The following is a 106,422-nucleotide window of genomic DNA, read 5'->3' on the forward strand; positions in this document are numbered from 1 at the left end:
GCCTAAAAGCAAACGAAGCAGCGGCAGCCGAGCGGCTGAGACTCAGAGGCGCGAGCATCGCAGCGGGCGGAGCGCCGTCAGGCAGCGCCCGCACGCCGGCTGCGCTTCTGGTGCGAGGAACGGCAGCCGCTGCCTCAGACCCAGTCAGGAACGCGGCCAAGGGAGACCAGAGGCAGGGGACCCTTGCCATCTCTCTTGGGCACGGCTGCAAAACGGCCGCCGTGTCTCCCTGCGCCTGGGCTCTGCTGAGCCCCGAGCCGGCCAGCTTGCGCTCTGTCGTCCCAAGAGCGTTGCGGGCGGGCAGGGGAAGGGCTGCGCGCACAGCGGAGCGTCCTGGAAGGTGCTCAGAGAGCCTCCTGCGGGAACAGGGCTCTGCTCTCTGGCTGCCAACAGCCTGGTTTTGCTGCCGAGGCCGCAGGCAGGGGCTCAGGCAGGAGACCAGAGGCAAGGGACCCTTGCCATCTCTCTTGGGCACGGCTGCAAAACAGCTGTCGTGTCTCCCTTTGGCTCTCAGCCCTCCTCCCCCCTTTTTGGCAGGGGAGACTGCTGCACCTCCCTCACACTGGGTGCTCTTGGAGAGGTGCTTTCATAGAGAAGCAAGGCCCTCTCCTCCAGGGCAATTCCCCAAGTTTGTACATTTCCTGGGGAACGCCAACACACACATTTGAGAACCCCTGGCAGGGCTGAATTACATTAGCCTCCCGTATTCCTTGACTCCCGTTAAAACAATTTTCCAACTTTTTCTGCCAAACCTCTCATACCTGCAGAGAGTTACCCACAAAGTAGTGTAAAATTCTCTCTTCACTTCCAGGGTTCCAGTAAAATCTTTCAAAAACTTCCTACCAGGCTGAAATCCTAACCACTCCCCATGTGCTCTCCCATTGACTGGTGTGTTCCTGGGAATGCATAAAAAAGAGGCAGTCCTTGGACAGGCATGGTGCTGGTGTTTGTTGACTAGAACTAACAGGTCGAGGGTAGTGCTGGTGGTGAAGTGATCTGCAATACCAGATAATGGTCCTTAGCATGCTACTACTTTATTATATAAACATTACATACAAAATATACATGGATTTCAAGAATTACATAAACAACATTTACAAAGTGTTAGAATAGATTGTGATTTCCCCAAGGCACCTGTGTGGGGTTTCTAAACTGAATTTTACCTTGCCTTCTGTACCTTTGATATTGTTTTCAGCTGATTTGCGATAAGTAATAAGTTGACTGGGAATGCTGGGAAGTTTCTGGTTAACACCTTGGTCCGTATAAACTTGGGAATCCTTAATTTGCCTTTAGATCGAGGAACAGGCCTTGATACTGGAATCTTTCTGTCTCTCTGTTTCTATGTCACCTTTACAAAGATAACTAAATCCCATCTTGAAAGCCCTTACTATGGAAAACACACCAATGGAAATAGAGCTTTCTTCAGGAACTCCCTCTGTCACCAAGCAGACCAAGTGCTGGGGTGCCAGAAGCTGTGTACATCCAGGGTTAAGTACTCTGTTTTTTCTTGGATTAGATAGGAAGGCCAAATGCAGCATCACATCAGCATCAGCAAGCCTGATCATTTCCATTTCCAGAACTACTTCTGCTATCTCCACACAGCAATGTCAAGCGTAGCATGATCCATCTCTGGGCTTTAAAGAGCAGTTAGTTTTAATCTACAAGTAGAAATAGCATTAATAAAGAAAGAAAAAAAAAGTTTGCTTTTCTTCCAGCTACTTAAACTTTATTTCAGTCTTCTATGGTCAGATTCCTTAGCCAGGAAAATTAGTTTTCTTACATCACATCCAGGAATGTAAATATGTCTTTATGCAGGTTCTTCTGTGTGAAATGTGCTATTGGATCACTGTCTAGTGCATTTAACTGTTTTTCCAACAGAGCTTTGGGGGGGAGTTTTAGTTTCATGTGCATATAAGTCAGAAATCTTTCACAGACCTCGCTGAATTTTGTCACTGGGGAAAAAAGAGGCCAAGATTTCACCTTGATCTTTTGATTAGTAGTTTATAAAGTTTAATATATTACCTAAAGTTGATTTGATGATTAATTTAATACTTCCAGTTTATGTTGACGTTGAATGTAAATTTAATTTTCAAGCTTTTGAGGCACTTCTGACAAAAAAAAAAAATCACTGTTTTTAATAGTCATCTCTCATGGCCATGGCTCCAAATCTAATCTGTATTTGGCCAGAAACCTTTACTTTGTCAATACAATTCTAAGTGAGCATAAAGAACAGAAATTCAAAATCTGTAACAGGAATACCCATATCAAGATGGGTCACGCGTTTATTCTAGTCTGCCATAATGTGAAATGAGAACTGAACAAATTTTTTACAAGGGAATTTCAAAATATTCAATGTACAATTAAAGAAAACAGCAGGTGGTAATTGCAGGTGTTTAGGACATACCATATTGGTCCTTGTTTTTCAACTATTTTAAACATGAAAATGTACTTTCTGTAACTTTTTTATTTATGTTGCCTCTTCCTACTACACAATTGACAAGTTCAACTGAAAATGCTGCAGCTTTTCTTATCTGGGCTGTTTAATATGTCACTTATTTGAGTAGAATCCAAATTTAAGCCTAAGCATTTTTAGTAGCATTTGATCGTCAACAAATTTATTAAAAGAATAAAGAAGCTTTTTTAGCCTACCATAAAATTTAACAGAAATAATTAAGTATATTACAATAAATTTTTCAGTTTGCTCTCTTGGGAGATGCTCAGGCAGCTTTCTGTCTTTGCTGCTCTCACACCCCTGAGCTCATACTGGTGTAAATGCCAGTGCTCCATGTTTGCATTGAGAAACATTCTCTCTGTGTATGAATATTGGATGGGAAGGAAATAAAAACAAATATTAGGCTGAGTTCTTGTCTAGAAAAGAAATAAAAGTTAACTAAGCTATCCCCAAAGCCCACAATTTCATCTTCAAACAATGAAAGTCAAGCTATACAATTATTAAAAAGGAAGCTTCTTCCAAAAAAAATTCTATGCATATTTATAAGTGTTTTACAAATAGGTGGTGTAAGAGACATAAATATTGCAAAGAAACTGATTCTGCCTCTTGAAGTAACAGTTATTTCTCTTCCATTTAAACAATATTTTATTGCTTTGCTATCAAACCAATCTGTGTTATTTTTACTTCAAAATTCCTCTTCCATCCCTTCATTATACTTAATCTCTTAATAAACTTTTCAAAAATCACTGATGGGTATTAATTTCCTGCGAAAACCCTCTCCTCTAATTTTAACAGACAGAAAGGTGAAGTAGTCTAGGCTCTTTCCCAAAGTGTGAGCCAGCCACTCTAATGATAGAAGAGGAAGAGGAGAGCAGAATTTTTCGTCTTCCAGTATGGCATGTTCAAATCAGGCATATCCAGTCCAAATTATTTTATTTTAATGATATTATTTTTGTGTCACTGCATGTCCTGATTGCTCTATGGTTGTTTAAATAACAGAAATGGAAATCTGTTAAACAATGCATTATATTTGGGGGAGGGACCCCAAACAGATACAGTTAAATGTCTACTTCTGCATGAAATGGCACAGTTCAAGTAGAAACGGGATTTTTGTTTTGCACCTCCTTATTTTTGTTAGGGACCTTAATAGATGATGGAAATAGTTTAATATATGATACCTGTGTTGTACTGACTGAAGACATTATTGTGGCTTACTTATATATTGATTTAAAAAATATTAAATAGGGAACCTAAAAATAGTGAATATATTTATCTCCAAGAAAGAGCAGAACCTGCTGGGGATACAGCAGTACCATGAAACAAATGTGTGGTCAGCTTCTTCCATGCTAAAATTAACAGGAACTAAATCAACAGCTTTAGAGTGTTTTAGATGCACCCTGCCTGCCAAAGCTTAGCTGCTGAATTAAATCTATTGCTGAGACTGCCTTGTCCACTGTGTCTATATACTATGCTAATTATAAAATAACAACCTGGATTTTCAAGGGAACCTCAGTGTGACCCTTTAACTGTGGTCACAGCTTTAAGTAGCTAAATATCATTGACATTCATAGAGGGGATCTCTACAGTGTTTATTAGAGACAGCTCTGGCCGCAGACCAGGGGCTGGGAGACCTGTGCTCCTCTGGGGCCTCTTCAGCTGACCTGAAGGTTGATCTCAGCCACTTCTCTACTTTCTAAACACTGTTTTCATCCATGGTTTTTGGGACTGTCACTACTATAAAGCTTGTGCAGAGCTGAAGGTTGTTGATGATAGCCATAAATTTTGAGAAAAAAGGATTTTGTCATTTCTGTTAAAGCTGATTAGAAATGTTTTGACAGAATAGGTTTTATTGGAAAATAAAATTAGTCTGGTCAGATTAATTAAATTCAAAATCAGCTGAATACAGTAAAAATAAGCAGTTGGTCTCATTTTGACCAAAGCTAAACAAAAAATACAAATTCCCAGGAGACTGGAAGCTGTGTTTCCAAAATCCACTGATGGGTCATGTCTAGAAAGTCTCACAAATCCATTTAAACTATCTGCAGGCTGCGTCTGCTTTAAAAATTAGAATAAATCAGCCTCACTAACAAATCAAGTGCATACAGTTGGCCAGCCAAAAACAATAGAAGTGGAAAGAAAATGACCCATCCACAATCAGCTCACAGTTTAGGAGAAAAAACATTTGTGGGCTTATTTCAGTAGTAAGGTTTAGGAGGTGAATGTTCTGCCACTGCACATATGATACTGAAATAATGGCATTAAAAGCAACAGTGCCCAGACCCTTGGCACACTTCTGTCAATACATCTCCACCAATTCAGAGCTTCTGATGGCTGGGCTTGGCATTTTAATCTAGCCATTGTCAATTCCACTTCTGTTTTTATTAATCATACCAGTGATGTCTGAATAAGTAACTCCAGAGAAATTGGATTTAAGCATTGGTATTAAAGCATAGAATGTGCAAGTACAAAACTGACGAGCAGAAAGATATATATTGGTTCTTTTTAGGTAATATGTATTGCTGCATACACCTTCAAGGTATCTGTGAGCAATTTAAGTGTGTTTTCTGGCAGCTGTCACTGGTATCATCCATCAGAACAAGAGCCCTGGCCAGTGACACTTTGCTGAGGTGCTGAAGGAATATGGGCTTTAATTCTGAGCAGCTTTGCATGACAGATAGTGGGATGGATGAATGTCAGGAAAAAAGGACTGTGATGGAATTTGCACAATTATAAATAATTAGACCATTTTTCTTGTAAAAGCAACAGCTGGACTGTTAATGTAGTTACTGCAGAGAATTCTTCCCAAGTTCAGTGTACTATTTGGCCACCTCTGCTCAAGCAAATCACTGCGGTTGTCATTGAGAGGGAATTCAGGTATTACAAACACTGGACTTCTGCTGTCATCTGAGGTGTGTTGGAACACCTCTCCTCTCTGCTTCCTCTTGGCCTCCTTTTTTATTACATCCAGTGAAGCACCTCGATAATACACTCAAGAAACCGTTCCTTTATCATCAGAAATGTGCTCTGAGGATGCAAGGGTGGGGACAACCACAATTATTTCCCTGCAAACATCCATAATTTCCTGAAGAAGGGAAAGAATAATTTTGGCAGACCTGGCAGCATCCACCTCTGACACAGGTATACCCCTGTGCTAAATGCAGACCTTAAGGTCCTTCATCTTCAGCTGCCTGAAAATTTTTCCCTCCTCTGGATGTTGTACTTTGTCTCTCATTCACCTCTTTGGCTGCCAGGTTCAAAATCAAACAGATTTACTTAGGAATTTTAATAATTAGATCTTTGTTAACTAAATTTAATTTGACTTGATTCCCATAAAGATCCGTGTGACCAACTTGATAGGCTGGAGGAAGTAGTGGTGATAAGGACATATGACTGCATGTGAGGGTGTTTGAATTTACATCAGCATGAGGAAAAACCATCACTAAAGAAAGAATGAATGAATGATGCTGTGCTTCAGCAGCTCCTCCCAGGCTCCATTTTCAAACCAGGGATGTCGGTGCAATTGCTGACCGTGCCCTGTGTGACTCCAAGAGGAATGTGGTTGTTTCCATAGCCATGGAATGTTTTAGCTGAGTGGTGCAGACACAGATTGCGCTTTCACCTGGAAAGGGGAGGTTTTAACACACCTGGAGAGTCTCTGCAAGCACATCTCCAAAAAGAAATAATTGAAGCCATCACTGGTCTGGTATCAGCTGGAGTGCAGCGTGGATAGTAGCCTCAGGCTCGGTTTTCTATACTTAGAACTTTAAACTAGAAAATTGCTGAGCTTCAGACTGTACCATCACCTAATGGTTTCCACTGCTCCAGCATGAGACAGTTTGGGGATTACTGGTGGCCTTTGCCAGGCAATACAGCACAGGGGACCCTCCTCTAGAACTCAGAAATCTAAGAAGTTTACAAGATTCTGTCACAAGTGGTTTTATTTGAAGCCTGTACAAAAAGTTACATTTCCCTGCTGAAAATTTGTAAGACCATTTTTCCTACCCCATTAGTCTTTGATAAGATACCAAGATAGGAATGTTACACTCTATGGCACTATATTAAACATGCAGCATTTTAGTTTAATCCTCGAAGTCCTCAGTAGAGAAAGATGCCTTGAATAAAAGGAAGTATTTCACCTTGAAAATAAAACAAATTGCTAAAAATAGTAGGAGGAAGAGTGAAAAGAGGAGGAACAGGCCTAATGATTTCAGCTGTCCTGTTAAAGGAGGACTAATTTTTAGGAATTCTGAGAAAACAGCTACATACTGATTCTGAAAATCATAACCTACCATGTAAATTTAGCTATTTTTTCATAAGTACTGGATGCAGAGTTTATTATAATGTTTTTTGCTGTTAACATAATAAATAATTGGAATTGTTGCTTGTTGAAAGCATTCTGTTTCTCCCCTGAACTGAACTTAAATTATTGGCACTCTTATAAGGAAAACTGTAAGAGAAATTGATTAAAACAAAAAGAAAGGCATTTTTTAAATAGAATGCATAAGTCTTCCTTTGAAATCATGTCTATTTTAATAAAAAAATCAATGTGTGTTTAAAATACTCAATGTGCTGATTTATTCCACACAGAAAATATGCTGTGGCATATTCTGAATTATTTTAAGTAGGTAAGAACTGGAATTTCTGTCAGGTTAGAAGCTGCATTTTCTGATTTTCACTCTGAGATTAAATGGTAAAAATAGCAGGAAAGAAATTCTTTCCGTAGAACAGAAAATTCCATTTCAGATATCTCCAGTCTGTAGTTCTGCACAAATGAAGCTGCCTCCCTTTAATGCAGAGTGGCAATACGGGTGTGGTTTTATAGTTTGGTTTGTTCCACTCTGTGCCCAAGGACCCCGTGTGACCTTTAGGTTGGCTTTTGGGATGGGGTGGCAGCAGAAGGGAAAGGCCTGGTCTGTGTGGTTGCTGCGGAGGGGAGGGAGCAGTTTCTATCTGATGAGTGTGCCCAGCACAAAATGGTGTTGGGGCATGTGAGGATATGAGAGCAGCAGAGGAAAGAGGAGGACCAGGAGGAAAAGTCTCAAGGTGGCAGGAGGAGGGAGCCTTTGCTTTGGGTTTCTGTGGCTATAAAACTCAGGAAGCTGCAGGGAGCTGCTGAACTAGAAAATAATACTGGAGGGATTAACTTACCTTTCAAGGACAGAAGCAAGAGGAGTGTTTTTCAAACCTTTTTAATATATCTTTCCACTACACTTCCTATTTAATCTGACACCTTGTTATAGTTTATTATTTTACTGTTCTGATAAATATGTTTTGATATCATTTGGCACATTTGCTTTTAAAAAAAAGTGTGAACAGTTGGTGGTTGAGCAGGTGGCCAGAAAAAACTGTTTTTCCTGAGATGTACTGAGTTCTTATCCTCATCACCCTCTGAGACATCGTGTCAAATAACACCAGCAACAAGTAATATTCAAGTCACCCAAGCTAAAAAGTATTAATGGCTATCAAACTCTGAATTTGAACTTTCTACTCCTCGAACTCCATAAGTGAAGGGTTTTCCCTATGAAACTGTTAAGTCCATTCAGTCCAATCCTTTGTCTCTCCCAGCTGTCTTCCTTTTGTTCCCTCCTTTGTCTCTTGCTCAAGCACTGTCCAATACTGTGGTGCATGGTGTGTTCCCATTCTTGCCTGCAGAATGTCCTGTTCAGACTGCAGTGATAGTCCCTTGGGAACAACTCCAAGTCCTTTGTCATACCAGGAGCCCATTCTGAGCAACCCCAGAAAGAACCCTCAGAAAGGTAGCTTGAGAAGAGCCCACCTCACATTTGAGAACACCATCAATGTGTGATTGTTCTTGGTAATAATGGTTTCAACATTCTTCCTGTACCTTTGGAAATAGAGAAAGGGTATTTTTTTTTTTTTGAAAGATAGGACTCCCATAAGGAGACCAACTAATCTACTTGATTTATAGTAGCCTGAAAAGTCTGTACAAAGAAAGCAGGAAACTGGTAAACAAAAGAGACATCTCAAGGTTGTGCATTTATGGTTCACTTGTGCTGAGGTACATAGTTACAAGCGAGTATAGAGGGGAATTTGCTCATGTAATTTAGCCTGGCAGAGAAAACCACCTTCCTAGACTATGCTTGAGGCTGGATCTTAACATCTGTGACCTCTACTATGTCCTTAACACTTGCTTTAAAAATTCAGGATCCCCAGACTTCTATGAGAATTTGTATCTAATTCTTGTGATGAGGCAGTGCCCTACATAAGAGCAGCTCTGCACTGCCAGCATTCAGAGGAACATCACAGAAGTGCACAAACCCTCTTAATTTGTGCCACTGATATGACAGCAGTGGGAGGATCCCATTTGGCAGCAGAGAGGTCAGCAACGTGTTAGGTTTGTTATATTCTCTCCCGAGTTACTTAGAATCTCTCAGTCTGAAAAACAGAGAGTGCAGTTGTCAGAAACACCGTCTGTGAAATAAATGGCCACTGAGAGGATGACAGCTCTTCCCAACAAAGTGACAGTCTTGGGAGTAGCAGCAGCCATGGAGCCTGGACATCCCAACAATGCTATTTGATTAATGTGTTTTATAAGATAATTTATATCTCCTAGCCATTTTTTTTTCTGTGGGGTTTATTTTGCAACATTGTCACTCAGTTATAGGAACTGGAAGAAATTATTTGAGAAGTGTCATGAAGTGTTAATATTTTTGTGTTATTTTTATGGTTGAATGGCTCAGAAGACAAACTGAGTCACTGAGTACCTTTTGTTACTGATGTACCTTGAAGGGCCGTTCGCATCCATGACTTTTTCAGATCGTGTATCATTTTACTGATCACCAAAAGTAAAACCAGACAAAACACAGTCATCAAAAAATTCAATTGGCTGTTATGAAGAGATGAAAGTCAATTAATGAACTGTAACATTAAATAAACGGACCTTTTCTGGTCATAAGAAGGATGTAAATAATTAGCCCATATACTTCAGACTTTTAGTGGGAGAGATTTCTTTTCGAAGATAAATTGTTTTTTGTCTAAATACATTCTAAAATAGAGGCATAAAATGATGTTTAGTTTACCGGCAGGCTCAGGAGAACTCCCACTCGGGAAGAAGAGGAGTAATTTGGGCCATCCGGGTTGTATAACTTTCCCCAGCCGTACCAAGGTCGTACTCACAACATGGTGTACAGTATCTCTGGGGTTTTCCTTCTTTTCTCCTGAAAGGAGATTTTAAGTTTCTTAGAGGAAGAAAAACCCCTTATCTCTTCTTTTCATGGCACCAAGTAGCTCCTTGCTTTCTTTTTGTTCTCAGATGCTGACCATCTTCACTTTATTGCAAGAAACAATGACGAAATGCCACCCTTTTGTTTTCAGAAGTGAAAGGCGGGAGAGGGGAATTCAGCAGCAGTGCCAGGAAAGCTCTGGTCCCCAGTGGCTCAGGATGCTCTTGGCTCAGCACCCCTCTTGACTAAGATAAGTTTTATGCTTTGCTAAGATGAATTTAAAGGCCATTTTTTAGGACCTTGTAATTTATCTATTACAGGTGCTTCCAAGCAGGTCCATAGGTATATTTCTGGGGAATGAGAAGATTATTTCTGCAGGTTACCACAGGAAAGTGATTTCCCGGAGAAAACACTATTCTCTTTAAAAAGATTTATTCATGGTCAGGCAGAGAAAAGAAGGTACTGCATGTCCCAGTGACTGACTTTGGAAACCTCCTCCTTCCTCTGCTCTTGCCCTGCACAGTATCTATATCAGCACTTGATGTGTCTTCTCCACAGGTCCACAGGAGACAGACAGATGTAGTTAAACTTTTATAAACCAATTGGCAAAGGTTAAGAAGGCTAAGCCAGGCTTGCTGTTGCATCTTGGTCAAGAGTCTATTTCTTTTCCTATAGATCAGCTGCTATGAAAATAAATACCTGGGTTTTACAATGACTGAGATTACTTTTTTATTTACGCCTTTTAATTTTTTCCCTTCCTGTGGTCTTCACCAGCAGTATTTGAACCCCCTGATATGCAGCATTTACCTCATAGGAGAACCATCAGTGTCCACTGGGATGCTCTTATTACAGCCTTCTCAATCCCCCCTGGCATTTTACAGCTTGAATTCTGCCCATCCAGTCTGACCACAGATTTAAATAGGAACAGAAGTAATGAAATTGAAAGGCATCCTTACACTTGTGGCAGCCAGTCCATCCCTTAAAATGACAAGCTTTACCAAATCAATTTTTCAGAAGGGTGTGGGATTCAGAGCTTTTAACCTCTGGCGCACAGATTCTGAAGACTAAGTTGACTATGGACCACAAAGTTCACTAAAGCTGAATGACAGCAGGCTTATACTTACTGCATGTACCTTCCCAGGAAAATAATTAAGAAAACTCAAATGAAAACAAAAATTGAAAGCTGCTGGTGAAAGATAGTATTTCCATGTTTTCTTAAGATCTGCTGGTGTGACTGGAAACTTGCTGCACTTGGAGCCTTTTGTAGTAGAATAAAAGTGCAAAAATGTTGGCATTTGATCAATATTTCTGTGCTTTCTCTTTTTCTCCCAGCATTTTCTGAGTAAGAGTCTGCTGCCCCATGGAGTTTTTCCAGTATTTTGTTTATAGGTGTCTCACACCATTGTAGACCCGTGTTCAGTCATTAAAAATGTTTTCAGAGCAGTGTTTATTGATGACATTAATCTGAAATATGCAGGAGCTTCCCAGAGAGTTGTCTGGGATCATCCCTGGATAGCGTGTGGCTCCTGAAGGAAGATCAGCTCCGTGCTTTCCCGCCCAGGGGACAGCACCATGTGCAGGTGGATGGGCTGGGGAAGAAAGCACAGCTGTGGTGCTCTTTCCTGAGCTTCCTCTGTCAAGAGGAGCCCTGAAAGAGCCTTGTGCTCTCTTTCCCTGTGGATCCACCAGATTTTGGGAAGCCTTCACCTCACACAGCCTGCTTCTCTACTTGGGAAGGCAAGGACAGGGACTGGAAAGGTAACAAAATACAGCTACTCGCCTCCTAAAGGTAATTAGAAAATAAAAATCGATATTGTAATTTTCAGAGAATAAGTGAAAGAGATGTTCCCCTTTTTGCAGAGATGGCCACAGAGCTGTTATCTAGTGTGAGGCACAGAAGACTCATGTCTTTAATTTCAACTTCATTTGCTTTCCAGGAAATGAGTGGGATTACAATTCTGTAATTGTTGGTCAGCATGCAACTAAAGCTTCTGTGCTTCGCCAGCCACTGAGCATTGGTTGTTATTACAGCTTGTTATGCTTCCATTCCTCTGGTAAATTTTCACAGATCAATAAGTTGGTGTCATAAAAGCAGGATTCCCTGGACATCTGTAAGGATCTCTTCACAATCTGTGGAACCAGCTATAACACAGAGTTGACTTCTGGAGAATTTCACTTCAGCTGTGCAGAGTGTTTTCGGTCTTTGTACTAGAGCACTGCTAATTGTTTGCACAGTTAATTAAACTAGGGGTGAGGTATTCGGTTAAATATCCATGTGTAATGCACATATTGACTGTTTCAAGGTGAATACTTTTCTAAATCATGAGCTATTGAATGTTGACTCACTGTGGTCCATTTTCTCTAATTGGCTTGAAGCTCCTCTCTATTGCCTGTTATGATGGAAGGTGTTTTTACCCCCCACTAAAACATTACTGTCTCTAAATATGAACCTTAGTGGGTGTTTTGCTAAATATGGTTAGTGGTTGTGTCTCTAAATATGAACATTAGTGGGTCTGTCCCTCTCATGAGCTCAAGCTTCTTTCTTCCAGGACCCTGACCATGAAAGCAAAGGGTTTAGAAAGGGTCTTTTTTCTCCATGAAATGACAACCAAATTAAACGGGTTTTTTTGGTAAACCTCTGCAAGATTCCTCACTGTGTAGCAGTAGTCATGAGGTTCAATGAGTCATCCTGGCTTCATGGAATGTAATGAATGGGCAGTGATTCCTCAACAGTTGCAGAACCTGTCTTTCCATTCAAAGCCACTGTTCGAAATTCCCTGCATTCAGAGATGGATTGATGGGGAAAACTAGCTCTTAGGTGGTGCATCCTAAGTCAACATAAGTTCAGAAAGAATTATGTATTTGTAGAAACTAATTCAGTTCTGCAGCTTAGCAAATCTCTTGATGCTCCAGGCTATGGTTTGAGCTACATATTTAAAACCAAGTGTTATCAGGGAATTTTTTGGTCCATACTGGATATCTGTGTATTTCTGTGTGACTCTCTACATTGGTCAGCATCAGGCACAGGATGATGCACATTTTTAGCTGAAACAACTAAAAAAGAGACCTTTAGCTTTAAGGGATTTTATTTCAAGTTGTAGTAAGAGAAGTACCAACCACAACAGCAGTTCAAAAGACATCATTCTAGAAAAAGTGGTTCCACTTTATTTCAATGGCTTTTTTCTTCCACCAGTGTGAAAAAAAGTTTTCCTCTGTGGATTTAAGTAGCATTTAGAGCATTTAAACGTATCTATTGAGTGATAATTGCTGCATTCAAAATTCATGCTCCCTTCATCACACATTAGCAATCAGATGGGAAAGAAAAGTGTTTGGAAAAGAATGGGCACTGCTGGGTACCACTCAGCTGAGACAGAGTGTAGAGTGCAGGGGAAAGTAAAGCATTCCCCATGGTTTCCCAGTGTCTATTTTAATAAGAAACTGAACTCCTGCTCTCAGAAAAGCAATGCTGCAGTTACACAGGGAGAAAAGCAGCAGTCTTGGTGTCTTCCTTCCTTGTTTGTCCTAGAACTCAAAAAGATTGTTTTGTATAACGTGTTGGTCAGAGCAGCTTTGGAGCAGTCATCAGATTCCAGAGTTAATTCTTAAAGGCAGAAATGGTAGAACTGCCCAGGCACGAAAAAATCAATCTGCAAAGTGCACTGCTTGTTAGGCAAAAAATTTAATTCCCTTCAGGCTATTCTGGAGCAGGGAAAAACTCTGCAGAAAATGAAAAGCAAACTCTCTTTCTTTGACTGCAGCAGGAGGGAAAGGTTACACCTTCACAGGCCTCATCTCTGTTTTTTGCTTCTAAAGAAAACCATCATTAGTGATATGAACTCCTGTTGTTTTTTAGCTGCTCTCAGAAGTTTGTTTGGACTTGGTAATCAAGTAGGGAGGTATGAAAATCACTATGGAGAGATAACAGCTAATAAGCAAAGACAAGGATCAAAACAAACCCAGAAATGTACCATTTCTGACCGCAGTGATGAAAAGTTAAATTGTGTTTTTGTCATAGTCTTTACTTATTAGCTGGTTGCTAATCCTGCTCGTTATCTTCCAGAGTGAATAACTGTAAAGTTTCATTTTATCTGTCAATGAACTAAACTTTTAATTAACTTCCATATTTGTCTTAAGTTAAGACTAATGACTCTCAAAGGAATTGCTTAAAATCCTTACACTTTTGAACAAAGGGACCAGCAAAAAAGTCTAAGCTTCCTTTGAAAACCAACCTTTCTATTAGAGAAGAAAATCAAAAAATAAGCAACTTGAAACTGGGAGACTCAGAGTATTAATATTCATCATGAAAACAAACTATAAGAAAATTTAAATCTGTGTTAAACCCAGAGGACTTTGGTTACTGGTTTCACACGCATTGGCAAATTACACTAATGATTTCAGTGCTCTGTCTCTAACTGGAAGATAATTATTGGTGCTTAAATTAAGACTTTATCTGAACTCTGACACACTTTGTTTAACGTTACTTACTTGTTTTAGTACAGACAAATGATTGTTGACAATGACTTTAACAGAACATCATGAATTTGTGGGAATTTTTATTTTCTTCCTCCCCATCATAATCTATATCGTATATGATGGGTGTCAGGATGGTTTACTAGGATCAGGACACTCTGGGTAGAAGAATAACAGGTGTGACAGATAGGTGGAAGGACCAGAAACAATAATAGGATGTATAGTGGTATCACCCAAGTAGGTTTCTCATAAATATAACTTATTCTAGCTTTAATACCTAAACTAGTATTGCAGGAATAATTATGGCAGATGTCAATACAGAAACATTAAGTGAAAAAAGAGGGCTGCAGTAGAATTGAGAAGCAAAAATTTTGCAAAAGTAGAAGATGTAGTTATAAATCCTCCAAGGTTTTGGGCAGTCTGCACTAGGGTGAAATCAGAAATTTCTATTTGAAGGGTGAACTAACACCCTCTACTTTTCATCTGCTCACAGAAGATCCTTTCTTTAGTCTGAATCCTTATCATGGTGGTGTGTTAACTGGCAGGGCATTAAAAACAGGATGAGGAAGCAAACAAGCACTGTGGCCTTGTAGCATGTGTTTGACAAAAGCTGGCTGCAGCTCAGCTGGGGTTTTTTTAAGCCTTGTACCAGGCTTTTTCCTTCTTTCTTTCTGGCTCTTCTGATAGCGTGTGTGCTTTCCTGCTCTGTTATTGACTTTGTTGCAAGCCCTCCTCCGAGCAGAATTGATTTGTGATACACTTTGCAGCCATCCCGACAGCTTCCAGTGAAGTGACAAAGAAGTTCTGCTTCTGCACCCACCTAATCAATGAAACCCAAAGGAAGACCAGACAAAACAGACCCCCCACATGGAGATACAGGGTGATGCCAAACATCAGACATGGAAGTTCACAAAATCCACAAAAGTGTCTTGCAGTGGTTTTACTTATCATATGATTCCCCCCCCCCCCTTTTTTTTTTTAATTTGCTAGGTAAGACTCTTCCTGTTTAACAGAGTAAAATAAAGGCACATAAATATGATTGGAAGGGGACTATAAGTTTAGTAAATAGGACAAAAATGCTATAAAATGCTCATGTACCAGAATAAGAAATGCTTAGCTGTTTTCTCCATCTCCAGAACAAAATACATTTTACAGCTGAAATACTGAAGGTATTTAAATAGTTAACCAGAAATGGTTTGATGTTGCAAAGGGCTGAACAATGTCATTCTGATCCAGCCATTTTCTGAAGTGTGTATTTAATTGGATTTTGAATCAACTCCAGTCCTTGGGTGAACCACATAATTGGCATCAATAAATGTTAGACTGAGGCTGAATGTCCTCTTCTGGCAGAATCTGGGCACATGAGAGGCTGAAAGGACTTTACCAGGTCCTTCTCACCCAGATATCTGCATGAGGATGATAGAACCACACAATCATTTAGGTTGGAAAATACCTTTTAGTCTAACCATTAAGCTGACACTTCCAAGCCCCTAACTTATCCATGTCCCTAAGTGCCACATCTACACCTCTTTTGAATACCTCCAGGGATGGTGACTGGGCAGCCTGTTCCAGTGCTTGACATTGCTTTCAATGAAGAAGTTTTTCCTAATGTTTGATCTAAACCTCCCATGGCACAACTCAAGGCCACTTCCTCTCATACCTTCACTTGTAAACTTGAGAGAAGTCACTGATCCTTGCCTCCTTCCAGGTAATTGTAGAGAGCAATACGGTCTTCCCTGAGCCTCCTTTTCTCCAGAATTAACACTATCTGTTCCCTCAGCCTCTCCTCATCAGACTTGTGCTCCAGACCCTTCACCAGCTCCATTGCCCTTCTGTCAGTTCATGGGCGATTTTTTGGAACAAGTTGTGCCAGTGTACATTTTAAAGGTCAAAACTCCCTAAAGTTTAACCTGAAGTTGACACACTGGGGAGGGCCAGACACCCTGCTTTCTTTATGCCTGCAAAAAATTGTTCCATGTCCCTGGATGTTTTGGGGTTTTTACCATAATTCAGCTGTGCTAACCTTGACTTCCCTTTGCCTGAGCAACGAGGGAGCATCTTGATGTAAGGCCATTGCATGTGTAGTTTACAGAGCAAATCACTGTGTGAGGGGAAGGCATGAGAAAATTAGGTTCTAAGACAGCATGCCATAAATCTTGCTTTATAGGACAGGATGCTCTGGGTCTCTAGAATTATCTTGTTGTAAAGGCAATGAGATAGAAAAGCAAATAGTGGCTTGGTTTTGAAGCACTCCAGTCCCTTGGATGGGTGAAAGAAATTTCTCTCCACTCTGTCAGCCAAAATGTATTGCTCTGTGCCCAAAATGCATCCCCACGTGCATGTACTGCACACACACATCTCCCGTGTGCAGGAGCATTTGATGCTCTGCCATGTCACTGGGGTGAACGTGCTCTGTTCCTCCTTCCTCTCTAATGAGATTCTGCTTTGCCACAGACCTTGTCAGAGGCTAATTATAACAAATGTTTGGAGATATTTGCTCCAGAATAACCTTTGGCTCTAAGATGGATCGCTTGTGTGAGGCAGGTCCCCTGGCAGAGCCCTGGAGATCAAGTTCTGCTTCAGAACAATGTCTGAGATTCAATAATGGCTCTGTGTGCTCGGCTGACCAGGTTTGGCAGTTTCTGATTGATTTCTTTTCCTCTTCAAGCCTTGTCTGTCACAATCAGCTAATTAAAAGTGCAGTAATCTGATATAATCTCTTTCCCAGTTGGTGCGGCAGTTGGCTCTTGAACAGAAATAATTGATTTGTAAACTGCCAAACCTCCGACATTTAGACTTGCATTGTCTCCTCTAAACCATGTCTAACAGGCAAAATTTGTCTCCTGATACGTCAAATGACCCACACAACAAAATTAATTTAGCCTTCACTGCTATGGAGAATCAATAGAATAGAAATAGATAAATTTTAAAATGTAATAAAAGTCTGGAGGAAAAGCAAATCAACATGGCTACAGTCTGTTTGTGCAAAGTCAGCAGTGTGTCACCATTTGGCTCCTCTCACTTTTTCTACTGCTGTTACTGAAGAAGAGATAGTTACCTTTCTACTGTGATTGTCTTTACACTTCAAATCACATTTTTTTTTTCTTTTTTTTTTTTTTCCCTTTTTCAAATACAGTTCAAACCTCCTGTGACATGTGTGGCTCTTAGTGGCTGGTGACCCAAACAACAAAATCCTTCTGCCAAGCAACAATAACAACCTCGGTTATATTTTTCTTACATTAAGGATTCTTCTTTAATATTAAGGATAGGGTATCATTACTTAAGTATCTTTAATGTTGGCCAACACCTCCTTTTTTTGTAGGACACAGATATCTGAGTTAGAAGGGGTGAAAGTGTCATAAAAAGAACAGCACTGGAATAAGGTACTGAAATTGCTATAACACAGAATTTTCTAGCAGATATCTGCTGCCTCCTGAAGTTCAGTTCTTAATTTTCCAACCTGACAATGAACACAAATGTCTGTTTTCCTCTAAGTTTGTAAATGAAGAAAAAGTAAACCAATCATGGAAGTGTTTAACCAATCAGATTATCAGAGTTCTTAGAAAGCCATCTGCTTTTACAGTCATCTTAAACCATACCTAGAGGCAGTCAGCTTTTCGGGCATGAGTTGTGATTTTCCAAATGCTCTAGAAAGCGTGTCACTGTACAGCAGGAGTATGTCTGTAGTAAATCTGCTTCTTTGGGGGCTTTGCCCTTTTTTGTTCGCTGCAAAATGTTTTCTTTTACATATTTTGTCCCCGTGGTAAATCAGCATATAAACCCTGGTTTAGCCTGGGTTGAAGAGGCCTGTGTCCCTCTGCCAGGAGGCCACGAGCCCTGTCACCCCAGGGCAGCCCCAGATGGTCATTCCATTTCTGTAGCAGTGTGTGCAGGACCTCAGGGCAGGGTGTATAAAATATGTATAGATAGAACTATCAAACTGTGTCAGATTATGTCTATACTTATGTATTTGCTTGCACATGAGTGCATCCAGTATATATAGATGTCTATTTCTGTATATCACATACATGCGTGTGTTATATGTGCACATACACACTGAATTTCAACCATATTGCTATTAAAGACTGGATCCTGGGCACAGGAGTTGATTTTTTTGCCTCTTTATCTCCCATGCTTTTTATTTTCCATGAGTAGTTTCTAGTTTTGTGTGTGATTTCAGTTAAAGTACTACAAGTAGTACTTTAAATACAAATACATTTTACAAGTGAAATGGTTCACCTCCTAAGGGATTTGAATCTGAGATTTGCACCATTAAAGGGTTTAACTCTGATCTAGTAGCTTTTAATGTCCCGCTAGCTCTTAAATGCACTAAAATGAGGATATCTGAAGCATATGGATGGGTTTGAGATGTTCAGATGGACAAAGCATATTTAATTAGATATATATTCTCTTCTGCATGTAGATTCAATTCAAGACAATACTTCTTGTGGTAAATGTCTAAGAAATCTTGTCTGGATTTCCTCCAAAGATGTGCTCTCTCCCCAGATATATAAAATCTTGAGTTCATCTTTAATCAATGACAAAACTGTAGAGATTTCCAAGTTGCATTTGATGCTTTCCCTCTTTTAGAATGAGGCATTTACATTAACTACAGATTTCATTTCGCCAACTTTTTTTTCCCTCGAAATTCTTAGCCTGTAAAATTAAAAAAAAAAAAAAAATCCAGAAATGAGAGCAGGACATCAAAGCTCAGCCAAATTACTTGACATTATTCATCAATACAGTAATCTGCTCATTTTTATATGTAGGCCAAAATGACTTTGTATGATGTACAAAAGTGATTTTTTTTTTTTTTGCTTAAGTGGAAATATTAACTTATAACCACCACCACCCCCCCCACCCCCCCCACTCAGATTTGTCTCTATTCTATATCTGTGACTAGAGGTATATTATCTTCTGGACCAAATAAATTAGTACTTTGCCACACCCTGACAAATGTATAATGAACAATATCTCTATTTTATCCCACAGTCAAAAGTTTTAAAAATCAATATTTCTCTGTATGTACCTGTGCAATAAAGTATCAAAATCTGAATAATGTTTTAAGAAAAATGAAAATATATAATTACCTCTAAAATAAAAGGGCATAAATTTTCCCTAATTGTCATATATCCTCCTCATCTACAATGAGGAGGACAACATTATTTCCAGCATAGCCTAAATCATGTTCCTGAGTCAAGCCAAGTGACATTGAGGAATTAATTACTGGGGCATTCAAAGTGACTACACAAAGATTTCCTGAAGGACTGGTATGGATTAATTGTGACATCTCAAGGTGTAACCCTTAATAGGATTTCCAAAGATTTATCTATGAGTAAATTTTGAGCTCATGAATATCACGTGAATCTGGGTGTATTTTCCCATTACAACTGCAGCAACAGAGATTTGCCTGGTTTTCAGGTTGTTAGTGACTATGAATGTCTGCTGGTAATTTTAAAGACCTACCATTTATTCAACAAATAGTGAAGTTTTTCACCCTGAAAGCTGAAATTACACTACCTGGAGATTTCTATATAGATATGAGCCGTATATAATAGGATGTTCTTTTCTGAGTGAAAGAACCGAATTGTATGAAGATTTAGTGCTCTGGAAAATTAATGTCTCTAACACTGGTTATCAGGTTATTTGTTATGCAGCTACACATCTATTTGATCAAGATAGTTCAAATAAATAATCAGTGGGATATGTAATCTATGGGGACTCACTGAGGCCTGTGATAGAAATGTAAAAGAGAGATTTTAGAAATTTTGGTTTGGCTTCTTTTAGAGAAAGAGTATTCTGCTACAAAATAAAAATGTTTTTCACATATAGGTATTACTGCAAAATTGACTTTAAGGAAGAACCTAAGGGTATTGAGAAAAAAAATTCACTGAACAAAAGATACTGTGATAACTTGAAATCCAGTTGTACATCAAAAAAATGATAAACTGGTAATAAATCTATATGAGCACATTAGGAAAATAAATAAAGAGCAGCGGAATTTGCCTGGTGTTTTGTCCAGTCTTTGGATTGCTTTTTAAAGTGATTAAATTTTCATAAATTATATTTTTATATCTTTTGACCATTGGCACATATACACGATAGGACTTGAGCATGATGTATGGATTTAACTGTGATAATTGTATTTTTACTGAGACAAAGGCCTCAGTCTTGCAAACACGATTTACTTTCAGAGCAAATAAAATGCGCATCTTCATAAATCAAAGCCTATAAAAATAAACATTTATTTTAATTTGAGACATAGTTTGAGTTTTGTGTGAGGTTCCTTTATGCCAGGTTACCATAACTTTACAGCTCGTGATGAAGGGATGAGTATCAGCTCTTTCCTAACTGCTGATGTCCCACGCTGCTTCAGGCATGGTTCAGTACCTGATAGCAGACTGACCTTTCCTGAATTACTGATTCCTTGGTCTGGCAGCCATGTGGCCATAATATCCATCAACTTTGGGCAAGAGTGAGTTTCCATTTTTAAGGCTCTGTTTTTTCTGTGAGCCCAGAGTGTTCTAAAACTGCTTTTATGCCCCTTGCAAGTGTGATCATCAAGGTGGGTGTATGCCAGCATCAAATGCCAACGGGGCTGAGGTTTGGCCTCTGCATCTCTGTTAATGCGGCTCTCAGGTGAACAGCTAATCCTCCATTAATCCATAGATTTACTTATGTCTATCACCTCTACTGACTGTGACCAGAACTTTAAATTGAAGGTGCTCATCCCTGGTTTTACTCGCAAAGATGAACATTAGACATCAGCAAAAAAAAATTATTGCAAACCTCAACTCTCAGCTTCTGGAGTCTGCAATGAGGTGGGTTTTGTGAGGGAATTGGCAATTTTGGAGGCACAGTCATGAAATCTGTCAGACAGTTGATCTGAATTAATAGAATTCCACTGAAAATAATACAGTAAAGATGCTTTGTAATATTTGAGGGCCTAGAAACCTAGATGTAAATGTTTGCCTTTTGGATAAGAAGAAATAAAGGGAAAAATAGTTAAATATAGTTATAATAGTTAAATATTTGCCTATTTATAGATGTGTGTACATGAAGATAGAGACAGATCAAAACAGACTGTAGAAGCAAGTGTATATTCACACTATTAGAAAACAGCTAGAAGACAGTGTTTTAAATCCTCTCTTTTTGTTGTTCATATTTCCAACAGTAAGCCTTACCCTCTGTAAAAGTAAAAAAGGGAAAAAGAAAATATTCTCTCATGCAGCCATTATTTTAAAATCTATCAATAAGTTCAAAAAGAGCAGCTTTGAACCATGCTGCTTTGGTTTTTCTTTCATCAGACATTGGGAAACTGTCAAAACAAATAAGCATTACAGTTTTATAAAATACATAATTACGTAGTGAGTGCTTGCACACCCCCGAACCCAATGCAGTATTCACATGGCCCTTCTTCAGACAGGATATAAAAAGGAGCTGATAAGTACAGGGGAAAAAAAACCCACCAGTGTCATTCTACAACTAAAACAAAAACCCCTCTTGTCTCCCCAGACATTTCAAAATGGTGAGAATAAAAAGTTCTCTCTGCACAGGGTGGTGCCTTCCTGCAGTGAACAGACAAGAATTCCCCCCAGGATTTCTTAGAGCAGCCTCGAAGACCTCTCAGTTTCTCTGAAACAGCCAGCAAAGAGACTGCGTTTCTCTATGGGCACTCAGGTGCTTTTCCACATCCTCACCAGGGATGGTCCAGCATCCCTAAGCAGTTGGGATTCGCATCCCTTTGGCTCGCGCTGTCAGTGCCCTCCCTGAGAATCGCCATTACTGAGGGTTCAGGCTGTGACAATGTGAGAACCAAACCCATCCTGAGGCGGGCGAGGCCTGTTCCTGCTGTGTGTGCCACCCACCCTGGCCTGGAGCTGCTCACGGACAGCGGCAGAGTGACCCAGCCCTTTGCCGGCACAGGGGTCACTGAGGCCCCGGGGTGGCTGCAGGCACCATCGGCGTTCAAAAATGAATATTCCAAAGGGCCAGCTGCCTTCCCCGATGGTGTGGTCAGGAGTCTGATAACATATACCTAATATTAAATAGTGAGGAAAAAAACTTTTTCCCCCAGTTCGCCCTCATTTTTTTTAATTACGCAGTTTTGAAAAGGTGTTGAAGAGGTGCTAATCTGAGTAATTATTGTTTTTTGCAGACTATTGTTAAATCAAGCACTGCAGGGAAGCAAAATACTACCGAGTTATTCCCTGTTCTTTTAACTCTTTCTTATTGAAAATCTTATTTAAATTTTGAATACTATGAGCGCAGACTATTATAAAAATATCTTTTGGTATTTTTTGCTACATTTCAGGACGTTATTTCTACACCACTGGCTGTTCCCGTAATCTCAGGTTTCAGTGGGTGGGAGAGATCAGGCTCAGATGTGGCCTGTGGGTGAGGTCCTGGGGTGGGACTGCGCCCTCAAAACAATTACGAATTTTTTTCTTGAGCAGAAGAGGGTTCTGTTGGGTTTATGGCATATCAAAGGCACGAGATATAATAGTAATAATACAGTGAGAAATAAATGAGATATAAACCTTAAGGTGGGGAGGAGATTTGCCAGTAGTGAGCCACTGTAGGCCACACATTATTGAGGATCTGGTAGGATTTGCTTCCTTCAGAAGCTCCGGTGTAACCCCGTGCTGCTGCGCCCAATTACTCGGTTAATTGGCAGGATTCAACCTGCAGGGATGGCAGTGGGAAACACCTGGGGGTGATGGCAGTGGGGAAACAAACACCCGGGGGTGATGGAAATGGGAAACACCTGGGGATGGGTGGGTCAGGCCTGCCTATATCTGCGGGAGCTGCTGCAGCTGTTAGCGCTCGTGTTTCATTCTGGATGGTGCTGCTGGAGATGGAGGTAGGTCTGCGTTTTTGGAAGCGAGGAAGAAAAGTGAGTTGTTGGAAGGGGCTTTAGCAGCTCTAATGTGAGGCACTTCTCCTTAGGTGTGGGAGTGTGTTGTTTACAGATAAGCAATAGTTTAACGTAGCTGATGTTACATCTTAATGGTGTTTCGAGAGTTGTGGGAGAAGCTCTGGAAATGTGAGGAGGTAGGTGCCCTTGTAGGATCTGTGGAGCTTGGGTTGTTTGTCGTCCCGCCGGAGTGATATGCACTTGAATAAGGTATGAAAAGCGCCGCTTTAGGCTTTCTTTTCTGCTGAAAGCCAAAGATAGTCTTCCTGTTGTTATCTAAGCTAGCGTTTTGGCTAATTGCACAAATGAACTCTTGTAACAAAGCTAGCTTGTGAAAACTTGGCCACTTGTGCTTTTTGTAAGTTGAGGTGGGCAAACCCAGCAAAATTATATGGAATAAAATTTCGGCGAACTGGAATAACAGAAGTTTTGATGATGTTTGTGGAATTTGTGCGGTTTAATCCTTTATTGGCTCCTTTGCTTTTGAGAATGGCCATCGATGTAAGGTTGGCATATCTCAGGAACGATCTCTAGGCAATTAATTTCACCTGGGAAAAAGGAAACAATGAACAGTTGTAATTTGTTACTGTAATTAATTTAATTTGTTACAGTTACTGTGTTTGAGAGCAGATTTATTGCTGGCTTGTCTCAGCGATGTCTTTCATCACCTGAATCTTGTTGCTAAGCCATGATTAGGGGATTCTGCAGGATTTGTCGGCTGAGTGTGATAATGGCAGCTGACATAGCTGATGTGCTTTCCACCAAGTGCTCCTGTAATGAAGCCCCGGAGTATTCTAGTACTTGAATAAGTGACTGCTGCAAGGCTCAGTATTGTATGTGGCCAGCTTTTTCAAGTTTCGTTATGTATATTTACCACTTAAGCGTCTAAAGTAGCAAATCACTGCTATTCACTCTTGTCCATTGTAGCTGGCTGAGGTTAACAGCTTGAATTTCTTCTGTCCTCTGCTGCTTGACGATCCGAACTTCTGTAGCGGGATGTGTTAGTGTTGCTTCATCTTTATTGGTAGGAAAAACTGGCCTAATTCGCACCTGCATTTGTAGGCAGGATGCCGCCAGAGTGGTTCTTCCCTAGACAGAGTTTATTGAGAGAGCCCTGATTTTCAGACATCAGTTAAATTTTTGAAGAGCCTCTTTTCCCTTTTCCAAGATTGTAACGGAGGTGGCAATCTATGGTTTTGGGGAATAGTGCAAGTACGTTTAAACCAGAAACTTGTTTGATTCCAGCTGTGCTGAGTGAGTCCAGTGAAACTGTTCCCCACAGTGCCCTTGAGGTGATGGACAAGTTGTCACAAATAACTTGGGGATTTTTCCCTTTGGCGTGGTACAATGCCCTGCTTGTTCTGTGAGCCACGAGTCGTGACTCGAGTGCTTCTCCCTGTCCTTTGGGATGTAGAACGTATTCCAAGAAAAGGGTTTTGATTTGATGTGTTTGCTGCTTTTGTCAGATACTCACAAGGACTGTGTCCTGTTGAAAGTATTGGCTTGGTGTTTGCCTTCAGTGAGATCTGATCCCGTTATTCCCAAAGTGCTCAGATGTCACTTGCTCAGCTTCTCAACGACTTGTTACATTTTTCACCTGGTAAAAAAAAAAAAAAAAAGCCTGGAATTCTTATTTCAGTTTCTTCGAAAGACATTGCATGGAAATAGAATATATTCTGTGAAAAGCATAACTGGAAAAATAAAGTTGACTTGTTAGGATCTCTGCTACAATGAAATGGCACTAACAAAGCGGAGCTCTGTGACAGCTCTAGGATAATGTAACCTTGTGGAGGGTTGAACAGGAGAGGAAAAGCTGTAAAATTCCTGCTTTAATATATTACGGTGATTCAAGGTCAGACCGTTTTGATTCGGGTCATTTGTTATAGCAACACCAGCAATGATGATACTTTTACTTTTTGCACTTCAGAAATCTATAGTACTAAAATGCATTTTTTATATAAATCTTTGCAAATAAAAGATGAAACCAGTATAGTTAGCAAATATCAAAGCCTTGAGGTTCTCAGCGTAGTGTGTGAAGGGGGATGAATTCAGCCAAAGAGTGAGTTTCTTCAAACAAAGGGTGTTGCTTTAATTGTTGTGTTTTAAATCTATGGAAAGTAATTCTGCCTGTGATATGAGTTTTTGAAATTCCCAAATGGTGAGGAATATCCTTTCCTCTTTTCTGCCTTTTTTTTTTTTCTTGAAGGAGATAAATTTTTGTTCTAAGTTCAAAGTTATCTTTCTGAATTATGAATGTCTGCTGTTTACATAGCTCTCACTTGCTAAAAGACACTGATGTGCTGCTGGAATGTTCTAAATGACCTTCTCCCAACTTCTGTGTTAATCAGCTTTTCTTCACAATAGAACATTTAGCAATATCAAATAATAGTTCCAGACAAGCTTTCACCCTAAAAATCCCCTGTTCTGAACTACTAATGAGTAAATTTCATGTTTCATTTGATTTTTGACTTATATATTCTGTTTGTGGTAGCATGACACAATATTTAACACAATTATGCACTTCTGAATGTTTTAAGAACAGGGAAAAAATTATATAGCTACTGTTAAGAAATAATTACTTTATTTACATATTTGGATCCCTTGGGGAAAATGGGGTGACAAGTATTTCCCAGAAAGCTTGCCCATGGGCCAGCAGTAAGGTTAGCATCATTCTCATCCCTGAGATCCAGCTGTATGCACACTTTCAATTAGTACGTGAGTGTTCTCAACAGGACTTTTATGTGCTCAACTGTGATCAGGAAAAGAAGGGAAAAATAAATAAACGTAAGGGAGCAACATTGCTACAATGAAGTTAAAACACTTGATTAAAGGAGGGTAAACACACAACTCAAAGCTGATTTCCGTTATTCAAGCTGCTTCTTGTCTCATCTTCTTGTTTAATTTCATTGTAATCATGGTTTTGTAATGCAAAGCCCAAACAGACTGAATTGTAGACACAAGTGATACTAGGGACTGGACTGCTCTGGATTCCTTCATTATGTCATTGTTGACCACATAGATTTTAGCAAATCTGAGTTTCTTTAGTGTTAAGTAGTTCAGATCCATATCTACCTCTACATTCTTTCTTCCTGATTGATTCAGTCAACTTCAAGTTATTTAAACCTCCAGGTTTAAGGGATGTTAAGTAAAGTGTTGGCTCCTGTTTATCTCAGTGTTTTTATTTGACAGTGTGTGTGTAAATGCTGAGCTGAGGCTTCTATCTGGATTTTTGCTGAGTTTATCAGAAGGAATAGAAGGAGGCTTCTAGCTTAAGACCTATTTGGAATAAGGGAGGGAAGGCAGGGGAGGAGGCTGAAAGTAGCTGCACCTAATAATTTTTTTTCAGAAAAGCTTAATTTTGGTCTGGGAACATGACTTAATCTCAGTCTTGATAGCATTGCTCCTGGGAATTCAAAACTTGATGAGAAAGTCATTATCCATAGCACTGTGGGCCAGAAAGAGGAAAATCTCAGACGCCATCAAATGGCAATTCTAACATTGTAAAGGAAAGTGCTACGACAAAAACCAGCTTTGAGGATTAAATTTATATAATTATGGAGTGTAACAATGCAGAACACAGTAATTTCTTTAGCAGCTGACTGTATTGTCTGAGTCTTTGTCATACCAAAGTCCTTTTTTTTTTTTTTTTTCCACCTAGCAAAGAATCATTCATGGCAGACAGGGAATGAATTGCTACTTTCACAAGCTTAAAACTTGTGAAGTCATGATGCGAAGGAAGTTCTTACTAGAAGAACATGTAAAATTGCTATATGTGTGAGTGAGATATACTTTTTGTTATATAAATTAGGATTATATTGAATGTTAATTTTGGTTGATGTATAATGATTCAAATTGCTGAAAGCAGCTCTTCAGTCTTGGGGCATTTATCTCTGAGTGTCATTATTTCAAAGCTGAGAGAAGGCCCATCATAGGGATTTCACAAGTGGCCATTGTCATTTGATAACAAAGCATGCCATTAATAGTTTAAATATGATGGCTGACAATATCTTAAGTAGGTACTGGAAAAAAATGTGTAGCTGTAATCTACCTGGAAAAAAAGATTTCACAGTAAATTTTCTTCTGTTTTTTCTTTTTGTTGGATGACAGAAGGGTTTAATGTGCTACAGAGTTTTAACCCTTTCAAAACATTCACAAGCAGAACTACTCCAGAATAAATTTGGTAATTTCATAAGGAAATTTCAGTTGTGGTTCAAGTTTATCACTTTGAGGTAGAGCTCTTCAGTGGCTCCTAAGTTTTTAGGATGTGGGTAATTGTGCTTTTCATCTTTATTTGCAATGGAAAGGGCACCAGAATCAGCAGTTTTATTGAATCAAAGTTGGATTTTTTTTTTTAGCCAGTGCCCATCAAGGTACACGCAAGCTCTTTTTAAACTAAGCTGCTGATTTACAATGTATTTTAGTCTAACAAAACTTGTGATAACTAGGAATTCTCAGACCTTGTTTTCTTTCTTCAGAGAAATAAAAAATAAAGTTAGCAACAGTTAGTGTTGGTAGTTTTCTCCAGGGTTTGAGTTTGTACCATTTTATATCACAGGAACCGAAATTTAAACTAGCTTTTCTCGGGAGGTGGGTGCTCAAGGTATTTTCAGTATGTAGCCTTACTTTGTATCCTAATGAGGGGTGGAGTACTTCCAGTGCAGAAGTGACTTTTGTAGATGAATTAGCTGCATTTTATCTTCCTGGTCATAAAGGAACTTGGTGTCACAATGATGGTGTGCACGAACCTACCATGTGAATAATAGTCATCGTTTTAAAAAGTCAAAAAGCACACTTGTCTCTCAACATGAAGCAAGCAAACAAGCTCCTAATCACAGAAGGGACTAAAGAGCAATGAAAATCTGACATTGTATTGCTGGCTGCATTATTTTTGACTCAGACATGCTGGAATGATCTTTCACATTGTTTTGTTTTCAAGCTATAACAGTTTAATTTTTATAATCCTTGCCCCTGTTCTCTTATCCTCTAGCCAATACTGTGATTTCAGTTAATAGTTCAGTCATTTATTTTTTTGCTCACATGCTGTCTCACAATGTCTGAAGATAATTTGTGCATATTCACAGTGAATTCCCTGAAAATATCTTTATTGACTACAAAGAAGAGCTTTCTTTTGTCTAAATAGGAAGCTTCAATCCAGGCTTTGAACTGAAGTTACTGTGAAGTTACCATTGACTGCTCAAACTTGTGATTTTTCCCTTAGAAGTTGTTTTGTGAAAGAGCTGATACAGGACTAAAAGCACCCCAGTCCTATTTATTACTGTGTGCTGACTTCCAGCTGGTTTTTCTGTGCTACTGGTTTATTCATTTTTACAACTGCCTTGAGAGCCCACGTAGCCACTTTGATGCTTGAATTTGGCTGAGCCTGATGTGACCTTTGCACATTATTCTGTGTCTTGCATGGAATTCTTTGTTTCTTCACTCTTAAAGTCTGGAAATGCCTCATATGCCTTCAGACCGCTTCTGTTATTTACCTCATAATTCTGCATCTCAGGCCTGAGTAGCAATTTTAATCAGTCATAGAATGGCTTGGGTTGGAAGGGGCTTTAAGGATCATCTAGTTCCAACCCCCTGCCATGGGGTAGCAATTAATCTGGTAGGGTTTTCTGTGCCTGGCTTTTTGCATGGAGAATGACCTCAAGGAGACTTTCTCCTTTCTACTTGTTCCTTCTGAATTTCATCCTCCGTATTTTTCTAAATATATTAGTGACCTGATAACTGAGAGAGCGCCAGAATTACTAACTTTTTGTAACTGTTTTTAACATTTTTTTCTGCTGTAGTCAATTTGTCTGTGATCAGTTTGTTACTGTGTGGTCCCATAGTCTTTGTCCTTTACCATTGCTCTGATTATTTTGTTAGGTGGGTTTGGATTTTTTGTTTTGTTTGTTATTTTTTGTTTACATTTTCCCCCAATGTCCTGTATGTGCCCCTAGGGGGAAGAGCATTTCCTTACTATGTTTAATAACATGTAACACTAGGGGGCATGATACAGAACTGACTCTACTTTAGGTAATGGATAAAAATGAAAGACTGAGGTGGTTTTGTACCGGGCTATGAGTAAGTGAATCTGTTTGTGGGGCTGTGCAAGAAAATGTGAGTGAAGTGTCAATGCCAGCACCACTGTGCATGAAGATGGCTTGAGTCATGCGGCCCTATTGAAAAGCAGGAATTCAGGTTCTTAAGGAAGAACTGGGATTTGTAAGCTTAGTGGGTTTACCAGATTTGGAGATGAGAATAAGATGTCAGCTTTCCTGTCCCATTCGTAGCAACAGTATTACTTGCTCATGAATTTAGGTTTTTCCCCTTCAAAGGACCACTGAGATTTACTAGCACATATTCAAAGTTCATTCTTGATTTTGATCCTGATCAAAGGGATATACTTCAAGTATTTTGACATCTAATACTTTTTCCTGACTTTGATCATTTTAGACTGAGGTACAAGTAACCACTTCCAGTACCTGTGTTAGCCAAGAATGAAAAGCATCTTATCTGCAGATAATGGATGCTGCTGCTTGGAACTTCATTCTCCTGATATTTTAGTGTAAAAGATGTCTGTCTCTCTCCTTTTGCCAACATTTGTCAGCACTGCTGCACTGTCATGAGGGGGGGAAAAGCACTCAAAAAAAATCTATTTAATAATAATATAGGGAAAACAGCTATGAAACCATCAGGGGATGCATGTGAATTCTATGCAGTACAATGTGAATTAGTCCCTAGAGAGTGATAGAGAGTTAAAACAAACAGGCACTTTATTGTTGTAATATAAAATTTCTGATGAGGTGGTATCATTAGACAGATCATTACAAACTTTTTCTTCTTGTGTCATAAAACAGAGCTGGCGTTTACTGGGGCTGATGTCTTCCACAATAAACTGTGAAAGAGGAATTTGTGGAGGCAGCAGAAACCACTTAAATGTTATTTTGTGATGTTGGGTGCTGTAGACAGACTCCAGAACTGAGTGAGCAGAGGTCTCACAAACGTTCTCTGAGGAGCCAAGAGGGTTCTAAGCCATCACTGTTCTGGTGGTGATGATGTGCTCTTGTCACCAGGTTACTTGAGAAGAAAGTGCTTGCAACTGTGCCAATATGTTGGCCCCCAAACCTGTGAGGGTGAAACTGTTACCCAAAATTCTTATGTGATGTATCAATTTATAAATTCAAGAGCAATAAATTCTGGGGAAGGACGTTTCCGGGCTTTGTTTCTTCCTTTTTAGTGTGTCTTTAAAACTTTAGAAGAATAGATTTATACATGTTTCTGTCAAGAAATGTGGTGTGTAGGGTTAAATAGTTTAAAATAGAACCATTTTATAGCCATCAAATAGCACTTGTTTCATCAGAATTTTTGTTTTAATTTTATCTTGCCCAGTATTTCCTTCACCTTCCTCGGACGGTGTTAGTAAGTTTCAACTCCTTCAGTAAGGAGGTGGCTTTTTTTTTTTTTCAAAGAAATGTTGGGAAGTGTGGAGAGAGATTAGTATCAAAACTAAGGAATTCCCCCACTACTCAAATTCCAATCACAGCTGTGAGCAATTGCCTTCAGGTGCCCACCTCTCTGTTATTCTGGTTGTTGGCCTTCCACCCTGTGCATTTTTCCTTTGTCTGCCATCAGCTTTTCCTCCCCACTACTCTGGCTTGGTCTCCCTTTTCCCTGATGAAGTCCTGTTCTTCCTCCCGAGCTGCTTCTCTTGGGAGGGAGATGCTAAGGAGAGATTTTCCTTCCTTTTAGTCTTGCTAATGAGTGGCATTTCAGCTGCTAGGAGGGACAACAGGGGGAATGAATCACTGTCAGTGTAGATGAAAAGTATCTGGCAAAGCTGGAATAGCGTTCTGGTGCCTGTACTCCTCTCCTAGTTTACTTCTCAGTTTTGCTTCTGCTCCAGTCCACGGTGGGAGCTGAAAGAGCTCACAATGGCTTTGTGGAGCAAATAAGTCCATGCATAATGCACATAATGCTGTCGAGAGTTTTGTGGGACTGGGGCCGTTCTTTTTTTGTGTGTTTTATGGATGGCAGGAGTGAAAAAGAAACAAGTGCCAGAAGGTAATTTTGTTTCCCAAATAGTCCAAGTGTGAAATGTGTGGGCTCCATTTATCATTCCAGCTGAGTCTCTGTGGAGATTGACCTCCTCATATTTGCCCGTTTAGATTTTTTTTTCTTTGTTTTCCTTGACTAAATGTTGCCTGCTGGAACAACATTGGTGGATCTGAATTTCTAAACATGCAAAAATGATAGATTGCTTTATTTGTTCAAGAAACTCTTTTGTGGGAATGTTTTAATTGTAATTAATAAGGGGAGGGGGGAGGAGGGCTGTAATTTGTTGCAGACATCCTTTGTAAACAAAAATTGCATTGATGCCAACCATGAAGGCAATACATGTGCAAAACAACTCTGTAACTTTGGAGGACAGCAGTTATGCGATTTACTTTTACATACAGCTATATTAGAGGTCCATCCTTGTTTCAGAGGATGTTAGTTTTAGAAGGCTGCAAGCTCTAAATCCTGAGATGAATTTACCTGAGATGGAAATTTACTCTGTCCCTAGCTAGGTATATGAATGGCACCATGTTTGGTACAGTTTGAGGACTCCTCAGTGCTTTGGCAGATCAGAGGAAATACGGGCTTTCTGGTCACCCTTTACTGAGCAGTTACTTGGGGAGCTCTTAACCGCTTTGGGCCGTTGGGGTTCTTTCCTCCAACCTCCTTGGTGTCACTTCAGCCACAACCACACACCTGCACTTGCTTTCTAACTAGAGGTGGAGGACAGCACTTATTGCCTTCTTTTCATGTGGTTTCTCCTGTCTTTTGAGAGCCACTTGGAGAGAAAACAGAACGGTCAATGCTTTCCTTCAACTCCCATCCTTTCGGTATTTGTTCAGCAGCTTTCAGTAGCAATACAAACCTGAATGAGCCTGCCTTTAGAAAGGTGCCCTGGTGAATACCAAGATTTTTTTTCTAGGTGTTTTCAAGAGGTAACAAATTCTTTAATTTGTCTCAAATAAAAATTTAAGTGCTTTGTTTCTCTGCCTAAACCTACACGACCTTCTGTAGGATTTCATATGCTAAACAGTCTGGCACTTAATGGCTGAAGCTGTTACCTGACACTACAGTAGAATTTCAGTATCCTTAAAATAGCCCAAGGAAGGAGATGCTTTAATTCCTTTGACCTGCAACATTTTAGTGGCATTTTCTGTTTTGCAGAAGCACTGATCCATTCCTTCAAAGCTGTCTGTGGCAACTTGTGCGTGCAGAGGTGGAAAGGATGGGCTGTGATGAGTGCTATAAAACCAAAGGGAGCGGAGAGAGATGCCTGAAAAATTCAAAGTGCTTTATTAAGCCCCCTTTCCATAATTTCTGGGAGGGAGGGGAGGGAAAAGCAGCTCTTTCAAGCTTGGCTAGGTTTAGAATTAGCTGCTGGCTTCCTTTCATTGTCTGCACACCTTCATGGTCTTGCTGCTGGCTTGTTAGGAGCTGCAGCTCCTGAACAGCCAGGCTGCTCCTGTGTGCAGAGGGCCATCATTCCATCTCACCTTTACAGATATATTGCTTTGACTTTGGCTGTTGAGAGGAAAGTCTCAATGTTACCACTAATTAGTAATTTTTGTTCTTGTTTTCTCTAGTAAAACTTGTTCGATGTCAACTTTGCTTTGAATACCTCCAGCTCATTGCTTAAGAAATGAAAGTTGGAGGGGGGATGTTTGGTTTTTATAAATTTTAATTTAATTTTATGAAGCAAGAAATATATGAAAAAAGATCTTTAAAGATTATTCTCAATATGAGAAAACCTTAAGCTTTTGGCCTGATTCATAGCTGTCGAAAAGTATCAAGGATGTATCTTGGGAGGCTGAAGGTTTCTCTAAGTATTTCTCAGTTTTGCATGATAACAGTAAAATAAGCTTATTTATGTTGGTGTAGGAAGAATTTGATCACCTCTATTCATAGTAACACCAGGAGAGATTTCAATTTCAGTGTCTCTGAAGGTGGTGGGCACAATCCAAAATATTCCTGAGGAATGTGTGGTAAAAAAAAAATCCTTTCCCAACTCTTTAATAGCTATCAAAAATTTCAGTTTAAGGATGATGACTTGAACATTTGGATCCCTTTTGAGAAGGGGAAGGGAACCTATTAAGGCCCACAAGCTGTTGCTAACCTCCACCTGTTCTGTTCTAGTCCCTTTCCCGCAAAGGAGCAAAATTGTTCCATGAAATGTGGGGTTTTGCTGCCAGAGCTGTTCAAGTATCAGCTCGCTCAGGCTCTCATACACAGGTGATGGTTATTCCCCAAGCTCTGTGATGGTTCCTTTCTGCCAGAATGCGCTGCAAGCACAGACTCTGCCGTGTTCCTGCACCTTCAGCTCATGGGCACTCTTCAGCTCAGTGTTCTGCCAGCAGTAGCTTTGTAAAGAGGAAAAAACCTGGTTTTGCTGGCTGAAGTCAAAGGGTTATATGTTCAACATGTAGTGCAAGAGATGAATTTTGTCTTTTAAGATCAGTTGGTTTGATGTTCACTGTGACAAAAAGATTTGTTCATCATTTGCTCCCCGTTAACAGCTCACATCCCTTGTATTACCAAATGAGTCAATGCTTCTCTGCATCGTTTGGAACAATATAAAAACAGGTTGTAAAGGAAAACTTTTATTAATGAAAACAGACTTAAAAATCCCTGAAGATGTTTATTTCTGTGATGCTTAACCTGTCCTGAACTGTAGAAAGCAAAAACCTTTTTAAAAATTTGTTACCCTGAATCTTTCTGTTAATCAAGTAAGGATTCAAAACCATAAGCAATATTATAGTTATGACAAACTTTTTAAAGGCATCTCTTGCTAAATATAGTGAAGGAAATGGTTCAGATTCCCTTCTCTCCATTTTACTGAAGTGCTGGTTCCTGTTTCAGGAGGTAACATGGAGTTACAGGTTTGAAGGTAGATGAAAGCAAGGGGCAGAATAAAGCCCCAGCTCTTGTATGTCAGGATCCCTCAGGGCCTGTGTAGCACATACCTGTGTTGAAATGAAGTCACACTTCAGGAGGAGTAAGGGACCATGCTGCTCTGCTCAGGTTTATGCATGTGGCTGCTCAGGCTGCTGTGTTTCCCATGGGAGCACACAAGTGTTAGTGTCCTGGGGAGAAAAGGCAATTGGCAATGTTTGCCATGATCAGGGTTCTCCTCTTAGGTGCTTACAAGAGAAGCAGTATTTGCCAGAGTGGCATGTTGTACTCAGATCTGCACCACGTATTAAGTTTGTTAATTATAGATACTGTGACACGTTACAGCCGTTGCAGCCAGTTTTTGTAGCTGGCGACTTTGCATTTTTAAGAAAATTTTTTTGCCCTTCCACACAGAGTTGGCTGTTGCTTTTGCATACAAAACGCTTACCTACTTCAACAGGAAAACTGCTTTTCTTAAATTACCAGCTACTCTTCCTGTCATTACGACACATCTTGAGCTGTATCAGGCTCAATCCCAAATATAACTTCGTGTTTGCTTTAAAGTCAAGAAAGATCTAAAGGAATAATGTTGGATGTTATATTTAAATGGATTAAGGATCTTCCTCTCTACTGAAAACATCGTACTGATCCCTTTTGCTTGCTTTTACATTTTTAATGGCTGATATTTTAATATTGCTGTGCTGTAACTTTGGAAAGATAGAGGACTTCAAATGTCAAGCAATTGAGGCAATATTCCTAAAAATAATTTTTTAGAAGGATACTTTTCCACCTGTCACTCTAAGGAGAGATGCTGGAAAAACTATTCAATGACTGAATAAAGCAAAAGACAATTTTTTTTGTGTGTAGATATGTCACTGTTATTCTGTCTGACTGCATGCAATATGTGGTGTTCTTTCACATGAGGTTTTTTAGTAGGGGTTTGGTTTTCTGGGGTTTTTTGGTTTGTTTTTTTGGTGTTTTTTTTTTTTTTTTTTTTTTTTTTTTTTTTTTTTTTTTTTTTTTTTTTTTTTTTTTTTTTGCCAAGTGATCCCTGAACTATCACTGAGTAACTTACAGAAACAGGGCTATTTTGGAAAAAAAAAATCACTTTGTTTTAGCTGGATTTTTTTTTTTCTTTTTTCCTTCTGTTAGTGGTTGACATGGTATTTCATGGGGTATATGAGGACCTGAGATCGATATTCACTAGAAAAGTGGATAAAAAATTGCTTCATCAGTTGGGTACACTTCAGGGAGGTACTTCAGAAAAGCTGTCACTGGTGCTGGTAGCAGCTACAGTTACATCTATTGGCAATGCCAGTGAACAGATATAATTAAAAAGAAGGATGATAAGGAAAGAATGTGATTTTGTGCTTTAGAATTAAAACACACTCACCAGAACATGAATATTTTCTAATGTTTTTTCACACTTGCCACCAGTGGGAGATGTGCTGCTGGCTCCACGAAGGTCAGATTTTGGTCTGGTTTGGGTTTTGTTTCGGTGGGACTTTTTCACTTGTGCTTTGAGACAGAGGTGTCACTGAAGAGAGGAACATTTATGATGCTTCTTCCAGAGGAGCCGAGGTCCAGCAGGGTTGCTACACTGAGGTTTCACAGGTGCAGAACACAGTCCAGAGCCAAAGCACCTCACAAGCTATACTGCTGGGTCTGGCTCTGTCCTCTCTTGTCCAAGAATAATTGCTCTACAGCCAGGTAAATAGGTATTTTTTTCAAGCTTGGCCAGATCAAAACAGTTCACTTCCATTTTGAATGCAAAGATTTGACTCTGCTTCCCAAAGCTGGCAAATATTTCTGTACTTTACTACAAAGCTGTCAAGATGGGAGGGAGGCATTTTGTTGTTACGGTTTGGTAGTCTGCATTCTGTCCCTGATGTAGGAAAAAAGGGTTGCTGGAGGTCAGAGGCAACCAAATTAGAAGACATGCTAAAATGGCATTGAAAACAGAATAAAAATACGCTGTCTTTTGGCATGATGTCAGTCAGTGTTGATTTTAAGGGTTCAAAGAAATGTTATTAGAGATCAGGGACTTTTTTTTTCTTAAAGCAGCTATTTCCAGAAATATTGAGAGACCTTGTAGTACTGACATGATTACAGAAAAATATCTGAACAGTGAGGAAAACACACTGGCATCTCCTAGTGCACCCCTACCAGCTTTTGCACAATTATAATAAGGTAAAATCCTCAGGTCAAGAATAGCTTTGCAAAGCATTAAGCTAAACACATATGTACTTGCCTGTTTTTGACTGGAGGATTAGTGATTTGTTTCTTTGTGAAACTCAACGCTGAGCTCTTAATTAAGCTTACCAGGCACAAGTGCGCTTCAGGTGATCCAGACGACCTTTAAAGGGCCTGCAGCAGATGGTGCAAAGTCTGTATTCTGTGCTGTATTCTGCTGTTTTGTCTGTTAAATAACTATCTAATTACTCCCAGTCTTATCTTATTTCAACACAGTGTCACTAAATTACTTACATGGCTCTAAGTAAGGTAATCCGTTGCCAATCCGATAAGCTTTCAGCTTGACTTTTTGGAAGTAAACTTGCACCTGATGAGAATTTGTTTTCAAGCAGACAAGAGCATCTTCCAATACTTTTCCAGAGGCTCTTAAGATCATTCACTGTCTTTCCCATGTAGCTGTTCTTTAGCTCTTGTAAATAAATTACTGTGACAAATTGGGAGTGTTTTTCTCCCTAAGGTTTCTTCCTTGAGGGTAAAATGGCTTTTTTTTTTTTGGTGATGTTTTGCATTGTGGTGGGTAAGAAGAGGCAAGAACTTCTATAATCAAAGAAACATCAACTCTGCATTTGTAGGCACCACACCATTAGTCTGTTATGTTTTGAACTGCACCTGGGCAGGTGATTGAGGCAGTTTCTTCTTCAATATTGTCTTGGTGAGATCTAAGGTGTGAAAATAGGCAGGTTATTTCTGGAGACAGTATATGGATCTTTCCTCATTATGCTTTTCAGTCTCACTGATTCTGAGGTGGTAATGTGAAAAGCTTGGCAGAACTGGGGAGGCTTTCCCTCATCTCAGCCTTGCTGTAATCATCCTCTCTGCCTGGCAGCACACCTGCAGAGGAGGGATATGTGCCATTGAAGAAAAAAAAAAATAAATGCATTGCTCATACACAGTCATGAATTGGAAAAAAAGGGGAGATGTCCTGTGATTAAAAACACCACAATTTCTGGTCTCCAAATAGTGTTTGCTCTCTCTGTCTTCAAAATATATTCTGGCTGTGACTGTCCTGAATCCCTGTGCAAGCTGCTTGTCCTGCAGAAATTAATGGAGGTCTGCAGGCACAGGTTAGAATGAGCTTGGGGCAAGATGAGGCTCTGTAAAAGAGCCCACACACCTTTACTTCAGTGGCTTTTCTGCAGTAACAGTATTGAGTGGAAAAGAGATTTGGGAGAAGCGTATCAATCTCAGTACTCAATGGGTTTTGGATTTTTTTTAATATATAATTAATATGCTTCATAATTGCAAGATAAAGCTGGTTCCATATAGATTAGTCAGCAGGTCTTCAGGCTGATAAATATTGTTTTTTATTTTTGGCTTTGCTGTCTTCCTTTTTTTTTTTTTTTTTGAATGAGCTTGTTTCATCAGAAACAGTCATTCAATTAAAATGGTGTGAAAGGCCCTTGATTCAGACAAAACTCAGGATGAGCTTTGACAGTCATGCTGGGCTCAACATCACCGTACCTCTTGCTCTTCTGGGTGGTCCCCCTCTGCTTTTGCACAGCAGAGTCGTTTCTCCCATGATTTCCACCCTGAGCGGCAGGAGATTATCTGTTTTGCTTGAATGTAAGGCTTAGGTTCAGACCAGTTCTTCAGGTTGTGTTTAAGAGGATGTCAAATGGGATAATATAATGCTGCATTTTCTCCTTGAAACTGTATAAATGTAGCCAGTGAAGGGAAATGTCTCTTGTTCCTGTAGTTTTAGTCATTGTCCTTAATCAAATTCTCAGAACAAAACACAGGAAAAGCCAAGCTCACAGGCAGCCTCACAACCCCTTTGACTTTAGTCTCTGAATTCCTATAAATAGTTTACAAACTAATTGTCTTTAAAAGAGAAAACCCTGTTACTAAGGGCAAGATGTTTAATGTATTTCTGGTAATATGCAATTTAATCTAATAGCACTGTTCCTAGCTCTTAATATCCATGGATGACCTGGTTGGCATGAGCTGCTGAGAGCAGAGCTGTCCTATTAACCTGCCAGGATATCTGTTAGACTCATTTGGAGAGCCATTTGGAGGAGCTTGAAGGAGATCATTGTAAACATCATAGTGGGATGCCAGGGAAGCATTACCAGGAGCATGCTTGCTGTTTTTCTTTCATGATCAATTGTTACAAAGGTCGTTTATGTTTTTGCATTAGAAATCATACCAAGCTAAATAACAACGTTTTGCCTCGCAGTTGGTAATTTCTGTAAAGATGGATAAAAGCCTCAGCTGCAGACTTTGAGCTTTATCTCATTCTTTGGGTTGAAAATTCTGAAGTATTTTCTTTCCCCCCCCTAAAATATTATCCTTTCCTGACTTTCAGTGTGTCTGCTGTGGCTCTCCATCTCCTTGGTCACTCTTTCATACAATTTTGCCCTTGTACTTTATCTATCACCTTCAATACCTACCAGATACAGATACTTCTCTCATTGCCTCTCCTACCTTGCTGAAGTTGACAAGTTGACTTGTTTTTAATGCCTGTGAAATAAATAGATCCTATTGTTCAAAGAGGTGTAACGTTGTTGTACACAGAGATAATTTTCAGAGCTTGAACTGAAGCAAATGTATAATTTAATTTTCTATTTAAGACTGCCACTACAGGGTGTTAAATTTCTGCTGCTGTAAGTGGAGCTGCACCAAATGTAGTAATGAATCTAACAGCCATATATGCACTATAGTAAGCCATAACAAGTCAATTTGGGATTTTGTCTCAGGAAACACTGAGTGGTTTTATTAAAAAGCATTCACAATTCACAGCTGCAAACTATCCTGTCTTTATGTATGAATCCAAGAATTAGCTAAGTGTTTATGCATGAGTTTAAGGACTTATTGGCAACTGCAAGAACTTGCTCTTTTATTTCTTCAGTAAAACTTCAGAGCAAAGTAGTATAAGTAAGCCTTTTTTTGCTCTGAAATATTTTCCAACTGTGGAAGCAGCATGACTTCAAAATATCACTTTCTTGGGTGTTTTTTCAGGCAATGCATCCTGGAATGATCACTGGATACAGTTGTCAATGGGCCTTTCTTTTATTTAGTTTAATTTTTTTCTAATTCTCTCAGACTTTGAACAAAAGTTAGAACATAGGAGTACCTAACTCATTTGTTTGTGGCTTCTCTGAAAGTCACTAAATAACTGAAAGGAGAAGTACACATGAATTGAAATTGAGAGATTCTCTATAATCCCAAAAAGAAGTCCACCACAAATTGAAAGCTGTGGGAAAAGCCTAGCTCTTCTCAGCATAAGAAATATTTTAGACTTCCAGATGATTTTTTAATTTATTTTTTTAGGTGAAGTTTTGTATTCAAAATTCCTGTGCTAGACAATCTTTATACATTCATATATCTGAGCTTTTTTTCAGTGATCACATAGTTATTATTTCATAAATGAACTGAAACGTACTTGTAGGCACATCCAAACTGTTGCCTTAGGCAAAAATATTGATTTGACAGGGTAAGGAAGGAGACCTACTTTAAATAGTATACTTGCAGAATGACAGAGGGAATTTATAATTTGGGAATAAATATCAGAATTAGTGTTCTCCAATACAAACCAAGCCTTTAATTTTTAGCTCTCTGATAAACTCAAGAAAAGGTAAGGGACCGGTATCAGAATTTTTACAGAAGAACACTTGTGACTCAGAGTAAGCTTGGCATTGTGATTTATGCACAACTGATTATTATGCATTATGATTATTTAATACAGCTGTGTTTTTTGCACTGTGCTTTTCACCCTTGTTGTGCAGAAAGGAGTAGCTCTAATGTGCTCAGGAGAGAGTTTCCAGATGCAAACCCCATTTGTCTGTCACTCCTGATTCTACCGTTCACAACAATCACAGTTACTCTGTTATCAATCCTTTTAACAGGAGAAGGTGTCATATATTCTTTTTCTAGTAATGACTTCACAACCAATGTGAAAATCTCATTCTGTAGAGTAAAGAAATTGACCCAAAAAAAGTGTTTTTACAGCTTTCCCAAATCATACTGCTCTTGTAGGGACAGCCAATGCTAAGAGACTCTTGCTGACAATGACAGGCCACTTAAGACAAAAATGTGGAGATTACCTGCATGCCATCCAAATAATTATTAATAGTTATTAATAATTGTAAGATATTCCTATGTTAGACACCTAATCAACATTTTGGCCGCAAAAAATCACACAGGTTTTAGTGAGAAATGTGTTCTGTAACAACACTAAGGGTAAGGTCTAGATTTCCTTCTGAGATCTAAGGTTAGTTAACTCCTCTGGTTTATGCTGGTACAGCTTAGAGCAGCAGTGAAATGCAATAAGGTCTAAGCAAAATTTACCAAAGGCTGGAGTAGCTCTCTTTTTGCCTGGGGCGCTTTTTAAGCCTGCACACCTTCCGTAAGGAGACTGAAGCCCTCGGAAGGCTCACAGGGAGAAAAGGCTGAGAAATCAGGCAGGGTTTCATGTTGTTCTCTTACTCTTTTCCATACCAGTGGTCACCTTTCTCTCCTCTGCCACCTTGGACAGGTCTTGGGGCTGCCTGTGTGCTTTTGCAGCATTGCCAGGAATGTTCAAGAGTAACAGTCTGTCCTCTTCAGGTTTCCTCTAAAAGAAGGATGGGAGGTGGATGGTCAGTGAGAGGATCAGTGTGAGTTAATTTGAAAGATTCTTCTTCACTGGTGTTAAGCTGCACATTTGCTCTTAAATTGATTTCTTCCTTATCTTAGTTCCATGGATGAAGCCATCTCAGTTAAAACTTTAAAGAGTTTCCCATCAAGGTGTCACTTAACAGGCTGCTTTTCAGAGAAGAGAAAAACAATTCCTGTCTGTCCTTTACTCTGAATGTTTGCAGAGGACAAGATTAATGTGCTTTTCATGTTCAGTCATGACAGGGGAAATGGTTGTTTGCTATTTCTTGATAACTCGGCTCATGATTCTTCCCCACTCAATCCTGAGGTATTTGTTTACAGAAGGCAGGAGAAAGATATAAGAATTTTGCAAATATTTAATGGTAGTTGTACAGCAGTACTGAATTTGTGGTAGGGTTGCAACTTTTTTTTAAGTATTAAAAGTTTATTTCCACTCACTTTCCAAATGTGCAAAAAGAGGTGCTCTGGTATTGCCTGTACTTTGCAGACCTCAATTAAAAAGGAAAAGATAATAAAATCTGTATGTTACACAGTAACATTCTTCTTATGGAAATGATGGAAAACCTGCAAGGGAGGCAAGAAGCATCCTGCTAGACACAAAATCAAATTTCTATATGAAAGAGCTGATGTTCACTTGGTTTATCTATGGATTTGTTAAACTTTCTGATATGTTAATTAAAAAAAAAGGCAAACACTTGAGAAATTCCATGTTTGTAATTTGCTTGCTGTAGGAGTGATATTTGTCACTTGATGTTTATCAGAAGTGGGAGAAGCTCACCATTCCCTCTGCCAGGTGCATGGAAGGAGGTGATACCTGCAGAGCTGCCAGATGAGAACAATTGAGGGTTCCTGAGCAGAGCACTGAGGTGCCCAGACCACCCTGAGGTTTCTCTCACAGGCTCACCAGGTCCTCGTGCTGGGGTTTGTTGCAGGGAGACAGGAAAGCTCTGGAAGTGGCTTCAGTTCAGTGGATACTGAACTACTCCTGCAAAAGGCAATCTAATTATAAAGCTTTTTTTCATGTGAGTGTCCTGTAGAGATCACCCTCACCCAAAAGCTGTTCCCATCAATGTGGTCATGAGCAAAGGTGATCTTTTGTTAGCTTATACTTTTACACAGCAGTTGTACAAATCTTAATCACAAGGGCAGTGTTTGGTCAAGCTGCTGTAACCTGCTCTCAGTCACCACTCACCTCCTCTGAGTTGCTGTCTATTTTTATAGCAAACACAAAATAAAACAGTTGAGATGAAAATGTAGTATGATAAAGTGCAACCCACACAGCAGGTGAGGCAAGCAGCAGAATGTGCTTGAAAGGAGGAAAGATGGTACATCAGAAAATACTTTGTTCATACACTTTCATGATTATTTTATTTGAACTTTTTCTGAGAGTGGCTGTAAGTGCTCAGTGTTTTTCACTCTTCCCTTTAATAGCACCTGAAATATGAGACTCCAACCTGCTTTTTCCTCCAAATTAAAAGGAATGGACATAGAAAATAATGTAGCACATGATACTCCATTTTCTCTGGTGTACCTCTAAGCCACATATATTCGTTCACAAATATGCCTACATACCATTCTGACATTAAAATATTCTACTCTGTAAATGATTAATGTATTTCCGTTCGTGTGCCAGATTTGTCTGAGCAGTATGTGACAAGGAAACTGTGATTGTGGATAAGTTTGGGGGGAATCAGTTCATAGCCACTCTGAGAAGAGCAGCAATGCAGACTTCAATAAGTAATAGAAAATTCCAGTGTTCTCCCAAGTGCTTACAGACTGTGGGGCACAATTAACAAATTTAAGCACATTTCTGCTTAATGTGCTACTTAGGTTCTGGAGGCCATATTTATTTTCAAAAGAATTTTGAGCCCTTTAGGGAATGTCTTTGGGACCTGCAGCTCCTTTCTCTGAAAAAAATTGCTTTCCCTGAAAAAGCAGCTCAGTCAAAGTGTTAGAGGGGAATCTATCACAATCAGTTTAATCTTTATTCCAAAGAAATTTGGAGGAGCTGTGACCTCCTTGCAATGCAGCAGCTGTGAAACACAGCTGACTGTAAGACATTAAGCTGTAAAAAGGGAGTGGAGGGTACCAAAGTCGCCTCATCTTGTGCTCTTGGGCAGTAACAGCAAGCACAGCCTCTGGGGCTGCTTGTGGTGACTCTGTTGGCAGCTCTTGCGTTGTATCTTTGATGCTTTGCAAATTCTTCTTTGCAGCCGTGGAAACCTTCCAAATTCTTCCATTAGACTCTGCATTTTCCTGTCTCACTGATCCTGGTGGCTCCTTGTAACCTGTGTCTCTTCTGCTGCAAGTACTGCTACCTTCTAGTAAAGACTGGAATTTCACTTTACTAGAATGCCAGTTTTGTGATATTAGACCCCTCTGGGGAATGTTTTCCTTCATAGTTTACATCTTTTTATTTCCTGGACTCTTGTTCTCTTTTTTTTTTGTGTGTGTGTGCTGGTCAAAAGATTCTTAAGCTGGCCAGTGTCCATTGTAGACACAGGAGCTGTTTTCTGTATCACACCCTCTGAAAAGCTACAGAATGTGGGAAAAAAATGTGGCTTTGGAGGCAGACAGAAACAAATGGGTCATTAAATGCAAAAATAGGACTTTCTCACTCCATCTCACCAGAAGACCCGAGCCCTGTGGCAGTGGTGTAGGGGCAGCAGATGGCCGAGCTTGAACAGCATGGGAAGCCATCAGGAATCCCTGGGAAGGGGATTTTAGGGAGCTGCATGGCAAAGGAGGGGACATTACTGACAGCACAGAGCACAAGGCAATCGCCTGTGCAGCCATAAAATAACCTTCACCTTTCCTGGCACAGACTGACACTGCAGTAAACAAGCTCAGGCTGGGAAAGGCACATGGTAAATGTTGCAGATGAAGTCGTAAAAGTCTGGCAGCCAACGCAGTTCATGTCTTTCATAAAATCTGTGAAGAAGCAAATGGGAAGACAGGGACTGGCCAAAGCATCAGTGCAAATCAATCTACTTTTCACCAGCTCAGGGGGGAAAAAAAGGCAGAGCTGAAAGAGCTGCTGAGCAGATCTCAAAGATAATGTGCTGCCACATGTTAGTGGAACTTGCAAAGCAAGATGGGGTCCAAAAAGCTTGAGTGACTTGGGGACTGGTAGAGGGATAGAATTTTTATTCTTTTTTTTTTTCACTTGGGGTTTCAGCAAGCCCAGGATAATTCAGTCATCTGCTTTCTGTGAATCTTCAGTGCTCTGTTTGGGACTGTTATGCACACACTGAAACAGCTGCTTGTGGTTTCTGCTGCTGCCCGGGTCTGTTTTATTTTATCAAAACTTGTGGAGGAAACACTAGTAGCCATTTTGCACTGATTAAGAGGAAATATTTCCTTGGCTTTGGAGCTTTTAAGGGAAATCTCAAACTGAGTTAGAAATGGTTTCTCCTGTCATGAGACAAGTACCAGTTTCACTGGTTAGTTCTTCATTGGAGGCTCTCTGAGCCAGTTTTCCAATGAATTTTTGAGAAAACTTCATAGTGACTGCCTAGAAATATACATCAGATGGTTTGGAGCTGAATTTGCATGTCCTTCATGCCTGAGATTGGACTCTCTTTGTTTCTTTCTCTTCTGCCTTTCCACTTGCACACACCTTCCCTATCCCAGGCTTTGCAATAGTGCAGTGAGTTTGAATGAACTGGAAGGTGTCTGTGATTGCCAGGGAGAGGACAGTATGACAAGGGCTGGGAGGAAGATAGGAGAGCCACCTCTTACACAGTGTCAAGTTATTTGCTGAAACCACATATTAGTCAACTATGCTCTGGTTCTGGATTTAACTGTTATTTTCCCGAAAATCTAGGTAAAAACTTACTAAGCTTGCATCTGGATAGGAAAAAAATGGGAAGATTGCTGTTTTCTGTGGTTTTCTAGCATGTCATCTGCTCGGTAGGATTAGCAATCCACCACAAACTTCTGTAATCCCTGGGTTGCTGATGGTACAAAGCTTTAGCGCTTCTCTTAGGCAGGAATGGGTGATTCTCACCTTCCAAAGTCTCAGTTCCTGCACAGGGAAATGAAACTTCATCTCTCTGGGTGAACTGAGCCTGCCTCTTAAGTGACCCTGTGGGGGAAGAACTGCTGAGCAATTTGTTGGGAGGAAAGACAAAACCTCACAATTAACTTTCAGAGGATCATGTTTTTTGGCTCTTGGCCACAAATGTTTTAATAGCAAGTCAAGCTTGGCAGAGCAGCTTTTCTGCCCAGAGCTGAACTGGTAAGTCAAATTCACTGCTCTTTGACAACTTAATTTTGACTTCAGGCTTGGGGACAAATCACAAAGGAGCACGAGTATTTGTGCAACAGCTGTCACAGGAGGAGGGGGAAAAGAAAAAAAATAAAGACCAGTGTGTAAGTCATGGCATACTACTTTAGGAAGCATAAAACTTACAAAAGTGTCCCTGGAGCAGGATTGCTCATAGTCCTGAGTTTTCTTTCATAAAAGAAAATCCAGCTAGTTGTTGAACTAGACAGTTACTCCACAGATGTTAGCTTGGCTACAGCCCTAACACAGTTCTGGAAGTAAGGGAACACATCACATGTGCTGTGTACACAATTCGAATGACATGTTTAACTTGTCAGGAAAAAGGATTTTGAGCATAAGGCAAAAGCAGTAAAAAGGTTCTTCTGGGACGTTTTTGGTGGTAAAGATTCCATTAAAAAAGAAAAAAATAGGAGTTTGCATCTCTGGGTTTGGAGATGAGAGAGAAATATGACACTGAGCTTGCAGAGTTGCTTGTTCTCAGGCTGAAGTGTGCAGACATGATTGTGCTTTCAAAACAAGTAAGAAAAGCGAGGCTCTGTTGCCAATGGAGAGACATAAGCAACTTCTGTGAATTAAAAGAGCATTTGCTGTGGTATCTGGCAGGGAACTGCAAAAAGAAGAGAACAAGGAGAAGCTGAACCAGAAATGCAAACTGTTAGAAATAGAAGGCTGAAAGATCAGGTTGCATCAGAGCTTGCCAGAAATCTCAAATGGAAAGTCAGAAAGGAAAAATGAAAGCGAAGATACAAACCCTCCCTTCCTTCTCCTCTCAATCAACTCTTCACTTTCTGAGGACATCTTCATTGAGAACTTTTTGCTCTCCTGAATAATGGTTGAGAAGAGAGCTCTGTCTCTAGTTGTTCAGCTGTTAAATAAGCTGAAAGTTGGGTAATTTAGTTTATTTGGAAGCACGGTTCAGAAAACACTAATCACAGGTTCTAGCAGACCATCACCACTGAAGGAAGAGAAGCCAAGGGAGAAACCAAGTTTGTGAATGAATAATTGTGAGGGTGCTGTAATGGTAGACTTAGTCAAACAGGGAGGTGAAATCATTTTCCTCTCATCTTTGTGCAGGGAAATTCATTTTTGCCTACGTATAGCAGAACAGCTTTGAAGCAGCTTTTCACACACTACATAAATATGTATGAAAAATGTTTATGGCAAGATTAATCCCTTTTTGCATCTCGGTCTTGCAGGTGGCCCCTCAAAATGGGTTTCAAATGCCAATCAGAATATGTCTGCCTCTACCTGAACTTTTTGTGAAATCCCTTCACCAAAGGGAGAGGCAGAATATTGTTCAGATCAAACTGCTGCCTCCAATTGCCTTGCTAAACCTGTGCCCTTCCTGCTTGTTACAGCGGTGTGTGTGCTATGGACAGGAGCTAGGAAAGTTTTCCTTGAGTTTTTAATTTCTTTCACTTTCTCTAGTCTTTGCAGTAGGTAATAATGACCCAGATCTCTTAATCAATCCTTTTTTCCCAAATTAGTAGAATGTTATAACTCTTCTCTCTGGCTGTGCTTACATTCTGGTTTTCCAAGTTTGTTTGAACTAATTCCCAGAGAGCTTTCGAATGTGCTAACTGTATAGAATACATTACTTTGCCATCTGTTTTGGGAAAGACACTTTTCCCATTGCATTCCTATCCTGTAATTATTGAAACTCTGCAAACTGCAGGTATTTATAGCCTTATAAGCATACTTTCTTTTGTTTCAGCAAGTGTACACAAGGAAAAAATTGTTCAACTTTTTTGCAAATTTTTTTTGTTAGTACCCTTAGACAGATATTTACATAATAGTTTAATAATAAATTTAACTCTCTTGTATGAGCATCATTACTCACATGTTGAGGATCCAAGTAAGACATTTGATTAGAGACTGAGATCTTTTCAGGGGAAAAAATTGATTTGGGGTTCAGGTTGTGTGTAAAATTTGTACTAGTCCATATCAGCCCATTTCCACTGCAACCCCAGGTAAAGATGCTGAAAAGATGTTAAGTGCATTTTTCTTCCCCAGCTGAGCTGTAGTCTGCACTTCTGAATGGGCTGCACCAAATATCTAATTGTGAGAAACAACCCCAAACAACTGCTTTAGTTAACTACTTAAAATGCTCCTTTTCTGTTCTGTTTTTCAGCCTTGACTTCTTTTTTTTAACTTTCATGGATTGCTACAGAGCAAGAGAAAATGGCAGTATGGAATCACTGGGCATGTAGAAAACTCATGGTTTTTGGATTAGCTGCTTTCAGCAGACTGATATGCAAGTAGTTTTTTAGGGGGTTTTGTGTCTGTTCCTGGAGAAGAAGGCTTGGAAGTTGATTCTAGATTAAAAAAGAAAAAGTAAAAGCAGGGAGAAAACTTACTGGTGCTTGTTGAGCTGAAGATGCCCCCAGGAGCCAGTGCTGTTGTGGGAAGCTGATCTCTTGGGTGCTTGTGGTCAGGGAAGTTCCTGTGTCCTCGGGTGCTTTGCTTCAAATTCTGTCAATCACTGCTGCAGCCCGTGGATTTCTGGGTTGAATCAGACTCCAGGATGTGCAGTGACCTACCTACCTGTGTGATGGGAGGACATTTCCTAGCAAAATTCATGGTGCTCCGGTCTCAGAGATCAATGCAGCCCTTCAGATGTAAGCACGTACTCAGTTTGTGTCATAGACAGAGTTTGTGTACTCTGTCACTGAAACATATTTGCAATCATGTCTTTAGTGATCAATGGCAACAACGATACTTCTATAAAATCATTATTTTCTGGGATGTCAGGCATTGCTTTTCTATTGTTTAGAGGAGGAATACGGGTTGGGGTTAAAGCGGAGGAGCAAGATCAAAGGTGTATTTTCTCAGAGTTGTCCCTCTCCCTTTCCCAGTAACCACAGTCATGTAAGGCCACGGGTTTTCTGGAGGTATTGGTGCAAGTTGGAGATGTGATCCTAAAACTAAAATATGAAACATGTAAAACCTGACTTTGAGTGACAAGGCTTGCCTGAATCAGATCAGCTCCTTCAGGAATTTCTGAAAACACAAACAATAGGGCAAAAACAACTGAATCAAAATCCTTTGTTAGGTAGCAGCTGTCCCAGTGTACAATAAACACTTTCCTAGTGGAAAAATTATTTGTTTTCAACTGTTGTGGAGCTGTTTTGGCAATATTTTCTGTGAGGTGTAAGGTGTTTATAGCACACCTGCTGACACGAATCCAATAATGGATTCATAGGCACAATCTAGCCTTGTTATTTTTAAGTTAGAGTGGTTAATAAGCATTAAGTAATACGGGAAATTTGCCTAGTAAAACAAACCATGAATACTTTAATCCATTTACCCTAATGCTTAATTTTAGAAAAGAGTAACCTAGAGCGTTGGTTAGAGCTTTTCACAAAGAAAAAAGTAGTTCTAAAGATGATTTTTTTTTAAATTATTGTGTATTTACATGGATGCAAAGTGTTGGGGTTTCCTCGAAGAACCCTGTCTCATTTTGGAGGGGTTTCTTTTCTCCTTTGATTCAAAATAATTTGATTTTGGTTCGATGTGGGTACAAAATGAGTCATTATTTATTGACCAGAGGTATTGGGTCTGAAACCTGTGTGCAACCAGAGGAAATTGTAGGTGGGAAGAGACTTCTGGAGACATGTGCAGACTTCTCTTTAGAAAAAGAGCCCTGGGTGAAATTGTTTAGGGTGCTGGCAAGTCATGCCTAGAATACTTCCATCAAGGAATAAGAAAAATCAAAAGCTAGGTATAAGGAAGAGGTTAGGATTTTCTGTCAAATTACGTTCCTGGAAAATCTTTTTGATTTCTGCATCCTTCAGAAGTGCTTTCAAGTATATCCCTCACATGGTCTGTAGAGAGCAAGTTAAAACATTTTATTTTTTTGGTTTTGCGTGTTATATTCTGAAAATAACAGAAACTGGTTGGCTTGAACATTTATTGAAAACAGTGTATCTTGGCTGGAAGACAGTTTGTTCAATGCCCATATGATTTACTCTTTCAAAAAGTGCTGAAAGTTGCCTTGAGAGCAGCATTTACAATTGCTGCTGTGAAAGGATGTGATGGCAAAGTCTGGAGTTTGAGTAACTCTGAAAGAAGCAAAGATCTTAATAAGAAAAGTTCATTTTAGGCTTTTTTTCCAAACAAATTTTTTCACTTTTCTTTTGAAATTTATGGGTAGAAAAAGTACATTTATTGAGAAGGGTTAATTTTTTTGGTTTTAAATCCATTGACTGAGCTCACTAAAAGGACCCCTCTGTGTAATGCTGCCTCTTCCTGGGCGGCAGCTTTCAGCATGACATCAGGCTGATGTGCAATGCAAATTTAATCTGGTACTGACTTTAAAAGTCAAAGAAAAGAAATTAAATACATTCTAAAATGAAGGACAGCAGAAGATTTTTGCAAGCCGATTTTATTTTGACCAACAGCGAAATGGAGGTGTGTTTTTCTTTCCTCTCACTGAGTTTCCCATCCTTTGGAAATGAATTTCACTGATACTGTGTCAGTTGTAGGGGAAAAAAAATCCTCTACATGTATTTCCAGTTTATTGATCAAGTCATTTTATCTGATTTCTTCTTGAGAATTTAGAAGACAATGGATTGAGGAGGTGTATAAACAGGGTGAATAAGAGTCATCTACTCTTGTCCCAACTACATTAAAGAATCTGAACTAGAATCAGCATCTCTTGCTGTGTGCATTACCAGGGCACCCCCTAGCTTCCAGAGTTCCTCAGCAGGAAGGAGACAAATCTGTCTTCATCCATTTCAAAGCCGAACAATGCTCTTTAAGCTGTAGCAATAGAATGATTTGCAGTTGGCTTTAAAAATAAAACCAGCTTGTAGAACTTTTATTGCATAATTTGTGTTTTAATAGGTGCTTTAATAGGATTTTTAATATGAAAGGAAATTACCCAAATATTGCAGTAAATGTAACTGAGTAGTGCCATTCTTTTATTTTTGTTTTTGTTTTCCCAAGCTGATTAAGATGGATCACTGTGTTGTATGTAGAGGCCCCTCAGGGAAACGTCTTCGTAACGAGGGTGGATTTTGCAATTTCTCGCAGCAGAGTCCTTGGGATCACCCACACTAGATTCTTTGAGTGGCAAAAAGCTGAGGGAATGGACTGTGGAAGCTCACCCAGTGCTTGGGCTAGGGTGTAATTCTTCCTGCCCTCCTGAAATGTGTGCGATGTGAATGTTGGGTTCTAAGCAGCCCCTGTCCCATGTGCTGGTTCCCTTCCTGGTTTGTCACCCCACTTCCTGAAGTAGAACCCCATGGATCACAAAAATGGTTTCAGTAGGAAGGGGTCAGTTTGGGTTTAACTTGAGACCAGGGGTTTGGAACTGAGCAGGACCTCAACGATCCAGAGCCCTTTGCTGGGGAGTTTATAAAGCAGCAGTGTCTTATTGGCTCTTATCACATTCCACAAAGGCTGTAGGAACGAAACTCTGCTGTAGGAGTAAAACTTGTCAGTGCCTGTCCATGTCATCAGACAGGTTACTGCAAACCTCTGTTTCTTCACATTATTGTCTCTTGGCATTATGAGTTTAGTGCAGGTTTTCCTCCTCCTGTCTGTTCTTATGCTGCAGATCACACAACTTGTTTTATATCAATCACAGAGGTGCAAACCCATTATCTTGTTTGCAGCTTCTCCCCTCAAAGTTTGATTTAATCCATGCCTTTCTTAAGGTGGCCATGTGGGGATTGCCTCAGTTGGTTTTAATTCCCCAGTTTGAAGGAAGGATAAGCAGCATTAGAGAGGAGGTTTCCAGATGGAGCCATAACATCCTGAAAAAAAAAATCATCTGCTTTCTTACACTTCAGTATTGGCAGCAGGCTTAAAAACCCCTCCTGAAACCGTGGCATCATTTGCTAATTGTTTATGTCATATATAATGCGGATTAATTTAGACTATAAATGTCATTTTGCAGATCACTTGAGCAAGCTAAACAGGCCTTGCAGGTATGAAACATGAGTTAATGTATTTTTGTTAGTGTAGTATCTTTGTACCCTCCAGCTAATATTGTCATGGCACCAGAGTTCTCCTGGTTTTCCTAGAAATTGCTACAAGGGGAGGGCCAGGAGGATCACCTGATTCATCTTTGGGTGATGGGAATTCCATGTTCCCTGGCGCTTCTGGTAGAAATGGACTTTGGAGAAAACTGAAGTGAGCTCCATAAGTCCCTGCAAATAACCAAAGTTTGTTGTTTTAATTTCCTCCCATGTTGGCACATTTCTGATGATTGAAGTGGATCTCTTTTGTCCAAATTGAGCTAATTAATGCATTTTCCAAGTGGAAATGGAAAACTATTGACTGCTGTCTTCCTAGCACCCTTTTTTATTTTGTCTTGCAAGGCCACATGACATTCTACTTCTCTCACAGAAAACTGCTTTCCCTCAGCTGTTCTTGAAATGGTGTTTTCCAGCGCTTTATCTCTTTCATCTTCTCTGAACTCACCAAGAAAGCTGTTTAAAAGATTATGCCAAAAATGGGCTCAACTATCTGTGCCTTGTAGCAGGCACTCTTTCCCCACAGTTGGTCACTGAATTTATGATCAAAGGCAACAGTCCTCTTGGTCAGTATTGTTATTTTGCATTTAAAATCTGTGTGTAGACCTTTTATTTTCTAAGCATGCCTTTGTCTATCTTCTCTTTTGGTTTTAAATCCTTTTCTGCAATTTCTCAAAATCAATTTGAAGTTTCAGCTTGTCCTTGAAAGTTCTTGCAGCCACTCCAGTATTTTGACCCTTCTAATTGTTATAGTTGCTTGATTTTATTATGTTAGCCAATAAAGAAATTGTTGAAGGTATTTGGGCCTGAGGCTGAACCCTTTTCAAGACCAAGTTTAAGTCTTACAAGTTGACAGCAAACTACTGATGGCACTTCTAAAATACAAATTTCCAGGATCTGTGTCCTGTTTCACGAGCTTGCTTAGGAAATTGTCACCTGAGGCAGTGCCAGAAAACCCTCTTGAATTCAGGACACATCACAACTGCTGCTGTCCCATGTCTGCCAGGTCACTTACCCTGCCAAGGAAACTAAAATAGCTCAACATGGCCTGTTTTCAGCAATTTTATTGCTGCTTTATTACCTTGCTGTTTGCCAGGTGCTTATGGAACTGTTTAGCAAATAGTCTCTTTTAGGGATTTCTGGGTGGTTGTGGCTTTACAGCTGTGCTGAGGAACAAATCAGTGCCTGGGGCTGAAAGCAGCTCAGGGGAGGCTGGTGACTGCCTGGGGTGTGGGTAGGAGGTCTGACCCTGGCTCTCAGATTATTTGAATTATATGTGAATTTATATGTGTACTGCCCCTCAGAGCTTTGTAATCACCTCCTGTGCAGTGGAAACTGCCTTTTCCTTTTATTGAATTTAGCTCTGATGCCACGACAGCTCTGCATTTCAGTATTTTGAGTCACACCTTTGAAAGGATGCTGGTTCTAGCTTTGCTGCTCACTGAAAAAATTCTGGAATCTGCCTTTTGTCATGTTGGCAGCATGGATGGTTTTCCTTGGTCTTAAGTTTCTGAATGCTCAGCTTCTGCTAAGAGGGAACTCCCTAACAGAATTTTTTTGTTATTCAGCTTGAGAATAAGACTGGGTTTCTCCCCAGTGTGAAGGGCTGACAACATCTTAAACATCTCTGGAAATAACTTTTGTAAGTAATTCAGCAATAAAAAAAAAAAAATTCTTATATTTCTCAGTGTGAAACAAGATCATGTTATTTGGAATATATTGTCAGAAACTTTCAAACCTTTTTTTGCTATGCCTAGAGTAGTATATTAGAAATAGGCATTGTTGAAATGTGAATTAAATTCCAGATAAGAAAATTTCCTGTAATGTAAAGGAAATTCCATTTCAGCTCTTAACCTACCTGTTACATCCCACTTAAACTGTACTGTTTATGTTCCATTTCTCTTGTTAAGGATTTTTTTTTTAATAAATGCAACATCCATCTTGAATTAGTTTACTGTGTTTTTTTCTTGAGCTGACATGAAATTGTAATTGAGGGTTTTTAATGTGTGAAACTATACTTGTGAGCCAGAAAGTGGCCCTACTATTCTTGATAGTAGCTAAAACCAATTAGTTTTTCTAATTTAGCAAAATATTTTTGATTTTTTTTATGGACGTGTATATAGAAACAAAGTGAAAATCTTGATATGATGAAGAGACATGCCAGTGTCTTTTCTGGAGTGATGCCTTAGTAGACTAAAAGACAGGACAACCATGGACTTTGTAAAATATTCTCCATCTCAGTGCTGCCACCGGTTTTATCTTGCCGATGCCAGAGTCCAAGCTATAACATTCCAACTTCAATGTGCATCTCTCTTTATATGGTGGAATCTGATTGAGAAGCTGCTTTTCCTTAGTCCCCTTTGTCCACGTGTCACTGCATGCCAGCAATATCATATTGTCATCCTGAGGAGAGCAGATGGGCTGGTTCCTTCTGAACAACAATAATTTGCTGTGGTTTTCACTTTCCCCTATGAAATTTGTACTAAAAATGTTGTCCTGGAGTAATAAACCTGGAGCCAGATGGACCTGCCACTTGAACTGTACAGCCTCACACCAAAATAAATTCTGGCAAATATTACAGGAGTGTGGTTTTTTTAGAGGTAAAAAATTTGGGATTTCAAAGTGGCAAAAATGATGGAATCAAACTGTATTTCACTTTATGTGGGTTTATTGCAGTTTCCATTACAAATGCATTTTTAATGAAAAATAATTTAAAAATTAATACCATCTAGAGCAGAAACAGATGTAAGCTCTTCCTTTAAAGCCCTGCTGTGGTGGCAGGTTCTTGAACACCTGAGAAAATTAGGGGAAGGAGAGGAGCAGGGTCACTGCTTAGTGCAGGATTGAGTTTCTCTCCTTGGAAAGAAAGGTGAGTCCCCATCTGAGGGGGACAAAGGCACGGCTGTGAACTGTGGGGTTGTCTCCCACTTTAGGTGCTCTAAGCCACACCAGTGCTGAAGGCACCTCTTGATTTCTGTTACCTTCTTAAATTACCTGATTGACTTAGCCTCTGAGACAGACAATGATTTATCCTTCCAACATGGCACACAATTAGTTAACGTTTTATTTTCCCTGAATTAATCTTTTCTTTAAGGTTTCCTCGTATGGGAGAGATGATTTTGAGTAATCCTGAGCTCTGACTGTTTTTCTGGCATCAATGAACCCCAGGAAAACAACTTGGTGGATCAGACTTGTGGGTTCCTTTGATATCAATGACAGCTTTGAAAATCCTGGTGGCTTGTTCCCATTGCAACTCCAACCACCTGGAGTTGTCAGCAGTTTGCCAGTTGCTTGGGAGAAGGGTCAGTGCAGCTTTTACCTGTGGCAGAAAGTGCTGCTCAGCATCTTGGTCCTATGGAAGATGTTCCCTTTGCCTGTGTGTGTGCATAAATAACTGTACATCAGTTTTACTTCTAATGTAGCTTTCTTGGAAATCTTCCAATGGAAATCTTTTATTTGGGAAATCAGTTTTCCAAGGCTAGGTTTAAAAATAAATCATTTTTAGCTAAAACATGAATGAGAGAGAGAAGCTTTAGATTGAACTGGTCATCTGGGATCAGGAGACTCAAAGTCAAGTTTCTGCTATGCAGATTTTCCCCCTGCCCTCCTGTGAGAGTCCTGGAAGGTATTATTTGCTTGTTTGGAAGTATGTCTCCCATACTTACAGTTATCATTTTATTTTCAAGTTTCTTCCCAGTTCTAAAAGAGGGAATAGGATCTGGATTGCTTTTCTGGTTTTTGGTTGAATGTTTGTGGTTTACAGTTCTAGATAAAAGTAAATCTCTCCAAAATGTCAGGGAATACTTCTTATTCTCTTAATTTTTGTATCCCTATTGTATTTTGCAAAAAAAGGATTGTTGAAGGAAAAATTTATGTTCTCATGTTTTTGTTTCCTCTGAAATCAGAGAATTGTCCAAGGCCTTACTATGTTTGTGCAGGTGCACATGTATACTAATTTTCTTTTCCTGCTTGTAAATGAGCTTTCTCTGGCAGTGTTTTGGGGAGCATGGAGCCTGTGCTCATGGCTTCTTTTCTAATGCAGCCTGAGCTGGATCTCAGTAGGAACACAAACAATTGCTTCTACCAAATGGGGCCAAGAACTTGTCCAGCCAGAAAAGCTCCCATGCTGTAGCACAAAAGACCTAGTTTTTTCTCTATTCTTTGATAGTTTGGGCTGAATGATGCCTTTCTAATTCTTTTTTTTCTCAAGTATTTGAATAGTTGGTTTATTCCATAGAACATTTTATCATTGTCAGAAACAGTTGATGTGGAGTTGAAGCCCATCATTTTGATGTGAAGCTTTGTATTTCTCTTGTGAATGATTAACTTGATTAAACACATTCAATTTCACTTTATTTCCCATTTATCATAATTATGCAGAACATAGTTTTAATTAGAAAGAGGAATCCTTTCTTGCTTAGATTGAGACAACCCTATGAAATCATGTACAGAGGTGGGAGCTCTGGTTTTTTTATTCTCTTAGAATGCTGTTGCAGTAAGTTTCAAATACTTCTCCCCAGCTGCCAGTTCCCTTTTACTGATAAGGTTGTAAATGTCTCAGTCCTGTTTGTTTTCAGAATGAAAAACCACTATGTGTTAGCCCTTTACAAGCATTTGAAACGTGCATTTGAAAGACATCCAAAATGTAAGAGTTTGATTTGGGATTAAATAATTCTTAAAAGAAGTTGAGACATTCACAGGTACAGTCAATTGTGTTGCATTCCAAATGTGCATTCTCTTTTTGCTTCCAGATCATTTTTGGCCAAAATATTTTCTTTTGAGCAGATCCAAGAGCTTAGAGCTTTGCTAGGAATTAAATCTCATTTGCATTTATCTCACTTTTCCAAACAGTAGCCTTTGTTTTTATGCAGGACAATTCACCTATTGGTTGACAATATCTTACACTTCCTTACCCTGACAAACCAGACAGTTCTGTGAGGAAGGAAATTTGGGTTAATCCGAAAATTAAAATTTGTGTTAAGACATTGTGTTTCTTTGCATTTTGGAGTTTGCTGACAGAAAAAAAATGCTTTCCTAATTTTCAATGCTTAGGCTTCAGAGAGAATGTTGAATTTGCAGTGCACTGCTGGTGGTGTTTTACTCTTCTCTCTGTTCCTGACCTTGCCAGGTAAAACATCTTTCACCTTAACCCTGCTCACATCCTGTTATGCTGAGATCATTGGGAATTATCTGACTGCTCACATGGGTAGTGAAGACCCCTGTGAGCTGTGCTGGTTTGGGATGTTGCACTGAAGGTCTCCAATTTTTCACTGGCCTCCAGTTAAACACCTGACTAGCAGCAGTACAAGAGTAAACTTTTGTGAAGAGGGGCAGCTGAGCAGGCTGAGGGGAGTTTTCTTTGCCTTGTGATCAATGAAAATTTCCAAACAGCACGTTCTAGTGAGAACTAGCAGAAAAGACAAGTGCATCCTCTTTACACATTAAGCCAAGAAATGTAGGAAACAAAACGTGCAGTAGGTAGGGTAGGAAAATACCATATAGAGACAAAAAAGGGAGGTCAATTTCAATCTGAACACAGGACTAAATTGCTTCCAGTCTGCTGGGACCATCCACAGGAATCTGATATTTTGATTTAACCATGTTAAAAATGCTGAGTAACTTCTGGAATGCATAAAGTAACCGCATGAGCTCTATACCCTGTTCACACTCTCCTGACTAACCCACCCAAAGGAATGTGCAGTGCACAAAGCTGCAGCTTCTGAGTCCTTGTTAGTGTAATGTATGTTGACTTTTAAGGAGGGGAAGATGGGTCAGCAAGCAGAAAGCCTCTGAAAAGGTGTTTTTTTGGGTTTTTTTCTTCTCTCAAAAATGAGTCTAGTATATCAAGGAACAACCACTGGTACAGAAATATCTCCACGTACCAAATCCTGCTTAATGGTTTGTTATAACTGATCTCTGAAGACAGAAAGCAAAGACAGAAATACAGTTGTATTTATTCTAGTAGCTGTCCTGTGTTTTCAGAAGGGTGTGTTGAGAGAAGGGTGGTTCACAGCTGCAGATTCTGCAGTCAAGGGAAGGACCAAAAAGAAAAGAGTTGCTAACCCCTATGGCATTCCCCTGATGAAGGCTGCTTTGGTCAGGTAAATCTAATTAATATGGCCTGTTTGTGTCATTGTGTGGATCAGAGTGCTCGTATCCATTACAAGTTTGAATAAAACTTTTGGTGTGACCAGCAACCTTTCTTCCGACTGAGAGGAAAGAGAAGCATGTTCACCAACACAGATGCCCTGTTCCTACAGGCTTTGTGGGGCCGTCTGAAGGATAAATAAATTGTAATAAATGAGTTAGCACAGACAGGGGAAGCAGTACAGTCACATTACAATGGCATTCTGCCCAGTTTAACATCTTTCTCAGCAGAGCTGAGAAATAGCATTGTGGGGTGGTAGATGAAAATAACTGTACAGCACAGTTCAAAACTCTCCATGCTGAACCTTTGTAGACCTTTATTGCAACCTGTTCAAATATTTCCTGTGTATTGGAGGAGTTCTGCCATCAGCAAACCCTGTCTGGGGTTGAGCTGTAATGAGCTAGTCCCTAAACGAGGTTCGTCATTGGAAGATGAAAATAGGACAAAAAAATTCCCCAAACTATTTCAAAATGGACAAACCTGTTTTGGGCTTTTACTTAATCTGATTATGCCATTATGCCTTTGTCAAATACCTCATGATGATTAAGATGTGGATAACTTTTTAAGTTGAGAGATGTTCCTTTGTTGTAGGGTAATTTGAAAGCTGTACATATATCACAGGTTCGAACTAAGTTCTCAGCTGTCATTGCTGAGCAGTCCAAATGCTTTATTACAACCATGTTATATAATTAGGTGAACAATTACATTACTCTGAGTGCCATCATGGTCTGAGAAATGAAACAAACAACTGTAAAATCACCTGTAATTATATAGTTCCTGCATGATTGAATCTAATGCATTCTGTAAATGTAGAGTGCTAGCCTTTGTGAAATGGCTGAGTTATTAATTCAAAACTGCCTGTATTATCTAAAAAGGAATATGTATGGAGCTCTCCTAGCAACTCTACAATAGAAAGTTTAGATGTTATATTAACTGTGTTTGCTTTAAAACTGATCCAGTGACAATTTTTAACTAAGGGATATTCAATAGCTGAAATTCACCTTAACTGCAAAGATAATTGCTATATGCTCACTATAGCATTAAAACACTGAGTGTATTTCATAAATGAATAGTTCTGTTGCAGTTTCTTATTGATATGTTTCAGCTTAATGGTGGTGTGGTGTGAGTACTGTAATTATCATTAGCTAGTCATTTCCCATTATTTCCTTGGGATTTTTTTTCATTTACTAATGTTTTATAATATAATGCTTGTTGAATTAATGTTTTCCACTTTTATGTTTCCCCTACTGAATACAAACATATGACATGCTACCAAAAGACTTATGATTAATGGAAAATATAATAAAATTTAGTTGCTCCTTTTGAGGGATCTAAAATTGTTTCCCTGAAACAAGTACCTGTTACTCTAAGATGAATTAATGCAAAGAAATGTGCTCAACTTAAAGATAAAATACAGGTCATTTTAAATGTGACTGAAGGAAATCAAGCATCATCTCTGTAAAATGAAGTCCCCGCTCTTACATTAATATCATGTAATATCAGGCCAGGCAGTGGCCTCTGCAGCTCTTAAATTCAGCTTGACAAGATGGTGCTTCACTGCAGGGGAGGCAGTTTTATTGGTTTTGACTGGTTACAAAAGCTATGTGTAGTTTCAAAGAATGTAAAGGAGGTCTTACTGAAAAAAAAAAAAAACTTAGAATGTGTAATGACATTGTCATTACACAATAAAAAATAGGAGAGAGGCTTTTTTTAGTATTTTCAGCTGAGTGAGGTAGTACCTATTTGTAAGAATTCTTTCACATTCAAAAATGGTATACACCTTATATAGCTGCTGGGAGGAGAGTTTAGATTTCTTCCCTAATTTCTTTAAATGCAATGATATAAAACTGCAATCACAAAAGCAGAGATCCCAAATAAGCACCCAAAATAGTATTTTAGATGGGATAATGCTGATTTTACAGTCTAAAATAGCAGCAGAAGCTCTTGAAGTTAGGCATAAGTCCCTAGTCCTACTCTTGTGAGGAGCTGGCATTAGAGGGACTGACAGGGACATCAGATGAAAAGAAAATAAAAATCTAACTAGTGTTCTCAAAGCTTTCAGAAAGTCATGACTTTTCTAGGAGTGATGAAGATTTAAATGGTTCTATCTCTGATTCTAAGTATTTAGAAATATTTTTCCAATTTTTGAGTATTAAGGGAAGGAGTCCCACTATGTCTTTAGATAGCACCAAATGCAGAACACCTCTTTGGATTCATATTTGAGAGGGATACGTGTTAATTTCTGCACATCAGTGCAACCTCTTGGGTCGTATTTATTTTTGTTATCCTTTGTGTTACTCCTACAGTTTTATCACAGAGGCTTGACCATGGATATGATTGCAGTGGGTGTCAGATGTGCAGGCAGACATTCCTCACAAAATCACATGGCCTCTGTGGCAGAACTAATGCAAAGGAAAGCATCTTCATGTCACAGAAGGGCTCTTTGTCTGCTGCCTTTGAGGGATGTTAACAGTGCATTTAGGTCTCCAGGAAGGGATGAACTGTTGCTGTGTTACAGAAAGGGTGGCACAACTTCTGAGGTTGTCTAACCCGGTGAATCCCTCTGAGCATTCTCAGATGCTGTAGTCAAAGGAGGGAGTTATTGCACAAGAAGTTTTAAAAAAAGCTGCTTTATCCTGGGCAGTCTTGTCAGAGCTGTCAGGACAGTTTGACATAATTCTCTTTCCAGTGTCTTTGCAGCTCTATCTGCTCAGAATGTCAGCTAAAGTGGCATTTTTAATTGATTTTTCAGATTTTTTTTTTTGGCCTGATGTTTTGTATTTAGGCTGAATCCTGGGGTGTTTTAGGCAGTATCTGATATTATCTTTGAGTGAAGCATGTTTATCAGCATCACAGATGATGAATGGGGTGCAGGGAAGGGGTAATGCTCTAAAGCGCTACCGCTGTGTGGATGAATGATTTTGCAGGTTTGCTGGCAGCTTCAAAATAAAAATAACTATGTTCAATGTAAGCATTATTCTAGGATTGAACAAAAGGTTTCTTCAGTGGTATAAGGGGCTGGTACGAGCACATATGAAAAACATATCCAGCTTCTACATTTCACAGTCCTTTCACAGTGAAAGCAGTGCTCAAACACCTGGGAAGTTATTTCAGAAAGTGAGTGTCAAAAATATAAAATCCAGGAGTATTTAAAATCTGAAAAGACAAGACTGGAGGGTTGTCCCTAAGGATAAAATGAGGAAACTTTCTTGTACGCTTTGTCAGAGAACAGTGAGCCAACCACTTCTAAAACTGGTGAAACAGATGACTTTAATGATGTTTGTCTTAGCATGTCATCTTGACAGCAGCACCTTCGTACCATTGTTGTGACCTCAGTGCAGTTCCAGTCAAAAATCTTCTCCCTAAATCACTTTATGAAGTCATTCTAATAGTGCTTTCCCTATGTATATATAACATTATAAAAGGTACTTATTCCCTTATAGTATCAGACACGCTTGTTTCTAGACTGGTATTTTAAGAAGGAAAAGCCTAAACAATGAACAAATATGATGCAACCAATATTTTTATTTAGGTTTTATCTCAAAAGTATACTTAAGTGCTATTATTGCCATTTATTTTTATGGCAGCATAATTATTCCAAGAAAGTCCTGTAGAACAGTATCATATTCACCAAACCTTACAGGTTCTCTTGCTACAATAACTTGTGCAGCACTGTCAAATTTAATGAATGTTTACATTCTGCCCTCATTAGTAGATTTACAATTACTCAATTTCTGTTAAAATACACTACTTTCATTCCCAAGTTTTCTGTCTTCCTAAAGTTTAGAAATAAAACCAAAGCCAGTAGATCCCTTTGCACAATTCCAAGGGGTTTTGTCCTCAGGACTGTGCCATGTGGCAGAATTCTTCCATGGAAGATTCTCTGAATTAAAATTGATGCTTCTAAGTCTGTTTGAATGAAAGAACCATTAAGATTTTATCTATGTGATGATTCAGGGAAGTTTAAAACAAATCAAACCAAATTAGCATCCTATGTAGGCTTGTCGTTTAGAAATGAAGTGACCTTAGCTCGCTCTGCTGCTTTTCCTGTGCCGTATCCTGCAGTGCCGTGTTCTCTGTTCCTCTGAGGAAGAACACTCCAAGATGAAGTTATTTATTTCTCATGACATTTCTCACACTTTGGATAGTTAGCTAACGCACTATAATTTTAGCTTATGCTCTTTCAATTAGAAAGACAAATTTCTTGAATTGCTCATTTACTGGCTGTTTTCATGCTGCATTCATTATCTGTCCCGTTCCACAGGAACGGGCTTTCAAATTGTGAATGGGTCAAGAGAGCACACTCAAAATGACTTCTGACAAGCAGCTGACATTTTTCTGCACCTAAGATGTTCTAATCTTCATGCTAATAAGGAGATTTATTCTCACAGAGTTTAATAATTGTTGATGGCTTTGGAAATAAAGAAGAGGCACTTAAGTCACGAACAGCATGTGCTGCTGCAGGATGTGGGCTCAGTGGAGTGGCACACAGCTCTTGTAAAACTGGAGACCAGGCATGTCTTTAATGGAAAATGTTAATAAAGTGGAAGATTCTAATGATACTTTTTATATAACTGTCTTTGATTTTTTTTTCATTCTTTAGGGAAGCATATGAAACAATGAGAACAGTTACTAATCTTTGGTTCTGGAAATTAGATCTAACAGGCATTTTTTGAAATTAAAACTTTGCATGTGAAATGGCATTTTAGGGATGTTTGAGGGGAAGAATGCAAGCAGTAATAATATTAGATTACATCGCTAGTTTGCCACATCTAGATTTTCAGTGTTAAGGTCTGATCTAATAATTGTAATGGATATTGGTGTGGTTCCTCAGTAGTGAGATGATTTAGTGAAGCCTATTCGTGTGCAAAGGTTTAGAGTTTCGCTCTTTTTTGAGTTTGCTAAAGGTGACAGATGAAAAGAAAAATAAACCTCTTGTTTAGAATGCACTATCTTGAAATGGTCTTTTACGTGAATGTGGAAAAAGAGTTGTTGTTAAATGAAATTTATAGCTTAAACCCAATTTTATACCTAATTTATGTCTTGCACGGATAATATTTTTGGATCTTCAAAGCAAATTTCACCAGCCATCAGCTGGCATCTTCACATGTGTTCATGCAGCTGAAACCAGTGGTGCCTTCTGCCTTTCTCCTGGTGATGCACTGCTCCCACAAGTTCCTTTATGCATCAACAGTGAAATCTAGAGTACTTACAAAATTTGTCCTACTGCACTAAATTTACATCAAACACTAGTGTGCTTCCAAGTAAATATTTCAATCTAGGCTTGTGTGTAAACTTTTGTGTGTGGACATAGGAACACATACTTCTTAATTTTCAGCAAAGAGAATATTATCGTCGAGAACTATGCAGTTCTTCACCTATGGCTTTTTGAACGAATGATTTATGTGCCATCTCCACACGATTTGTATGTAATTTATATGGAGAAGCCATGACAGATGCCCTCTGTATATTACTCCAAATTGGTATCTATCAAGATTGAATGCTTGGCACACAACCTTGCAGATTGCCTGTAATCTGCAAGTAAGGAAGCAAGAAAGCAGAAAAAGCACTCAGATCTGCATAAACATGCAAATATGGCTGGAGAAGGGACTCAAAATCACAGCAATGCTTTGGGGAAGACCTGGGTGCATTTATAAGCTCTATAGATATCAAAATTGCAGAAGAAATGTACAGGAGAGAATTGATCGGGGATAATAGGAGTACCTATGAAAATTTTCCCTGTATGCTATACATTAGAAAGGGGTTTTTTGGGTCCAGAAAAGATGTAGCTGGTAGATAAGCAAATAGCATAGCAACTGGATGTCAGGCTCAGCCAGCATTCCTTTGAAAGTTTGCTCCTAAATAAAGAACAAACATTTGCAGAGAAATGATATTTCTTTCTTGGTAGAAATAGGCCAGGTTAAATGGCAATAAATCAGCAAGGTGCTTTTTACAGTCTTGTTTTTGTATAGCTCTAAACTATAAAAAAACTCATCTTATTTTCAGCTTTTGACTTAGGAGATGCTGTTTCAATGCCAATACTCTGTGCAGGCCACTGGGGTTTTCCCCGATCCAAGGGAAGAAAGTTTGTGAAATGTGGGGCATGTGAGGTGTTCCGGTGCTGTTTGTGGGGCAGGTTCTTGTGAGACTGTGCAAGTCCACTGATGGTAGCTGAGACATATTGCTCTTCCAATTATTTTAAAAGGGAAAAGTGTCTGTCCTGTTGCTTGGAAAATCAGTACAAGCTTATCTGCAATGCCAGTGACCACTAAGGCTGTGTACCAAATGGTGAATTCTGTATTGAAATTTCACCAAATTCTATATTTCAGTGAAATCATAATCACTGGAATGAAAAGGTGCTGTGTGAAGGTGTCAGAGCTATGAGAACTGAACTTTCAAAATTGGTTTTCATTACACTTTTGGCACCCTGAGTTAGACTCATGTGGATCGCCATATAGCACATTTGCATTTTAAGATGCTCCATTTAGGAATAGATTAAAAAGAAAAAGCTTTGATGGTCGCAATGGGAAAGAAGACTGGGTAAAATGGAAACATTTTTATTTAAAAAAAAATCTAGAAGGAATATGAGTTCTGAGACTTCAGTGAGGAAGAGGCAGTCACCCTTGTTATGCAGCTCACTTACAAGGCAAACAACTGGCAAAAAGAGTTGTTGTTCTTTATTAAGGAATTACATGTAAAAGTACCTAGAACCAGAATGGAACTAGAGCTTGAGATATACATTTTTGTTATCACGGTCCTTCCCAGGGACCTGTGCCTGAATTAATGCACCAGGGAAGATGTGTTAGCTAAAGTGACATCAACATCTGAAACAAACCAAACCCCCTTGTCATCCTAAAACCTTGGAATGGTGTAGGTGCAATTTTCTGGTAAATACATCTCACTAGTGAAGAGTGACTGGGGGAAATGGGAATGAGCCAGTTACATCTGAGATAATAACACAGTTTCCTGTATGTCTCCACCTATGAGAGAATGGAGACTTAGAGCATTTTTGGCAGTATTTAGAGCTCATTTCTCTTTTCTTTTACAGCACTGTAATTAGATTAAATGAAATAATTCCTTATCTGCTCCCATGTAAGCAGGAGGCAGGTTTCTAGGGCTGGTGTGGCACAGTTTTTAATTTAACAGCATTAATTCACCAGCGGGTAGTGTTATTAATTTCAAGTAATTCCGTGAACTATTGTGAATTGTGATTTTAAAATTATTAAATGTTGAAATGTTCTAGCACTAGAGGAAAAAGAATCTTTCAAGAGGGTCTTATTATTTTACTCAACAGATAAGAATTAATATTATATGTAGGTGGAAGTTCTTTGCAAACTTAAAAAAACCAAAATAAATTTTTTTTTAAATTTTATAGTCCTAAGCAATTATGAAGAAAACTTTCTGGAGCCTATTTGTTATTTCATTTAAAGTGAAAACAAGCTTTCAAAGGATAGCTATGAATAGGTTTTTTCTGCAGCCTGTCAGTGCAGCAAACCAAATATAAACACAAATTTCACTGGATTTATGCTGCCCTTGCTGAGCACTGCTGGGGAACAGGCCCTTTCCCTCAACTGACCAGCCATCCAAGCAAAGTCCCCTAAACTTCACTTTTCCTCTGATGAACTTACTTGTTTTGGCTAAAAGAATCCTGTTGCTATGCGAATTAGACAATCTTCTCACAATTACTGGTTTTTATGATGAAGGAGTTGCTGTGCTTTAGTCCCTGCTCGCCGTGATGCTGTGCTGGCTCACTGCTGAGCTGTTTGTTAGGAAACAGCACAAGAAAATGTCAAAGGGTTTTTCTTACCGAGCCAGAGAGATAGGAACCTATTTGTGACAACATCAATTTATGGAACGCTGTTTACCTGAGCGTTAGATTAGTGATATTTTAATGTTATTCTTTAAGTCACATTTTCTCAAGCACTAAAAACGTTAGAGAACAAATATACCATCCCCCCCTAGCATTTCTGTGTTTTAAAAGCATTTATTCTGCAATGCATAGCAACTGACAAGTAGATTACCTTAATTTACTGTACAGAATAAATACCTGCACGGAAAAGGACTTTTATCTAGACAGTCTACACATATCTTTGATGACAATGTAAATTCCTAGCATGTAATACAAAATATAGAATGTCATAAAAATATTTCTAGCTAAGAAAGGATCCATTTTTAAATGTTTCTTTCAATTTTAGCTCTTAAATGGGTTTCACCTCCTCAGGTGCTATAATTAGATATTCCATTTGGCCTTGCTTATCACTAAATAGTTCAGCCACTTATTTAGCCTGAAATATGCATGTCTCTTCAAATGCACTGTAGAAACTAAATGTGCCCACAAACACTATTAAAAATGGAAAAAAAAAAAGCAAATAGGTACTCTTGAATGAAGCATTGCTTTTTGTGCTGAGACCTGGGGTACTGGAAATTTGTTTTGGTCAAATTTTGTTGGATGATATTACTTTGAAAAGTAGGTGGGAGTTTTGGAGCTGGGAAACCAGCTGCAGTGATTCCCACTAGGATAGAGGAGGCAAAGTCCTTGCTAGGACTGAAGGTGGGTCTGTTCAGCTGCAATCACTCCTGGGAGTCTGTGGGGATCTCATGATACTTCTCTCCTCGTGTCCAAGCCCTGAAGTTGAATTGTCCTGCAAGTGTTGCGTGCTCTGCCCTGGGGGATGTGAGCTCAGCTCAGATGAGGCACACATATTGCTGCTCCTAACAATTACTGTCCAGAAAAATCTAAAATACTGATTCAATAGTCATTGAATCATTTTTCAGGTAGCGTGGTGACTGATGAGTGAAAGGCTCCCAGAAGAATTCTTTGGTTTTTTGTAGTTTCTCCTCATTTGAGTAATTTCTGTTACAACAGAAACAGTGATGTTTTCGAACTGAGGGTTTAAACTCTTTTATATTGCAGCAGCAGCAGGACAGCAGCTCTACTTCTGTGACATTACAAACGCAGAGACACTTTTCTGTGGGAATATGAATCACCTCATTTGCTCGTGTCTAAAGGGTGTACCAGCTTTTAAGCGAGCAGCTTAGGGAGGAAAATAAGTTTCTAATTAGCAAATGCATTTGTATGCTCGTTATTGCAGTTGATTTATATGGCAATGGCAGTATAAATCTGGGAACAAAATTCACGTGTCAGCTTTGGTCTTTTGAAGGCCTTTTCCAAACCTCTCGATGCACTTTTTTGTACAGCTTTGCATGAATGTAGAAAAACCTAATAAACCTTATAATTCTAGATTTCGGTATAGATAACTTCTCAGTTTTCTTTAGAAGTTTAATTAAGTTACTACATACCTTGGCAAGGTATATTTGTGTGAGACAGCCTAGAAACTCTCACATGTAACAATATATCATCAGATAGAGATCTGTCAAAGCAAAACCTTCTTTAAAACATAACTTCACAGCTGCTTTCATACAAAAATATCCCCCTTAACAAGCGTTGATCTTAACTGGTAAACAAAAGTTCCCTGATTTTCATTACTGATGACATTTAATAGCTTTCTGCTGAGTCTCCAGGACAGAAGAAGCTCTGGTTGCCATCATACTTAGTAAAAGCTGACAAAATGTTGTTTCCATTAGAAAGTCTCATGTCAAATATAAAAAAACCCCAATAATTCTATTTTAAAGTTTTCCTCATTGCAACTATGCATAAGGAGGGGGAGGAGGCACTCTGCCAGGCATTGTAGCTACATTATTTTATCCCCAGTAAATAATAGTGCAGGATTATTGCAAATCCCTTGAGGCTGGGCTGCAGCACGCTGTGTGTTTGGGGCTGGACAGAAAGCAGGTGCCTTTGGTTTCCTGTGGGCAGGTTTGTGTGTGTGACAGGAGCTGAGCTGACAGGGGTGCTCCAGCTGCTGCTGCCCCTTGCCTGCAGCTCCAGGGATTGCTGCAGCTCCCTCCTCCAGCGGGAAGCTCTCACGGATTTTGCCAGGGTTAGTGTCCTACCAGATCAGCCAGCTGAGCCGAGATTGTCTCATCCCCAGCTCAGTGAGAGGGGAGGGATTGAAGGGGGACGGCAGAGATGCCTCTTTAGCTGCCTGCTTGCCCTGCAGCTTTTGGGGGCAGTTGTGCCAAACCCTGTGCTGCGGGGCCGGTGCCGAGAGCTGCACCAGGCAGATGTTTGCAGTGAAAGCACCTCCTGCAAAATAAGGGTTTGCAGGTCCAATCTCGCTGCTGCTGCTCAGGTATCTAAAACCAGACTGGACCGGAAGCCAGTTTTCATTCTGTTCTGATTGCAGAGGTTTTCCCATAGTAGTCATCTGCTTAGGGCTGTTATTTGTCATTTGGCGGTGAGGCAGGGCAGAAATCAAGTATTTTACTGGAATTACTGTAAATAAAAATGTGTATTATTGAAGGAGCAGAGAAGTCTCCCTTTCAAAAGAGGTACCATTGCTTCCCACAAATTCTGAAATATGGTCTAAATAAAAATGAACCTATTATGTCCCACCCAGCAGAATTCTTGCACTGAGCAGACAGCAAAATTGAGGAAAGCAGCTGCTGGGAAGGTGTGCTGTGTTGCCAGACAATGCATTTTTAGCAATGAAATTTATTCCTGTTCAGCTTTACTGACCTTTTGAAAGATTAAAATAAAAATATTATTCTGTGGTCTGAGTGATTTCAACTGTTTTAGCTGCTGTACCTAACCACACAAAGGGTTCATATAAAAGAAGCCCCAAGGGGATACAGGGTTGAAGAAATTTCTAATAGATTGAGGTCTGATTGTTATAACCCTGAGTTGTAATGGTATGTGAGGGTGCAGAAGTAAGAAGGTTGTTTATTTTATCCAAGTGGCAAATTTTTATTGTGGTTTGGTGAACAACAACAACAAAAAATTGGTTTCAAAGCCCTGTCCTGAGAAATGAAACCTGTGAATCAAAACTGTGGGAAAGGAATGTTGTTTTTACCTAAAATTTCAAGGGATTTTGCTGCAGGGGTCAGTATGGCAAGTGTGATGTGGAGGGAAACAACTTTTCCATGCTGTAAACTTGCCCATGGGACGTGGTGTCACCTGCACCCAAGGGCAGCAGGCCCTATGCAGCTCCCACAGATGTGGCTGCACAGCTGGAACTGGGATGAAAGGCATCCAGAGGTGGACAGGAATCTTGTGTTTGGCTTGGAGAAAGGATGGAAGGAAACTTTTGTTACCTGGATCAATTTTTGTCAGTTTTCTTCCCTGTTTAGGTCAGAGTCTTTGGAGTTTTTCATCTCTTCCTGGGATAATGTGCTGGCCAGGCAGCTCGTGGCACTGATAAATGTTTTTATCCTTCAATGGCAAATGCATCTGGCTTTTCACATAGATATCTGTAGGAACAGACACTTTAATAAACAAGAGACATAGGTAACAGCTGATCCATGATCCACCACTGTGAACAGCTGCTGTGGAAAGGCACAGCCCTGTCCTTCCCCACCCCTAGCAGAGCTCTGCCACGCCTGTGCCACATCCCCCTGCTGTCTGTGCATTCACGTGGCCCAGGTGAGCATGAAAAATAATCAGCAATAAACCCTGTGCCCCAGTCCAACTTATCAGGCTGCTGTACAGTTTTTAGAAATCCTGGGCTCTGAAGGAAAAGTTTGAATTCCCAGAAAATAGCACAGGCAAATTCAGAATCTACGTGAGCTGCTAATCATATGACAAACCAGAAAATGAAAAATATGATTAACTGCCCTAGTATTTGTCATTCTTAATATTAATATCTTAATATTTTTAATGTGCTTTTCTTTGAAACTCAAAGTTTGTTAGTGTTCTTCCCTGACAAAATTGTGGCATCATTTACCGAGGAGTAACAGGAGTTTTCCTGCTTACCATTGTGGACAAGATGGGGTTTGAGTGAAATCCTCAGTACTGAAAAGGGTGAGGGAGATGAAATGAAGAAATTGCTGTGCTAAAGCAGAACAGAAATCAATCTAATATCTTTCTCTGCCAGTGGCCAGTGCTGGTTACTTTATGAGAAGATATGAGAAACACTGTGATAATTGCTTTCACAGGAAATATTTCTTTCTGCCACTTCACTTATACTTGTGGCTACTGTATCTTGTGATACAGTGCATTAAATCCTTTACAAAACTTTCTTTTGGATCTTTTTATAGCATCTCTAGAAGCTCTTTTCATTTAGACAAACATCTGTCCCCTCTTAAAGAATTTGGGCTGATTTTTTTGTCTCAATGATACTTATTCCATAAGATCTCATAGGCTTATTATTCTTTGAGTGGTGACATATTTACCTTCATGGGTTTTTAAAATTACTGTCTTCCAGCTTCACAGAACAGATGACAAGAAAAAAGTTCCCATTGTAAGTTCTCTATTGCTTAATGTTCCATATAAATTATCGTGTCATAGTTCTGTGGTGATGTACTTAAAAGGATGATGTTTTCCTGAATCTGAGATTTCTTTTAAATAAGAAAAAGCATCAAAGAATTGAAAAATATCTGTGAGGAAAAGGGAATCAGTATTGTGTGTAAAGGGGTCCACTAGAAGTACACTGCCTTACTGGGCATATGCCATGGTGTTGGCAGAGTTTGGTGTTGTCTTCAGGGCCAGTTTGAGCTTAGGCACCATTTCAGGTATGTCTTAATTTAAGCAGGACAAAGTTTAAGATAAACTGAAGAAGATTCCTTTCTCTGAAAAACAAATGTCTTTGGAAAGTTCTGTGTGAATTGAAGCGTGTTTTAAGAAAAACAGCTTTCTCACGTGGATTTCAGGTTCTTGTCACTGGGATTTGCCAGGGCTGGTTGTGCTTTGTAGCAGCTCCTGGTTTGAGGTGTGCCCCTGCAAACTGGGCACGTCATGGTGCTTGCAAAAAACACAGCCAGGTGCTGAGGTGGCTGTAATGCCCCTTGTGACCTGGAGAAGAAGGGTTACCCAAGAAATCTGGGAGCACATCAGCCATCGTGTAGGCTGTTAGACCACTCTGAACTCTGGAATTTTTGTCTCAAGGAATCTATGCAAGTTTGTCAGTCAACTGAGAATCCATTTTTTTTTTTTTGTTCTTTCCTTGCAACATTGCAAAAGCACCATATAGGACATTTGCAAAATACATTACATTTTTCTTATTTCAGAGACCGTGGTGCTAGAAGAACTCAATGCTGCATTTTTGCCTGCATACTTTAGCTGTTCTCTAACGCTTGGTTTTCAAACTGAAGCACCAGATTTGTTCCCACAGCCAGAACATGAAGACAAACTATCAAGTCATATTGCTGTTTATAGTTGTGAAAACGTACATTAACCTCGGGCACAGTTATTTGACTGCGTTTCATGACCCGTTTTTAAAACATTAATGAATGTTTAAAGTCGTCTCCCCATGTGACTAGCACTCTGTTAGTTCACTGCTAGATAAGATGCCAGAGTTCTGCTTTATCACTTGAAAAAACATTGAGACAGAATCCCAACTGATTCTCAGGAGATGACAGCCTTCTACATGTATGCCAAGAAGATTAAGGCTAGTGTGTTTGTGATGGCTAAATATAGACTTTTGGACAGCCTTTTCCAAAGGAAAGGTGCATGATAAAATACTTGCTCCAAGAGCACTATAAATGCACAAACAATTGTTTTTGTTTAGGTGAAAAGACAATGATTTTCAAACTCAAACATGTGGAGCAGTTGTGGGTGTATGATTAAGACACTTGCAGGCTTCAGTTTCACGCATTTATGTCTGCTTTGAAGGTAAAAGGGTTTGACTTTTTTTTGTTATTATTATGGTGTGTAAGAAATAGAAATGTAGGCAAGGAAGACTTTGTTTCTCTGTATATTTCCTTCACAATAATGTCTGTCATTCTTTGCAATTTAAATATTACCTTGCAAACACTGGGGGAAAGCATCACAGTTCTGTTTAACACAGGAATACTGCTTTGAGGGGTTTTTGTACAACTATTTAGAACAAAAAGTTAAGAAAAAGACCACATTAAAAAGTCAGAATAGGCTGATTCCCACAAAGAGATGACAAACGCTTTTTTTTTCCTCTGTGACAGACAGTATTCTGCAAGTCAGATCACCACTATAGTCAAATTTCTTGTGTTCTGTTGTTTAAGTGTATATGAGATGCCATGCAGCATCACGTATAGGAAAATTATAACAGATAGCAGGTGGGTTAGAAAAATGTTCATGGGCAAAGTAAAAAGTATTTGGTCCTGTTGGACTGCCTTCTCTTGGAAGGAAGTAATGATCAAGTCCAGCTGCAGGTGAAATTGTCCTGCTGATGTTCCAGGCCCTGGATCGACCTGTTCAGGGTTCAAGCTCAGTACACCACATATATTTTACTCTGCTCATTTTCCAAGGCTGTTGTACAAAGAGATTTAGATATGGTAATAACATAGGCAAATTTTAAGTGATTCACGCCGAAAGATTTGTGTGGTGGGTATGTAGGATAAAAGCAGAGGTTTGCTCTTTGTACCAGGGTTCTTTTAGTTCTTCTATCGCCGTGGAGACACACAAGTAACAGCGTGTTTGTGACAGCACCCTGGGGCCCTACTCAGCAGTCAGCACGCAGGGGTGGTGCAGATCATGACCCCTGAGACCTCCTCTTTTGAGTGAGGAGCAGAGAGGAGATATTTTTTACTACAGTTCTGAGAGAAGCTATGCTAAAAGATATTTTAGAGATTAATAATAGCAGGTCCAGTTTGACAAAGTTTGTACCCTAGTGGGTTCATGTGGTCCTCTGTTCTTCCAAAAAGCTGATTGAAAATGTGGGTCTGGATACAGATGATTATGTTCATGTAAGGATTGCTTTTTACCATTTGGTGAGAGAAATTCAGCAAGACCCTTTGAAAGTTACTGCAGAGCTTGCTGGGTTACCTGGAGACTTGGCTGAGTCACGTTCTCAGAACTGAGAGTGATGGAGGCTGAACACACTGTCTTGTGGCAGAAATTTGAGTGCAGGATTTTAAATGAGTCTTTGTACCTTCTGTCCCCCAACTTGACTCTTTGTTTTTTGGAGACACTGGAAGTGAGATAAGCTGTATCTGTATACTGCAGACATGAATCTAGGTGGGAAATAAAAATTATGAAATAAGCTACTGGGAATCTATTCTTGCTATCAAAGTGGCTTGTTTTCCTTTTTGTATTTTGCCACCTTCTTTGTTATCTCTTTTATCCTCATATTTGTCTACTTTGGATCACATATCCATCTCCTCAGCCTGTACTGGAATCAATAGTTTGTGGTGGTGCTGGGAAAGGTTTGGCTCAAGATGCTTTGCAGCCACAGATCACATACAGGTGTCATGTTGACTCTCTGGATTGTCATCAGTGGAGTGGACTTTTGTTTCAGGAGATTTATCTCCTTCCCATCTTCTGTGTCAAAATCCTGGTTGTCAGATTCATTTCGGCTGTACCGTAACACCACAGGCCTTGCTCTTCATGGCAGACTTTACTTTCTCTGGTGGAGACACAACTTCTCACTATAAAAATCTCTACATAGTTCACATTCGGTTCTTGCCATGTTTCTTGGGTGGAGGTGGTGTCCATTCTGTCTTGCTTTGGATTTTCTTTATGGATATTTGAAAGAAACCTGAGAAGTGATTTTTCTAGGGGTAAAACTTCTAAGCATATCTCCTATCAGAAGAGCAGCTTGTGTTCTTGTAGACTTATCCAAGTTGTACCAGGAGTTGCTTTTACATGGATAGCAATGGTTTCATTCTGAAAGGATGTGCCTCAATGAAGGATTTAAAATCTTCATGGATACAACAGAGAAATCCCCAAGTCTTGTGGGTATCTTTTGCTGTGGGTACTGGAGTCTGGTTATATGAACACTGCAATTTAAAAATGTGTCCTAGTTTCTTCTACCTTTAGAAAGCATTGTGTATGAGAAGCTAAGTCACAATAAAAGAGAGCTTTTGAAAAACCCTGAGGTGCACACCTTGCCTCTGTGTTTCCAACTATAACTTAGGATATGGCTTTTAACCTCAGTGTCATTTAGTGTCATTTATATGTTTTACTGTTCATGCAGGATTTGAGCTAGAACATCACCAGGAAAGGCTCTGTTACAGCGAAGTGAACGAGCCTTTCACTGGAGGAATTAACCACAGGATAAGAGGCAAGTGCCACTGAACTTGCTTGGAAGCTGTGAAGGGCCAAGTACAAATACAAAATATATATGCCACGGATGTGGTAGTGGGAAAAAAAAGTTTTGATTTGCGTGTCAGACCACAGTAATACGATATGGCATAACCTATGGTTAGTTGTTATAAGTCATAGCTGTTGTAATGGTAGGCACAAAATGTAAGGCACAGGGCTGTCAGCCAATTAGCTGTGAGTTAATAGAAATCCACTGAAGTGTTAGAGGCAAAGACAAAATGCTAAAATGTTTTATATAAGAGAATGATATATTTACATGTGCTTCCCATCATGTGATTTGTGCCCCTCTGACATGTATTTTAGCCTCTGCTCTGGGAACACTGGCTTTTCTGTGACATCACTTGATTTCTCCTTCCCATTTTCTGTTATCTGATGAAACCCATAAATCCTGAACCCTCCAAACTGTGCTCTTTGATGCGCACTGCTCTCACAATTCTTACTCCTGTCTAAATGATGAGAGGCATAATTTTTCTCCTGTGAACTTCTATGTGTTAAATCCTTGAATAGGGATTATAACACAATGGGATAATCCTTTCTTTCCCCCCCTTTTCATAGCTATGAATAATGACTTTCAATTTAGAATAAACAGGTAGGGACATCTGATGTTTTCATAGGCCCTCTTAACCATAACAGCACTTGTATGTGTTTAATGCCCTAGTCTGCCTCTTTTAAAAGCAATGCAAGCTGTTACATTTGACACTGGGAATTTGTAAAGTGGCTAAAGTAGCAAGCAGACAAATTCCTCTGTCTCAAAAAGGGAATCACCATTAGGACCTCTGAGATCATTTCACTATTACCAAAAATGTACTATAATGAAATGGTTTCAACTTAGAAATGTTAGTGAAGTTTTAGGGGTGTATTAAGGCAGGTAACAAAACAGAGTTCAGGAGCCTCTTGACAAGCTTGAACTAAACCTGGCCCCCAGTGACCATGCTGCTGGTCCAGTCTGCTGCTGTATGAAGACAGGCCACTATGAATTGGTGACAGGATGAAACAAATCCTCAACAACAGCAGTTCTGGGGAAATGAGATCCCCTCCCTCCACCCTAAATATAACTATGAGAAAACAGGACTGAACAGAGAGATCAAATTTCTGTTGACATTTGTAAAACTTGCTGGTGTTGTGAACCCTCTGCTTCTTCTGTTGTTAAAATGCCACATTTTCTACAACTAGAGAAAGAAAAATAATCTTTATCTCTAAAATCTAATTTCCTGTAAATATCATTAGCTATAGATTTCCCCTGTTACTACTTTGTTGTAGCTAAGGGGAAGAAGAAATTTTTTTGATCCTTTGGGTCTGTCACCATGGACGTTCATAAATGAATGGAATCTCTTCTAGAAATGGTTGTGGTCAGGAATTATGTTCATATGCAGCAGACAAGAAAGAAAACAAAAGCAGTGGCAGGTCATTATTATCAATACTCTCTCTTTCCCAGCATACCCCCCAGGAAGAGATGGCAATAATGAAACTTGTTTAAAGATGATAACTCACTGTGATGATAAGAAAAACACATCTGACTTTATTGGCCCACTACCTTCACCCTTTACTCTACAGCAAAAAACTTGGAAGACAGCCCAAAAGAAAAAGTCACAGTTGTATTTCCTGAAGTAAGAGAAACATGGGCTGGGGGGATTTGATATTCACCAGCCAGTGAAATGAAACTGAAGAAAACTGGTTATTAGAAGGCCACTGCTGCTGCACACCAAAATCTCCTGTGGAAGCTCTTGGGAGTGAGGAGCAGAGAGGAAAGTAAGGCTTGTGAGAAAGCACTTCTGCCCACAAACTGCTTTTTCTGAGTGGAGAATGCTCCCTGGTGTGGCTGCACCACTGTTCTACTCGAAATCACCCAGGAGGGCACCAGCCAGAGACATGCAGATTTCCTCTGACATAGCTCTTGTGCCCACAGAGCAGTGAAAAAATCCATGTGGAGATACCTGAGCTGGCTCTGGGAAAAAGACCAGGACTTCCTAGAATGGCATGTTTTCAGTCAGAGCAGCAGTGCAACAATTTCCTGCCATCTCTGGGTAATTCATTGCTGTTGGGCTCCTGTGCTTTTATTCCTGTTGGGTTTCTGTGGCTGGTGTCCATGCTGGACACCTGTGGCCTGAAGACAATTCCACCTTCTCAGGACTTCAGAGGAGCCTGGGGCTGCAGGGGTTTTGGTGAGGAGGTGGGGTTCTTTGTGCTGGTGGGATGGACAAGTAGAACAGCCTTGCTTCCACCCTTTTGCCTTTCCAGAAAGCCATACCAATGAGTGAAATGTTATGGCCTTGTGTTTTTTACAACAATAAAGTATTTACGAGGCAAGAAACCTGTGAAGTGCTGCCTGCCATGAAAGAATGGTACAGTTTAGCAATAATACAGTTAAATTTACTTTCTATTGATTTGTGGAGGGGCTATTTTTAATGTCTTCCTTGTGGGAGGTACCAATCCCTGGTAACTTTCCTGATGACTTTGCTCAGCCCTGAATGCTCTGCATTGGGTCTCACAGGGAAGTTTTCCACTGCTTTTATTTCAATACCAGTTTAGTGCTGTCAATGGTGCTGGCTTTTCCTCAGTGGTCTCCCTCAGACAGCTGGAGTGACTGCAGCCCCTGCCGAGTGAGGGGCAGGGGGGATGCTCTGACTCTTTGTGCCATGCAATGGTGTCTTTGTGTGTGCTGAAGGGGGCAGCTGCCTCAGCAGTGCTGGTGTGACCTGGCTTTGATAGGTTTCTAAGAGATAACTGGTGTCCCGGCTGTGTGGAATTGGGCTCACTGATTGTGTGGAAGCAGCAGGATATTCATGCATGTTATCAGCAAGAACTGATAAAGCTGTGCTCAGGGGGAACCTGTTGTGTAGGGGAAAGATCTTTCTTGTAACTTCTTAAGTGTTTATATAAGGAGGGACCAGTGGTTTGCTTAAATACTAGAGGGAAAAAAACCTGTTTAATTGTGGTGCTCTTTTTGTGAGCAAGCTTTCATGTTCTGCCTTCCATCCTCAGAAAACCCCAGTACACAGGGTTTATGTGCAGCAGGAAGATGGGATTCCACCCTGCAATAGCTGCTGTAAATAGGAATTACATGAGTGAATTATGCAGGAGGTAAAACCGAGGAAATAGAACAAAGTAGTAATAGTCCTTTGGAAAGGTTTTATTATCTTTAGAAAGCAAAAAAGTTGTTTTTAGAGTTTATGGCTCAAGCTGAGCCAAATCCCTCTTGCACCATATGACCAAAGTGGAAGAAGTGAGAAAAACGAGACACAGAATAGCCTCTAAAGATTTTTCTTTGCATGTAAGTTGTCAAAGAACGTACAAGTCACTAACAATATTTAAGAAAATATAACATTTGAATTAGTTTCCCTAAAAATAAACTAGATGTGTTGACATATTTATTCCCAAATCATTTAGTTAAACATTACTGCTTCATCAAAAAAATTAAGTCCTCAATACTACATAAAGAGTAAAAAATCTATCCTAATCCACCATTAATGACCAATGTATATGTGTACCCAGAAAGTAATAGATTAAGATCTATTAAGTATTTGCAGTTTCTTCTGATGAAGTTTAAACTCATCCAGATCTTATTAACCACTTTCACATACTTCTCTAGGCCATAAATTGCTTCTTCCTGAGAAGATGTGACTGCAAAATTCATGTCGACATTCTAACTCTCCCAAGATGAATGCAAGAGCAGCAATGTCATAAAATATATTCATTACTTCTATTTGTTGTTCGTTATTTCTGTGAGGTAGTAATCTAGTGTTTACTAGCCTTTTTTGCAACTCTGCATATAACTTGAGGCAAAAGTCTGTTTTTTTTTTTCATTGGGGATGGGAATTTTTAGTAAGAAAATATTCACAGACCTGCATGTGTGTATTTTAAATTTGTTCTATTGAGAAAGTGGCATGCATTGGAAATTGGAAGTTATTTTGCAGCTAGGTACAGGAAAAAATTATTTTCTCAAGCTCAGAAGGTCTGAGTGAAGAACTTGTTCATGACTTTTAGTCTGCACTCTCTGGTTGTGGGTAAAGACAGACTTGAGGAGGGGAGAGATAAAAGCTCACGTATTTTCAGTTTAAAAGGAAGTAGAGCTCTGCTGTGGGAAGAGAAAATGTGACTGCTTCTTCTGGTGACTCTAAATATCCACACAAAAATCAAGGAGGGAGGGTGAGTGAGAAATAATAGAATCTTGTCAAATTATTTTCTGCAGTTGTGTACAACTGTTGTGTTGTTGTGTGTAAGCTGTTCACGGTACAGCAGATTCTAAGTCCACAGAGCACATGTACAGCATCTCACGCACATACTGAGGATCTGAAATTAAATTGTAATATATCTTTGTTTTGCATCTAAAATACTTTCAAGCCCAGTTTTCATCAGCATGACAGTCACAGCTACACTTAGACAAGCAGTGATTTTTCTGGTTGCTTGTGTGCACTTTTCTGGCAGCAGGCACTGGCACGGCAGTGCCCCTGGGTAAGAGGTGCTGTGCACCAGCTGCCCAAGGTTTGGGTAGGGCATGCAGGGAGAGGCTCTAACTTGCTGGCTGAGAATGGCAATACATATTCCACAACAGGACTTTAGACCTCACTTTTTTTGCAGAGAAATAGAGAATTGTGCTCACAATTAGGGCAGTTTTGAGGATTTCTCGTGTCATCTGATTGCATTTCTTAGGGACTTGGGGTATACAATTCCTTCAGGCCCAGACAGTCTAAGACCTTTATGGCTGTATGCTGGTCTCATGAAATAATTTTTGCTAACGTTTTAAAACCTTACTGGATGTAGGTCTCCAGTAGCAAGCACAGACTTATCAACTAAACCTTTTGTTCTTGTTTATTCTGTTTATCTTTTGTAGAGGGGGAGGTCCACCAAGTTGATTAGTGAGATGGAACACCTCTCCTCTGAGGAAAGGCTGAGAGAACTGGGGTTGTTCAGCCTGGAAATGAGAAGGCTTCAGGCTGACCTGACTGGGTATCTGAAGGGAGCCTACAAAAAATATGGAGAGAGATTATTTACAGGAGTATGTAATCACGGGGCGGGGGAATGGCTTCAGATTGTCAGAGTGAAAGGTGTAGGTTGGATATTAGGAAAAATTCTTTACTGAGACAGTGTTGGGGCATTGGAAGAAGTTGTCCAGAGGTATGGACTCCCCATCTCTAGGAATGTTCAAGGCCTGGTTAGATGGGGCTCTGAGCAACCTGGGAGAGTGGGAGGTGTCCCTGCCCATTGCAGCGGTTTGGGATGAGATGATCTTTATGGTCTCTTCCAACTCAAACCATTCTATGTTTTCTGTGATTAACATACATTGTGTGTGGCTAGCCAGTCCCTTGAGAAGAATTTTTTTGCCTGAATTTGTGTTAGGAAACTCTTCTGTGGAAGAACAATTTTTTTACAGGCAGGACTGTTCTAATTTCCTTGTTCCCGAGTACATTGTACTTGAATCAGAGGCCTCTTCTCATCCAAAATGAGGTAGGGAATAGGTACAGACTGGCTTTTATATATTTGAGAGCTGAAGTGATATAGCTGAGGATCTGAGTGAGTGAAAAAGTGAGTGAGCCAGTGAAAAAGATGTTTTGTGGCTCTGGCAACACTCCTTGCAATCCTTTTCAAAATTCCTTGAAGTAACGACTTCATCCTCCTCTTTGTTCTAGTGTCATTTAGCACTTAGGTTTTTCACAAGCAATTGGTTCTCTAACCCACTGCTGTGGACATGAAACTACCACTTTCATGACAGGAGTCCAACAGTTTTAGCATTCAGAAACTGTATTTTAACACAAATGGTTCTCCCTGAATACAGTGGCAAAGCAAGATATTTGGGGTTTTGGGGTTCACAGCAAACTGAGAAATTAATACTGAAAAAAGGAACCATTTGGGGGCTTACATGGAAACAAGAGAGAGGTATGGGAAGATTTCAGCAGAACAGAAATGGAATCACTTAGTGCTTAATGCAGATCTGTCTGGAGGAAATAATCTGATGTTTATCCTTGAGAACAGTGCACACTATTGTGCAAGCTGAGGCTGTCATGGATAAGAATATCTATGAAAGATCCAAGACAGAACTTCTGATTCATATCCTTATGTCAAAGGAAACAGCAGCTTTTAGTTCAGCACACAAAATTATTTCCTCTGAATTTCAGGCCCCTGTTGGTTGAGAGCCTCAAAGCACAGACACCATGGGGTGTGCAGGGACCACCAGACCCCATCCAGCCCGTCCCTGGGAGCTGGGCCAGCCCCTGCAGGAAGCAAAACCCAGCCTTGCTCTCTATTTCCACCAGATCTGTTCTCTGGCCACTGTAAGGACACTTCCCAATCATTTTGGTAGCCTCAGTAGTTTCTGACCAAATTCAAGTCTAACACAGACATTTCTCTGTTGATTTCAAATATGGTAAGAGTTTCACCTATTTTTTAAACTTCTATTAAACGCTTAGGAGTACTTCTCTCACTGAACTTCTGATCCTTTAAAATTAAATTTCCCTCTCTTGGTGAACCAGATTGGGGGAAAAAAACCCCCACAACAAACAAACAAACCAGCCCAACATAATAAAGCAGAAAACAGACTAATCTTACCTTGCCCTGGTTTTCCTGATTAAACACTATTAGGATGGATGTCTTCCCTGATGGGAATTATTTCCTTGAGGTACACCCTGTTGGACTGCCCTTCAGTTATTCCTAAAATCGGCAAAGAGGTTTCTTATTGTTTGTGTGTTTCAGAGTTTGGAAAGAATTATTTCAAACATAAACAGAGCCCTGCCCCATAACTTATCAAAGCTTTTCCTCGCACAAACAAATCTTAAAATGTATATTATGTTATAGTTCAGGCATTTAGCACAACCTCAGTGACAGTTAACTATTAGGCCATTTTCCCTTTCAGGAGGATATAAAAAGTGGTTGCTAATTGCTATGAAGATGATATTAAACCTACCAATAATATGATTTACTCATCTGAGGCTCTCCAGTTTTACCAATGAGGACACAGTAGCACTGTGAGGACAAAAGGCAGGTAGTGCTCAGAACCAGCCCCCTCAGGAGCACTGTGACTGTACATGTCAGGATAAATCTAGAATTTTTACGGCCTGATTAAAGACTGTGGTTTAGCCTCTCTCCAGCAGGTTCCTAGCTTGGGATCTCTGAACTGCAGCTATCCTATCTCTTTCTGGAAATTTTTAGGCAGAAATCTCTCTTCTATATTTCTATTTATATATTTAAAAAGTATAAATAGAGCTTTTTACTTCACTCTTAAAACCCATGTGGAAATCTTTCACATAAAAATTCTACTATCACTTTTTATGCTTTTTTTGCCGTCATTGATGCAACTGTATTTCAGAGGAGTGGATGGCAGCTGTGCCAGTTCTGCTCAGGGCCTCAGAAGAGGCAGTGCTCTCCTGTGCTTATCACAGCTTGGTTCTGTCATTGGAAGCTTAAAGTTCCAGCCTATCCCAAGTAAACAATTAAGATAAAATTTGATCAGCTGAGGCCCAGTGAAAACTTACTGTTATGACCTTAAAGTAGTGTCTCTGCAAATTGAAGAGTAAATTTGGCAGGTCAGGACTCCAGTGATGTTTTGCTTTGGATGAAATCGTTCAGGTTTGAATCAATCAGAGTTTTTTGGGGTTTTGTCACTCATTAATACGGGACAGAACTTTTGACTAGAGACAGCTCTCTGCCACCTCTAAACTTTTCCACCCTGAGGAAAATTCTGTAGCCTGAATGACTTTGTTTTTCCTCATGCCACAGGGGCAGTCAAACCAAAGAAATACCATCTCAGGCCCAGTCAGGCACACAATGCCCACAACTAAAACTGAGAAAAATCCAGGAACTCTTAGTGCTGATTGAGTGAATAAGTTGTGGAAAGTCCCATTGCCTACTTTCAAAAAACAGGGGAGATAACATAAATTTAAAAAAACCTACTTTAAAGATTATTGATAACTTTGGATGTCACGAATGGAAGTATCTGCCTGCAGGTTCAGTTGCATGGTTTTACAAATAGGGTACTTTTAAACAGATCAGAACAGAATTTTGATCTTTTTCCCCAAAAACAGAAAGGATGGCATATTTTATTTAGAATAGGATAGAATTAAATGTGATATAATCCAAGCAAGTACCAGAAAGCCTCTTGATTATTTTTTACACAATATTTTTAGGAATCAAAGTAATTTGCGAGAATCTATGAGATCAAGAATAACACCAAATTGTTTATAAAAAGGTGAGAGCTGTCTTTGTTCTGCAGAATGTCTTGCTGGTTTTGTAAGTTTAGCAAAATCCCGAGGAATTAAATTCTCTTCTGTTTAGTTCCTGGTGTAGAAGTACTTAGGGTACATCTCAGAAAAATCTCTGTGGGCTTAATTACACAATGTTAAAGCTGAAGACAAAGTAATAAATCTTCAACTGTTTCCTCTAAATCTCCATTTTGTATCATGTTTTGCTTCCCAAGGTTATAAAATTGAACAGAATCTTAAATTACTAATGTATATCAAAATTGAGAACAACACACTTTTCAACACCAAGAGCAAGGCAAATAAATGAATAATTAAATACAACATATATATAATAATCTTCTGGGCTTAATCAAGTGGGAATATTTTCAGTAAAATCACTAAGAAAAAGATATACACCTGTGGGTACTAAAGTGCTGATAAAATAATAGTTATAATTTCTTAAAATGTTTTAAAAATTGAAAAAAAATCCTGAGGTGCACAGTTCTAATGTCTTGATCTTTACACCACAGCATCATCCAGTGTTCTACCTTCCGGTGTAGAGCACAGTACAAAAGGACAAACGTACCCTGACATGTTACAGTGCTACTTCTGCATATAACTCTGAGTACTACCAGGCTCAACTTACAGAATGTTGCTTAATTCTACCCAAAATAAAATGCTTGCTAGTGAGGGTTGAATAGAAATTAGATTGTTGTCTGATTTAATTCAGAAAACCTCTGTGCTAAATAAAGATTTCCCTTGGCATTTTCTCTGGCAACTTTTCTTCTCGGAATACTCTTAACAGATTGAAAGCTCAAAATACGAAGCTCATCTTTGCAAATTCCTCACAAAGTTGCTGCAAATAACAGCTAAATATTATTCCCAGTACAACAGGAATGTTGCCAAGAGTCGCAAATATATCGGAGCAGTAGGGTGTCCTTTCCTTTGGATAATTCGCCTTCTTTGCTGTGTGTTTGCTAAGATGACTCAGTGCAGTTCTTTCTACTGAAGCAGAGTCCAAAGCCTCCAGGTCTCTTGGATCTCATGGTGGATCCTGCTGCCAAGGAAACACCTCCTGGTTGGTATCAATGGCTACAGCAGGGGGTGATCATCTCTGGCAGGATTTTACACACCGAGCCTGAACACGGGGCTTGCACTGAAAGGCAGGAGGGGAAAAGAGAAACAGAAGGTCCAGAGAAGAGTTTACACATGTCCAGGACTAGCAACTTATGAGCTAAAGTTAAGAAACCACAGTTATAATGGTAAATATTGAAACACTCTCAGGACTTCTGAAAGAAGACTAGGTTTTCCTTGCTCTAGGGTATGGGTTATGTCTATTGGATGTTCTGAGGAAAAGGCAAGAAGAGCAGTTTCTGGAAAAAAAATTCTTTCTTTTTGCAAGAAGCTGATTCAGTGAGACTGCTGCTGCCTCTCCCAAAGAATGGGTTTGCTGTGGTGTCCAGTTCCAAACACAGCTCAGATTTTGGCTGGCAACATGCTGCTGAACAGGGAGTGTAGCTTAAGGAATTTAAAGGAGCACAAAATCTTTTTTATTCCCATCAGGCTGAGAGGTTTTATAAACTACAATTGTTTGGTGTTAAATCCAAGTAATTCTTGGCATATTCCACGTTCTGCACTAATATACCCAATGTGCAAAGTAATGTGGCATGCTATGAATAGGTAAGGACTTTTCTTCTTACAGTGCTGTTTCCAAAACAGCCTAACTCAGTATCTTGTGACTTAAATCCAACTGTAACAATTTGGAGTCTTTTTTAGGAAGTAGTTTCCCAAATGAACTGTGATTCTAGGTCCAAGTCACAATAAGATGTACTGTTTATAGACAAGTGTAGTTCTGCAAGTTAATATTGTGATTTTTCGAGTGCTTCAGCCAGTGCTTACAACCTGCCTTTGCCAAAGAACATCTAATTGTTAAGACAAACAGAAACCAGTGAAAAGAGTGACCTCCACCTTCCAGAAATGGATTAATGCAGTGAGGAGAAGCCTTCTCTCCCTGGAATTTGACTGGCTCCAAATTCCACTTTCTGTGTGTGCCTTCTGTCCTATCACCTGTGTAAAAAACTATAACCAGCTTTGACATTATCTCCACCACTTATGTTTCTATAAAATTACATTCTGCTTTTGGGTGTTTTTCCCCAGACTTTATCAATTAGGATGTTCTTTTAGCCTTTCATTCCTCCTTCCCTTCTGTCCTCTCTGATTCCATTTGGTGTATCACATAGTCTTTGCTGATCATTTCCTAATAACATAGTTCTGTGATTTTTAAATTTCTAGTGAGAGCACTGCAGACCTCACCCAAAATATACTCCCTGCTAGGTGTCTGAGGATTATGTTTATACATTGAATTTGGAATGTTTGATTGTATATTTTTTGTATTAGTATGGGAAAAGGTTGGCCAGAAACCTCCATTTTTTTACCTCTATCAATTTTTTCTCCCCTAAAAATCGCCAAACAATTATACCAAGAATTTAGGATAAATGAAATATTATTTCATTTACCTGAGGTAAAAACATCTTGTCTTCCTTAGATGAATGTAGATAAGAGTTTCTGTTCTGAAAAGCAATGATCTCCCTAGTGATAGGAAAGCTACTTTGGAAGAACCATTTTATTTATTTCCAGATAATTCATTTTGTGAAAAATGAGAAGGAAATTATATCTATTTACATAGAAAAAAGATTCTGAAAAGGCCTTAAATGCAAAATTACCATCTTAGGGTTATTGTAATTAGTGCTTCCCACACTATATTCATGCTATCCTGTCACGGCCGTTTGACAAATGCTGCTGATTTGGAAGCTTGGAAAAGAAATATTGCTTTAGACTTGTAAAGTAGGAGGTTAGCAGTTGTATCATCCTACATTTATCAGGAATCCATATACAATCTAAATACAATGTCCATAAGACATGCAAGGCACTGTTTTTACCATTTCTAAGAATGCTCTTTCCAAGTAATTAAATACTCTATGGTGCAATAGGGATCAGCTCCTTAATCATTGAAAGGTCAGAGAGGTAAAGAAGCAATATTTAATGATTCATTAATGTTGAAAAGGTAGGCAGAGGAGTAAATGCTCATCTCTTAGGAGTGAGTTGATGAGTCTGCTATAGGTACCTGGGCTCTGGTTGATTGGTTTGTTGATTTTTTTTGTTTGTTTGCACTGAGCAGAATTCATGGGGGCTGGAGTTGGGTGTTGCTCTCCACTTGGTTGTGCTCCCTCTTGCTGTCTCCCCCTCCCTCATCTAACAGCAGCCTCAGCGTGCCCAATTTGTATTTTCAGCTCATGCCACCCTGGTGGATCAGAAAGGGACACCTGAGCTCCTGAGATTTTTTTTTAAAAACCGTGAGTGTAAGGGCTGGCTGAGAAAAAGTGTTTATTTGCTACCATGTATTTTCGCCTTACAATCTTTGTGTATGTTGTTGGTAATTAGGAAAGCAAAATAATATTCCTGCTATGAGCAAAATGCGCCATAAGCTCTTATGTCCCTCAAAGCAAAGACCCCACCAGAGTATGGTGGAAAAGAGAGCAAAAGAAAATACTTAGATCCCAACTGTGCTTTTGCACATTTAAGGCTGTGTATGGATAGTTCATAGATGAAATAAGGGAATATTTCACTTATGCTCATATAGACACATTTATGTATCTAAATATATATATATACATACATAAAATACCTGAATCTTTCTCTCATTAGAAAGGTAGGAGTCAATTATTTGGAAATAGACACTCTTGGGAGCGTTAGGGTCCCAGAATGCCTTGAATTCAGAAGGTCTATTTTCAACTCTTGTTTTCTTTTTCCTACAAAGAGACTTAAGTGAACTGTCCTAATTTAGCTAATTCATGACAAATTAACTGAGACTGTTTTTTGAAGTTTGTGACTGAAGTTTTATGGAATGATGATGGAATAAATGAAAAAGGAAAATGATTCCTTTGAAGGTGGTGGTGGTAGACGTGGCTAATGAAAGTACAGTATCTGTTATAAATTAATAGAAAGGAATCCCAAATCGGAGTAAAGCAGTTTTGATTATTTTCTTAAAGTGCCTATTAGTAGAAATTGAGATACTAACTCAGCTCTTATTATCTGACTTGCTGTAAAGTATATTATTCTGGCCTTAATTGTGTCTTGCCATGTTTTATATTGACGTAGTCAAGGCTGGACTTGGTCAGTAATCACAGCTGATTATCACCACTAAAATTACTATGCATTGTTAATTCATTGAGTGTATTAATCACCCAACAGTGTCCTGGTGAAAATTTATTAGAGTGTCAAATGAAGTTATTAGATTAGGTAAAAAAGTTCTATAAATTAACATAATAAACAGTACATACTATGTCACTGAAAGATGACTGTTATAGACCTATATTTCCATATTTAATGTTGCAACAGTTTAACTCCACTTTCTGTAGCAGCAAATAGGAAGAACCATAGAAGCCACGTTTTTATTTTCTGCCTTTGAAAGAGCACTTGTTCTAAATAAACTGTGCCAATAAACTTAGCAAAGATGCAGTAGAAAACACCCAACTTACAACCCAAATTTTGATCAAGCATTGGAAGCTGTTCACAGGGGCTGTGGAGTCTCCATCGTTGGAGATAGTCCGAGCTGTCTAGACAAGATCCTGAGAAAGCAGTTTTAGGTGGCTCTCCTATGGGCAAGGAGACTGGATGAGATGATCTCCAGAGGCCCCTTCTCATTTCAACCATTTTCTGATTTTGTAAAATTTTGATTAAAGTACTCATCATGTTGTGTGGTAATTCAGAAAGTCTCTCAGCAGTAAGGTTTATTCTACCTGCCTCAAATAATTCTGCTGCAAGACCTGGCTCACCAGTTCATATCTTCATGTAAAAACCCACAGCAGCTCTTTTAATTAAACAAATTACACTTTTAGGAGCTTTTTGGGGATAAAGGGGAAAATCAAATATGAACAAAGAAAAAAAAGGTTTTAAAAGAGTTTTCTAGGGAAATCAAGGCTCTGTCATATGTTACACTTGGATGCACAACCTCCAATGCTATTTATCAATGCAGTGCTCAGTCTGAGACAAAGATATTTATGCTTTTATATAGAGGGGCACTGAACCTTGAGGTATGGGAATCTGAGCACAAGGAAAACTTGCTTTGGTACTTTCATTTCCTATTTGAATTAATTCTCTAGAGAATAAACTGTTCTTTATGATTTAAACAGTCAGTTTGATCTGAGTTTCCTGAAAGAATTGATAATTTACATACTGTTTTCCCTCTTCTCTGGATTAAAGTTTAATCATTGTGAGAGTCATCTTCACATCAGTCCATTTCTTTTCTGCTCAAAAGCAGACCTGTAAAACTTTAAACAGGTACTGCAGTTAGCACAATATTGATGGTGCAATGAGAAGGATCTGAAAGAAAAGACAACATTAATTAGCATTAATATTTTTATTTTAATTTTTTTTTTCAAGTTTGTTTTTCACAGTCATCCCTAGATACCCAAACTGCAGATATTCAGTGTACCTCTTCAAGAATTTACTGCTTGGGTCACTGCTGTGTGATTTCTGTCATGCAGTTACTTCATTAATCACATTTTTCTTCCTCCCATGCTACGTTGAGGGCTTGGGTGGGGTTCTTTGTTTTTATTTTATTAGTTGATATGACAGTATTAATCACCAAACTGCAAAGTTAAAACAAACATAACGTTGAACTCAAAAGCCAGATTGTGCCAAGAGCTGACTTCATACTCAAAGTGACAATCCATTAAATTCAAGTTATCACAGAGCGCATCTGTAGTACTGATTGCAATCCACACAGTGCACAGTCGTGTCTAGGAGTAGATTCTAACACTCCCCACGCTATTTCAGGCATGTTCGCAGATGATAGGATTTATCACAACCAGACAGAACTTCCCTTTTTTTTTTTTTTTTTTTTTTAATTCCAGTATTTCAGCAAACACTTAGGTCAGGCTTCACTTTAAACTTGTTTGTATTAGGTAGATACATTATTGCATTATTACTTCCCTTTCCTGAATATAATTATTTGCCATAAATGAATCTTGTCTTGAAAGACAAAATGATTTGGGTAATATAACTCGAGGAGAGTGCCTACTTAGGTTTTCCATGTGCCATTACTAAAGATATGATATTCATTTAAAAAGGGGAAAAAAATGCCTTCATACCCTGAGGAAGTTCAGGAATCAGATTAAGGGATAATGGATCATTATCAGGACTATATAAACAGCTTTTGTATTGATTAATCCATGTTACAACTCTTTAAAAGAGCTAATAATTTTAGTGCCAAATAAAGAAGAGATTGCTGTTTCCAGTGAGGAAATGGCTGTAATTGCCTTTTGGGTGGCAGATAAGAGATGATTGTTAGACACCATCCATTATGATGCTCCAGCAGTGAAGCTGCTGACCACAGAGGGCATTATTGTGCAAACACCAAATTGCACAGCAAGTGCTGGTCTCTGATACCCACTCAATGTGCTAAAATAACAATAAGAAAATGGATTGCTATTCAGTGTTCATTTCAGCATGAACCCCCTTGTTCTTGGGTATCCTCCTTGTCTCTTGACCATCTCTAATCACAGCACACATAAACTAAGCAGGGATATTATTTCAGAATGTTCTGTTTATGATGTGACTTGACATCAAATCACATAGAAAATGTAGTACTTCTTGATAATGTAAGATTTTTACAAAATCAAAATTTAGAGAAATAAAGGCTAAAAATTTTCCCTCACTGGCACATCTTCTACAGTCACTTCTGGGGAAACATGAAACTTTGTCTCTATAGAACTAATTTCTTTTTGTAACACAGAATTTTCTTAGGCATCTTTGTAGGTCCATGTCCTCATCAGACACAAAAAGTTATTGATCACCCTAAGAACAAGTAAGGAACTTGGTGAGAATTACTACTCTTCTGTGTTTGAGACCTACGTAAGACTTTCTGCTATAACTAAGTGTTATTAACATAGAATGTCCATTTTATCTGCAATTAAGGAAAGAGAATCAGAATCTGGAAAAAGTTGATTTTTGAATAAAGTTCCAAGTTGATAGCTCAAATCCTTTAAATCTCATTAGTTTTCTTGCAGAAGAGTAAAATCAAAAAAGCATGCGTCTACAATAGCTGCGAACTTTTAACGTTTAAGTTTTAGTAGTGTGAAGTAGTGCTAATAGAGTTGTCCCATTTCTTTATTGAAACACACATATGTGAAATGCAGTTTGAAAGGTGTTTTGTATTAAGCATTGAGTCATCCATTTGAAACTGAATTCCTTATGGTAAATGGTGGCATTAGTGCAATTATTGGCAATTCACAGTTATCAAGCTAAAAGCATTCTCAAGTGGATCTAGCCAGTTCAGAGGTGATGGCTTCTTAAGGCACCAAAAAGTTGCTTGTTCCGTCTTTGTCCTTCCTTGTGGTCCTGCTCACTGGTTTCTGGAGAATATTTTAAGTGCCCCTTAACTTTGAATTCAATTATTTTAAAATTGTTTTTACAAGCTTCCATAGGGATTCCATTCCAGTTTAGCATCAATGAGGACTCACAATAAGCAGTTACCTGTCAAACAACTCCAGCTGGGCCTTGCCTCTTTGTAGCTCATCTTGACTGTAAAATTTGTGCCAACAGTTGCTGTCCTATGTCAGCCTACAGCATTCATTGTAATACTTCTATCAATGCAGAATTAGAATGCATAAAATTTTAAGAGATTGTTCCATAGCTTCCAGAACAGCTCATTGAAGTAAAAGCAATTATCTAGATGATGTTCATCAGAATAGCTATAAATAAGATGTGCTTGTACAACAGCTTATAACAAAATGGCCAACATAGAAGTGATTGAAATTTCTGTTCCCTTTAAAAATACAGCAACTTACTCTGCTTTTTGCACAACTTTTCCTCACCTATCCTTCCTTTGAGGAATTAGATAATTTGAGAGCATAAGAAAACTAGACTAGAGTTTAAACCTGAATAATGACCTTTTAAAATCTATACAGTACTTTCTAATAGAGAGCTTATTTTTAAATTGTGCCTATGTTAGATTGCAAATTGCAAAAGTTTTGGAGGTTATTATTCCCAGAGATGCTTGCAAAAAGTATGTTTTCAACAATAGCACCACAAGGTAAAGCATTACAATACACCGTTGACTAATGGTATCAAAATAAAAATAGAGCTGACTATTCAGCCACAAAACAGGTACAGATGCAACTTAATATATTGAGAATGTCACTTAGAGGGAATTTTCCACTTTACTTTCTTTTCAGATCTACTTTTAGAAGCTTTGTTGCTGTGGGGTTTCTATGACTCTTCTCTTCCTTCCACTAGAAGATTATTGCCTGAGTGAGACCACTCTGGCTGGTTTGTTGGTTCCCCCCCCCCCCCCCCCCCCCCCAGCATTCTCTCAGAATTTATTTTACTTGGATTTTTCTCATTACTACTAGATTCAGCTGATTTAAATACTTCATTTGCCTCCTTTCTATCTTCTACTCTCTGAGGACTGCTATTGAAAAGTTACACTACCATTATAACCCCTGAATTATTGCTCAGTGCAGCTCTGTGTTCACTAGTTCTTTTAATATTTCATTATAAGTAAAAGCATTGGTCACCTTTGTTACTCTGCTCTGAACTCAAACATTTCATTTATTTCTTTCTGAAATGTTAATCCCAGAACTAAGTATTATTTTTAATGCACATTTCCACCAAACTAGATTAAGAATTCATTAGTAAAACCACTTGAAATCACTTCAGTTGCAGAAGCACTGGGCTGAGCATTCTCAGCATTCACTGAAGCCAAATCTTTACAGTCTGAAGTCTTTCACATCAAGCCAATGTCCATGATATAAAACAAAAAGAAGGCTGAGGCATGCAAGAGAGGATTGACTTGAGTACTTATGGTTTGACATGTACCTTTTGGTCTTTTTAGCATTTAAATCTTTTCAGATGTATAAAATTCAGACTGACAACTAATACAGAAACAGCAGGAAAGTTCGAAGATGCAGACTTTTGGAGAGCAATGGTCTGTTGCAATTTTTCTTCCAGATAAACTATCACATAAAGTGAGCAGCATTCATATTCCAACAGAAAAAAAACATAGGTGGAGACTTTCCTGTTATCACAAAAGCAAGTTGGGTTCTGACTTTAATGTTATTCTAACTTAAACGTGACAAATGCTTCATTTGAAAACTGTCAGCCATGTACAGCATCTTCCCACTGAAAATGAAAGGGGGGGAAAGAAAGAAAGAACACCAGTTCTTTTTGTTATGCTATTCTTGCTAAAATAAAATGGCAGATAGTCGCAAAACTGGAAGAAAACAAGTTGGTGATGTTTGTACCCAGTCAAGCGCAGCTCTCCTTTCATCTGGATAATGAATCATTCACACATTCACAGTCAAGTTTTCACTTTCTCTGACACGTAGGTTTTAATCAACAGATTGACATTGTCTACAGAAAATTGCCTGTACTCAGCGCTGTCCTCAGCTGGGGAAAATACATCATCAAGGCATAGCTGAAGTCTGTAGGATTTTTTTGGTAGTTTTGGTGAGGAGTCTCTTTTCCTCCCAGATTGCATGCATATTTTATATTTTACCATCTTTATCTTGTTGTATAGGTCAGATAGCTACACTCAGTCTATAGATGGGATTGTTTATCTCTTGCCTAGCAAGTCCTGCTAGTTTGCCAGCAGTCCATGGCCTTGACAAATTCCCTGGTGGGACAGAGGATTTGTCCTAAGAGATGAAGTTCATTGTTTCCTCCTTGCACTGCATCAGCACTCACAAACATGGCCCCCCCAGTGGGTTCCACTTGCAAACATCCTACAGCTTCCACGTGGAGCTGACCTCGAGCTGACTTTGACACAATAATTGCTACAAAAGAGCCAGCCTTGACACGGTGATTTACTGAACTGTATACATATTTTACTGTGTGCTGTTTAAACTAGCACATTGCACTGTTTACAACACTTTACTAATATATTTGGAAAAGTAATTGGATAGTTCTAACTATGTAAAATTGCTTCTATGAGTGTGACAATGTGGTACACTGCTGCTAAGAAGGTTTTAATCAACTTAACATTGGGTTCATTTGGTTACTAATCTCAGATGTCTATGCTTCATTTTTATATTATAGGGAGGAAGTTTCCATAAATATCAAAGACGGACTAAGTAAAAGTAATTATTTAGGGCTTAGCGAGGAGTGTAAGCAATAGAATGATAAGCCATATGAGCTGAAGTAGAGATTTTTTTTTTATGAAGTAATTCTTTTAGTATAAGCTAGATTTACAGGAAAACTGTGTATCATCAACGTCATATGAAAGCAATACAGTAAACTTGTTTACTTGGAGTATATATGTTCTTCAAGAGTCACCTTGTACAAAAAAGATGAGCTTTAATTACTATAAAACATCTGTTCCTCTTATAAAATGGAAGTCAGCTTCTGAAAAATAGTGGTTTTTTTTCCTTCTGCATTCTTTCCTTATGCTTACAGCTTTACAAATACGTGGTTTCCGAAAATGTTTTCAGAAACTTTACTGGCACAATCCATCCCCTCTGTGGGATTTAGCTGAGGGGTCAGTTTGTGACAGGAATTTGCAAGCTGGTACCCTGGGTTTGGGGGAGCCTGGCAGCCCTGGGATTGCAGGGCTGTGGAGCTGTGGGCTTTGGGGCTCCTGGGCTTTCATGAGCCTGGCAGCCCTTGGATTGCAGGGCTGGAATCTCGGGCTTTAGGGACCCTGGCAGCCTGGGGATTTTGCAGGGTTGGGCCCATGGTCTTTAGGGATCTTGCAGCCCTGGGATTGCCAGTTTGGGCCCATGGTTGTGCTCCTTTAGGTTGGTTTGTTCTTGATCCTCCTCAGCTTCTTGATGAGTGTGTGTGGCTTTGCTGGGCTGTTGTGGGTGTCCTCTGGTTCCACAGGGGTAGGTGTTTTGTACATCAGACTTCTGTACATCAGAAGCAGCCCCAGTTGCTGAGTCAGCTCTGGGCTGGCCACAGCTGTGCTGCTGTCCTTGCTGTCCCCATGGCCAGGCCTGGTTGTGGATGTCCCCAGTGCCCCGCATGGGCCCTGATGCTGATCCCAGCTGCCAGGACACAGCTGAGGCTCAGCCTTCTGCAGGGATGTGCCTGTGGATTGCACTCTGAGCTGCCCTGTGGGCCCTGCTGCCTTGCCCAGGTGTGACAGGACAGACCCTGCCCTGCTGCCACACCTTTGCACCTCTCCATCCATCCCTCCCTCCCTCCCTCAGCTTGCACTGAGCCCTGGCAGGAGTTCACCACTGCTGCATCTTCCTAGACCTTCTTAAAATACAGTCTTAAGGTCTTGTCCAAGTTCAAAGCAAAATGAAAACTGCAGAAAAGGGGATGAGAAACAAAAGTAAGGTATTTTTTTCCGCTTTGTGTGCAGAAAGCTTTTACACTGCTCTGATCAGTAACAGCAAAGGCATTTACAGCACCGGTTTGTTTTAATGCAAGAAGAAAGTTTAATTTAGCATGACCTTACTCTTGTGGTTTGTTTTGTTTACTCCTCAGGGTGCTCTCCTGCAGCCAGTGGGGATGCAGTGCTGCGTTCATGTCCCAAGCATCCTGAGGCTGATCTCCCACAGGGTGAGTCAGGGCTGGCACAGCCTTTTCTGGGAGCTTTCCCTCTCTGCTAGGGGCACTGCTGACACTTTGACAGTTTTGCTGCCTTTGCCTTTTGCTCTGCTCTTGTCTTGAGGATTTTTTTTTCATCTGGCAGTGTGGTAATTAAAGGCAAGTGAGTCAAGCCTTACCTTGGATGAGGGAAGATGAGAGCAGAGGAAAAAGAGGCTCAGATGTAACTCTTTTCTTTGTTCTCATCTATCAAAGAAGAGCTTGCCACATGTTTTCTACTCCTTGGCTGCTTGTTACATCGTAAATTTGACACCTATTAATTACATGTTACATTATAAAAGTTTTTCAGTTTTTAAAGTGATTCATATTTTCTTCTGTGTCTTCTTTGCAATGTTACCTTTTGATTTTTTAATTGCAGATGTGGATTTTTAAGGTTTTTACATGAAATCTGGCATGAATATTTTTTACCTGAAAAGTATATAGGAGACATATCATGCATGACAAGTATATTAACTATATTTGATCCCAGTAATGGAAGTTGATGTTTCTCTATTAAAGTTAATGGAAATGTAATGATTTATGCCAGCTGTGAAGATCTCTTTAGTTATATTTGCCATAGGAAATCCATTTGTTTGGTGGAATGACAGGGTTCATTTTTCTGAATAATTTAAAAATATTTATTTGCCTGGTTATTAATTCTTAATCTGTAAAAGTTTGTTTGGAGGATTACTGGTATTGAGGCTGCTTCATGACTGTGGAGAGACTGCTGTTTCTAGAGGCTTATAGCTTTTATGGCTCTGCAGGGTTTAGGCCTATAATTACTGCAACGTTGGTCCAGTTTATTGAGAGGTGGTGGACAGAGTCAGCCTTAGGGTCCATAATTTTCTGTGTGTTCAGGGAGCTGTGGTGATGGAAAAGAGGCACAGAATGTTGGGCTTGTTTTGGTCCCTTTGAGAGGAGGGCTCAGCATACACAAGCCTGCTTTTCCATATGTCTTGTTCCAGAAGAACTGTTGTTTGTTGTTGATGGAGGCTCGGGAATTTTGACTGGGAATTCCAAGCTGGTGTTCCCCACACAACCGTGCAAAGAGCAACCTCAGCTGAGCAAAGCAGCCCTTTGCTGTGCTGGATGTTGCACTTGGCCATGGCCTCCTCCTCACAGCTTAAAACCATCCTCAGTTAAGGCTTCCAGGTGAAAGCGTTTGCCTTCTTTATTACTTTCCTTTCATAGTTAAACCCATTACCGCTAAAATTTCACAAAAAAGTTCTTCTGTCCAGGGCTCTGCCCTGTACAAAGCTGCAGTATGTGTTTTGTTGTCCGAGCTGTTTTAACAGTTGATCTTTCATTTCTGCCTTTATAGCACGGTGTGACCTCTCTTCTGTGCTATATTGTGTCCCTCCTTGTGGACTCCTTTCACTCTGGCGATATTTCACTTCAATTTCTTCTCAGACCATATCTAGTCTACTGCTTATTTCCAGTGAATTCAGGTTTCTTATCTGCAGGCCAAGCACGATTCAAACTATAAATTTCATTTCTTTTAGTATTTTCTGCTAAGCTACTGCATTTTGAGAATTGCTTTCTGCTCTGACTTCCCACAGTTTTAATTTTTAGCCTTTTGAAGGAACAATCTCAATGTTCAGACAAGCAAATTGCTAAGCATTTTCAGGCTTCAATTTAATCTATTGTAATTAACCTCATTTGATAAAACTGAGTTAGAAAAGTAGATTCCCTCAAGTGTGGAGTATACAAACCCCCATCTTTATGTATAGAACAAAATAACTGGCAGTTCAGAAAACTTAAGTATTTTAAATTTGGTTCTATAGTTCTTTAACAACAATTCTCCTAGTGCTTCATATTTCTTCTCAAGTTGTTTGTTTTTTTTTCTTAAGCACAGAATATTAATTTCGTTATCAGATATGTGTTCTATGTGAGAGAGACTACTTTCCTTAGGATTCTTTTGCTTAACTATTTTTATACCTTAATATCAAAAATCACAAATCAATTAATCTCATAATTTGATTGTAATTCAAAATTTAAGAAAACCTGTGTGAAAGGGGTCATCTTTTGAAGCTGACTTAATCTTAAAAGTTAATAAAATTGCACTGTAGGCATTATAAAATAATTAAGTTATCGGAGAAATTTTGACACTTTAAGAAATCTTAGAGGCAATTTTTTTTCTTTGGACATTTAGAACTTTGTAAGTCTCATTTAAGCCCAAGACCTTTTAAAATGCATTTTCTTCCCTCTAAGTGTGTGTCTTAATGAAAATAGCCTGATGCTTTCAAAGAGAAGACTCAGCATTGCTTGGGTTTATTTTTGCTGTGTGTTCAACTAGAATGCATTGTTTTTCCACCACTTTGCAGTAAGTGAAGTGCAGTTCTTAGCTTGCAGTGCCAGTTTGTTCACTTTTCATTGCATTTGCAAGATAATGTACATTAAATAATTTTTAATATTGATCTGCTCAGAACTGATTGCTGGTTGCACTGCTAATCATTATCCTATTCTTTTTTTTTTTTTTTCCTGTTAAATATTTAAGTATCCCATTATAAGGCAGCTTGCTCTACAAGAAGGCAGTATTAGGCAATGTTGAACTATTCAAAACTATTCCAGGATCTATTGAATTGGTCATTGGGTAACTCCCTCTTTCCACCAGCAGATGCTGGTCCTGAGACCAGTAGACTCAAGAAGACCAAGATGTAGATGCTGGATAGTAGAGATGGTGAGGTTGTTTGGCCATTTAATGTAAATACCATTATCAATGACAGAAGAATATTAATTTTACAGATGAAAGAAACTGTGTGAGGACTGTGAAGTTACTTCTTTGGAAACCTCACATATTCTAAATATGTTCCAGTGGCTACATATGAAAAAAGTTAATTGCAATGGCTGGAGTGGGTCTAAATATTTGTAGATAGGCATTTACTAATTAGTTCCTAGGCATAAGCTTAACTGGAATATATATTTGTGCATGTGCTTTTAGCACACAGCAAATGTGTTATTAAATATATTCACCCAAGAGGTTTAAATGAATTCCTCTTACCTCACATTTTGTAATGCACAGGTACATACAAAGCTTGTTACTTGGGCTGAGCTTGTTAAGCTGCAGTAATATGGCCATATTTCTAATCCTTAGAGTGTCAGTATCAAGATTTAAAACTGTTTAATGAATTCAGTTTAAATTGATACCTCTTTTTAATTTGGATTAACTTTCAAGGTGTCCCTATGACAAACATGGAGAATATGTTAATGTTTGTTTTACTGTCTTCTAAACTAGCAGGAACCATTGTGCCTTCACCTTACTTTTGCCTAAAAGCATCATTTTCAAGCATTATTTTCATGGCCTTACAGTCTCTTATGAATCATGTAAAGCACTGTTAACTGCTGTGTTTTATACAGGCAAGCATATTTTTGGGAGATCGATGAATATCATCTCTCCTGAGTACCCAGCTACATTTTTATGCAGGCTTCATTTTCCATTTGGCACAGCATTTTTATTAAGTTAGTAATAGCTGTATTTAGAAAATCATTAATGTTTTGTAAGACATAAATGTGTAGGGCAAAGAGATTATGGGAAAATAATTAAATGCTTAAGTCAATTTTACCTTCTGTTCTGAAGTTTCTCTCTTAAATTTTTTCGGGGAGGCAATAGTTTCAAACTGCAGGAGCTGTTACTAAAAGGTGCAAACAGTTTTTCTGCATTAATAGGTAGACAAAATTGATAACAAAATCATCAGTACATTTGAAAATGTGATTGTTTCAAACCCTATGTAATATGTGTGTTAGTGCAGGGATTTTGAGGTACATTTTTCACATGCACTGATTCCATTTCAGAAGCTGTGGGAATGCTCAGATGCTCATTTATTTACCTAAGTCATAGAACCTACTGAGGATTTAATCAGCTCATCATGAAGCCTTGCACCAGAGGCACTAGTCCTTGTTAATACAGCCAGTTTCTCCTACAGAAAGAGATTTAAGAACAATTTCATAGAACTATAGCAAAAACATTCCTCCTTCTCCCAATATTTGCAGTTATTCTATTGCCATTAATGTGTTTTTCCACCTAGATATGTCTGTGAAACTCCCCTTGAAAGACAAATGCTTTGAACTGTCTAGGTAGTTTCTTGCTCTAAAGGAAATATTTACAATGGAGTGCAAACCTTTTTCTTTCTTTTTTTTTTCCCTTTTTTTTTTAAAGAACCAGACTACTATGAGAAGCTTATTGTTGGAGTTGATCAAAGGGACCAGACTTTTTCAGCTCTTAAGCTGGCCAAAACTTGCCAGTGTTACAGGACAGTTGTTTTTTTTTTTTTTTTGCTAGTCTTAATGAACTCACTGGGCTTGTTCAGAAAAGCAAATAAGCAGAGAAAATGTGTGCTGAGGTCCTGACACTTGGACTTCAGAGAGTTATCCCTAGTTAAACTTCTGAGTGGTGTAGCCGGCCAAGGTGCAGTTCAGCTTGAAGTCAGTCCTGTGTTTCTTAATGAGGGACCTGCTGAAGGCAGGGATGGAGTAGTGCAAGCACCAGGCCAGAACAGTGACTGTCACAGGAAGAAGCAAGGACGGGGGAATCTGAAGCAGGGGACGTGATTGAAAAATACAGCCATGATTTATGAATCTACTTCAGGCACACAAAGTATAGAAGCAAAGCAAAGGAAGAGATATGGCGATTATTTCATCTCTCTTTTCCAAAGTTCACCGTCACATTGTGTAGACAGAGGGGTTTTTTAACAGTAGCAATACCCCCAGCTGCTTTTCTGACCATTTTTAGAAAGGCAGTGCCACAATTTAAAAAGTTTTCATGATTTCCTTAATCATCTCCTGCTAAGCAAAAGGAAATGCTGGTCACATTTAATTCACACTAATAGATAAACGAGTCCTAAACGAAGATGGAGGTGTGAAATTTCCAACTAGGTTGGAAAGAAAATTAAATCATCAATAAAATATTTCTTTATAGGCGTATTTTCCATAATGTCTGTGAAGCACTAGGTTCAAAATAGGTTTTTTTTGCATAATTGCAATAGCATTCTTCTCTGCTAAGGAAGAAAAAAATCTCCAAATTGCCACTGTTCTTAGATTTTTATTTATTAATGTCCAGAACTTCAAGCCTCATGAATTTGTCGAGAAGACTAAAGAGAACCTCTAAAACTGTAGCAGTGTTTTTATGCCACTGGGGAAAATCAGTATTTCTCTGATAAACCTGTCTTTCTGGTCAATGATCCATGAACGAGGAAGGATTTCCAAATAAGCCAACAGATGCTTCAAAGGAGCTTTTTGTCTGTTGTGTCAACAGGCACATCTGAAATAATGTAGTAATTTTTAACAGGACAAATCATATTGAGCTGCTTAATTTCTGTGGAAACCTGAAGTCAGTGTGATCTTTTACAAGGGTAGCATAAACAATATCTTATTTTATCCTCTGGCTGACCAACAGCTTCAGCTGCCCAGCTTAAAATGTAAAAGCAAAGCTCAAAGTTAAATTAGAGAATCTTTCGCAGGATTGTTCTACGATTTTAAAGAAAACAAGGATATTATAATGCAAACCCAGACCTCTATACAAAATTACTCTGTGACTTTTATCGTCAGTGTGAATAATTGTGCATCTTTAATTTCGATTTGAAAAGAAGTTGAGCTAAAATGTGTAACACTTGTCCATTGTGCTATAAAATACATCCTGTGAAAGTAACAACTCTGCAGGTTGCTTTATAACCTCATGCCTGTGAGATGACCATGGCTGATCTTGTAGCTGGGGCTCTTCTCATTTGTGGTGTGTGACACCACAAGCTGATCTCACAGTGATACTTTTGGCAAGGCACTGGGCAATTTGGTGCTCCTGATAAACTTTTCTATCTATTCTAATAGCTCCAAAAGTGTTGAAACAAAAGAATAAGTCACTGTCTTCAAGATCTGTGCAGCAAGATCCATGTTTTGATGAGTGGATTTACTGACTTCGGGTGTGATCTACCAAGCTACTAAGAAGAGAAAAAAAAAATAATTAAGGAATTGCAACCAACACCTCCATCCCCGCTGTCTGAATGAGAACTAAGAGCCAGCTACACGATTCCAATTCTCCAATCCTCCAATGTGTTTTTCTTAGCAGCAGCAGCTCTTTTGGGAAATGTAACCATGGAAATTAGAAATTACTATCCTAACAGCAATTTGAGAGTCATTTATTGAAAAGGGTGCTCTCTTTGAGGAAAAGATAGGAGGGGCAGAGGGAATAAGTTGTATGAATTCACATTAATGACCAGGGCTTGAAATACTGAAGAGCTGAACTAGTATTTAATGATTGAAAATGGATGCAAATTGTATCAGTGATAATGAACCAAAGAGAAAGTGAAATATGTATTAGGGTAAAAGTAGTGTGAATCCCTCCGTTTTGAAAACCTTTTCTGCCTTCACAATCCTTGCTATTCATAAAAGTACTTGATGGATCTAATTGTTTTAACATCTCATCAAGTCTTCCTATATCAATGGGAATGTTCTCTCTTCCCAGATATGATTTAATGATTTAATCACTGTGGTTTCGTACTGTGAGCCCTGCTAATAGGGATCCTACACAGATTACGTAAATTGTATTCACTCAAGGACTGTAAATAGTGAAGCACTTAATTCTATTACTTTTTTTTCCTCCTCAATTTAATTGAAATGGAACAATTTAAATAGAGCAATTAGAGAGCTCTCTGGCAGCCCAAGAATAGTTAAGATTATCTTATTTTATTATGATTGCATTTAGATCATTAATGTAGGCAGCTAGTTTGGAGGTAAATCTTAGATTATGTTGATTATCAGTCCAAGTAAAATAGATGTATACAGGCATGACGTGCATATCTTACCAATTCCACCCTGTGCCTGGTCCTGTGGCTGACATTTTCCACAAAATGGGTTACTTGAGGCAGGTTTGCTGTGTGACTGCTGGCAGTAAGCAGAATTCCCCCTACCACCTTGCCTGCCTTTTCTCCCAAGGCTGTTTATGATAATTCCAGCTGAACATTCAGAACATGTGCACGGTATTGTTGCCTGTCACACAGGCTGTTTGGCATGAAGGCTTTCTCTGATCTCCTGCTCCTGTTAATAGGCTATTTAAGATGCCATGGAGTCACATTTATTAAAGCCTTCCAGGCGGAGCTTACATGAAGAGACCTGGCTGTGCTTCCTAAGAATTTACTGTAAGGGAAGCACGTGAGCATTGTGGTTGTGTTTGCACGGTCAGTTAATTTCTCTCAGGCTTGCAGGCAAACTCCTTAATGCATGCAGCTTTCAAAGGTGTGATTACCAGCTATGGCTTATAAATATAGAAGGTTTTCCTCAGTAAGGTGCCTGTTTGACTATCCACCATGGCAGTAATATGTGCTGAGATACAGTTACAGTACATTTTATTCAGGTTTCCATCAGCTGGCTCCTCCTCTTGACCCTCCCTTACAGCCACCTGTTAGATTCTAAGGTGAGCATCCCAGATAGCTTGTTAAAGTAGTCTGAGTTGTGACTGTGGTCTGAAGTTCACAAAGTTCATTCAGCCTAATTTTCAAAATAAATTAAATTTTTTTCAGATCTCTACTTCTCCAAGGCAGTTTGATCCTGAGTTGTTGATCCTGCCTTTGAGGCTGGCAGGGACTGGTGTGGCCTACCGAGATTGTTGTCCAATTTCAGTTCCATTAACATTTTAAACTAATTTTTGAGTTGTGTCTCCATAGTAAATCTCTACAAACAAGAGAAGAGACGGTGACAGCTTGTTCTAGGGCAAAGATTTCTCAGTGCTGCCCTCTTTCACACGTGTCCTCCTGCCTCCTTGGACCAGGAGGGCAGTGCTGAAATGGACAGGGCTTTTTATCTCACCAGCTGGGGCTTTCCCCTTGCCATTCCCATACTATGGGTCACAGAGGAGCCTCAGAGCAGGAGGTGACATGAGCCCCTTCAGAGAATCTGGGAGTTGTGCCACACAAAATGCACAGTGTGGGCATGTACTGCTTGCTAGGATGGGAGACAACCTGTCTGGGACCTTACTGGTAGGACTGGGGTGGAAAATTTGGGTATCTTAAGGCTGGACAGCACCAGGTCATCACGCCATCTTTGGATCATTAAATAAAAATAGAAATTACTTGAGGTATTCTGAGTATAAAATACTTTCCTTACAGAATTTCTATAGAATTCCTGCAGTTAAAATTGTCTAAATTCTCTGTGCTTTTTTAATAGGCTAAAATTTTTGCATATTATTCTCCATAAAAACCTTAGAGTATGAACAAAGCAGCTGAGGATACAAATTTTAATTTCGCCATTTTGGGGCTTTTTTGGTGAGGAGGGTCAGAGAGGAGAGAGACAACCTTCTACAAGTATCTAAGAGTATTTTACAAACAGCATTTCCCATAAACCTTGGTAAAAACATCTTTGTGTTTAAACAAATCTGAAATTATTAATGTTCTTTTTATTTCTTGATTCAATCTCTCCATTAATATAACTTGCATTTACTTCCAAAAGTTACACAAGGAACCAGTTTTCTGTACAAACTATTATCTGAGATTTTTAGAGTTACTACATCCATTCTCCTTGAAGGTTTAGAAGTAGTTTGAGTGTTATAGTGAAGATGATTGCTCTGTTGCAGAACTGTGAGAGGTTTCAGTAACATCTATGAAAGCCACTGTGTGTCAAGCAATGGTAGTGTATTCTAATGTCATATACTGAGCATATTTATTCTGATTTGCACACTGAAGTTTGCAATTTTACAAGTGTGTATTTCACAAAGGCAATTGATGTTTTCTGTTTTTCTTGCATAAAAGTATCCATCCTCTTTTGACAATCTTAAAAAGATTGACTTGAATCTGTAAGGCAGATAAATTATAGGTTTAACTAGTTGCTCAGCCCTTGCAATCTAAAATTAGAAAGGTAAGGACAAAGGATGGCCTGTACTACACCTAGCGTTTGGTACCTCTCTCTGTCACCTCTTGGGCTAATACCAGAAAGCAGACCACTTAAATCAGCAACCTGACAGACACAAAAGACTGTTTGCACCTCAAAGCAAAGGTGGGAAAAAAGGGGCGAAGAATCCATATTTACCATAGCTCAAATGTGAACTAAACCTTTCTTGAACTGAAAATAGTATTGCCATCTAATAATACATGCCATATGGGGTTAATATTGCCATATAAACCCCATAACTAGAATGAGGGCTGTGTAGGGTGTCTTGAGTCATCAAGAAAAAAGAAAAGGGGGATTTGAACTGTTCATACAGGCTTAGTCTTACTTAACAAACAGTTGTGTGAATTATCTAAGTATTTCTGAGCACCCAGTCCGTCAGGGAGAGGTTGGTACAAAGACTCATTACTGACCTGACAATAACTTTTGCCCATGTGCTGCAGCAGGTCGCGTTTTCTGCTTTCACTTAATTTCTTGTCATTTCATTTTATCTGTCCATTCCCTGACTGCACCTTTTTCTCTTATGCCCAACATGCTGGATGGAAAGTTAATGTTTAAACTCTTGGTTCCTGGTGAGGATCAGGTTCTCAAGCAGATTAAGTGTACTTAAAGCCCCCTGTAAGGGGGCTTTTTGTTCCCCTTTATAACATCTGCCTTTAGTTCTCTGCTCCTGGTTGCTTATATCAATGGGAATATTTCAGAAAGGACTCCTGAATGTTTTAAAATAGATATCTCTCCAATTCACAGTTCTTGCAATTTATCAGAAAGTTTTAAGATCGTCTGGTGTAATAATCCTCTCCCTGTCCCGTACATGTGGTGTCCTTTGATCTGGGCAGTTTGTTTGGGATGTGGGCATGCAGAGGCACCTTGCACTGCTAAAACAAAGAAATGCAAGGCCTTTCCCTTCCAGGCTTAAACACTTCACAACTGTTCCTTCACAATGAGGTCCCAATCCCCACAGTGTGTCCCTCACTTCCTTCTCTGGTCTTCTGAGCATAGAAAATATGCAAGCTCATCCTTAGCAGATTTCCTATATACAAACCATTTGCAGAATAATGTAATTTTTTTGCATTCTTTTTGCTGTAGTACATTCAGGCTATATCCATGCTGAAGTGCCTTTGATAAGAATTTAAATAGGTAACAGCAGGACGATCTATTTAGGTCTTTCACGTCCATCACCGTAGCAATAATGGCAGGTAACTACTGCTGATGACTGAAATATGACTAAAAGATGAGGGAATTTTCTTTTGAGTTGTTTTTCATTGTAAAGCTGAAAGAAAGAAGGTTCTTTCCACATCAGAACGAGAAAAATGTGATTTGGAAAGAGGTTAGGTTTAAAAATAGACATGAGACCTTAAGGAAAGGGGAGTGCTCCTTCTGTAACCTAGAAACTGAAATCCCTAAAGAAACATCCAATACAGCAAGACCTGAAAAGAAAGAGAGGTTTAAAAATCCAGTGAAATAAGCAGAAAAAAAATGAGAGGGAATGCAAATAAAATGGTAATCACAGGTCTATAGCTCCTACTCATGTGGTCCTTTGTCCATCACGTTAACAACTGTCTCTGAAAAATGTGGGAAACAGGATTTATAAAAGCTTAACACATGACTAAATTGCTTGTGTACCTGGATTTTGCGGTAAGAATTGCAACTGAGTGGTTCTGGCCTTTCTGTATGTTGGAAAATAGGTCATCTTGCTACCATTCTTTATTTAGAAATGTTGCAGAGGGCACATGAGTTTTAGTTAGCAATGTAAAAATCAGTGCTGCCAGTAATGCCAAAGGGAGCTTGGTATGTACAACTTGTCAGTAAAATTTGGCTGGAGTACCTGGCACTTCCAAGGAGGTACAGCAGTGTATCAAAATGAAGAAGCCCTCCTCTCCCTCGCACAGAACGTGTAGTGGCCAACTCAAATTTGCAATCTGTGCACTTGCTGCTGAGTGAATGAAGGCTGTTGACAGATGATGCTAAGAAAGTAAGTTTTTTAGTGCACGGAACACTTCCCCCCTCCCCCCCCCCCCCCCCCCATCAACCTTTACAAAAAAGTAAAGTGAGCAGAGGAAAGTAGAGGAGGAGAAAACTAACAGCCAAAAAGCCGTTCAATCTTGATGAAGGAAAGAATGAAGAACAGAATCCTTAACTGCTCTTAAATCTGGTGAGCCTGATGAATTTCGTCTGTGGATACTTGAGGTCTGCAGTTGTCATTTTTGAGGACATGTGGAGGGTTGGCAAGGGATCAGGAAAATGAAAAGCACATTTGCGATGCCTGCCTCTGACTAGGAAAAACAGGATGGAGCGGTTGTATGCTGCTCAGTTGAATTTCAGACTGCACGCTTCAGGAAAAGACTGGGTTCTTGGGTTAAAGGCAAACCTGAAGGCAGAGACCTACCTTGTAAAGACACAAAGGACTCAGGAGAGATTTGTTTCAAGCCTCTTCTTTTAAGCTTTCTCCGTCTCAAGGGTTATATGTTGTTCGAGGCAATAATGGTAACAACAAAACCCCCTTAGAGTAGAAATTGGAAATAATTTTCCAGATGACAGGGTCTCCTTAATGAAAAGCAGTATAGCCTGACCTGAAGACTCTAATTTTGGCTTGGGGCCACTTCATGCCAGCACTAAAAATCTTTACATGGAGGAAGAATAAGTGTCTTTCTGGAAAAATATAAATACATTTAATCCTGTGCTGGGGCAGGGAAAGAGCCAACAAGAATTCTTGATGCTCTTTCAGTGGCTCTCTTTCCAGTAGTGCTGTGCTAAAATAGGTTTTGTGTTCTTTCAAAAGCATGGATTTAGTATGAATTTCAGACATTGGATATGTACAGTAAGTTGAATAACAACTCACAGGCAAAGGATTAATTGTTCATATCTACTAGCAAATATTGTTATGGTAGATAGATTGAAAATATTGGGATTTCATGGGTTGTCATTAGATCAGTGTCACAAAATGTGCATTCATGTGCTGAATATGCAATTTCATGATATATAAATGTGGTAAGTGACTCTGCTGTGCTGCTGAAACAAGAAGTTATTAGATATCTTTATTTACAGGTAAGAAGTATTCCAGCTGACTTGCATTCAGCAACCAAACTACAGGAAGGACATAACAGCTGAAACTGTATGGACAGTGTTTAATAGGAAGTGAGGAAATTACTTAGACCAAAAATTAATCTTGCAGTATCTGGCCTCATTGTTGTCAACAAGGTTTTTCATTAAGCCTTATAATGTGAGTTATTTTTTTCTGTATTAGTCCAATACATGGAGTTACTTTGAAAGTAAAATGAAATACAGTCTTTCATTTTTACTTTATATTTCCTGTGAGTTTCTTTATAATTCCTATAAGTTTCCAGTAGTCATATTGTCAATCTGTCAGCATTCAGCAAAACAGTTCCCAAGCCAGGCCATAATTCATGTGGTTCATTCCATCTTGAAGATGGTCTATAGATGTATAACTATTTCTAGAAATTCTCTCAAAGTTTTGATTTTTATGTGCTTGATGACCAAAATTTTCTTCACAACAGATAGTATTTGAGGTATGTTTTGTTTCCACTCAGAAAAATATATCTCTATTCTGCTTACTGAAATCAGTGCTCTGATTTGAAGAATATTGTTATATTGGCTTGGCTTTCACAATGAGAAATTTCTGAAGATTTAATTGTGACTAAAAGGCTTTTTTTGTTGTTGTTCTTTTGCAAATATATTCCTTAGTGTCTTTTTTCCATAAGTTATTTAAGTTCTGTAATGATTAACAGTTGGGAAACTACTTGGGCTTATAGCTTAATGCACTGAGCAAAAGAAGAATATGATGCAGTTGAGTTTTAGACATTCAGTTTTTATTGCCTTTATATTTTCATTCCACCTTCCATGAAAATACGCTGCCTCAAAGTTTCTGCATTAAACCCATAACTATAAAAAACCCCATGTTCTCTACTACCATAACTTTTCCTGAAAACCTCAATACATGCTTCATGTTTTGCACAATTTCTAAACTGCTCAACTTCCTTTTTCTACTTATAGCTGTTTATTGACAGTTGAAACTTACAAAACTAGGTCATACTGTTGTGTAACTTTACTATTCCTAGCAAGGTGGACTCCAGGAGTTTTTTGTAGCAATCTACAAAGGGTTCTGTTCTCACTGTTTTTTGCTGGACTTCCTTGTTTAGCTTTGTTTCCAGCAAGAAATATTCTGTGAGATAAAAATCAAGGAACTAAAAATGTGCTGTTCATGTGAGACAATTGCACAACTCTATGCCACAGTAATGGAGCAATTCCTCAGGTCCAGATTTCCCTGGTACAAGGTAAGAAAAACTTTGGACTATGTCAAACTTCACAGTTTGAAAAGTGCATTTAAAAGGCATTAAAATAAGCCAAGAAACCCCAACCTCCCCCTGTCCACACCTGCCCCAAAAAAACCCCAAAAGTATTCTGTTTTTTTGTCAGGGATGTAGTTGCTCGAACTTGCATGTTCGTTTTCCTGCATTTCCACAAAACACAA

General features: G+C 39.2%; 1 long non-coding RNA gene across 1 annotated transcript; it reads left to right on the plus strand.

Annotated features, from left to right (window-relative positions):
• Positions 1-22,936: 22,936 nt before the first annotated feature.
• Positions 22,937-100,224, plus strand: LOC136292955 (uncharacterized). The gene is made up of 3 exons (XR_010722019.1): positions 22,937-22,969; positions 92,964-93,038; positions 98,886-100,224. It is a non-coding gene; the product is annotated as an uncharacterized lncRNA (long non-coding RNA).
• Positions 100,225-106,422: the final 6,198 nt, after the last annotated feature.

Source organism: Chamaea fasciata, unplaced genomic scaffold, assembly GCF_029207755.1.
Source record: "Chamaea fasciata isolate MVZ Bird 193981 ecotype frontalis unplaced genomic scaffold, bChaFas1.0.hap1 SCAF_8, whole genome shotgun sequence".
Taxonomy (NCBI): Eukaryota; Metazoa; Chordata; class Aves; order Passeriformes; family Sylviidae; genus Chamaea; species Chamaea fasciata.